We start from the raw sequence: 143,305 nt of genomic DNA, 5'->3' as shown, positions 1-143,305 counted from the left end.
GTCAACGCTTCCGTTGCGATCTACAAGGGTACGTAGATCATACTCTCCCCTCTTGTTGCTATGCATCACCATGATCTTGCGTGTGCGTAGGAATTTTTTTGAAATTACTGCGTTCCCCAACAGCAACTTCTTTCTCTGTTTCAGTAGCTCTTACATCAAACTGTCGCACTATTTCAGATGTAGTTGCAACAGATTGTGCTACTGTTTTAGTTCCATTTGCAGCAACCTCCCTTCTTCTTACTTCCATCTTAGGAGGTACGACAACTTCAGTTGCACCAAAGTGTGCCTCCAACTCAGTTGGACCTGCCGCAACTTCTCTCTCTGTTTCATGAGCAGATGATGCACTAACTTGAGCTTTTTCAGCAGCACTTACCATCTCATCAACCATTTTTGTGTCAACAACTTTCACACTAATAAGTGGTAATTTTGTCCCTTTGTGCCTAGAGTAAGTTTCTCTTACATTTACTGACAACAAACCTGCATATATGTCAAATTGCTCATCACCTACACATATGTCAAACTGCTCATCACTACCAGATAGCATGGTTTGGTCTTGGTGCATTTCTTTATCACGGAGAAAGTGCTCCTGCTGAATTGGCATGTTCATTTCTTCAACAAAAACATCAGCATAACCATCATCTTTTATTCCAATGTCCATCCTCTTCACCGAATCATCATCCGACATGAACATAAGACCATCACTGACTTTTTTTCCTGGAAGTAACCAATGTAATTTGTAGTTGTAAGTACCTCTGTAGTGACCTCTTTCCACTTGATGAATATCTTCTGCATAGTTACATAATTCTTTATAGGACAAATTATCCCTTGGAATGAACATCTCTGCCACCAATTCCCCAATGTAATCCAACTTTCCATCCACTTGCTGAAATGATCCATAGTAATGAAACCTGACAAAGAAGTTGTCCAATGGATCGGGACCAGGAGAACCTACAAATTCAGACAGGAAGAATTGAGATTCAGAAAACAAATAAAGTTGAATCTTTAGCTCTGACCATACAAAATTCAGGAAAGAATGTATAGGAAAAAGTAACATTCAGTCAAGCATGCCAGATCATTTACTCTGCATTGAAAGTATGTACCGTGCAACTTCAGTTCATTCAGGCAAAATATGTCCACTTTTGTCCTAAACCAAACAGGAAAATCATCTACAATAAATTCAGAAAAATATGTGCACTGAAAGTTCATTCAGCCTCATTTACTCTGTAGGAGAAAGTGCCAGTTTTCCTACACCAAATTATCTTGAAAGGTCGCTCCTTTTCCTACCAATTCTCCTTGCATTCAAAGTTCAGTCAGCCCCACTTTTTTCTGAACTACCATAGGAACAGGGCTACCACCCACAACAAATTCTCCCATTTACTCTGTAGGAGAAACAGGGCATAAGATAGAGAGAGAGAGAGAGATATGGCCATCGGTTCACAGAGATATGGCCACTTTTTTCTGAACTAACAGGGCATAAGATAGGAGGAACACAGTTGACAAAACAGGGCATCATCCAAAAAGCCACATCTACCCCTAAAATCGTAGCACTAAAGCGCTTAATTCCTGTCATATGAACCCATGCCTCTACAGCACACGTGATTCCGCCCGCGTTCACGATTCCGTCGGCGAACGACACCTGAACCCAAACAGAGGAGCGACCGAGATGGAGGGAGACGCACCTGGACACATGGCTTGGTTCCGCCCGCTACGGATGAGCGACAGATGAGGGAGGTGACGGCGGACGGCGCATGCGATTGCCAAGCCCTAGCGATTGAAAGAGGGGAGGCGATTCTTCTAGAGGTGGAGCGCTCTGACGAAGAAAAAAGGAAGGAGACGATAGAAAAAGGAAGAAACGAGACAACCATCTGACTAATGGGACCCACACTGGCCTACTCAGCGTTCTTTGCCCAGTCAGCGCCTAATCAGAATCATGGGGGGACAAAAACCGTTCCAAATTACATATAAACTGCTCAAGGGGGTTATTAACCCGGTTTGAGTAATTTCAGGGTGTTATTTGTCCCGGTTTTGAGTTCAGGGGGGTATGTATCCCAAAGAGTGGATTTGAGGGTGATTTGTATACTTCTTTCAAAATAATAATTTATGCAGACGATTCCGATCCATCCTATGCACAGGAAAAGAGATCCCTAGCCAAGTACTACCTTCATCCCGGTTTATTAGTCCCCTTGTAATCCTCAAAATAAAAATAAAAAATTAGCCCCCTTTTTTTTAGTGTCATATTTTGACCATGATTTTTACTAATAAATATAAGTTATATATAGTAAAAATAATATTATCGAAATATGTTTAAATACAAATTGAACGATATTTTTTTTGACATGTATTAACATTTTATTAGTAAATCTATGGTCATAGTTTGACATAAAATACGAAGGGGACCAATAAATCAGGACGGAAGTACTACTACATGAAGGCAAAGAGGAAGTAACAGGTAGACATGAAGTTCCTCACAAGGCTGCAAAGGCAGCAGCATAACAGAGCGGGGATCAATTAGCTTAATCAACATACATCAGATGGAGATACTTTTTTTTTTATGAAAATGCTCCAACCTACTCCCTCCGTTCGGAATTACTTGTCGAAGAAATGGATGTATCTAGATGTATTTTAGTTCTAGATACATCTATTTCCGAGATAAGTAATTCCGAACGGAGGGAGTATGTACTACTCTCTCCGTCTCAAAAAAAGTGTCTCAAATTTAGTATACAACTTTATACTAAAATTAGTATAAAGTTGAGACATTTATTTTGGGACGGAGGGAGTATGTACTCAACGTAAAATAGGTTTAACATTTCTCGTATACATTAGTAATATATTTATACACAGTTAACATGCACATTGTACATTTTTAGTATGCATAATTTTCTCAAAGGCATTTTTCATTGATGAGTTCATTTTAGTGCTGTGTGATCTCGAGTTGTTGACTACAATTAGCTAGCTAGCAGTCCTAGCACCAAGAATTGCATAGGAATTAGTGTTGTCATAGCGGACAAACAAGTAGGAGCACATACATGATAGAAACGTAGAAACGTACTACCGATGACGATTTGGAGAAACAAGTAATCAGCAGAAACATCATATCATATCATACACAACCAGCACACGCAGTCGGAACAAACTAAACAGGCACACAACACGAGATCGATATACTTGCATTGTAGTAGGAAGCAGCTAATAAGGTGGGTTCCGTGATGAAGAGGCCACGGCCCATCACGCGTGCTTGCACTTGAGGTTCTTCATGCAGGGGAGGTTCATCTCGGCGATCTTGACCTTCTTGTCGGCGCGACTGCAGTGGTGGCCAGGCGCGCACTCGATCAGCGCCTCCCGCTCCACCTCGCAGTAGCACGCCGGGTTGGCCACCACCCCGAAGCAGCACTTCTCGCAGTGGCCGAGGCGGAGGCAGTTCTTGAAGTACATGGCCTGCGTCTTGCAGGGCTCGGGCTCCGGCCGGTACTCCGCATACGTCGCCGCCGGCGTCGCGGCGAGCGCAGCACACGCGAGCACGACGGCCAGCGCGGCGGCGGCGAGCTTCACGGACGCCATGGGAGGATGGATGGATGGATGCAGATGGAGCTTAGCTAGTGGTGGAAGTTGAGTACACCCGACAGGGGTCAGCGCGGATCGATGGATGGGCTCAGCACACGGCGTCTTGGCGAATTTTATAGGCGATCGATGGCACCTAGCACTAGCAGCGGCGGGGTAACGTGCAGCGGAAATGCGGAAACCGCGATCGAGATACTAGCGCGCGTGGTACAGCGGACCATGTTACGACCTCTGTCCTCCTCTCCCATCTCTTGTTTTCTGCTTAATTAGTGGGGTTGTCGGGTCGAATCAGGCTTATGCATGTGACGATCCACTGGCGCATGTGATTGGTGGGCGCATGCTGGTGATCATGCATATCCTTGCATGTGCTTGCTAGCTAAGCTCACGCGAATTAAGGGAATATAATCTTAGTTAACTGGGGGTTTGGTGAAGCTCTCTGATCAACGGATCCGAGAAGAACAGCTAGCGTAGGAGGGTAGATACGCTACGTCTCCTCGGGGTCTGCGGGTGTAGGTTTATCTTAGCCGGTGCAAGTTCTACCGGGCCAGGCTCAACCGTGCTTTTTACTAACATGGTACAGCTGACACTCATACATACGCACATATACGTTCGTCTCTATAAACACACGCGCGCGCGCGCACACACACATGCACACTCTACTCCTACGAACTCTTCGAGAAACTGAGCCATCACATCATTTTGAAATTAACGAAGTTGCTACAGACGTCTTCGTGATCGACATGCATGTCTTCTCCTACTAAACGCACATCACCGATAAACCTGAAATTAATTCAAAAAAATATGAGCAGCAATCTCAAATGTAGGACTTGAACTCAGGTGGACTGAAGATACTACCATGCTCCTAACCATCTGATTATAGGTTGGTTCACCTCAATCATGTCTTCTATTAGGAGTACTACTATCAACCACCAATACTCTCTTCGCTACACCATCCAATGGTACAACTTTGCCTTGTGTTTAGCGACACCGCACGACACGCCCTCTTCATCTTCACACTCCGTTCCGCACCAATCGCGGGGATCAGGATTTGATCATTTGCTCCATTTCACCTTGTAGTTTGATCATTTGCTCTGGTTTATCTCAATGGAAGGTGGGCCCAGATCAAAGTGAGAAGCAAAACGGGGTAGGCGATTAAATCTTTCACCTAGTCGTGCCCGTCTCAGGAGACGCCTCACCGACTTCGCCTTTCGTGATGTCACACTTGCATCGCTCCAAGTGAGGCTTCCATTGCTACTACGTACCCCCGGTAGGGTTGCCCCTACTCGACATCCGCATCCCTAGGAAAATACATAGAAAAATGATGTCATTAATTTGCTCGAATCGAAACAACTGTTCGCCAAGGACTCTACATGGTCCAACGAGTGCGGTCATGCAACCTTGGTCAAGCTCGACTGAATGTTCTGCACAGTGGACTAGGAGGAGCGGCACTCAACTGCTCACTTCGATGTCTCTCCATCGTCATCTCCACCCATTTCGACATTCTCCTGGACTACACTTTGTGACCCACTTGTTGGCGGCGATTTTAGTTTGAGAGGTTTTGGATCAAGAGGGGGCGTTTCATGGAGCGGGTTGAGGAGGGTTGGGCGCTCGCTGGTGATGAGGCCGACCTGCTAGCTCGTCCTTCAGTTCAAGAACATGGCCCGTCAGGTGATGAGTGGGAGGGGTTTGTCTAGGTCTCAGTCGACTGAGACTTGGCGAAGTCTCAGTCGCTGACGTGTCATGCATGTGGCTGTGACGATGTTTGCCTCTGCTTTCGCTAGTTCACGACTTCTCCATGTTGGGCTGGATCGGTAGTTGCTTTTTCTTTCTTGCTGTAAGCCCTCGTCAAGTCCGTCGCTCATGGGCTAGTAAAATCAGCCCGTTTTTTCTTTCTTTATTTGTTTGGCAAGTCAATTTTACAACTTCTGGTTCATTTCCCTGCTTTCTTCATTTTTTGATATTATTTCTTCTTACATTTAAAAAAATATTTTGTATTGTTAATAAAATGAAAAATGACAAATAAAAATAAAAATCATACCCGCACCAGTTGCATTCATGTTGTACCACTTGTTGTTGATGGTAGGTTGTGACACCTGTAGTTGCAACTCTAGTGATGGACATGCAGCTGGCCCCCTCACCCTCCAGTTGCAGTCATGTTGTATCCCTTACCGTTGCAGGTGGGTTGCGATATGTGTTGGAAATATGCCCTAGAGGCAATAATAAAAGCATTATTATTACATTTCCTTGTTCATGATAATTGTCTTTATTCATGCTATAATTGTGTTATCCGGAAATCGTAATACATGTGTGAATAACAGACACCAACATGTCCCTAGTAAGCCTCTAGTTGACTAGCTCGTTGATCAACAGATAGTCATGGTTTCCTGACTATGGACATTGGATGTCATTGATAACGAGATCACATCATTAGGAGAATGATGTGATGGACAAGACCCAATCCTAAACATAGCACAAGATCGTATAGTTCGTTTGCTAGAGTTTTCCAATGTCAAGTATCCTTTCCTTAGACCATGAGATCATGTAACTCCCGGATACCGTAGGAGTGCTTTGGGTATACCAAACGTCATAACGTAACTGGGTGACTATAAAGGTATACTACGGGTATCTCCGAAAGTGTCTGTTGGGTTGACATGGATCAAGACTGGGATTTGTCACTCCGTATGACGGAGAGGTATCACTGGGCCCACTCGGTAATGCATCATCATAATGAGATCAAAGTGACCAAGTGTCTGGTCACGGGATCATGCATTATGGTACGAGTAAAGTGACTTGCCGGTAACGAGATTGAACGAGGTATTGGGATACCGACGATCGAATCTCGGGCAAGTAACATACCGATTGACGAAGGGAATTGTATACGGGGTTGCTTGAATCCTCGACATCGTGGTTCATCCGATGAGATCATCGAGGAACATGTGGGAGCCAACATGGGTATCCAGATCCCGCTGTTGGTTATTGACCGGAGATTCGTCTCGGTCATGTCTACATGTCTCCCGAACCCGTAGGGTCTACACACTTAAGGTTCGGTGACGCTAGGGTTGTAGGGATATGTATATGCAGTAACCCGAATGTTGTTCGGAGTCCCGGATGAGATCCCGGACGTCACGAGGAGTTCCGGAATGGTCCGGAGGTAAAGAATTATATATAGGAAGTGCTATTTCGGGCATCGGGACAAGTTTCCGGGTCACCGGTATTGTACCGGGACCACCGGAAGGGTCCCGGGGGTCCATCGGGTGGGGCCACCTGTCCCGGGGGGCCACATGGGCTGTAGGGGGTGCGCCTTGGCCTACATGGGCCAAGGGCACCAGCCCCAAGAGGCCCATGCGCCTAGGGTTTCAAGGGAGGAAGAGTCCTAGGAGGGGAAGGCACCTCCTAGGTGCCTTGGGGAGGAGGGATTCCTCCCCTTGGCCGCACCCCCCTAGGAGATTAGATCTCCTAGGGCCGGCGCCCCCCCCTTGGCCCTCCTATATATAGTGGGGAGATGGAGGACTTCTACCCCCCTGCCTTTGGTGCCTCCCTCTCCCTCTCCAACACCTCCTTCTCCTCCATAGCGCTTGGCGAAGCCCTGCCGGAGTACTGCAGCTCCATCACCACCACGCCGTCGTGCTGCTGCTGGAGCCATCTTCCTCAACCTCTCCTTCCCCCTTGCTGGATCAAGAAGAAGGAGACGTTACGCTGACCGTACGTGTGTTGAACGCGGAGGTGCCGTCCGTTCGGCGCTAGGTCTTCGGTGATTTGGATCACGTCGTGTACGACTTCCTCATCCCCGTTCTTTGAACGCTTCCGCGCGTGATCTACAAAGGTATGTAGATGCAATCCAATCACTCGTTGCTAGATGAACTCATAGATGGATCTTGGTGAAACCGTAGGAAATTTTTTGTTTTCTGCAACGTTCCCCAACAGTGGCATCATGAGCTAGGTCTATGCGTAGTTCTTCTTGCGCGAGTAGAACACAATTTGTTGTGGGCGTAGATGTTGTCAACTTTCTTGCCGCTACTAGTCTTATCTTGCTTCAACGGTATTGTGGGATGAAGCGGCCCGGACCAACCTTAAACGTACGCTTACGTGAGACCGGTTCCACCGACTAACATGCACAAGTTGCATAAAGGTGGCTGGCGGGTGTCTGTCTCTCCCACTTTAGTTGGAGCGGATTCGATGAAAAGGGTCCTTATGAAGGGTAAATAGAAGTTGACAAATCACGTTGTGGCTTTCACGTAGGTAAGAAAACGTTCTTGCTAGAACCCTTTTTCAGCCACGTAAAACTTGCAACAACAATTAGAGGACGTCTAACTTGTTTTTGCAGCAAGTGCTTTGTGATATGATATGGCCAAAGTTGTGATGATTGATGAATGATATATATGTGATGTATGAGATGTTCATGCTATTGTAATAGGAATCACGACTTGCATGTCGATGAGTATGACAACCGGCAGGAGCCATAGGAGTTGTCTTTATTTTTTGTATGACCTGCGTGTCATTGAGAAACGCCATGTAAATTACTTTACTTTATTGCTAAACGCGTTAGCCATAGTAGTAGAAGTAATAGTTGGCGAGCAACTTCATGGAGACACAATGATGGAGATCATGATGATGGAGATCATGGTGTCATGCCGGTGACAAGATGATCATGGAGCCCCAAGATGGAGATCAAAGGAGCTATGTGATATTGGCCATATCATGTCACTGTTATTATTTGATTGCATGTGATGTTTATCATGTTTTTCATCTTGTTTACTTAGAACGACGGTAGTAAATAAGATGATCCCTCATAATAATTTCAAGAAAGTGTTTCCCTAACTTTGCACCGTTGCGACAGTTCGTTGTTTCAAAGCACCACGTGATGATTGGGTGTTTGATTCAGACGTTCACATACAACGGGTGTAAGACAGATTTACACATGCAAACACTTAGGTTGACTTGACGAGCCTAGCATGTACAGACATGGCCTCGGAACACAGAAGACTGAAAGGTCGAGCATGAGTCGTATAGAAGATACGATCAACATGAAGATGTTCACCGATGTTAACTAGACCGTCTCACGTGATGATCGGACACGGCCTAGTCAACTCGGATCATGTTATACTTAGATGACTGGAGGGATGTCTATCTAAGTGGGAGTTCATTGAATAATTTGATTAGATGAACTTTATTATCATGAACTTAGTCTAAAATCTTTACAATATGTCTTGTAGATCAAATGGCCAACGTAGTCCTCAACTTCAACGCGTTCCTAGAGAAAACCAAGCTGAAAGACGATGGCAGCAACTATACGGACTGGGTCCGGAACCTGAGGATCATCCTCATAGCTGCCAAGAAAGAATATGTCCTACAAGCACCGCTAGGTGACCCACCCGTTCCACAGAACCAAGACGTTATGAACGCTTGGCAGACACGTGCTGATGACTACTCCCTCGTTCAGTGCGGCATGCTTTACAGCTTAGAGCCAGGACTCCAAAAGCGTTTTGAGAGACATGGAGCATATGAGATGTTCGAAGAGCTGAAAATGGTTTTTCAAGCTCATGCCCGGGTCGAGAGATATGAAGTCTCCGACAAATTCTTCAGCTGTAAGATGGAGGAAAATAGTTCTGTCAGTGAGCACATACTCACTATGTCTGGGTTACATAACCACTTGACTCACCTGGGAGTTAATCTCCCGGATGATGCGGTCATTGACAGAATCCTCCAGTCGCTTCCACCAAGCTACAAGAGCTTTGTGATGAACTTCAATATGCAGGGGATGGAAAAGACCATTCCTGAGTTATTTTCAATGCTGAAATCAGCAGAGGTAGAAGTCAAGAAGGAACATCAAGTGTTGATGGTGAATAAAACCGCCAAGTTCAAGAAGGGCAAGGGTAAAAAGAACTTCAAGAAGGATGGCAAGGTAGTTGCCACGCCCGGCAAGCAAGCTACCGGGAAGAAGCCAAAGAATGGACCCAAGCCTGAGACTGAGTGCTTTTATTACAAGGGAAGTGGTCACTTGAAGCGGAACTGCCCCAAATACTTAGCGGACAAGAAGGCCGGCAAAACAAAAGGTATATGTGATATACATGTGATTGATGTGTACCTTACCAGTATCCGTAGTAGCTCCTGGGTATTTGATACCGGTGCAGTTGCTCACATTTGTAACTCAAAGCAGGGGCTGCGGAATAAGCAGAGATTGGCAAAGGACGAGGTGACGTTGCGCGTCGGGAATGGTTCCAAGGTCAATGTGATCGCCGTCGGCACGCTACCTCTACATTTACCTTCGGGATTAGTATTAAACCTTAATAATTGTTATTTAGTGCCAGCTTTGAGCATGAACATTGTATCGGGATCTCGTTTAATTCGAGATGGCTACTCATTTAAATCTGAGAATAATGGTTGTTCTATTTATATGAGAGATATGTTTTATGGTCATGCTCCGATGGTGAATGGTTTATTCTTAATGAATCTCGAGCGTAATGCTACACATGTTCATAGTGTGAGTGCCAAAAGATGTAAGGTTGATAATGATAGTCCCACATACTTGTGGCACTGCCGCCTTGGTCACATAGGTGTCAAACGCATGAAGAAGCTCCATGCAGATGGACTTTTAGAGTCTCTTGATTATGAATCATTTGACACGTGCGAACCATGCCTCATGGGTAAAATGACCAAGACTCCGTTCTCAGGAACAATGGAGTGAGAAACCAACTTATTGGAAATCATACATACTGATGTGTGCGGTCCAATGAGTGTTGAGGCTCGCGGTGGCTATCGTTATGTTCTCACCCTCACTGATGATTTGAGTAGATATGGGTATGTCTACTTAATGAAACACAAGTCTGAAACCTTTGAAAAGTTTAAAGAATTTCAGAGTGAGGTTGAGAATCAACGTGACAGGAAAATCAAGTTCCTGCGATCAGATCGTGGAGGAGAATACTTGAGTCATGAGTTTGGCACACACTTAAGAAAATGTGGAATAGTTTCACAGCTCACGCCGCCTGGAACACCTCAGCGTAATGGTGTGTCCGAATATCGTAATCGCACTCTATTAGATATGGTGCGATCTATGATGTCTCTTGCCGATTTACCGCTATCTTTTTGGGGGTATGCTTTAGAGACTGCCGCATTCACTTTAAATAGGGCTCCGTCGAAATCCGTTGAGACGACACCGTATGAATTATGGTTTGGGAAGAAACCTAAGCTGTCATTTCTAAAAGTTTGGGGATGCGATGCTTATGTCAAGAAACTTCAACCTGAAAAGCTCGAACCCAAGTCGGAAAAATGCGTCTTCATAGGATACCCTAAAGAAACTATTGGGTATACCTTCTACCTCAGATCCGAAGGCAAGATCTTTGTTGCCAAGAATGGATCCTTTCTAGAGAAAGAGTTTCTCTCGAAAGAAGTAAGTGGGAGGAAAGTAGACCTTGATGAAGTATTACCTCTTGAACCGGAAATGGCGCAACTCAAGAAAATGTTCCTGAAGTGCCTGCACCGACTAGAGAGGAAGTTAATGATAATGATCAAGATACTTCTGATCAAGCTCCTACTGAAATTCGTAGGTCCACAAGGACACGTTCCGCACTAGAGTGGTACGGCAACCCTGTCTTGGAAATCATGTTGTTAGACAACGGTGAACCTTCGAACTATGAAGAAGCGATGACGGGCCCGGATTCCGACAAATGTCTAGAAGCCATGAAATCCGAGATAGGATCCATGTATGAAAACGAAGTGTGGACTTTGACTGACTTGCCCGTTGAGCGGCGAGCCATAGAAAATAAATGGATCTTTAAGAAGAAGACAGACGCGGATGGTAATGTGACCATCTATAAAGCTCGGCTTGTCGCTAAGGGTTATCGACAAGTTCAAGGGGTTGACTACGATGAGACTTTCTCACCGGTAGCAAAGCTAAAGTCCGTCCGAATCATGTTAGCAATTGCCGCATTCTACGATTACGAGATATGGCAAATGGACGTCAAAACGGCATTCCTTAATGGTTTCCTTAAGGAAGAATTGTATATGATGCAGCTAGAAGGTTTTGTCGATCCTAAGAATGTTAACAAGGTGTGCAAGCTCCAACGCTCGATTTATGGGTTGGTGCAAGCATCTCGGAGTTGGAACATTCGCTTTGATGAGATGATCAAAGCGTTTGGGTTTACGCAGACTTATGGAGAAGCCTGCGTTTACAAGAAAGTGAATGGGAGCTCTGTAGCATTTCTCATATTATATGTAGATGACATACTTTTGATGGGAAATGATATAGAACTCTTGGACAACATCAAGGCCTACTTGAATAAGAGTTTTTCAATGAAGGACCTTGGAGAAGCTGCATATATATTAGGCATCAAGATCTATAGAGATAGATCGAGACGCCTCATAGGTCTTTCACAAAACACATACCTTGATAAGATATTGAAGAAGTTCAATATGGATCAGTCTAAGAAGGGGTTCTTGCCTGTATTACAAGGTGTGAAATTGAGCTCAGCTCAATGTCCGACCACGGCAGAAGATATAGAAGAGACGAGTGTCATCCCCTATGCCTCGGCCATAGGGTCTATTATGTATGCCATGCTGTGTACCAGACCTGATGTAAACCTTGCCGTAAGTTTGGTAGGAAGGTACCAAAGTAATCCCGGCAAGCAACACTGGACAGCAGTCAAGAATATCCTGAAATACCTGAAAAGGACTAAGGAAACGTTTCTCGTTTATGGAGGTGACGAAGAGCTCGTCGTAAATGGTTACGTCGACGCTAGCTTCGACACAGATCTGGATGACTCTAAGTCACAAACCGGATACGTGTATATTTTGAATGGTGGGGCAGTAAGCTGGTGCAGTTGCAAGCAGAGCGTCGTGGCGGGATCTACATGTGAAGCGGAGTACATGGCAGCCTCGGAGGCAGCACATGAAGCAATTTGGGTGAAGGAGTTCATCACCGACCTAGGAGTCATACCCAATGCGTCGGGGCCGATCAAGCTCTTCTGTGACAACACTGGAGCCATTGTACTTGCCAAGGAGCCCAGGTTTCACAAGAAGACAAGGCACATCAAGCGTCGCTTCAACTCCATTCGTGAAAATGTTCAAGATGGAGACATAGAGATTTGTAAAGTACATACGGACCTGAATGTAGCAGATCCGTTGACTAAACCTCTCCCTAGAGCAAAACATGATCAACACCAGAATTCCATGGGTGTTCGATTCATCACAATGTAACTAGATTATTGACTCTAGTGCAAGTGGGAGACTGTTGGAAATATGCCCTAGAGGCAATAATAAAAGCATTATTATTACATTTCCTTGTTCATGATAATTGTCTTTATTCATGCTATAATTGTGTTATCCGGAAATCGTAATACATGTGTGAATAACAGACACCAACATGTCCCTAGTAAGCCTCTAGTTGACTAGCTCGTTGATCAACAGATAGTCATGGTTTCCTGACTATGGACATTGGATGTCATTGATAACGAGATCACATCATTAGGAGAATGATGTGATGGACAAGACCCAATCCTAAACATAGCACAAGATCGTATAGTTCGTTTGCTAGAGTTTTCCAATGTCAAATATCCTTTCCTTAGACCATGAGATCATGTAACTCCCGGATACCGTAGGAGTGCTTTGGGTATACCAAACGTCATAACGTAACTGGGTGACTATAAAGGTATACTACGGGTATCTCCGAAAGTGTCTGTTGGGTTGACATGGATCAAGACTGGGATTTGTCACTCCGTATGACGGAGAGGTATCACTGGGACCACTCGGTAATGCATCATCATAATGAGATCAAAGTGACCAAGTGTCTGGTCACGGGATCATGCATTATGGTACGAGTAAAGTGACTTGCCGGTAACGAGATTGAACGAGGTATTGGGATACCGACGATCGAATCTCGGGCAAGTAACATACCGATTGACGAAGGGAATTGTATACGGGGTTGCTTGAATCCTCGACATCGTGGTTCATCCGATGAGATCATCGAGGAACATGTGGGAGCCAACATGGGTATCTAGATCCCGCTGTTGGTTATTGACCGGAGATTCGTCTCGGTCATGTCTACATGTCTCCCGAACCCGTAGGGTCTACACACTTAAGGTTCGGTGACGCTAGGGTTGTAGGGATATGTATATGCAGTAACCCGAATGTTGTTCGGAGTCCCGGATGAGATCCCGGACGTCACGAGGAGTTCCGAAATGGTCCGGAGGTAAAGAATTATATATAGGAAGTGCTATTTCGGGCATCGGGACAAGTTTCGGGGTCACCGGTATTGTACCAGGACCACCGGAAGGGTCCCGGGGGTCCACCGGATGGGGCCACCTGTCCCGGGGGGCCACATGGGCTGTAGGGGGTGCGCCTTGGCCTACATGGGCCAAGGGCACCAGCCCCAAGAGGCCCATGCGCCTAGGGTTTCAAGGGAGGAAGAGTCCTAGGAGGGGAAGGCACCTCCTAGGTGCCTTGGGGAGGAGGGATTCCTCCCCTTGGCCGCACCCCCTAGGAGATTAGATCTCCTAGGGCCGGCGCCCCCCCTTGGCCCTCCTATATATAGTGGGGAGATGGAGGACTTCTACCCCCTGCCTTTGGTGCCTCCCTCTCCCTCTCCAACACCTCCTCCTCCTCCATAGCGCTTGGCAAAGCCCTGCCGGAGTACTGCAGCTCCATCACCACCACGCCGTCGTGCTGCTGCTGGAGCCATCTTCCTCAACCTCTCCTTCCCCCTTGCTGGATCAAGAAGAAGGAGACATTACGCTGACCGTACGTGTGTTGAACGCGGAGGTGCCGTCCGTTCGGCGCTAGGTCTTCGGTGATTTGGATCACGTCGTGTACGACTTCCTCATCCCCGTTCTTTGAACGCTTCCGCGCGTGATCTACAAAGGTATGTAGATGCAATCCAATCACTCGTTGCTAGATGAACTCATAGATGGATCTTGGTGAAACCGTAGGAAATTTTTTGTTTTCTGCAACGTTCCCCAACAATATGTGTAGTTACAACTCTAGTGGTGGACATGCAACTGGCGTCTCTCCCTCTAGTTGCAGTCGTGTTGTACCCATTGCAATTGCAAGTGGGTTGCGACATGTGCGTTGCAACTCTAGTGGCAGACATGCAATTGACCGACATCCTCCCCCTCTAGTTGCAGTCGCGTTTTACCCCTTGCAGTTGCAGGCTGGTTGTGATGCGTGCAGCTGCAATTCTAGTGGTGGACATGCAACTGGTCGACGTCTCCCCTCCAGTTGCAAGCGGGTTGCAACGCATGCAGTTGCAGCTCTTGTCGTGGACATGCACCTAGTCATCCACCAGCCCCTCCCCCTCCAGTTCCAAATCGTATTGTATCCCTTGCGGTTGCAGACGAGTTGCGACACGTGCAATTGCAACTCTAGTGATGCACATGCAACTGGTCAACATCCATCCCCTGCAGTTGCAGTCACGTTGTACCCCTTGCAGTTGCGTGCACGTTGCGACAAGTGCAATTGCAGCTCTAGTGATGGACATGCAACTAGACAAACGTCCCTCCCCCTCAAGTTACAATCGCATTGTACTCTTTGTAGTTACACACGGATTGTGACATGTGTAATTATAGGTTGCGTTATAATACCACCATATATGTATATATATAAAGAAAAACAAGAACATATTATCAAAAATGATAAAATAAAAATAAAAGAGGAAACAACATATAACTAAATAAATAAATGAGGAAAAGCATAAAATACATGAAGATGAGAAAAAATGGAAAATCAAACGTGTACAAACGAGTAAATGAAAAATGAAAAAACAACAGAAAAAATGGCAGACCAACAAACAAAAAAAAAGCGACCGACAATGAAAAAGGCTCCAGCCTGTAGCTAGGCAGCCCACCACGCGAGCAAGCCTCACCCCCGACAGATAAAACAAAGCCGAAAGAAAGCAGCCCAATACAAAACGTCAGACGTTGGTTTTTCACGAAACAGCATACATCGTAAACTAGCAAAAGAAAATCTAATGGCTAGGCCGGTCGACTGAGACTTCACTAAAACTCAGGCGACTGAGTTTTAGCGCTTCCCATAATATATTGTTGTACTTTGCACTTGTTTTAGGTGAAAGATGCATGCCCAGTAAATTGTCTTTGTGATGAGCCTAAGGACTGGAGAACACAAACTACCTCCTTGGCTGATCTTGAAAATGTGGAAATGCAGGGCATGAACGGGGAAGATCATGAGTTTGATTTCTTGAAAGTGATATTTACATGTGCTCTGGTGCTTAAAAGAGTGACTCTGAAAATGGTAGATGGTGTCACTCCATGTTCCGATTGGTGCTCAAAAGTAAAAAACATCTTCATGGAGCATCCTTTTGTCGAGTGCAACATTGAACTGGTAAGCAGGTCTAATGCATGGTTAGCATACTCATAGAGGTAGAAATTATTTGTTCTTCTACAGTTTTAGAAGTCTGAACTCATCCTTTAGCCTTCTGCCTGTATTTTAATCGTCTAATTGTTATCTCTGTAATTTTCATGGTTTACAAATTTCTAGGGCTGTTGGGATGTGTCAATGGCATGCTAATTATCTGTTTAATGCTGACTTAGTTTTAGCTTGGTTATATACCCTCTTTTTGTTTCCTAAGAACTTACACTGTGATGGTCCACATGCTACATCAATGTTCTTCTATATTCATGCTTGCCTTTTTTTAGGTTTAGTTTCCATTTAAGATTCTTTGATTGGCAGGATTGTAAAAATGTAGAAATATGAAAAACATATGATTTGAATGTCATGTCCATTCGAACCCTACGAGATTTAAGATCGTTTGATTGCATCATAGGAAAAACAAAGTATATTTTTTTTCAAGAGGTTAGAGTGGTTGTGAGATTTCCTATGGAATATAGTATAGATGATTCCATAGGAAAAATTCCTATAGGATTCAATTCTACGAATCTTACGGCCAGCGTAAGAAAAAATCATAAGGACCCTTATCCTCCAAAATACTATGAAAATCCTTTGAAACGAAGACCTAATGGTGGCCGAGAGGACTAAAAATTCTTTATTTTATATATAAGTCAGCCATGCCATGTACTTGGTTTCACATGGTATACATGTCAGATGCTATATTGTTTTTCATGCTATACTAGTTTTCTAGTCTACTGAAGTATGCTTGTGTATGCTCTCTAGTAATTGGCTGAATATGCTATATTTCTTTGTGCATACATCCTCAGATTTTATTTGTGAACTCTTTAGTCTATGCCAAGTTTCTTAGCTTAGTCACACCATGTTGCTCTACGCATTTTTCTCTGTTCTAACAAGGGCAGGCTTCATATTACCATATGACTAAAACTGTTTTTGTTTTACCTCCTCTGCATATGCAGGGTCTACATACGGGTACGGCAACCAAAGTTGTGGGTTGACATCATTCTCATGCTTATGTTTGCGGAGTCAGGATGCTCTAACAAGACAATCTCTCCCACCTGTTTCAGGATTTTGCTTCGTGGCTTCAGTCCATACTACGTTCTGTTATTTTTCGCCGTGGGCCTACAGGCTCGAAGTGGTGCACTCATACAATTCCTAGCATGGTTGCTCTGCTCTTTAAATATTGTATTACTCCTTTTGGTTGGCTGCCATGGAAATTGCCAAGATTAGTAACGTACTCAACCTATGCTGTATGCATGGTCGCGATTGTACGGACGTGTTTGGTTGCTCGCACTGTTTTTGGTCTTGATGATACGAGTTTCGGGTCATGTTCTGCAAGTTATTTGGTTGGCTAAATTGCCTCTTCTTGCATAAGAGCCAAAACACAAGCACATCCTTTGGTTGCATCTATGTGCTCCCCAAATGTAACGTTCGGGTGTTTGATTACGTGTGTGTTGATGGTTACTCTCATCTCTTGTTCTAGTGGTGAATTTACCTCATACCATCAAATTTGAAACAACTTCATCTACGAGCACTGAAATAAAAAAAGTTACAACTTGAGTTGAACGAGATGAAACTAGTGATCAAAGAAAATTTCAAACGATTGACCGTGTGCAACGAATTTGATGAAATTCATCTAAAATACGTCCAAGCTTGAACATGCAATTGAGTTATAGTTAACAAAATTGAATGTCTCCTGCTAGAGTAGCCGACACCCAGCTAGGTACCAAAAGCCCCAAACACACCCTCTGCTAATGAATAGTTGAATACAGATACATGATATATACTGCAGAGAGGACTCATGATGCCGTAGGGCAACAACATCGTGGACGCCGTGCCAATCAATGGAATTTGAAGAACGGGTTGCGAGCCTTGGATCGAGATGAATTTTCTTTTTTGGAAATGGAGGTATACCCCGGCCTCTGCATCGTAATGATGCATGCAACCATTTTATTAAAAGTTCACAAAGTAATATCAAGTCGTCAAAATATTACAGCTCGCAAGTGGAGCGAAAAAAGAACAGAAACAAAGTTCATGCCGACAAAACATAACCGGAATGGCAAAAAGAAGGATAAGCTCCCTAGACTCCTACCCTGTTATGCGACCGCCATCCGAACCGGTTGAATAAAGCCCGTGCTACCATCTCCCAGTGGTTGCACCCAGTAACCAACGGCTCCCTTGATTCCATAGGAGTGAGTAAAGACCACGAACGGATCCAAGCAGTAGATCTGAAGATGACCTGCAAGAAAGATAAATTGTTTTGTCTGTTAAATATCAAATCGTTCCTGCAATTCCATATAGCCCACAAAAGCGCACATATTCCGATCCGAATACGGGCCGCCGTAGTATATTCAACCCCAGTTAACCACGTTCCAAACAACGCTGTAATGTCAACTGGAGGAGTAATGTTAAATGCTATATGAATCGATCTCCACAATAATTTAGCGAGTGGGCATTCAAGAAATAAATGTTGTATTGTTTCATCATGATCACAAAAACAACATCGTGGACTACCTACCCATCTCCTCTTGATTAAGTTGTCCTTTGTAAGAATTACTTGTTTGTGGACAAACCACATAAAGATTTTAATTCGCAAAGGAACCTTAATCTTTCAAATATGCAACGATCTCGAGATTGGGCCAGAATTAACCACATCCATATAAAAAAATTATCATAAAAACTCCATTCCTAGCTAGTTTCCATTGCGTCGAATCTGGTTGGTTAGAGAGTTGAACATCTATCAATCTCCGAACCAAGTGCATCCATGCATTCCAACGCTCACCAACTAACGCTCGTCTGAACTGGATATTCAATGGACTCGTATGTAGAACGGTGCCTATGTAATCCTCCTTACGTTGCACTATGTTATACATGGTGGGATACTGGATGGCCAGGGGCGTCTCTCCTAACCATGTATCCTCCCAAAACCTTGTTGACATCCCATTGCCAACTAGGAATTTGACCCTTCGAAAGAACAAGTCCTTCACTCCCATGAGCCTTTTCCAAAATGGCGAGTCGGTTGGTCTCATGGTAACCTGAGCTAGTGTTTTCGACTGTAGGTACTTATTACGCAAAATCTGTGCCCACATGCCCTCCGGCTCAGTCTCTAACCGGTATAGCCATTTGCTCATAAGGCATTTGTTCTTGATTTCTAAGTTCTCAATACCGAGCCCCCCTGGTCTTTTGGTCGACAAAAAATGTCCCATCGCGCGAGACGGTATTTCCTCTTGGCCTCATATGACTGCCAGAAGAATTGAGATCTGAAGAAATCAAGTCGTTTCCGTACCCCTTTTGGAATTTCGAAGAACGATAGTAGGAACATCGGCATACTGGTCAGTACTGAGTTAATCAGCACTAGCCGACCTCCATAAGACATGAGCTTACCCTTCCAGCAGCTCAGCTTTTTCTCTATTCGATATTCGATACATTTCTATTGTGATGGATTGGTATGCCCAAATAACTAAAAGGTAAAGAACCCAATTCACATCCAAACAATTGTTTATATGTATCTTGTTCGTCTTTGGCCTTCCCAAAGCAGAACAGTTCACTTTTGTGGAAGTTCATCCATGGCCGCCCTCTATTGGCTTAAGATTGTCTTTGTGAGTTTCACCAACTGTGTTGCTCCTTGTTTCATGTCCTTCTGCATTACAGACATTAAAGTTAGATGGGCGACCGCGAAGGCGATCGCGGCGGCGGACGCGGGGAAGATCGCGGGGGCCCGGCCACGGAGGCGACACGGCCGACCTCGTCTCAGGGCCATGGCAGTCGGTTCTGGGCCCTCGCCGGCGAGGAGTCTGAGGACTCCGACGAGGAAGAGATTGTTGGGGAACGTAGTAATTTCAAAAAAATTCCTACGCACACGCAAGATCATGGTGATGCATAGTAACGAGAGGGGAGAATGTGATCTACGTACCCTTGTAGACCGACAACGGAAGCGTTATGACAACGCGGTTGATGTAGTCGTACGTCTTCACGGCCCGACCGATCAAGCACCGAAACTATGGCACCTCCAAGTTTTAGCACACATTCAGCTCGATGACGATCCCCGGACTCCGATCCAGCAAAGTGTTGGGGAAGAGTTCCGTCACCATGACGGCGTGGTGACGATCTTGATATTCTACCATCGTAGGGCTTCGCCTAAGAACCACTAGAATATTATCGAGGATTATGGTGGAAGGGGGCACCGCACACGGCTAAGAAAACGATCACGTGGATCAACTTGTGTGTCTAGGGGTGCCCCCTGCCCCCGTATATAGAGGAGCAAGGGGAGGAGGCCGGCCGGCCCTATGGCGCGCCAAGGAGGAGTCCTCCTCCTAGTAGGAGTAGGACTCCCCTCTTTCCTACTCCTACTAGGAGGGGGAAAGGAAGGGGGAGGGAGAAGGAAAGGGGGGCGCCGCCCCCCCTCTCCTAGTCCAATTCGGACTAGGGGGGAGGAGGCACGCGGCCCACCCTGGCTGCTCCTCTCTCTCTCTCTCCACTAAGGCCCATACGGCCCATTACTTCTCCCGGGGGGGTTCCGGTAACCCTCCGGCACTCCGGTTTTCTCCGAAATCACCCGGAACACTTCCGGTGTCCGAATATAGCCGTCCAATATATCAATCTTTATGTCTCGACCATTTCGAGACTCCTCGTCATGTCCTTGATCACATACGGGACTCCGAACTAACTTCGGTACATCAAAACTCATAAACTCATAATATAACTGTCATTAAAACCTTAAGCGTGCGGACCCTATGGGTTTGAGAACAATGTAGACATGACCGAGACATGTCTCCAGTCAATAACCAATAGCGGAACCTGGATGCTCATATTGTCTCCCACATATTCTACGAAGATCTTTATCGGTCAGACCGCATAACAACATACGTTGTTCCCTTTGTCATCAGTATGTTACTTGCCCGAGATTCGATCGTTGGTATCTCAATACCTAGTTCAATCTCGTTACCGGCAAGTCTCTTTACTTGTTTCGTAATACATCATCTCGCAACTAACTCATTAGTTGCAATGCTTGCAAGGCTTATGTGATGTGCATTACCGAGAGGGCCCAGAGATACCTCTCCGACAATCGGAGTGACAAATCCTAATCTTGAAATACGCCAACCCAACATTTACCTTTGGAGACACCTGTAGAGCTCCTTTATAATCACCCAGTTACGTTGTGACATTTGGTAGCACACAAAGTGTTCCTCTGGCAAACGGGAGTTGCATAATCTCATAGTCATAGGAACATGTATAAGCCATGAACAAAGCAATAGCAACATACTAAACGATCGGGTGCTAAGCTAATGGAATGGGTCATCTCAATCACATCATTCTCCTAATAATGTGATCCCATTAATCAAATGACAACACATGTCTATGGTTAGGAAACATAACCATCTTTGATTAACAAGCTAGTCAAGTAGAGGCATACTAGTGACGTTTTAGTTTGTCTATGTATTCACACAAGTATTATGTTTCCGGATAATACAATTCTAGCATGAATAATAAACATTTATCATGATATAAGGAAATAAAATAATAACATTATTATTGCCTCTAGGGCATATTTCCTTCAGTCTCCCACTTGCACTAGAGTCAATAATCTAGATTACACAGTAATGATTCTAACACCCATGGAGCTTTGGTGCTGATCATGTTTTGCTCGTGGAAGAGGCTTAGTCAACGGGTCTGCAACATTCAGATCCGTATGTATCTTGCAAATCTCTATGTCTCCCACCTGGACTAGATCCCGGATGGAATTGAAGCGTCTCTTGATGTGCTTGGTTCTCTCGTGAAATCTGGATTCCTTTGCCAAGACAATTGCACCAGTATTGTCACAAAAGATTTTCATTGGACCCGATGCACTAGGTATGACACCTAGATCGGATATGAACTCCTTCATCCAGACTCCTTCGTTTGCTGCTTCCGAAGCAGCTATGTACTCCACTTCACATGTAGATCCCACCACAATGCTTTGTTTGGAACTGCACCAACTGACAGCTCCACCGTTTAATGTAAACACGTATCCGGTTTGCGATTTAGAATCGTCCGGATCAGTGTGAAAGCTTGCATCGACGTAACCATTTACGATGAGCTCTTTGTCACCTCCATATATGAGAAACATATCCTTAGTCCTTTTCAGGTATTTTAGGATGTTCTTGACCGCTGTCCAGTGATCCACTCCTGGATTACTTTGGTACCTCCCTGCTAGACTTATAGCAAGACACACATCAGGTCCGGTACACAGCATTGCATACATGATAGATCCTATGGCTGAAGCATAGGGAACATCTTTCATTTTCTCTCTATCTTCTGCATTGGTCGGGCATTGAGTCTTACTCAATTTCACACCTTGTAACACAGGCAAGAATCCTTTCTTTGCTTGATTCATTTTGAACTTCTTCAAAATATTGTCAAGGTATGTGCTTTGTGAAAGTCCAATTAAGCGTCTTGATCTATCTCTATAGATCTTAATGCCCAATATATAAGCAGCTTCACCGAGGTCTTTCATTGAAAAACTCTTATTCAAGTATCTCTTTATGCTATCTAGAAATTCTATATCATTTCCGATTAGTAATATGTCATCTACATATAATATCAGAAATGCTACAGAGCTCCGACTCACTTTCTTGTAAATACATGCTTCTCCAAAAGTTTGTACAAAACCAAATGCTTTGATCACACTATCAAAGCGTTTATTCCAACTCCGAGAAGTTTGCACCAGTCCATAAATGGATCGCTGGAGCTTGCACACTTTGTTAGCTCCCTTTGGATCGACAAAACCTTCCGGTTGCATCATATACAACTCTTCTTCCAGAAATCCATTCAGGAATGCAGTTTTGACATCCATCTGCCAAATTTCATAATTATAAAATGTGGCAATTGCTAACATGATTCGCACAGACTTAAGCATCGCTACGGGTGAGAAGGTCTCATCGTAGTCAATCCCTTGAATTTGTCGAAAACCTTTTGCGACAAGTTGAGCTTTGTGGACAGTAACATTACCGTCAACGTCAGTCTTCTTCTTGAAGATCCATTTATTCTCAATTGCTTGCCGATCTTTGGGCAAGTCAACCAAAGTCCATACTTTGTTCTCATACATGGATCCCATCTCAGATTTCATGGCTTCAAGCCATTTTGCGGAATCTGGGCTCACCATCGCTTCTCCATAGTTCATAGGTTCATCATGATCTAGTAGCATGATTTCCAGAACAGGATTACCGTACCACTCTGGTGCGGATCTTACTCTGGTTGATCTACGAGGTTCAGTAGTATCTTGTTCTGAAGTTTCATGATCATCATCATTAGCTTCCTCACTAATTGGTGTAGGTGTCACAGAAACTGGTTTCTGTGATGTGCTACTTTCCAATAAGGGAGCAGGTACAGTTACCTCGTCAAGTTCTACTTTCCTCCCACTCACTTCTTTCGAGAGAAACTCCTTCTCTAGAAAATTTCCGAATTTAGCAACAAAAGTCTTGCCTTCGGATCTGTGATAGAAGGTGTATCCAATAGTTTCCTTTGGATATCCTATGAAGACACATTTCTCTGATTTGGGTTCGAGCTTACCAGGTTGAAGCTTTTTCACATAAGCATCGCAGCCCCAAACTTTCAGAAACGGCAACTTTGGTTTCTTGCCAAACCACAGTTCATAAGGCGTCGTCTCAACGGATTTTGATGGTGCCCTATTTAACGTGAATGCGGCCGTCTCTAGAGCATAACCCCAAAACGATAGCGGTAAATCTGTAAGAGACATCATAGATCGCACCATATCAAGTAAAGTACGATTACGACGTTCGGACACACCATTACGCTGTGGTGTTCCGGGTGTCGTGAGTTGCGAAACTATTCCGCATTGTTTCAAATGTACACCGAACTCGTAACTCAAATATTCTCCTCCACGACCAGATCGTAGGAATTTTATTTTCTTGTTACGATGATTTTTAACTTCACTCTGAAATTCTTTGAACTTTTCAAATGTTTCAGACTTATGTTTCATTAAGTAGATATACCCATATCTGCTTAAGTCATCTGTGAAGGTGAGAAAATAACGATATCCGCCACGAGCCTCAACATTCATCGGACCACATACATCTGTATGTATGATTTCCAACAAATCTGTTGCTCTCTCCATAGTACCGGAGAACGGTGTTTTTTTCATCTTACCCATAAGGCATGGTTCGCAAGTACCAAGCGATTCATAATCAAGTGATTCCAAAAGTCCATCAGTATGGAGTTTCTTCATGCGCTTTACACCGATATGACCCAAACGGTAGTGCCACAAATAAGTTTCACTGTCATTATCAACTCTGCATCTTTTGGCTTCAACATTATGAATATGTGTGTCACTACTATCAAGATTTAATAAGAATAGACCACTCTTTAAGGGTGCATGACCATAAAAGATATTACTCATATAAATAGAACAACCATTATTCTATGATTTAAATGAATAACCGTCTCACATCAAACAAGATCCAGATATAATGTTCATGCTCAACGCTGGCACCAAATAACAATTATTTAGGTCTAATACTAATCCCGAAGGTAGATGTAGAGGTAGCGTGCCGACCGCGATCACATCGACTTTGGAACCATTTCCCACGCGCATCGTCACCTCGTCCTTAGCCAATCTTCACTTAATCCGTAGTCCCTGTTTCGAGTTGCAAATGTTAGCAACAGAACCAGTATCAAATACCCAGGTGCTACTGCGAGCATTAGTATGGTACACATCAATAACATGTATATCACATATACCTTTGTTCACCTTGCCATCCTTCTTATCCGCCAAATACTTGGGGCAGTTCCGCTTCCAGTGACCAATCTGCTTGCAGTAGAAGCACTCAGTTTCAGGCTTAGGTCCAGGTTTGGGTTTCTTCTCTTGAGCAGCAACTTGCTTGCTGTTCTTTTTGAAGTTCCCCTTCTTCTTCCCTTTGCCCTTTTTCTTGAAACTAGTGGTCTTGTTGACCATCAACACTTGATGCACCTTCTTGATTTCTACCTCCGCAGCTTTCAGCATTGCGAAGAGCTCGGGAATAGTCTTATTCATCCCTTGCATATTATAGTTTATCACGAAGCTCTTGTAGCTAGGTGGCAGTGATTGGAGAATTCTTTCAATGACGCAATCATCTGGAAGATTAACTCCCAATTGAATCAAGTGATTATTATACCCAGACATTTTGAGTATATGCTCACTGACAGAACTGTTCTCCTCCATCTTGCAGCTATAGAACTTATTGGAGACTTATTATCTCTCAATCCGGGCATTTGCTTGAAATATTAACTTCAACTCCTGGAACATCTCATATGCTCCATGACGTTCATGTTGGGGATCGTAGCAGAAAACAAAAAAAATTCCTACGTTTCACCAAGATCAATCTATGGAGTCAACTAGCAATGAGAGGAGAGTGCATCTACATACCCTTGTAGATCGCGAGCGGAAGCGTTCAAGAGAACGGGGATGATGGAGTCGTACTCGCCGTGATCCAAATCACCGATGACCAAGTGCCGAACGGACGGCACCTCCGCGTTCAACACACGTACGGAGCGGATGACGTCTCCTCCTTCTTGATCCAGCAAGGGGGAAGGAGAGGTTGATGAAGATCCAGCAGCACCACGGCGTGGTGGTGGATGCAGCAGTGATCGCAGCAGGGCTTCGCCGAGCTTCTGCGAGAGGGAGAGGTGTCGCAGGGGAGAGGGAGGCGCCAAGGCTTGAGGTGCGGATGCCCTCCCTCCCCCCTTTATATAGGCCCCTAGGGGGGTGCGCTGGCCCTAGGAGATGGGATCTCCTAGGGGGGCGGCGGCCAAGGGGTGGAGTACCCCCCAAGGCAAGTGGAGGCGCCCCCTTCCCTAGGGTTCCCAACCCTAGGCGCATGGGGGGCCCAAGGGGGCGGCGCACCAGCCCACTATGGGCTGGCTCCCCTCCCCACTTCAGCCCATGGGGCCCTCCGGGATGGGTGGCCCCACCCGGTGGACCCCGGGACCCATCCGGTGGTCCCGGTACAATACCGGTGACCCTGAAACTTTCCCGATGGCCGAAACTACACTTCCTATATATAATTCTTCACCTCCGGACAATTCCGGAACTCCTCGTGACGTCCAGGATCTCATCCAGGACTTCGAACAACTTTCGGATTACTGCATACTCATATCTATACAACCCTAGCGTCACCGAACCTTAAGTGTGTAGACCCTACGGGTTCGGGAGACAAGCAGACATGACCGAGACGACTCTCTGGTCAATAACCAACAGCGGGATCTGGATACCCATGTTGGCTCCCACATGCTCCTCGATGATCTCATCGGATGAACCACGATGTCGAGGACCTAATCAATCCCGTACTCAATTCCGTTTGTCAATCGGTATGTTACTTGCCCGAGACTCGATCGTCGGTATCCCAATACCTTGTTCAGTCTCGTTACCGGCAAGTCACTTTACTCGTACCGTAATGCATGATCCCGTGATCAACCACTTGATCACATTGAGCTCATTATGATGATGCATTACCGAGTGGGCCCAGAGATACCTCTCTGTCATACGGAGTGACAAATCCCAGTCTCGATTCGTGCCAACCCAACAGACACTTTCGGAGATACCTGTAATGTACTTTATAGTCACCAGTTACGTTGTGACGTTTGGCACACCCAAGGCACTCCTACGGTATTCGAGAGTTGCACAATCTCATGGTCGAAGGAAATGATACTTGACATCCAGAAAAGCTACAGCAAACGAACTACACGATCTTTGTGCTATGCTTAGGTTTTGGTCTTGTCCATCACATCATTCTCCTAATGATGTGATCCTGTTATCAATGACATCCCCATGTCCATAGCCAGGAAACCATGACTATCTGTTGATCAACGAGCTAGTCAACTAGAGGCTCACTAGGGACACATTGTGGTCTATGTATTCACACATGTATTACGATTTCTGGATAATACAATTATAGCATGAATAATAGACAATTATCATGAACAAGGAAATATAATAATCATTTTATTATTGCCTCTAGGGCATATTTCCAACAGTCTCCCACTTGCACTAGAGTCAATTATCTAGTTACATTGTGATGAATCGAACACCCATGGAATTCTGGTGTTGATCATGTTTTGCTCTAGGGAGAGGTTTAGTCAACGGATCTGCTACATTCAGGTCCGTATGTACTTTACAAATCTCTATGTCTCCATTTTCAACACTTTCATGAATGGAGTTGAAGTGACGCTTGATATGCCTGGTCTTCCTATGAAACCTGGGCTCCTTGGCAAGGGCAATAGCTCCAGTGTTGTCACAGAAGAGAGTCATTGGCCCCGACGCATTGGGTATGACTCCTAGGTCGGTAATGAACTCCTTCACCCAGACTGCTTCGTGTGCTGCCTCCGAGGCTGCCATGTACTCCGCTTCACATGTAGATCCCGCCACAACGCTTTGCTTGCAACTGCACCAGCTTACTGCCCCACCATTCAAAATATACACGTATCCGGTTTGTGACTTAGAGTCATCCAGATCTGTGTCGAAGCTAGCATCGACGTAACCATTTACGACGAGCTCTTCGTCACCTCCATAAACGATAAACATTTCCATAGTCCTTTTTAGGTACTTCAGGATATTTTTGACCGCTGTCCAGTGTTCCATGCCGGGATTACTTTGGTACCTTCCTACCAAACTCACGGCAAGGTTTACATCAGGTCTGGTACACAGCATAGCATACATGATAGACCCTATGGTCGAGGCATAGGGGACGACACTCATCTTTTCTCTATCTTCTGCCGTGGTCGGGCATTGAGCCAAGCTCAATCTCGTACCTTGCAATACAGGCAAGAACCCCTTCTTTGACTGATCCATTTTGAACTTCTTCAATATCTTGTCAAGGTACGTACTCTGTGAAAGACCAATGAGGCGTCTCGATCTATCTCTATAGATCTTAATGCCTAATATATAAGCAGCTTCTCCAAGGTCCTTAATTGAAAAACACTTGTTCAAATAGGCCTTTATGCTTTCCAAGAATTCTATATCATTTCCCATCAACAGTATGTCATCCACATACAATATGAGAAATGCTACAGAGCTCCCACTCACTTTCTTGTAAATGCAGGCTTCTCCATAAGTCTGCATAAACCCAAACGCTTTGATCATCTCATCAAAGCGAATGTTCCAACTCCGAGATGCTTGCACCAGCCCATAAATCGAGCGTTGGAGCTTGCACACCTTGTCAGCATTCTTAGGATCGACAAAACCTTCCAGCTGCATCATATACAATTCTTCCTTAAGGAAACCATTAAGGAATGCCGTTTTGACGTCCATTTGCCATATCTCATAATCATAGAATGCGACAATTGCTAACATGATTCGGACGGACTTCAGCTTCGCTACGGGTGAGAAAGTCTCATCGTAGTCAACCCCTTGAACTTGTCGATAATCCTTAGCGACAAGCCGAGCTTTATAGATGGTCACATTACCATTCGCGTCTGTCTTCTTCTTAAAGATCCATTTATTTTCTATGGCTCGGCGATCAACGGGCAAGTCAGTCAAAGTCCATACTTCGTTTTCATACATGGATCCTATCTCGGATTTCATGGCTTCCAGCCATTTGTCGGAATCCGGGCCCGCCATCGCTTCTTCATAGTTCGAATGTTCACCGTTGTCTAACAACATGATTTCCAAGACAGGGTGCCGTACCAATCTGGTGCGGAACGTGTCCTTGTGGACCTACGAAGTTCAGTAGCAACTTGATCTGAAGTTTCATGATCATCATCAACAACTTCCTCTCCTAGTTGGTGCAGGCACCTCAGGAACATTTTCTTGAGCTGCGCCACTTACCGGTTCAAGAGGTAATACTTCATCAAGTCTTACCTTCCTCCCACTTATTACTTTCGAGAGAAACTCTTTCCCTAGAAAGGACCCATTCTTGGCAACAAAGATCTTGCCTTCGGATCTGAGGTAGAAGGTATACCCAACAGTTTCTTTAGGGTATCCTATGAAGACGCATTTTTCCGACTTGGGTTCGAGCTTTTCAGGTTGAAGTTTCTTGACATAAGCATCGCATCCCCAAACTTTTAGAAACGACAGCTTAGGTTTCTTCCCAAACCATAATTCATACGGTGTCGTCTCAACGGATTTCGACGGAGCCCTATTTAAAGTGAATGCGGCAGTCTCTAAAGCATAGCCCCAAAATGATAGCGGTAAATCGGTAAGAGACATCATAGATCGCACCATATCTAATAGAGTGCGATTACGACGTTCGGACACACCATTATGCTGAGGTGTTCCAGATGGCGTGAGTTGTCAAACTATTCCACATTTTTTAAGTGTGTTCCAAATTCGTGACTCAAGTATTCTCCCCCACGATCTGATCGCAAGAACTTGATTTTCCTGTCACGTTGATTCTCAACCTCACTATCATTATCAACCTTACATCTTTTGGTATTCACACTATGAATATGTTTAGCATTACGCTCGAGATTCATTAAGAATAAACCATTCACCATCGGAGCATGACCATAAAACATATCTCTCATATAAATAGAACAACCATTATTCTCGGATTTAAATGAGTAGCCATCTCATATTAAACGAGATCCTGATACAATGTTCATGCTCAAAGCTGGCACTAAATAACAATTATCGAGGTTTAAAACTAATCCCGTAGGTAAATGTAGAGGTAGCGTGCCGATGGCGATCACATCGACCTTGGAACCATTCCCGACGCGCATCGTCACCTCGTCCTTCGCCAGTCTCCGCTTATTCCGCAACTCCTGCTTTGAGTTACAAATGTGAGCAACCGCACCGGTATCAAATACCCAGGAGCTACTACGAGTACTGGTAAGGTACACATCAATTACATGTATATCACATATACCTTTTGTGATGCCGGCCTTCTTGTCCACTAAGTATTTGGGGCAGTTCCGCTTCTAGTGACCACTTCCCTTGCAATAAAAGCACTCAGTCTCGGGCTTGGGTCCATTCTTTGGCTTCTTCCCGGCAGCTTGCTTACCGGGCGCGGCAACTCCCTTGCCGTCCTTCTTGAAGTTCTTCTTACCCTTGCCTTTCTTAAACTTAGTGGTTTTATTCACCATCAACACTTGATGTTCCTTTTTGACTTCTACCTCTGCTGATTTCAGCATTGCAAATACTTCAGGAATGGTCTTTTCCATCCCCTGCATATTGAAGTTCATCACAAAGCTCTTGTAGCTTGGTGGAAGCGACTGAAGGATTCTGTCAATGACCGCGTCATCCGGGAGATTAACTCCTAGCTGAGTCAAGCGGTTATGCAACCCAGACATTTTGAGTATGTGCTCACTGACAGAACTATTTTCCTCCATCTTACAGCTGAAGAACTTGTCGGAGACTTCATATCTCTCGACCCGGGCATGAGCTTGGAAAACCATTTTCAGCTCTTCGAACATCTCATATGCTCCGTGTCGCTCAAAACGCTTTTGGAGCCCCGGTTCTAAGCTGTAAAGCATGCCACACTGAACGAGGGAGTAATCATCAGCACGTGTCTGCCAAGCGTTCATTGTCGTGGTTCTAAGTCTGACAGTAATGTAGGAGGGTAAGTATGGAGAGGCGAGATCTTAGCTATGGAGAATTTGTAAGGACGCAGGGTTTACGAGTTCAGGCCCTTCTCGGAAGAAGTAAAAACCCTATGTCTCGGAGCCCGGAGGCGGTCGACTGGATTATGTGAGTATGAGTTACAGAGGTGCGAACCCTTGTCTCGGAGGAGGGGGGTGGCTTATATAGAGTGCGCCAGGACCCCGGCCATCCCACGTTACGAAGGGTTCAATGTACATTAAGGCAGGGCGTTACTGGTAACGCCAGTAATAAAGTGCTATGATGATCATAAAAGCTATTTAATGACCGACCGTTAGCGTGCGGGGTGGCTTTAGGTCTCCTGGTCGTCGAGTGGTTGGATCTTGGTCGAGTGATCGCTTCTTGGTCGAGTGACTTCGAGTCTGTCAAGTGGAACACCTTCAAGTCGATTGAAAGGTGATTTCTTCTAGAGATGTCCTTGGGTAGGGCAGTTAGGACAGGTCCATGACCCTACCCTAGGTACATAGCTTCATCATTAGCCCCCGAATGGATCGAGGTTTGAGTGGGGAAGGAGTTGAGGACCTCTCCGACTCGTTTTCCATGCCGTGAGCATATCTTGCTCTAGATCAATGGACCCGAGTGATGGCAGCAACTTCCTTTTCAGTCGCCTTGATCCATTCTTAATTCTTCGTCGAGTGAGTTTCTTTACTTGTAAGGCTCCGAGTGACGGTGCGGAGGAGATATTTGGTCTGACAAGTTATTTGCTGCCGCGGATTTAGTGGGATCCGAATTTCGGGAAGCGCGCGGGACGGGAGAGGCCGCAGTAATTGGACGAGATAGAGCGGAGCCGCCTTGATCCCCGCGCCACCTTTTTCGCCATGTATCGCTCGTGCGGTCGTTACGGGATTTGACAGAGCCATCTGGGCCTACCTGTCAGCCACTCGGAAGCGGCCTCATATATATAAGGCGTTGGACCGGATTCTCCCGAACAGTGCGCCGCATTATCTCTTCTCCTCCTCACGCCTCTCCTCTGCGCTCGCTCTCGCTCCAGCGCCACCACACCACACGCGTCTCGTCGGCAACAATGGTGAAGGAGAAGACAGCGGCCCTGGAGCGGGCAAAGAAGGCGACGGCGAGGTCAAAGGGGAAGGCGATGAGCCAGGGCGGATCTTCCTCGCGGACTGGCCTGCCGAGGGGTTGGATCCAGGGCGACTGGATCCACTCGAGGATCTCCCAAGAGGACCTCGACGACCTGGCCGAGGGAGGGCTGATCCCCTATGACTCGGCGCGGCTTCCGGGGAAGGAATCCGAGCCGCAACCCCGGGAGGGCGAGCGCGTTCTTCTTGCCACCCACGTCGACCGTGGGTTTTCCTTGCCTCCTCATCCTTTCTTCCGAGGGTTTCTGAACTTCTTCGGGCCTCAACTCCACCATTTTAACCCCAACTCAATCGTTTATCTTGCCGCGTTCATTTCCTTGTGTGAGAACTTCTTGGGTTGTCGACCTCACTGGGGTCTTTTCAAGCATATTTTCACTTGTCGCTCCTAGACAGTGAAAAAGGCTAACCCGGGTGACGAGAGGACCCAAGTGATCCAGATGTGTGGGGGTCTTGGCATCCAGACGAGGGGAAAAAGCTCCTTTCCGGCCATGATTCTTCCCGATTCAGTTCGCGGATGGCAGTCGACCTGGTTCTACTGCAAAGACCAGTCGACGTCAGGGCAATCGACTGGCCTCCCTCCCTTCACCATGGACCGAGTGGAAAAACCCTCCCCTTTGAAGGTGCTCTCGGAGGAGAAGGCGCACGTGAAGGTGTTGGTCAACCGAGTGGTCTAGCTCATTCGTGACGGGGTCACTGGTATGGATTTCTTGGAGGTCTTCGTTCGGCGGCGCATCTAGCCTCTCCAAGCCCGAGACCACCCGATGTGGGTGTATTCAGGTCTAGAAGACTCCACTCGGATCCACCCGGAGGAGGTCGATGACGACACGCTGGAGAAGTGGCTGTCGAGCATTACCGGGAACAAGCACAACCCCAGAGGAGCCAGGAGAGTTCCCCCATTCGACCAGTCGTGTGCACCAGAGCAGGTCTGATTCTGAGTTTTTGCTTGTAATCTGAATTCACTCGCGTAGCTGTCTGTATTGCGTCGACTAACTTTGTTCTCCCTGCTTTCTTTCAGGCCATTATTGAAATGTATTCGATGCCCAACGGGGAGCAAGAGCAAGCTCTGGAAGGCGAGGCGAGTTGTGGCGAAAGTGGCGAGTGGACTTCTGATGGTGAAGGGGATGGAGGAAGCGACGACTCGAGTGATGAGGAAGAAGTCGAGCCGCCTCCTCGCATAGAGAGACGATCCAAGCTTGACCAGGATCGGCCGAGTGCCCGTGACAAGGCGACTGCTCAGGCTGGTCAGTCTTCGAAGCGTCCTCGGATCTCTTCACCAACCACGAATGAGAAGGCGCCAAAGCATCCCAAAGTTGCAGAACCGAAGACTCGGAAGGTGCTGCCGAAGATCAAGATCGATATCCCTGTCGCCTCCGCGTGAGTGCCTCTCCTTGTATTCACTCGACGCTCCGCGCTGTTTGTTTTTCTTGTTTTAACTGGACGAACTTTGGAATTGTTAGCGCTGCCACTTCCGGGACCTCAGCTTATAGGGATGATGATGAGGTGATGGAGGATGCGGTCACTTCTAATCCGGGTATGATTTCTGCCATACTATCTTTCTTTGGTCGATTCGACTGCATCGTGCATCACTGGGCTGCATCGTGCATCACTGGGTGACGTGATTTTGGCAATTTGAACTTTGTACAGCTCCCAACATTATTGACCTCCCTGATGATGATGAAGAGCCCGAGAGGTCTTTGACGAGGAAGAGTAGGCGAGCTCCTGTAAGTGAGGCGCTACAGTCGACACCGAGGGCGGAACTAGTCATTCAGGACACTGGTGACGTCAATCGGGGTTCTGTTACCTTCGCGGAGCCCCTGTCGAGTGCCTTGCCTTCTTCTTCGACCGCTCAGGCCCCTGTCGACCCGCCTTCACTTTTTGCAACCCATCATGTCCCGAAGGACGAGGTGAATGCTACTAGGGAAGCCATACGCCAGGCGGGCATTATGATGGAGAAGATGAAGATGGTGCGGGACGCCAGCCAAGCCGCCTATGATGCCAGCTCGACTCTCCAGAGCAATGTTCAGGTTAGTTGGTCGTCGCTTGTTCTGTTAGGATATGCTATCTGAAGATTCTTTCCAAAAATCTTTTCATCTGTACACCCACTGGGTGTGTCGATTGAATTTTTTGGACTAGTGGGGGCACGCTGAGTGCACCCACTGGGTGTAGTCCCCGAGGCTACGGCGGACTGCTGGTAGTCGACCGTAGTCTTTGTATTTTGTCGAGTAAAACCGAACTGGTAGTTTGTTTCTTCCGCTCGATCCGGTCGAGTGGAATCAGAACCGGTGGGGGCACGCAAAGTGCACCCACTGGGTGTAGTCCCCGAGACTATGGTGGACTGCGGGCAGTCGACTATAGTCTTAGTATTTGTCGTTTTTTGCTGTGGAATAATTTCTCCCCTTTGATTTCAGAAATCTTGTGATCTTGGAGCTCGCTTCGCTGATTTGGAAAGTCAGCAGATTCAACTGAAACTTGACTTGGAGCTGGCCAGGACAGAACTACAGACGGTCAGAGACGGCGCCGCCGGTAAGACAAGTTTGTCGACTGGTCATTTTTAGGCTCGAGCACCCTTCTGCTATTTCTGAATCAATCATCATTTCTTTGTAGAAAAACTGAGAGAGGCTTTGGCGAAAAGGATAAGGATTTGTCTGCTGCCCAGAAGGAGGCTGACGACAGGACCGCTCTGGCCGAACAGAAGCTGGCTTCAGTCGGCCAGTTGGAAGAAGAGAATACCAGGCTGAAGACTGCTCTGAATGAAGCCATCAGGGAGTGCACACGTTGGAAGAAGGAGAACCTCAACCTGACCGAAAAGATGGAAGGCGTCGCTCGTAGGAGGGACGATCTGGAGAGCTACCTGAGGAGCCTTGCCAAGAAGTTGTATATCAAGCTTGAAGGTGCACATTTAGTTCCGACTGATTTTTTTTGTGTCGACTCAGTGTATCAAAATTGACTTATCCTTGGATCGTGAATGCAGAGTTTTGCTAGAACTTTGAAGAGGAGACCGGGCGGATCGAACCAGGTCTGGATCCAATCAACTCTCCCGTGAAAGTTGAAACTGCCATGAATCTGCTCCGACTGGAATCTTGCATCGACGGTGCCGTGGACTACTTGGCTCGACTGAAGGTCGCCATGTCACGGATCGACCCGGCACTCTGGCCAGAGGCTACGCTCCAAAACGATCTTGAGTCTCTGATGGCTCGACTTAACGGAATCCCTGACCGAGTGCAGGAGTGGAAGAAGTCTTCTGCTCGTTGTGGCGCTGATGTGGCTCTGTCCTTGGTTCGTGTCCACTGCAAGGAGGTGCGACAAGACAAGCTGGCCGCAATCAAGGTCGCAAACACCCAGAAGCACGACTTCCAAACTTTTATGGAGACCTTCATAGCTGCCGCCACTCAGATTGCCGATGGCGTCGACCTGGACGAGTTCGTTGAGCCTGCCAGCCCTCCTCCCGCGGAGTGAAGAAACTCTTGTGTCCTACCTTAAATTTGCCTCAGAATGTCGAGTGGTTTTTGTAACCATTAAACTTTTTCGGGCCGCATGCCCGAGTACCTCGATCCGTGATCCAAAACCTTTAGGATTTTATCTGAACTTGGTTTACCGTTGAATATCTTTATGAATCTCCTGCTGAGTGAACCCAATCTTTATTCGAGACAACTTTCTGTATTCGCAGCACAGCTCCGAAGGAGGGGGAAGTAGTCGACCCATGCCTTGTATTTGTGGCAAAGCACCCCAGGGGCGGGCGGCGGTCGACCCACACCCTGTTACTGCAGAGTGGGATGGAGCGCACATTGTATTTGTGGCGAAGCTCTCCAGGAGAAGGTGGCAGTCGACTCGTACTTCGTTACTGTAGAGCAGGATGAATCGTGCATTGTATTTGTGGCGAAGCTCTCCAGGAGAAGGTGGCAGTCGACCTGCCCCTCGTCGTCCTTGAGGATTGAGATGTGTTTGGGAGAACTTAGGCGAGTACTGGACTGCAGCTAGGCCCCCGAGTGGGAGGATTGCTCTCCACTCGGTAGGATTTTTTCAAACTTAGGCGAGTGCCTGACTGCAGCTAAGTCTCTAGGTGGGAGAACTTAGGCGAGTACTGGACTGCAGCTAAGCCCCCGAGTGGGAGGGTTGCTCTCCACTCGGTAGGATTTTTCAAACTTAGGCGAGTGCCTGACTGCAGCTAAGTCTCTGAGTGGGAGAACTTAGGCGAGTACTGGACTGCAGCTAAGCCCCCGAGTGGGAGGGTTGCTCTCCACTCGGTAGGATTTTTCAAACTTAGGCGAAGCAGATTCGCAGCTAAGCCACCCGCTGGGGGATTTCTTACGCAAACAAAAACAATAATAATCACTGGGAAAATTATAACGCTCTTGTCTTTGATAAATAAACTACATGAGTTTTTCTTATTACATCTCGTCCGAGTGAGAATTCAAGTATAAAAGGGGCGGAGTAGCTCCGCATTCCAGGCTCGTGGCTCATCAATCTGGCGATCGACATTGTAGAGGTGGTATGCTCCATTGTGGAGGACTCTGGTGACTATGAAGGGGCCTTCCCAAGTAGGAGCAAGCTTGTGTGGTTTCTGCTGATCCACTCGAAGGACTAAGTCTCCTTCTTGGAAGGCTCGGCTCTTCACGTTTCTGGCATGGAATCGACGCAAGTCTTGCTGATAGATGGTCGATCGGATCAGGGCCATTTCTCTTTCTTCTTCTAGGAGGTCGACTGCGTCCTGCCGGGCTTGTTCTTCTTCATCTTCTGAGTAGAGCTCGACTCTGGGAGCGTTGTGAAGCAGGTCGCTCGGTAAGACTGACTCGGCTCCGTAGACCAGAAAGAATGGGGTTCTTCCGGTCGATCGATTCGGGGTTGTCCTCAATCCCCAAAGGACTGATGGGAGCTCGTCGACCCATGCACCTGTTGCGTGCTTGAGATCGCCCATCAATCAGGGTTTCAGTCCATTGAGAATTAGGCCATTTGCCCTTTCTGCTTGTCCATTCGACTGGGGGTGAGCGACCGAAGCATAGTCGACCCGAGTGCCCTGAGAGGCGCAAAAGGCCCTGAACTTGTCTGAATCGAAGTTTGACCCATTGTCCGTGATGATACTGTGCGGAACTCCATATCTGAATATCAACTCTCTAATGAAACTGATAGCGGTGCAAGCATCGAGATTCTTGATAGGCTTGGCTTCAATCCATTTGGTGAACTTGTCGACTGCTACCAGCACATGAGTGAAGCCGCTCCTGCCTGTTCTCAGTGGCCCAACCATCTCCAGCCCCCAAACAGCGAAGGGCCAGACGAGTGGAATGGTTTTCAGAGCTGACACGGGCTTGTGCGGCATATTGGAGTAATACTGACACCCTTCACATTTGTCGACTATCTCTTTAGCCATCTCATTGGCCCTTGGCCAGTAGAACCCCGCTCGGTATGCTTTAGCCACAATGGTCCGAGAGGACGCATGATGACCACAGGTCCCCGAGTGGATATCGTTAAGGATCATCTGACCTTCTTCTGGTGTGATACACTTCTGGCCGACCCCAGTCGCGCTTTTCCTATATAACTGTCCCTTTATGACTGTGAAGGCCTTGGATTGACAGACGATCTGTCGAGCCTCTTCCTCGTCTTCTGGGAGTTCTTTCCTTAGGATGTACGCGATGTACGGTTCTGTCCAGACGGGAGTGATAACCAGCACTTCCATTATCAGATCGACCATAGCTGGAACTTCAACTTTAGTCGGATCCGTGGCGCTTTTTGGCTGTGGGGCCTCTTCCGTGAAGGGATCCTCCTGGACTGATGGTGTGTGGATGTGTTCCAAAAACACATTGCTAGGAATGACTTCTCTTTTGGAACCTATTTTGGCCAAATCATCAGCTGCTTGATTTTTCAGTCGGGGTATGTGATGAAGCTCTAACCCCTCGAATTTCTTCTCCAGCTTTCTCACTGCATTGCAATAACCAGTCATGGCTGGACTTCTGACATCTCACTCCTTCATCACCTGATTAACCACCAAATCTGAGTCGCCATAGACCATGAGGCGACGGACGCCGAGTGAGATGGCCATGCGCAACCCATATAAAAGTGCTTCATATTCTGCCTCGTTATTGGAGGAGTCAAAATGGATTTGAAGAACATATCTGAGTTTATCTCCTCTGGGGGAGACCAACACCACTCCGGCACCGGAACCACTCAGCATCTTGGAGCCGTCGAAAAACATAGTCCAATGCTCCGAGTGAATCTGAGTTAGCAGCTGCTGTTCAATCCACTCGGCGACGAAATCTGCGATTGCTTGGGACTTGATAGCTTTCCTTGCCTCAAACTTGATATCAAGGGGAAGGAGTTCAATCGCCCATTTTGCCACTCGACCAGTTGCATCCCTGTTATGCAGGATCTCTGATAATGGAGCGTCGCTGACGACTGTAATGGAATGATCAGAGAAGTAGTGAGCAACTTTCTTGGTGGTCATATAAATCCCATATACAAGCTTCTGATAGTGAGGATATCTTTGCTTTGATGGGGTCAAGACTTCAGAAATATAATATACTGGGCGCTGAACTTTGAAGGTTTTCCCTTCTTCTTCCCGCTCGACCGTAAGTACCGTACTGACGACTTGTCCTGTGGCTGCAATGTAAAGTAGCAAAGGCTCTTTGCTGATTGGGGCAGCAAGCACCGGCTGGGTGGAGAGCAGAGCTTTGAGCTCTGCAAACGCTGCATCAGCTTCGGGAGTCCACTCGAACTTGTCGGACTTCTTCATCAATCGGTAAAGAGGTAATGCCTTTTCACCGAGACGAGATATGAATCAACTTAGGGCGGCCAAACAACCAGTAAGCTTCTGGACGTCGTGTACTCGCACAGGGCTTTTCATTCGGAGTATAGTGCCAACTTTTTCTGGATTGGCGTCGATTCCCCATTCGAAAACGAGAAAACCGAGTAACTTTCCGCCAAGGACTCCGAATGTACATTTTGATGGATTAAGCTTGATATCATACCTCCTGAGGTTGGCAAAGGTTTCAGCAAGGTCAGTCAGCAGGTCGGAACCCTTCCGTGACTTGACCACAATATCATCCATGTATGCTTCCACGTTCCGACTGATTTGAGTGAGTAAACACTTCTGAATCATCCTCATGAATGTGGCTCCGGCATTCTTGAGGCCGAACGGCATGGTAACATAACAGAAGCACCCGAATGGAGTGATGAAAGCTGTCTTGATCTCGTCAGGTCCATACAGACGGATCTGATGGTACCCGGAATAGGCGTCTAAGAAAGACAGTTGCTCACATCCCGTAGTCGAGTCGACTATCTGGTCGATGCGGGGGAGAGGAAAATGATCTTTCGGGCAGGCCTGATTGATATGTTTAAAGTCAATGCACATGCGAAGTGACTTGTCCTTCTTGGGGACCATGACAACGTTGGCGAGCCACTCGGAGTGATAGATTTCTCGGATGAACTCCGCTGCTAAGAGCCGAGCCACCTCTTCGCCAATAGCTTCTATCTTTTGGACGGCGGACCGTCGAAGATGTTCCTTGACAGGTTTTACTTTTGAGTCGACTCTCAGGCGATGCTCAGCCAGCTCCCTGGGAACACCTGGCATGTCAGAAGGCTTCCATGCGAAGATGTCCCAGTTCTCACGGAGGAACTGGATGAGCGCTTCTTCCTATTTGGAGTCGAGTGTTGTCGAGATATGAGTTGGGGCGGCGCTGGGGTCGGTCGGGTGGATGTGAGTTGTCTTCGTGTCGCCAGTCGACTGGAAAGCTGACTCTGTAGCAGGCTTCTTAGCTCGCAACAGATCACTCGGGTCTGCAGTCTTCTGGTATTCCTGCAACTCCACCACTGCCATCTGTGCGTCGGCGATCTTCAAACCCTTCTGAAAACATTCTTCCGCTTTCTTCCGATTGCCTGTAATGGTGATCACACCTTTGGGGCCAGGCATCTTCAATTTGAGATACACGTAACATGGTCGGGCCATGAAGCGTGCATAAGCCGGCCTGCCCAAAATAGCGTGATAGGCACTCTGGAAGTCTACAACTTCAAATGTCAATTTTTCTTTGCGGTAATTCTTGGAATCACCGAAAACCACATCAAGAGCAATCTGGCCGAGTGATTCAGCCTTCTTCCCAGGAATGACTCCATGGAAATTCATGTTGCTGGCACTGAGTCTAGACATCGGAATGCCCATCCCCTTCAACGTCTCAGCGTATAATATGTTCAAACCACTGCCACCATCCATCAGGACTTTGGTCAGTCGAGTGCCTTCAACGACTGGGTCGACCACCAAAGCTTGCCTCCCAGGGGTGGCGATGTGCGTTGGGTGGTCGGACTGGTCAAATGTTATGGCAGTCTGAGACCATTTCAGGTAACTAGGTGTCGCCAGAGTGACCATATTCACCTCTCGGTTAATAACTTTCAGTCGACTTTTGCTCTCAACATCAGCAAAAATCATCAGGGTGGAATTGACTTGAGGGTATCCGTCATCACTGTCCTCTTTGTCTTCGACCTTGTCTGACTCCTTTTCCTTACCCTTGGGCTGCTTGCCCTGGAACTGCTGGATCAAGAGTCGACATTGCCGAGTGGTATGTTTCGGGTAAATTACCCTCTTCATCTTTCTTCGTGTGGACGAGACACGGTAAGTCCAACACATCATTTCCCTCCTGGTCTTTAATCTTTTTGGGGTTCCAAGGCCCTTTAGGTTTCCCTTTAGACTTTCCTTGGGCCAAAGCTAAGGCTTCCCCGGGAGCCGCTGGCTCGGCTTTCCGCTTCTGTTTCCGACTGGAATTGCCTCCGATTTCTTGGGCGACTGACTTGAGCTTGCCACTCCTGAGTCGATCCTCATCTTCGCCATTAGCGTACTTGGTGGCAATCTCCATCATCCGGTTCAGGGACATATCCCCGGTTCGACCGAATTTCAAATTCAGTTCTCTGTACTTGACGCCTTCCTTGAAGACACAAACTGCTTGGTGGTCGGGCACATTCTCCACCGAGTGATGTAACGTGATCCACCTCTGGATGTAATCCCTCAAAGTTTCATTCGGCTTCTATACACAAGACCGCAGTTCCGTCAGCCCTGCCGGTCGCTTGCACGTACCTTCAAATGTGGCGACGAACACTCGGGAGAGATCCTCCCAAGTGTAGATGCTGCTAGGCGCTAACTGGTTCAGCCACGCTCTAGCCGAGCCCTCCAACATGAGAGGCAGGTGCTTCATGGCCACTTCATCATTGCCGCCGCCAATCTAGACGGCCACTCGGTAATCTTCAAGCCAAGTATCGGGCTTGGACTCGCCAGTGAACTTACTGACTCCAGTCGCCAACCTGAAGTTGGGAGGAATCACAGTTGCCCTGATGACTCTACTAAAGCATTCTGGCCCCGAAACATGTACTCTACTGCTGGCTGGCGCATCTCTGTCATGGCCTTCTCGGTGAGCCCTGTTCCTGTCGACCAGACCTTAGACGAGGATGGATCTCGCGTCAAAGCCTGGCCCTCTAGGGTTGACTAGAATCCTTCGCCCACCACTATGAGGGCGCCTGTCATCCTGCTGGCGAGGCACATATGACCCGCTCCTCGAGGGAGGCGTGGGCACTCGACGTCGACCGTCACGATCGACTCGGTGATCATACTACTCATGGTTCCCATACTGGTCACGCCGGTCTCCACGTCCCTCACGCCTCGGGGGCGATCTCAGGCTGTGAGCCGACTGGACTGTGTCCGCAACAACGGATCTGCTGTGAATTCTGTTCCGCGACTGAGAAACAGCGAAATTCTGATCTCCTGCTGCCCAGAGTAACGCTCTGATCTGCAGCAAGCCTCTGCCAGCCTTCGACTGGGAAGGCTGAATTGACTCCGCTATACGGGCCGCAGCTGCTAAATTCTGAATCGGAGTTCGATATACCTGCGGGGGCGGGAAGAGCTGACGTCGACTAGATTCGGGAACCCGTTGTCACGCCCGCTCATTGAGTGCTCGCTGGAGGTTCTCCAGTCGAGTGCGCTCGGCCAAGTTTGCCAGGAGCGCGTCCTCCAAGGCGCGAGCCTTGAGGGTTTCTCCGACGATAGGAGTGTGCAGCGCATCCACATTCCGGCGGCGAAGTTCTTCTCTCTGCAGCGACGTGAGAGGCTCGGGAAGATACTCCTCATGGGGACGCGACGGGTCGCCTCCTCCCGCGCCTCCGTCGGTGCGGGTAAAACCGGGAGGATTGGGCGGTCCGTCGACCATCAGAACCTCTGCCGCTGGATCGCTGCTATCGCACTCGGATGCAGTCTCTTCGGAGCCAGTCAATAGGTCGAACATGCCGTAGAGGGATTCGTCGGGCTCGATCGCCGCGACTTGAGGGATGGCCGACTGACGGGCCACCGCGTGTCTCACCCACCGCTGAAGTCTCGACCGACCGGAGCGCTTGCGCCGGCGGGAAACGGGGAGGAAGGACAATGCAGGGGTCGACGGTTGCCGCAGGAGAACGCCGCGGACGCACGCGCTAAAGTGCGTTGCCCCGCGGACAGGGAGTGCGTCCACGTCGAGCGGAGCCTCCTGAAGCTAGGCGGAGTCGTCGGCGATGAATGTGAGCGCGCCGAGACGGATCTCGCGGCCCTCCACCAAAACTCCATCGAAAACCATGATGATTCGGGTCGGAAAAGATCGCAACTCCTCCAACAAACACTAAAACACTTGCCCCATGGTGGGCGCCAACTGTCGTGGTTCTAAGTCTGACAGTAATGTAGGGGGTAAGTATGGAGAGGCGAGATCTTAGCTATGGAGAAGTTGTAAGGACGCAGGGTTTACGAGTTCAGGCCCTTCTCGGAAGAAGTAAAAACCCTACGTCTCGGAGCCCGGAGGCGGTCGACTGGATTATGTGAGTATGAGTTACAGAGGTGCAAACCCTTGTCTCGGAGGAGGGGGGTGGCTTATATAGAGTGCGCCAGGACCCCGGCCAGCCCACGTTACGAAGGGTTCAATGTACATTAAGGCAGGGCGTTACTGGTAACGCCAGTAATAAAGTGCTATGATGATCATAAAAGCTATTTAATGACCGACCGTTAGCGTGCGGGGTGGCTTTAGGTCTCCTGGTCGTCGAGTGGTTGAATCTTGGTCGAGTGACTTCGAGTCTGTCGAGTGGAACACCTTCAAGTCGATTGAAAGGTGATTTCTTCTAGAGATATCCTTGGGTAGGGCAGTTAGGACAGGTCCATGACCCTACCCTAGGTACATAGCTTCATCATTCATAACGTCTTGGTTCTGTGGGACGGGTGCGTCACCTAGCGGTGCTTCTAGGACATAATCTTTCTTGGCAGCTATGAGGATGATCCTCAGGTTCCGGACCCAGTCCGTATAGTTGCTGCCATCGTCTTTCAGCTTGGTTTTCTCTAGGAACGCGTTGAAGTTGAGGACAACGTTGGCCATTTGATCTAATAGACATATTGTAAAGATTTTAGACCAAGTTCATGATAATTAAGTTCATCTATCAAATTATTCAATGAACTCCCACTTAGATAGACATCCCTCCAGTCATCTAAGTATAACATGATCCGAGTTGACTAGGCCGTGTCCGATCATCACGTGAGACGGACTAGTCAACATCGGTGAACATCTTCATGTTGATCGTATCTTCTATACGACTCATGCTCGACCTTTCGGTCTTCTGTGTTCCGAGGCCATGTCTGTACATGCTAGGCTCGTCAAGTCAACCTAAGTGTATTGTGTGTGTAAATCTGGCTTACACCCGTTGTATGTGAACGTTGGAATCTATCACACCCGATCATCACGTGGTGCTTCGAAACAACGAACTGTCGCAACGGCGCACAGTTAGGGGGAACACTTTCTTGAAATTATTATGAGGGATCATCTTATTTACTACTGTCGTTCTAAGTAAACAAGATGCAAAAACATGATAAACATCACATGCAATCAAATAATAGTGACATGATATGGCTAATATCATATAGCTCATTTGATCTCCATCTTGGGGCTCTATGATCATCTTGTCACCGGCATGACACCATGATCTCCATCATCATGATCTCCATCATCGTGTCTCCATGAAGTTGCTCGCCAACTATTACTTCTACTACTATGGCTAACGCTTTAGCAATAGAGTAAAGTAATTACATGACGTTTATGTTGACACGCAGGTCATAAATAAATAAAGACAACTCCTATGGCTCCTGCCGGTTGTCATACTCATCGACATGCAAGTCGTGATCCCTATTACAAGAACATGATCAATCTCATACATCACATATATCATTCATCATTCATCACAACTTTTGGCCATATCACATCACAAAACACTTGCTGCAAAAACAAGTTAGACGTCCTCTAATTTTTGTTGCAAGTTTTTACGTGGCTGCTATAGGTTTCTAGCAAGGACGTTTCTTACCTACGCCAAAACCACAACGTGAATTGCCAATTTCTATTTACCCTTCATAAGGACCCTGTTCATCGAATCCGATCCGACTAAAGTGGGAGAGACAGACACCCGCCAGCCACCTTATGCAACTAGTGCATGTCAATCGGTGGAACCGGTCTCACGTAAGCGTACGTGTAAGGTTGGTCCGGGCCGCTTCATCCCACGATGCCCCCGAATCAAGATAAGACTAGTAACGGCAAGCAAATTGACAATATCGACGCCCACAACTACTTTGTGTTCTACTCGTGCATAGTAACTACGCATAGACCTAGCTCATGATGCCACTGTTGGGGATCGTAGCAGAAAACAAAAAAAATTCCTACGTTTCACCAAGATCAATCTATGGAGTCAACTTGCAACGAGAGGAGAGTGCATCTACATACCCTTGTAGATCGCGAGCGGAAGCGTTCAAGAGAACGGGGATGATGGAGTCATACTCGCCGTGATCCAAATCACCGATGACCAAGTGCCGAACGGACGGCACCTCCGCGTTCAACACACGTACGGAGTGGATGACGTCTCCTCCTTCTTGATCCAGCAAGGGGGAAGGAGAGGTTGATGAAGATCCAGTAGCACGACGGCGTGGTGGTGGATGCAGCAGTGATCGCACACTAGTGCAGAACCAGGCAATAGCACCGGTTCGTAAGGCCCTTTAGTGCTGGTTCCATAACCGGCACTAAAGTGTGGGCACTAAAGCCCCCCCCCCTTTAGTACCGGTTCAGCATGAACCGGTGCTAAAGGGAAACCACATGGAACGAGCCAGCTCCGGGGGCCGGGAGCCCTTTAATACCGGTTGGTAACACTAACCGGTACTAAATGTTTGTGGGTTTTTGTTTTATTTTGTATTTTTCAATTAAATTTGTGTTATCAATTTAATTTAGGATTGTTTTACGTTATAATGAGTTGTAGTCATCATCATCATCATCATCATCATCGCATATTAATAAATAAATAAACTCTAGCTAGCTAAAAATCATCGTAGTCATCTAATTACCACTATTTAATCATCATAGTCATTACGGCTAGCTATCTAATCATCACCAACACTGGCTAGCTTAAAGAGGAAACATTCACTTTGTAACAGAAGCAAAGATATCATCGAGTTCAACATAATCATCACCAACATCGAAGTTCAGGACACGGACATGAGACACTAATTAAGAGCATGAACTAGTGCTGCTCCCTCTCTGGTAGAATAGCATAGAACATGTATAGCTCTCCTGATTCATCATACTGGAGCATGCAGATGAATCTGTCTCCTAATCTTGGGTTGCGCTTCTCCTTGCTGCCCCCTAGTACTTCTCTGTGATCGTTAACAATTTTGCTCCAATCTTTCACTATTAAGCATTCTTCGCTTTCAGAAATCCTGAATGCACTCATGTGCAATGTAGGATATCTTGGCCGTAAGCTAACCATTGACATGTCACCTTTAGTCTCGATCCACTGAGGCACAACTGTCATCGGAAGTCTCTGTTGAAGAACATCGTATAGTAATTAATATACTAAGCAATGAAAGTTTAGCTTCAAAAATAATGTATGCAAAAGATGCACTAATTAAGGACAAATAGTTAAAATCTTACCATCTTTCGATTATAGATGTGACCATAGTTCAATACGATCACCATTGGTCGCACGTTTTGAGTACTAACATTTCTAAGTTCAGGAAAAAAATTGTCTTGACAGTATTAAGATCCTCAAGCCATGAAACATAATGACTTATCTCCTCGCGGTTTAGTTGAGCCCCGGGGCAGTAGTAGGTCATGTCTACCAAGCGCCGGACATGTTTGCTTGAACCGAAATAAGCTGACAATACAAATTAGTTGTCAACTATTTTTGAATAAACTGTATCAAAGACATAAGCATATGCATCCATTGGTTGAGAAAAACTCACATAATGGTAGAACTGGAGGCGTTTGCACATCGACCCAGATGTCTATTTTTACCTTCAATATCATCTTCCGGACGAATATCAAAGGTGACAACCATACCAGGCTCAAATGCATAAGCCTTGCATAGTGCTTGCCAAGTTTTGCATTCAAAATGGTGTATGTGTCTCCATTATATAATTTGACGTTGAAAGTATACCCATGCTTCGTCTTCAAGTAAACTCTCTTTACCTCCATATCATCTATAGCACTAAAACCTATCTTATCCAAGACAAACATTCTTGCATGGCAGGGGATGCGCTAGTAGAATAGTGAAAATTTAAAATTATAAGTTGAAGCATATGAAGCATAAGTTTTGCATTCAAATAATAATTGACAAAGTGACTTACTGTATCAACTTCGAATGTCTCATCCAGCTTGATGCTGAAGCACCTACCATCAACAAGGAAATTTCTGTCACACAGGCCGCGCTGGTCTTCACAGTGTTCGCACATAATGAAATCTTTTTCGTCGTCAGATGACATTTCCTATGTTCATATAGGTGAAACATTAAACACCTATTACTATCTAACATTAATTAATATCTAGCCAAATATATATTCATCTAACATTTGACATTAATATATCTAACTATAATCGACAATTTTCTTACTAAAAATAAACTAGTTATATTAATTATTGAACTAGTTCAAATCTCATATACCTAAATAAACTAGTTCGATAATTTTCTTACTAAAAATAAACTAGTTATATTAATTATTCAACTAGTTCAAATCTCTAGTTCGACAATTTTCTATCTAGCTAATTCATCTAACATTCGACATTAATCAAACATTCGATCATCTAATTAACTTTTCTAAAAAACAGAAAATAAGTAAAAAAATGTGTGTGTGTGTGTATGTGTGTGTGTGCGTATGTGTGTGTGTGTAGTGTGTACGTATATATGTGTGTGTATGTGTGTATGTGTGCGGCCCCGTACGCCGCCGCTCCGTATGTACGAGCGGGGGCGCCGGCGTACGGGGCGGGGGCGACGGCGTACGTACGGGCGGGGGCGCCGCCGTACGGGCCGGGTGCGACAACGACGGACGGCGGCGCGGCGGGTATACGCGAGAGCGAGAGACGTACGGGACCGCGGCGGGACGACGACGGACGGCGGCGCGCGGTGTTCGGGGCGGCGGCGTGAGACGGCGACGACGACGGGCAGCGGCGGAGACAACGACGACGACGACGGACGACGGGCGACGGGCGGCGAGGACGGGTTCGAGCAGCGCGCGAGAGGTTGGAGACGAAAGAAGTGGGGAGATCTAACTGAATTTTCGTAAGTGTTGTATATATAGGAGAGGCCTTTAGTACCGGCTGGAGCCACCAACCAGTACTAAAGGCCAACTTTGGCCAGGCCAAGAGGCGGGAAGAGCAGGTCTTTAGTACCGGTTGGAGCCACCAACCGGTACTAAAGGCCTCGCGCTGCCACCCCAAAGTTTAGTCCCACCTCGCCGGGCGAAGGGCAGCCGCACTGGTTTATAAACCCAGCCGCGGCTACCTCTTCTAACTCCTCTATATAGCAGGCTTGTGGGCCTAAACTCTGCGCGCTGCCCTGTGAGTCTGCTGGGCCTTTAAGGCCTGTAATTGCACGACTGTGGCCTAGCAGGCCCACAGGGCAGCGCCCCAATTTTTTTATAGTTTTTTTCTTTTCTGCTTTATTTTCTTCTATTTATTTCTGCGTAGTTTTTTCTTTTCTGTTATATTTATTTTCTTCTATTTATTTGTGAGTAGTTTTATTCATCTAGTTTGCCAAAATTCAACATTTTCAGAGTTCATTTTGTAGTGATTTTCAATTTCATGGTCATTTTGTGAACGATTGAAAAATAGCAAATATAATTTTTTTTCTTTTCTGCTTTATTTTTTCTTCTATTTATTTTTGAGTAGTTTTTTCTTTTCTGCTATATTTATTTTCTTCTATTTATTTCTGAGTAGTTTTTTATATAGTTTTTTTCTTTTCAGCTATAGTTTTTTTTCTTTTCTGCTATTTTTTCTTTTCTGCAAAACTTGATGGTCAAAGTCTGGAGTTATAACCAAAGTTTAAAAAAAAAGAAATGCCGACGTGCAATTAGTTTTTGCCATAACAGAAGAAGTCCGGAGTTGTAATAAGTTATTAAAAATAAAAAAGAGGTGCAATGCTCGTTAATTTGCTTCAAGCCTTTTGGAATAGTGTAAACTGCACTGTGCGTAGCTCCGTGCAATCTACCATATTCCTGAAGGCTTGAAGCTAAGCAACGTGAGCATTGAGCCTCTTCTTCATCGTCTCTGCACTCAGGGCTTATAAACCGCTCCTAGTCCCTCTCTCTTGGCGAGGTGGGACTAAAAACAGCTTGCCATAACCTCATTAGTACCGGTTCATGGTACGAACCGGCACTAAATGGTGATGGCGGGGCCATAGCCTGACCGCAGGCTGACACAGCCTCTTTAGTACCGGTTCGTGGCATGAACCGGTACTAAAGGTTCACCACGAACCGGTGCTATTGATCGCCGCCACGAACCGGTGCTATTGTACACATTAGTGCTGGCTGAAATTCAAACCGGCACTATTGTGCTTCACGTTTGACCCTTTTTCTACTAGTGGCAGCAGGGCTTCGCTGAGCTTCTGCGAGAGGGAGAGGTGTAGTAGGGGAGAGGGAGGTGCCAAGGCTTGAGGTGCGGCTGCCCTCCCTCCCCCCCTTTATATAGGCCCCCTAGGGGGGTGCGTCGGCCCTAGGAGATGGGATCTCCTAGGGGGGGCGGCGGCCAAGGGGTGGAGTACCCCCCAAGGCAAGTGGAGGTGCCCCCTCCCCTAGGGTTCCCAACCCTAGGCGCATGGCGGGCCCAAGGGGGGGCGCACCAGCCCACTATGGGCTGGTTCCCCTCCCCACTTCAGCCCATGGGGCCCTCCGGGATGGGTGGCCCCACCCGGTGCACCCCCGGGACCCATCCGGTGGTCCCGGTACAATACCGGTGACCCCGAAACTTTCCCGATGGCCAAAACTACACTTCCTATATATAATTCTTCACCTCCGGACAATTCCGGAACTCCTCGTGACGTCCAGGATCTCATCCGGGACTCCGAACAACTTTCGGATTACTGCATACTCATATCTATACAACCCTAGCGTCACCGAACCTTAAGTGTGTAGACCCTACGGGTTCGGGAGACAAGCAGACATGACCGAGACGACTCTCTGGTCAATAACCAACAGCGGAATCTGGATACCCATGTTGGCTCCCACATGCTCCTCGATGATCTCATCGGATGAACCATGATGTCGAGGACCTAATCAATCCCGTACTCAATTCCCTTTGTCAATCGGTACGTTACTTGCCCGAGACTCGATCGTCGGTATCCCAATACCTTGTTCAGTCTCGTTACCGGCAAGTCACTTTACTCGTACTGTAATGCATGATCCCGTGATCAACCACTTGATCACATTGATCTCATTATGATGATGCATTACCGAGTGGGCCCAGAGATACCTCTCCGTCATACGGAGTGACAAATCCCAGTCTCGATTCGTGCCAACCCAACAGACACTTTCGGAGATACCTATAATGTACCTTTATAGTCACCCAGTTACGTTGTGACGTTTGGCACACCCAAGGCACTCCTACGGTATCCGGGAGTTGCACAATCTCATGGTCTAAGGAAATGATACTTGACATCCAGAAAATCTACAGCAAACAAACTACACGATCTTTGTGCTATGCTTAGGTTTGGGTCTTGTCCATCACATCATTCTCCTAATGATGTGATCCCGTTATCAATGACATCCCCATGTCCATAGCCAGGAAACCATGACTATCTTTTGATCAACGAGCTAGTCAACTAGAGGCTCACTAGGGACACATTGTGGTCTATGTATTCACACATGTATTACGATTTCTGGATAATACAATTATAGCATGAATAATAGACAATTATCATGAACAAGGAAATATAATAATCATTTTATTATTGCCTCTAGGGCATATTTCCAACAGTTCAAAACGTCGTTGAAGTCCCGATTCTAAGCCGTAAAGCATGGCACACTGAACTATCGAGTAGTCATCAGCTTTGCTCTGCCAGACGTTCATAACATCTGGTGTTGCTCCAGCAGCAGGCCTGGCACCCAGCGGTGCTTCCAGGACGTAATTCTTCTGTGCAGCAATGAGGATAATCCTCAAGTTACGGACCCAGTCCGTGTAATTGCTACCATCATCTTTCAACTTTGCTTTCTCAAGGAACGCATTAAAATTCAACGGAACAACAACACGGGCCATCTATCTACAACCAAACATAAACAAGCAAGATACTATCAGGTACTAAGTTCATGATAAATTTAGGTTCAATTAATCATATTACTAAAGAACTCCCACTTAGATAGACATCCCTCTAATCCTCTAAGTGATTACGTGATCCAAATCAACTAAACCATGTCCGATCATCACGTGAGATGGAGTAGTTTCATTGGTGAACATCACTATGTTGATCATATCTACTATATGATTCACGCTCGACCTTTCGGTCTCCGTGTTCCGAGGCCATATTTGTATATGCTTGGCTCGTCAAGTATAACGTGAGTATTCCGCGTGTGCAACTGTTTTGCACCCGTTGTATTTGAACGTAGAGCCTATCACACCCGATCATCACGTGGTGTCTCAGCACGAAGAACTTTCACAACGGTGCATACTCAGGGAGAACACTTCTTGATAATTAGTGAGAGATCATCTTAAAATGCTAATGTCAATCAAAGCAAGATAAGATGCATAAAAGATAAACATCACATGCAATCAATATAAGTGATATGATATGGCCATCATCATCTTGTGCTTGTGATCTCCATCTTTGAAGCACCGTCATGATCACCATCGTCACCGGCGCGACACCTTGATCATCATCGTAGCATCGTTGTTGTCTCGCCAATCTTATGCTTCCACGACTATCGCTACCGCTTAGTGATAAAGTAAAGCATTACAACGCAGTTGCATTGCATACAATAAAGCGACAACCATATGGCTCCTGCCAGTTGCCGATAACTCGGTTACAAAACATGATCATCTCATACAATAAAATTTAGCATCATGTCTTGACCATATCACATCACAACATGCCCTGCAAAAACAAGTTAGACGTTCTCTACTTTGTTGTTGCAAGTTTTACGTGGCTGCTACGGGCTTAAGTAAGAACCAATCTTACCTACGCATCAAAACCACAACGATAGTTTTTCAAGTTGGTGCTGTTTTAACCTTCGCAAGGACCGGGCGTAGCCACACTCGGTTCAACTAAAGTTGGAGAAACTGACACCCGCTAGCCACCTTTGTGCAAAGCACGTCGAGAGAACCGGTCTCGCGTAAGCGTACGCGTAATGTCGGTCCGGGCCGCTTCGTCCAACAATACCGCCGAACCAAAGTATGACATGCTGGTAAGCAGTATGACTTATATCGCCCACAACTCACTTGTGTTCTACTCGTGCATATAACATCAACACATAAAACCTAGGCTCGGATGCCACTGTTGGGGAACGTAGTAATTTCAAAAAAATTCCTACGCACACGCAAGATCATGGTGATGAATAGCAACGAGAGGGGAGAGTGTGATCTACGTACCCTTGTAGACCAACATCGGAAGCGTTATGACAACGCAGTTGATGTAGTCGTACGTCTTCACGGCCCGACCGATCAAGCACCGAAACTACGGCACCTCCGAGTTTTAGCACACATTCAGCTCGATGACGATCCTCGGACTCCGATCCAGCAAAGTGCCGGGGAAGAGTTCTGTCAGCACGACGGCGTGGTGACGATCTTGATGTTCTACCGTCGTAGGGCTTCGCCTAAGCACCACTACAATATTATCGAGGATTATGGTGGAAGGGGGCACCGCACACGGCTAAGAAAACTATCACGTGGATCAACTTGTGTGTCTAGGGGTGCCCCCTGCCCCCGTATATAAAGGAGCAAGGGGAGGAGGACGGCCGGCCCTATGGCGCGCCAAGGAGGAGGAGTCCTCCTCCTAGTAGGAGTAGGACTCCCCTCTTTCCTACTCCTACTAGGAGGGGGAAAGGAAGGGGGAGGGAGAAGGAAAGGGGGGCGCCGCCCCCCCTCTCCTAGTCCAACTCGGACCAGGGGGGAGGAGGCATGCGGCCCACCCTGGCTGCTCCTCTCTCTCTCCACTAAGGCCCATACGGCCCATTACTTCTCCCGGGGGGGTTCCGGTAACCCTCCGGCACTCCGGTTTTCTCCGAAATCACCCGGAACACTTCCGGTGTCCGAATATAGCCGTCCAATATATCAATCTTTATGTCTCGACCATTTCGAGACTCCTCGTCATGTCCTTTATCACATCCGGGACTCCGAACTAACTTAGGTACATCAAAACTCATAAACTCATAATATAACTGTCATTGAAACCTTAAGCGTGCGGACCCTACGGGTTCGAGAATAATATAGACATGACCGAGACATGTCTCCGGTCAATAACCAATAGCGGAACCTGGATGCTCATATTGGCTCCCACATATTCTACGAAGATCTTTATCGGTCAGACCGCATAACAACATACGTTGTTCCCTTTGTCATCAGTATGTTACTTGCCCGAGATTCGATCGTCGGTATCTCAATACCTATTTCAATATCGTTACCGGCAAGTCTCTTTACTCGTTTCGTAATACATCATCTCGCAACTAACTCATTAGTTGCAATGCTTGCAAGGCTTATGTGATGTGCATTACCGAGAGGGCCCAGAGATACCTCTCCGACAATCGGAGTGACAAATCCTAATCTCGAAATACGTGAACCCAACATTTACCTTTGGAGACACCTGTAGAGCTCCTTTATAATCACCCAGTTACGTTGTGACATTTGGTAGCACACAAAGTGTTCCTCTGGCAAACGGGAGTTGCATAATCTCATAGTCATAGGAACATGTATAAGTCATGAACAAAGCAATAGCAACATACTAAACGATCGGGTGCTAAGATAATGGAATGGGTCATGTCAATCACATCATTCTCCTAATAATGTGATCCCGTTAATCAAAGGACAACACATGTCTATGGTTAGGAAACATAACCATCTTTGATTAACAAGCTAGTCAAGTAGAGGCATACTAGTGACGTTTTAGTTTGTCTATGTATTCACACAAGTATTATGTTTCCGGATAATACAATTCTAGCATGAATAATAAACATTTATCATGATATAAGGAAATAAAATCATAACACTATTATTGCCTCTAGGCCATATTTCCTTCAGAGATCCGGGATGGAGACGGCTTCGGGGCGGGGGAGTACTCCCCAACGCTCAGTGATCACATCTGCGAGGCATTACGAATTGGATACTCCGAGGAGGAGTCGGCCGGACTAGTTGAGGAGATCGTTCTGGTGTCTGATCAAGCTTGGGATGGACTGTGCAAGGCGGACGCGGTCGAGGTACTCCGGCGAGTTGTGCATCGACGGACGGCACTGTCGGCGATTCGTCCTTGGAGAGGACCTGTACCTAAGGTACGTCTCCCATCTCTTACCCTTGGCGATTTTTTAGGCTCGTGGAAGGTAGTCAAAGCTCGCCGGAAGAAGAACCGGCCAGTGGCGGCGCCGGCGTCGGTCTTGGATCTCGGTGAGATCCGGGCGGCCAGGAACGCTCGTTTGAAATTGTTGCTGGGCCAAGATGGGCCGATTTTGGAGGAGGTGGGCTTGGGCGCAAGAGAGCCTGGGCAAGTGGCCCAGGAAGCGCACCAAGTTACCACCGAGACGGGCCAACCGGGGCTCGTGGTGTGGGACTCGGGAACACGAGCGGTTTTTGATCACGCACGAGGCTATCCCAGGATCGCTAAGCCTGGCTTCCCTAAGCTAGGTATTGGTCGAGCGACTCGCGTGACGACGCCAGCAGCGATCTCCGTCGTGCTTCCATCGTCCGGCGCGGACGGCATGGCTGGTCGGGGAGGCGGACCACCACCAAAAACTGATCCCCCGCTGCTGCAAAGTGCTCCTCCGCCCAGGCCGCCGGTCCGAGATGCGAGGGGCGTGGCGAACCCTAATGGCTCGGGACGGGGGCGCTACGCGGGTGCGGGACATGATGACCGTGCCCAGTCTCGTTGGCAGTGGGGTGATGACGGCTATAACGCCTATGGGGATGGACAGCATCGGGGTTCTTCTTCAACGGGCCGGAGGAGGCCGTGGCTATGCATGGCAGAACGACGACGGTGGCGGCCATGATTTCTATGGACCTACGGGAGGTTTCGTGGAGGGGCCAGCTGGTCCTACTTACCGTCCACGCGACAATTATCGATATAACCGGGAAGGGAGGGGAGGTGGTAGACGACCGCCCCTGCCTAGACCTCCACCACCTCCGGCCCAGACGACAGAGGTGCAGAAGGCATCGACGACGGTGCCTGGGGAAGCGGTGACTAAGCCAGCGCTACCGGCGGCTGCCATGGAGGTGGTTATGACGTTAGCGACGGTACAGGTGCCCATGGCTAAGCAGACGGCAACTAAGCAGCGGGATTTGGTTTCTGATAAGAGTTCTGACAAGGCCGCCGATGAACGTAAGTAAGGGTGCGGACAAACGCGACGGGAAAAAATTATCCAAGTGGACACTTAAGAAGAAAAAATTACCGTGTTACAGATGCGGTGAACCAGGACATTTTGTGGCAGAGTGCACTACTGAGCTGTGTGACTATTGTAATAGATCGCAGCATGCGTCTGCTGACTGCCCACTTCTTTCTGACCCCAAACCGGTAGGCAACATTTATGGGGTCTGTTGTCAAGAATTAACGTTTTTTTAGTCACCGGAAGTGGCACCTATGGCGCACGTGATGGAGAGTTGCTTTCTCGCAGTCGTCAAGGTCACTAATGGGGTTTTGACAGAGACTCAGATTGTAAGACAGTTGCAGGACTTGGTGCCAGGTGATCATCAGTGGGATCTTGTTAAGTTGGAGGACCAGACTTATAAAGTTGATTTCCCCACTAAGAAGGATCAAGATGATAACACAGACCAATGATGGGAGGAGAAACGTGGCCCTGCTCGCACATTATTAAAGTTAGACCTTTTTAATTTCTACTGGTTGAATGTATGTGTGTTGCTGCAGAGATACAAATATCTATATGTAAAACCAAGAATATCAAGCCAATATTAAATCATCGCTTAGTTTTGAATACCGTACACCGTGTCATGCAACATATTTCAACTCCACTCAATTGATCACCCATAAAAACCAGCCGTACATATGTAAGCCATACTGGATCAGACGGTGCCGAGCATATAGGTGCATATATACAAGCTCAACTACAACTTTCCTGTGGTTCACACCACGATAGAAAATCTGCACGAACCATGACGCTCAACCGGACGACCAAGATTTGAGTGAAAGCCAACTGCATTTCATTCAGGTGAAGAAATACTAACGCTGGCAGTTTTGCAACTCGCCTACACGTGTGTATCACTGTCCAGTCGAGTTTGCACCAATCTTGACACATTGAGGCGGATTTTAAGTGCCACGTAGGACGGGGCTGGTGTGTGGGCGTTGAAGAGTTCGTCCACACGCCCCGCGGCACGCGGTTTGCCAGCTGCATTGTGTGGGCGAACTAGTTTCTGCCCCCACAGCCATCACCTAATCCACGCGTGTATGGACGAACTGCTTTTCGTCCACATGACACTCGTACGTTGTTGGATGGCAATTGTAATTGCACGTATGTGGCAACTAGGTAAACACACATGGCAACTGTGATTCGTTGCTAGACGGCAACTGCAGTTGCGCGTACGTGGCAACCAGGGTAAACACACATGGCAATTGTGATTAACCATACATGGCAACTATGGTTGTATCACACGTGACAACTAGGTAAACACACATGCCAACTACTGTTTGACCCTATGTGGCAAGTAGTTAGTCACACACAATAACTATGGTTTGATTACACGCGGCAACTACCATAAATTAGACATGGCAGCTATAGTTAACCAAAACAGATAGAGTTGTCATACTTTTACAACTATGTTTGCCATCCCGGATAACTACATCTGCCATCCAGGATGACAACTAAACCGTCATCCCGCGAGGTACCTAACGTAGTTGCGGCAGGACGTGTGGACATATTTGCTTCGTACCACACACGCGGGGTGGAGATGATACTATTTATTGAGCGTGTGGCACGAAATAGCTGCGTCCACACGTGTGGGCAATTCTAATATTCGTTCACACACAGCCGTGTGGGCTGTCACCTGTTCACACCACACACGGTGTATAGGCGAATGCGTAGTATGCCACACGTGTGGGCATTATCAGCGTCCATAAAATAGCATAACCCTTTATTTTTCTGGACACGTGTGGGTATTATCAGCGTCCATAAAATAGAAGAAGCCGGCCAGCTGGATCGGTACCCTGCAGGATCGGTGCCGAGCATATAGGTGCATATATACAACTTTCCCGTGGTTCACACCGTGACAGAAAATCTGGAGTGAAGTTTAAAATAAATTCTGAGGTTGTAGAGGCCCACGTAAAATCTTGTTTGGTGTAATAGAAAAGACCCGATCCCATCTGGGATTGATTTCTACTGTCGCTTACTATGATGGCCCACCAGTCATATGCATCTCCTTCCCTAGTCTCTTCCTCACAAGTTCTCACTTCCTAACCGAGCTGTTGATCCTCCGTTGCATCAGCCCCGCAGGTAGCCTAGCGCGTGCCCCGGCGGCTGACACTGACCCGCGTGGTCTCTGAATCTACGGAGTTGCTCACTGTCGAGACCTCTGTCACATTCACCTCCCACATCGTCGACCCGTAAAACCGAGGCGAGCTCGGGAGGCTGCACAGCAGGCTGTCCGCAAGGCTACCGTGCCTGCCTCAACCATGGCAGCGGCTAGCTCGGGCATGGGTGCAAGGAGGGTTGCCAGACGCGCGAGCGCTGCGTGGAAGGGAGCGGCGACATTGGAGCTGGTGGTGGTTGCGGTGGGCGAGCACGGCGCGCGCACAATAGAACGCCGACGGGGACAGAGTTGACAGGGAGAGGAGGTGGACCACGAGGCAGGAGAGGAGGCGGCGGCAGTTGACGCGAGCCAGAACTGGCTGCATGCTGTTGACGTCGTAGAACCAGAACGAGGCGAGGCGCCGGCTGTTGCCAGAAATTGGCGTGGGGGCGAGCTCTGGGGAGGGTGGGCGCGGAGGTGACGAGGTCGTTGTTCTTGGCGCCGGGCAGCTCCAGTGTGCACGGCCTGTTGACATTGATGATGCCGGTCAGCTCCACTATGCACGGCCTATTGACATTGATGGTGTCGGGCAGCTCCACTCTCTCCTCCATCTCTTGGTGAATCGTTTAGCATCTAGCCTATTGACATTGACAGATCTGAGAGGAAAGGGACCAGGAGGAGAGAGATAGTAAGAGGAAGAAGATGGCTATGATGCGTTGACTCACGCAACAGTGTAGCGAGTTCCCCATGAGGATTGTGCTTTTCCGGGTGTGCCAAACATATCTAGGGTTTGGATAGACCGGGATTAAAGATGTTAGGATACCAACTTCAAGGATTTAGAGATGAAGGTTCATTTACGTCGGTCTCTATAACTTTAAGGTTTATTTCAGACTTCACTCCTTATGCTAAGTAACTCACATCGTGTTGAAGAATTTTGATGCCACAATTAGACAAAATACGTGTCCAGAAAAATAGATGGTGTTGCTTCTTCTTTTTTCATCCGAATGAAATGCAAATCGCTTTCACTCAAATCTTGGATTTGAGTCCGATTGAGCGTCATGATTCGTGCAGATGAGGCCGGCTCGATGGGTACCCTGAGGTTCGGTGTTTGCTTTCGTCTCGTCCCCAGCAATCTCTCGTGCACCGCACGTATGCAATCGTATTAGGGTTTCCCATGGACGAGACTGTTGGATTTATTTGTTATCAAGAGTTCATGTAATCTCAACCTCTTCCTGTACTTCTGTTTAAGCTCCTCTTTCTCTTGTAAACGATCAGATCAGGAGATCGATCGTTCCTTGCTTGTACGCCACGACGAGGGCATCTTCTCGTCCCCAATATATACATACCACGCGGCTCCCTCAAGGAGTAGGAACGCTTCCAACTTAATATGGTATATAGAGCCATCCTCTTCCCAATCTATCTACAGAAATAATCCAGCTACAAAAAAAACTCCATCGCCATGTCTTCCACCTCAACTACAGTCGTCCTCAACCTTGGTCCTCCACCGGCCAAGAAGTTGACAAAGGGGAATTATCTCCTGTGGAAAGCTCAAGTGATGCCCGGCCTGCGAGGAGCGCAGGCGGGGCTTCTAGATGGAACCGACGCAGCGCCCCCAGCCATGGTGGAGCAGCAGCAGTCGGACAAGACCATGACCAGGGTGCCAAACCCACTGTATGCGCCATGGCTGTCAAAGGATCGACAAGTCTTGAGTTATCTGCTGAATTCTCTCTCGAAAGATATTCTTGCGCAGGTGATTAGTAAGGAAAATACTTATGATTTATGGACTGCAATCACCACAACCTTTGCATCGCAGTCACAGTCCCGCATCACAAATCTGCGGATCGCCATCACGAAGAAGGGCACCATGTCCAGCAGCTCCTACATCGCGAAGATGAAAAATCTTGGGGATGAACTTGCAGCAGCAGGTCGTCCAATCTCTGACCCCGAGATGGTGGATTATGTACTCGCGGGTCTCGACCGCGACTATGATCCAGTGGTGGCTGCCATCGGCGCTGTCAAGAGATCTATAACTGTGGATGAACTCTTTGCCCAAATTTTCGCCTTCGATCAAAGGGTGGAGATGTTGGGCGATGGAGGAGATGGCACTGGCTTCAACTCTTCAGCCAACATGGTGTAAAGAGGAAGGGGGCGCAACAACAGAAGCCGCGGGCACGGCAACAGAGGACGTGGCCGAGGAAGGCGTCCTCCCACTCCTTCCGGCGCCAATGGTGGCAGAGGCTACCGAGGTCGTCCGCAGCAGCAGCAGCAGCAGCAACGTCAACAACCAAATCGGGATTACCCCGAGTGCCAGATCTGTTACAAGTTTCATGCAGGAGGTGCCCGTGCATGTTGGGATCGCTATGAGGAAGATGACTATGAGGAAAAGGAGGCAAATGTTGTCACCACTGGTGGCTATGGCATCGACACCAACTGGTACGCGGACACTGGAGCCACAAAACACATCACGGGTGAGCTGGACAAGCTAACAATCAGAGACAAGTATCATGGACCGGATCAAATTCACACCGCAAGCGGTTCTGGTATGAAAATTACTCATGTTGGTAGTTCAATTGTAAAAACCCCCATGAAAAACTTGCATCTAAACAGAATTCTATATGTTCCTGAAACTTCAAAAGATCTTGTCTCTGTTCATAGGTTTACTCTTGATAATCATGTTCTCATTGAATTTTATCCTTATTTCTTTTTGGTTAAGGACTTGGACACGAGGAGAGTACTTCTTAGGGGCAAGTGCGTGGGAGGCCTTTACCCACTCATATCTTCATCATCACTATCGTCAAATAAGCAAGCTTTTGTCGCCAACAAGTCGTCTTCTGCAAAGTGGCATAGTAGATTAGGTCATCCTTCAGCAGTTATTGTCAAACTTATTCTTAGTCAAAATAAGCTCCCTCATTCTCATGAGGCTAGCATTGAGTCAGTTTGTGATCCATGTCAGCAAGCTAAAAGTCATCAGCTACCATATCCTGTCTCTACCAGCATCTCTACTGCACCCTTACAACTTATATTCTCAGATGTTTGGGGGTCAGCTCCTACTTCAGTTGGTAGACATTCATATTATGTAAGCTTTATTGATGTTTATAGTAAGTTTACTTGGATATATCTTCTTAAGAAACGATCTGAAGTGTTTCAAGTTTTTAAGAATTTCCAGAATCTTGTTGAAAGAAAATTGAACACTAAGATCATTGCCATGCAAACTGACTGGGGAGGTGAATACCAGAAGCTAAATTCCTTCTTTCAGCAACTTGGTGTCTCCCATCATGTCGCATGTCCTCACGCTCATCAAAAGAATGGTTCTGCCGAACGAAAACATCGCCATGTTGTTGAGGTAGGACTAGCTCTTTTAGAAAATTCATCTATGCCACTAAAATTTTGGGATGAAGCATTCTTGACAGCCACTTATCTCATCAACTTGCTCCCTAGCAAAGTCATCAAATTTGAGACTCCTATCACATTCCTTTTTGGCATTACTCCTAATTACAATTCACTTCGTGTATTTGGTTGTGCATGCTGGCCCAACCTTAGACCATATAATACACGCAAGCTTGCTTTTCGTTCCAAAAAGTGTGTCTTCTTGGGCTACAGTCCAATCCACAAAGGAGTCAAATGTCTAGATGTATCTACAGGAAGGGTTTATATATCTCGTGATGTTGTTTTTGACGAGTCCGTTTTCCCTTTTGAATCCCTTCACCCGAATGCCGGAGCTCTCCTAAAAAAGGAAATTCTTCTTCTTCCACCAAATCTTCGAGCATTTGATCATAGGGGCGACAATTGTACTAATCCAACTGATGATTTTTCTAGTCCAAGTATTGTGTCTACACCTGTGCAGGTTACTAGAGAAAACGGTGCAGAGAACGGTGTAGAAAATGATCAAAATCTCGCTGAAAACGAAGGCATATTTCATGTGCTAGAGGAAGAAGAAGGCGCGGGACACGAGGTGGATTTGGAGCCGCCTGGAACTCCTGTGCGTCAGGCTTCAGATCCTGTGCGTGAGGAATCCCCCTCCTTGGATCTGGCGCGCAGCAGAGGCAACTCAGGCCAACTGCATGGCGGCGCATCAGCGCACCGGGCGCGCCCCACGCGCGAGCCCGTGATAACGACCGACGCAACAGCGACCGGATCGGTATCCGTGTCGGGGCCAACGCGTCGCAGGGGGCAGCTGGGCCAACCGCAGGGTGAGATTCCACACCCTATGCGCGGCCCCGTGATGGTGACAGGCTCGGGATCTTCACAACCCACGCGCGCGCAGGAGGCAGCGCTTGGGTCAGGATCTTCTGCGGCCCAAAACTCAAGAGAGAGCAACTCTTTGGCCACACAGCAAACTACAGCTTCAAACTCAGGATCTTCTATGCAAAGCGGATCAGATTCTTCTCCAGGATCATCTGCGGTTTCATCTTCTGCAGCATCTCCTGTGCAACAACCATCACAGTCTACTAGGCTGCAATCAGCTATAACTTCGCGTGTCACAACCCGATTGCAGAAAGGTATAAGAAATCCAAAAATTTGAACTGATGGCACTATACCGTATGGCTTGTTGTGTGTTATAGGAGAACCAACAAAGCTGGAAGATGCACTTGGAGATACTAGATGGAAAAAGGCAATGGATGAAGAATATTGTGCACTTATGAGAAACAAAACATGGCATCTTGTACCAAATCAAAGAGGTAAAAATGTCATTGACTGTAAGTGGGTCTATAGAATCAAAAAAAGGCAGATGGTTCAATTGACAGGTACAAAGCACGTCTAGTTGCAAAGGGTTTTAAACAGTGTTATGGTTTAGATTATGAGGATACTTTCGGTCCCGTTGTTAAGGCTACAACTATTAGACTTGTGCTTTCTATTGTTGTATCCAGAGGATGGAGCTTGAGACAGCTGGATGTTCAGAACACGTTTTTGCATGGTGTTCTGGAAGAGGAGGTTTACATGAAACAACCGCCTGGGTATGAGAATAAAAAAACACCTCACTATGTTTGCAAACTTGATAAGGCTCTTTATGGTTTGAAACAAGCACCGAGAGCATGGTACTCAAGGTTGAGCTCTCGGTTAAGGCATCTTGGTTTTGTTGCATTAAAAGCTGACACGTCACTTTTCATTTATAACAAGGCAAACACATTTATATTTGTCTTAATATATGTTGATGATATTATAGTTGCAAGTTCTTCACAAAGTGCCACTAATGCTCTTCTCCATGATCTAAGTTCAGAATTTGCTCTCAAGGATCTTGGTTATCTACATTTCTTCCTAGGCATTGAAATTAAGAAAGTTCAAGATGGCATATTGTTGACTCAAGAAAAATATGCTACTGAACTTCTAACTCGTATGGGGATGAAGGACTGCAAGCCTTCACCCACACCATTGTCCTCTTCAGAAAAACTTTCAGCATTTGAAGGAGAGCCACTTAAAGAGGAAGAAAGCACTAGATACAGAAGCACTGTGGGAGCTCTACAGTACTTAACATTGACACGGCCAGACATATCTTTTGCTGTCAACAAGGTTTGTCAGTATTTGCATGCACCTACTACTGTACACTGGACAGCAGTTAAAAGAATTGTAAGATACATAAAACATACTGCAAGTTTGGGTCTTCAGTTCAAACACTCTAATTCTAATCTTGTTAGTGCCTTTTCTGATGCTGACTAGGCAGGATGCAGTGATGATAGAAAATCAACTGGAGGTTTTGCAGTATTTTTTGGTTCTAATCTTATTTCCTGGAGTGTCAGGAAACATGCTACAGTATCAAGATCAAGTACAGAAGCAGAGTACAAATCTCTAGCAAATGCTACAGCTGAAATTATTTGGCTAGAATCATTACTTCATGAGTTGGGAATCAAGCGACATCGCACTTCATGTCTATGGTGTGACAATTTGGGAGCAACTTATCTTTCTGCAAATCCAGTGTTTCATGGTAGAACCAAGCATATTGAAATTGATTTTCATTTTGTGCGAGAAAGAGTTGCAGAGAAAAAGTTGGACATTCGGTTCATTCCTTCCAAAGATTAAGTGGCAGACGGTTTTACTAAAGCTTTGCCAGTCAAGTTATTTGAAGAATTCAAGAGGAATCTAAATATAGGATAGTTGATATTAAGGGAGGGTGTTGAATTTATTAGTTACTAGTAAGCATGCACGTGCAACGCACGTCTCGAACGTAAAACGGGTGAATTCACATAATATAAAAAAATAAACGTTTTTAAAAATACAAATCAAATGGATACACAATGTTTGATGTCGCTCAAATTGTATTTTCAAAAGCGAGACACGATAGTGGTTATGTTGCTGCATATAGTAATAGCAGGAAAATATTCTCATTTAAATAAAATCAGCAATTATTTATTAATCAGCAATTGTTTTTAAAAATATAGTCTTCTCTTCGAGTGTAGCCAGGAAAAAAAAGTATAAACTGCCTTACGGTGCAATTATATTGTTCAAGATGCTTAATTCTCGAATCTTATTTTATTCTACTAATCTGCATAGCAAAATATATATTTGTACTAATTTGGATCAAATTATATATATTTTTTGGTTGTGTGGACTGCCAAAATTATATAGCTAGCTACCTACTATGGATAATAGGAAATAGAAGATGATATGTGACTACAACGACTTCTATATGAAATAAAGATGATTTACAAGAATTAATTGAAATGTAAAAGGGCTAAAACAAATCCAATAATTATCATGATAGAAAATATTTATCCGGTTTTGTATGTGTTTATGTGTTGGCAACCATACTAACTTATAATGATGTAAGACGCTTTATACGCATAGAAACTGAAATGAGTTATGAAGAAAAATAAAGATGGAAGGAAAAGTATTCTAGAGTATTTGTCAAGCTTAACCTTATCAAGCTTTCAGGTCAGCTTCTAAATTACAAAAAAATGATGAATCCTCAAATAAGAAAGAGCCAACAATTTGTAACATGCTACAAAACTGGTGAAGATAGAAAGCATTCATCCTCTTTTTCCTTGTCGTAAGGAGTAGCTTCAGCATACTTTTGTAACAGTGTAATACCTGATCCGGAAAACGTTGTTCATTATTATTATTGGAGGAAAGAGGCGCGCAGACAAAGAAAGAGAGGCGGTGCAAATAAGGCCTTAAACAGCATGTCTTCAAGTTTGATGACTGCAGATATGTTGGATCATTCGAAACTGCACAAGTATATAAGAACAAATATATGTGCCAAAATAGCGAAAGGTATTTGGTTTCTCTGCCATGAAACAAAATAAATCCGACTGAGTACAGTTTATATGATTTCTCTGTACCAATATACGGCAGCTGTATTAGGACAAATCCTTTGAAGGATATATTTATTGGAACTCAGCCGGATTAGTTTCTTCATTGGATCCTTCTGTATGGTAAAATTCTCTTTATTGGAACACAGTAGAGATTGCATACCTTTACAGAACAGCGAGAGATATTCTCTAACAACAGTTACGGAGTCATGTGACCCGTTTTAGATGTATAGAATCATGTAACTGAAATAGTAGTACATCTTCAATATCTTGCCTCCTACTGAATCTTACATAATTTACTGGATTGCTATGCAATTATGATAAAGTTTAATGCATATGGTGGTACGAAGTAAAGCCCAAGGAAGCCTACATGAATATGAGAAGTAATCATGGGAAATAGACTCTGCATCTTGACTTCTTCAGTACCCCTCTTGATCCTACTTTGTAAGACAAGATTGTTGCATTCTTATGTACGTGCCATATATAATTACACATTTTCAGTACAGCAATCGGCAACCTAAGATAATTCTAAATCTATAATTCTAGATTGCTTGAAGCCCCACGATTCTTATTTAATATTTAATGCACGTGCACCCACTGAACAGACACTTTGTCGGTGTGGGTGCTGCGAACGGAGTTGAAGTCAACACGGATGCCGATGGTTGCCGGAGAGCATGCCCTGGACGTGGATGGAGTCGTCGCAGTAGCGGCAGAATAGCGTCTGGCCTCCAGGCAGAAGACGATGGCGGCGATGGCACGTGTGTTCCCGAAGGAAGACGAAGCTCCTCGCGCTTCCCCATCGTGGCTAGCGTGTATGATGGCGGCAGGCGGCTCGCGATTAGCTTTCTAATAGAATGGATACGTCCGAGATAAGTTTTTTAATAGGATGGATTTGTCTGAGATTAGTTTCCTAATAGGATGGATGCACTCTGATTTAGTTTCCTAGAATAGGATGCACCCGTGATTATTAGTTTCCTAATTGCTCAGGCGTGGAGTTTCATATTTTCCTTCACGGTGGAGTACGGTCAGTCAATGTAAATTGCTAAGTGCACACAGAAAATAATTTAGGTTAAGGCTAACCGTTAGATTGATTTTAGTGGGCCTAATCGTGCGGTGGTATTGGATCTGTATACGCTTTATGGGGTGTGCTTAAAAAAGTTCTTGTTTGATTGTTTAATAGTAGTATAGATCAAGAGTCCATATAATCTCAACCTCTTCCTGTACTTCTGTTTAAACTCCTTTTTCTCTTGTAAACGATCAGATCAGAAGATCGATCGTTCCTTGCTTGCACGCTACGACGAGGGCATCTTCTCGTCCCCAATATATACATACCATGTGGCTCTTTCGAGGAGTAGGAACGCTTCCAACCTAATAAAGACCAGAGCGGCGACCGCATCAGCTCTCTCCCGAACGGTCTGCTCCACCAGGTCCTTCTCCGGCTCCGCTGCGCCCACACCGCCGCGTGCACCAGCGTCCTCTCCCGCCGGTGGCGCCTTGTCTGCTCCGGCCTCCCCGTGGTCGACGTCACCCTCAACGACGTCCCGCTCGGCTCCCTTGAGGCCGCTCTCCGCCACGCAGCCGGGCCCCGGGTGCGCCTCCTCGACATCCGTGTCCCGGAAGAGGGCAGCAGGCTGCCCGCCAACAGCGTCTCCACGGTTCTCCGTGCCGCCGCGGCGCTCGCGCCGGCGGAGCTCCGCTTCACCCTCACGCGGTACGTGGACTGGACGCGCCCCATACAGCTGCCTTGCCTTCACCGCGCCACCTCGATCGAGCTGCGCGGGGTGTCGCCGCACGTGTTGTCGTTGCGCGCTCATTCAGGGTTCCCGGCGCTCGAGAGGCTGACCCTCTCCGCGTGCTACCTCGACCTGGGCTTCGAGTCGCCGCGCGAGAGACACGGAGACGGAGTGCTCCGTCGGGTCGACGTCTTGACCCTGCACATGTGTGCCAAAGTATGTCTCCCGTCCTGCCTGCCCTATTTATATATGGACTACCGGCTAAATTAAACTTATTCATGATCATGTCTTGCTTAATTGATTTTGCAGGGTTCATATTGTCTTCACCCAGTGGAAGAGTACCACCTTGCCACAGAGATACGTAGAAATATGGGCACCCACTTATCTGGTTATTTGAACCTACATCTCACAACAAGAGGGCACATGCTTGGACCATTTGTGTTGCGTCTCTTTCGCATAAATTATCGGTCTTTGTCTTACCGATATAGTAACCCTTAAGATCGTGCTGTCGAGATCAGAGGTAACTTATCACCGTGCTTATATATTTGAAACGTACGCGTTCAGTACTAATTATCATTTCTCAGTGAACATCTAAGGGGTCGGAGCATCTATATAAATAATGCATTGAGATGTGATTCACATTTATCTTAAATATATAGGTGAAAAAAGCGTGCCCACTTAATTGCCCTTGTCATCGCCCAAAGGGTTGGAGAATCCAAATTGTCTCCTAGAATAATCTTCAAAAGGTGGAAATTGACGGATTGGACGGGGAGGATCATGAGCTTGATTTATTAAGAGTGCTATTTAGATGTGCGCCCATGCTCAAAAGTGTGACGGCGAGGCTGCTAGATCAGGACGTGCCCAGTGATGATTGGTGCACACAAATAAACAACATCTTCCGGGAGTATCCATATGTGGAAAGCAGCATTGGTTTTTTTTTCTGGTTAGCACTTTTACATGATTACCATATTCCTAGAAGCAACATTTACTTTTATCTTATCCATGATTAGCATATTTCCTAGATCTACGTGATAGTTACTTTTATCTTTTGTACACTCTAAACTCATGCTTTCCTACAAAAAAGAAAATAAACTGATTCCTCTAAATTTGATCAAAGGTCTGAAAGTCTAAGGTTGACCAAATTTGTAGAAAATAAATAATGAACTACAAGAATAACAAGATATACTTTCAAACTCTGGAGTGTTGATTTTGGAAACAAAGCAAGGTAGTATAAGAGCATACTATTGCCCCATGAGTTATATCACTCTCTAAAATAATTTATTTGTAGGTGGGTTTTCTATGGAGGAGTCGGAGTCGCACGATGGATCGCGCCATGGCTCCCATGGTTCAACAGACCTCATCAGCACCCTCTCAGATGATCTGCTCCTCCAGGTGCTCAAGCTCCTCGGTTGCGCCCGTGCTGCAGTGCGTACATGCATCCCCTCCCACCGGTGGCACAGCTTCTGGACCCGCCTCCCGAAGGTCACCATCACCCTCCATGATGTCCTGTTCGGCTCGCTCGAGACCGCTCTCCACCATGCCACTTGTCCCAGGGTGTTTCATCGACTCCTCCTCGACATCAGCATCCCCTTGCAAGATGACATGCTCCCCTCCAGTGTCTCCTCTCTACTACGTGTCGCCGCAAGGCTCACACCTTCCGAACTGCGCTTCACCCTCCCGCGGAATCTACAAGTCCACTGTTCGGGCGTGGACCTGCCCTGCTTGGACTACGCCACCTCCATTGCCCTGCATGTTGGATACCTCCTCTTGGCCCCACTACGGGCATGTGCCGGGTTCCCCTCACTGAAGAGACTCTCCCTCTCAGGCTGCCACGTCGACCTTGCTGCATTGATCCGTTGCTGCTCGTGCCTGCGCTTGCTCACGGTGTACAACACCGGTTTGGTAAGCATGGACAAACTCACAATGCACTCACAGTCGTTGCAAGAAATTGTTGTAGAGAGCAGGAACATGTGGACAACCCGTATTGACGTCAAGGCCGCCATGCTTAAGCAATTGACAGTGCACTTCCATGCCCGCGGCGACCTCGGGGTCTCCGTCTTAGCATCAATGGTGGAGAAGGTCTCGTGGCGGTGCTCGTATGCCAGGGTGTTATACAGGTTTGATCTCTGGGGCCTCTTGGAGGTGGGCTTAACCACGACAGAGAGGAACGGGCAGGCGGACCTAGGAAAAAACACATCTTTGCGGTGCCCCATCGTCCATGTCCTGTCCCTGCACATGTGTGCCCAAGTACGTTTCATTTAATCCTTCGCTCAATGTACGGGCTAAATCGATTTGTTCATGACATGTTGCGAAATTGATTTTGTAGGATTCACTTAATTCTCGAAATGCAGAGCTCCGCTTTGAGTCCGAGATACATAAACATATGGTCACCAACTTCTCTGGTTTGGACCTGTATCTCAAAACGAAGGGGCATGGGTTTTGTAACGTCCTCGATGCGGCTATATCTTCTGCGTGTCGAAGCACGACTCAGAGGCATAACCGCATTGAAAGCAATGTCGCAAGTGAGGTAATCTTCACAACAACCCATGTAAATAAATAAAGGAGAAAAGTACATAGTTGGCTTACACTCGCCACGTCACACAACTACATAAATAAGTCATTACATTCATCCAATACACTCATGGTCCGACTACGACACCAAAATAAAGATCAACCCCCAAATGCGACAAAGTCCCTAATCGCCCAACTGGGCACCACTACTGATCATCTGGGAAAGACACGTAGTAACGGTGAGAGTCTTCATCGAACTCCCACTTGAGCTCGGTCATATCATCTGGAACGGTATCATCGGTCCCTGCATCTGGTTTGGAAGTAATCTGTGAGTCACGGGGACTCAGCAATCTCGCACCCTCGCGATCAAGACTATTTAAGCTTATAGGTAAGGTAAAGGTATGATGTGGAGCTGCAGCAAGCGACTAGCATATATGGAGGCTAACCTCTCGCAAAAGAGAGCGAGAAGAGAAGGCAAAAGCACGATCGAACAACTATGATCAAGAAGTGATCCTAGAACAACCTACGTCAAGCATTACTCCAACACCGTGTTCACTTCCCGGACTCTGCCGAGAAGAGACCATCACGGTTACACACGCGGTTGGTGCATTTTAATTAAGTTAAGTTTCAGGTTATCTACAACCGAACATTAATAAATTCCCATCTGCCCATAACCGCGGGCATGGCTTTCAAAAGTTCAAAACCCTGCAGGGGAGTCCCAACTTAGGCCATCACAAGCTCTCACAGTCAACGAAGGATATTCCTTCTCCCAAGACAATCCGATCAGACTCGGCATCCCGGTTACAAGACATCCTCGACAATGGTAAAACAAGTCCAGCAATACCGCCCGAATGTGCCGACAAATCTCGATAGGAGCTGCACATATCTCGTTCTCAGGGCACACTTAGATGAGCGCTCCATACAACTAAAACCAAACCTCGAGTTTCCTCGAGGGGGCGCTGCACAGGGCTCTAGTTTGGACCAACACTCAGAGGTGCACTGGCTCGGGGGGGGGGGGGGGGGTTTAAATAAAGATGACCCTTGGGCTCCGGAAACCCAAGGGAAAAAGAGGCTAGGTGGCAAATGGTAAAACCAAGGTTGGGCACTGCTGGAGGAGTTTTATTCAAGGCGGACTGTCAAGGGGTTCCCATTATAACCCAAGCGTGTAAGGAACGCAAAATCCGAGAACATAACACCGATATGACGGAAACTATGGCGGCAAGAGTGGAACAAAACACCAGGCATAAGGCCGAGCCTTCCACCCTTTATCAAGTATATAGGTGCATTAATATAAACAAGATAATATTGTGATATCCCAACAATAAACATGTTCCAACAAGGAACAATCTTCAATCTTCACCTGCAACTAGCAACGCTATAAGAGGGGCTGAGCAAAGCGGTAACATAGCCAAACAACGGTTTGCTAGGACATGGTGGGTTAGAGGTTTGACATGGCAATTGGGAGGCATGATAAGCAAGTGGTAGGTATCGTAGCATAGGCATAGCAAAAGAGCGAGCATCTAGCAAGCAAAGATAGAAGTGATTTCGAGGGTATGGTCATCTTGCCTGCAAAGTACTCAGAGTTGCCTTGATCCTCGTAAGCGAACTCAACGGGCTCCTCTTTCATGAACTCGTCTCCCGGCTCTACCCAAACAAGAACAACAAGCAAAAGGAGCATAATCAACCACGTGCAAAGCTCAAGCAACATGATGCAAACATGGTATGCTATGCGGGATGCGATATGTGATGCATAGGCATGATTTGCAAATAAATGATTGAACTTGGCCTCAACTTGGAAATCCAAGAGTGCCACTGGAAAGGTGAGATGATTTCGGTTGAAACCGATATAAAGATCACCGGAATCGGATGCACGGTTTGGAAATGGCAAGCAAAACAAATATGGCACCGGTCTGCGATAATCAGCAAGTGGCCATCTAAATGCATCAAGATAAATATGCTACAGCACTCAAACATAACAACAAAATACATGGTAGGGATCCACTCATGATTCTTGACAAACATGAACACTGAGCTACGGCTAATTCATCCATTAACAGGTTCAAACAAGCATGGCAAAAGTGCAAATGATGACAGGTTTCAGACTTGGTGAAATTAACACAAGTCTGGAATCTATCATCAGGAAGCAATCTTTAGAGCATGAAAACTACATGCTATAGGAACATATCATGGCAAAGCAAGGCATGACATGAAGCTACTATAAGCATATAACAAAAGTCCCTTGGTGACTTTGAGCCAAAAGGGATCAGAAAATACAATTGCAAGCATGTGAACATAGTAAAAACACAAACAAATTTAGACTTAGTGAAAAACTGGAGCATGCAAAACAGTTAACGAGTAGACATGTTTACGAGCCCGATGCACTCACTACAGAGCATGGCATGACAAACTAAGAATACACCCATCAAGAAGACATGGCAAGAACAACAACATAGCATGCACGGATCAATAGCAACATCCTCGGCAAAATCGCTAAACATGTCAACAATATGCCAGGAACATTTTATAGCAAAAGTAGAACTCGATTGATTCAAGCTAGGGTGCTCCATAAATGCAAACAAAGACATGGATGGATAGAGCACCACAATGTTAACAAAACATCCTTACTGATCATCCTCAAAAGAGGCACGGATCACTAGGAAACAACATGAACATATGGCATAAAAACAAAAACAGGACAAGGACTTGGTGAAATTCTAAGTCCCTGAAATCAGCATCAACGAGTAGGCTACTTTGCATGCTTGTGCTAGTCACCACAAATATCACAAAAATACATGGAATACACCCCTGTAAAGATGGCATGGCATTTAACAAAACACATGTAGAGCTCAGGATCATAGCATGCACACATTAAACATGGAAAAATGACAAAAAGCCATTTGCTGAAAGAGATCTGACATATTCCTCACATAGCCCTCTTCCAACAGCATTTCGGGCATCAAGATGAGCTCAAATGAAAATGATGCAATGAGACGAAATGATGTACTCGTCCGACCGAACATTTTGATATGCTACACGCATGAATCGGAGCTACGGATGCAGAGTTATGGCATGCAGAAAAATGCTAAAAAGTTAGGGTTTCGGGATGAAAAAGTCAACCCGAGATTTCCAGATCCGGCCGGAGTTACTGTAGCAGGGCGCGATTTTTGAAGATGGCCGGCCGGAGACGACGAAGAAGACGGCGGTGGAGGCGGCCGGACGGAGGAGAGGTCGCCGGGGAGGAGGCGCGGCGGAGGGCGGCGGCCTCGGGCGGCGCTTACGCGGCGGGGGGCGGCGGCCGGAGCTGCAGCAGCGGTCGCCGGTGACGAGGAAGTGTGGTGGCCGGCGAGGGGAAGTGCGGCAGCGCGAGGAGGCGCGGCAGGCCGGCGGCGAGGCGCGAGGAGGCGGGGAGGCGGCGTGGCGTGGTAGGTGGCGGCGGTGGGCGCGCGGGCCTCGGGGGCCGGCGATGGGCTTGCCCGGGTCGGCGGCGCGGGGGGCGGTGAAGCGCCACGTGGCGCTACGCCACTGGTGCGGGGCGGCGGCGCGATTTCGTCTGCCCGGGACGGACGTGTCCGGCAGCGGCGCGACGAGATTTTTAGGGTTAGGGGTTGGAGAGACCCGAAATTTCGGAGGAGGGACTAGTTTTATAGATAGAGGGAGCTAGGAAGCTCCAAATGGAGTGCGGTTTTCGACCACGCGATCGTGATCGAACGCTCTAGACGATGGAGGGGTTTTTGGTGGGTTTTGGACCAAATTGGAAGGGTGTTGGGCTGCAACACACACGAGGCCTTTTCGGTCCCTCGGTTAACCGTTGTTGTATCAAACGAAGTCCAAGTGGCACGAAACTTGACAGGCGGTCTACCGATAGTAAACCAAGGCCGCATGACAAGTCTCGGTCCAATCCGGAAATGTTTAACCCCCACACACGAAAAGAGGTAGAAATGACCACCGGAGGACATAGGAGCGCCGGAATGCGGCGGCCCTGGTGGTGGTGTCGCGGTGCTTCTGGGCAAAGCCCGTGACTTGGTGCTGCCTGGTGGCCATGGCCGTGTGGGCGGTGTGGTAGCCAGGGTGCGGCGTTCGGTGGCAGTGAATATTGGTCGGGGTGAAAACCTGTTCTATCTTCGGACTGACCGGCGACGGCGAAGCTCGTTCCCTTCTTGAAGGCGTCGCCGCGACTCTCGCTGCCCGGCGTGTTGCTCTGGGGGAAACCCTGATCCTTGGGTCGGGCGGTGGCGGCGCTTCTGTGTCGTAACCTTCCTGTTGGCACCGCCTTGGAGCACACGGAGCGTCGTATGTAGCTTCTCCTCTTCGCGGTGGCGTGTTCACGGTTGAGGCCCCGGTGGCTCTTGTAATGCTAGGGGTGGTGTTGCTGCGCTCAGCGTCTATGTATCCTGCCTTGGGTGTGTGCGTATGTGTTGATGGCGTGTGTTGTACTGAGTTGTTGGTGATCTGTGCATTATATATAAAACGGGATGAAAGCCTTTTTCAGCATAAACATACTTTTCCCTTTAATTTACAAAATCCATACCGGCGATCAGTGCCAGATAATGATATATGAACCCATCCTACTGGCTTTGAAAGGTCCACCGGTTCAATTTCCTGGAAGCATGGTATGAACAAGTCTATTTGAATCTGCTGGTCGAAGAGGGGCAGCCCATGTACATGAGGTTCTTAACATCAGAGCGTTATTTTCGGATCCTAACTAACTAATGATGTGGTTCCCTTTTTTTGAAGATATGAACAAGTCTAGGTTGAATCTCCTACTAAACTAAAGGGGAGCCACTAAATGTCAGGTGACTGAATCTAAAATTTGGGTCAGTCACTTTCTTCTTCTTTAACAACTAGCTAACCGCAGACGGGAGCTACTCGAGGAAAAAGGCAGCCGTGGTGCCCAGCCCATGTCCGAAAAATTATACTGTCAATATGTGCAGTCCGACACTGCATGGGTACGTACAACGTTGGCTCGCTTCGCCAATACTGAATATCCTTGGCTCGCACCAATGATCTATCAAGTCGGTACTTTTTTTTTTTGAAACGGAAAGTCGGCTACTATTAGCTAGCTAGCTCGAACCAGCTGATCAGTCCGATATGCAACTGCAAGACTGTATTATCAGCTAAACTACACTAGCAAGCAACACTCCACAGGCACAGGCAAGACTATTTTTTCTCTGTGTTCTCCTCTAGGGCTGGCCCACCTAGTTTTTATTTTCCATTCTCCGCCACTGCGGCCAACTACTTTACACAAAAATGAATAAGTGATCAAAGAAATGAATAAAGCAGAACCTACTATATAGATACACCCATGTGCTAAAAATCATATCTAAATTGTATAATCTCTCAACTTTTTGGCACATCCTGCAATCGAATGCAATAGAGCACAAAAATAACCATAGTCCAACAAAAGAAAAGAAGTTTTCCAAGAAAGAATGAGCTAGTGGCATTGGTATTACCCTTCAAAAAAGGAAATAAAAAATAAAATAAGATAAATACAAAAATTGCACACAATTTACATAGAAATTGCGCTTATTCATAATATGCAAGAATAAGCATATAGTAATGAAAGTTTCACAAAAAGTTTTCCAAGAAGGAATAAATTTGTGGCATGCTGTTACCATTCAAAAGAAAGAAGTGTCAAACAAAGAATAAGAAAATTTGCACACAATGTAAAAAAAATTGTGGCTTTTAAATATACGCAAGAATAAGCACATAATAGTGGATTCTTTCTTAGAAAATAGCACTTTTTTAATATATGCAAGAATAAGCACATAATAGTGGATTTTTTTGCAAAAAACAATATTCATAAGAAGAATTGATTAGAGGCATTGGTATTACTCTTAAAGAAGAAACAATATGAAACAAAAGCTAAAAAATCAAAATAATGAAGTGTTCTAAGAAAGAATGAAATAGTGGCTTTCGTATTACCCTTTAAGAAGAAAGAAAATGAAATAAAAACTAAAACAAAGAAATACAATCTAAAACAAAGAATAGCAAAATTTGCACCCGATACACACGAAAATTGCGCTTTTAAAAAATATGCAAGAATAGGCATATAATAGTGGAATTTTTATTAAAAAAAAGGAAGAACAAATTTGTGACATTGGTATTACCCTCTTAAAAGAAAGAAAATCAAATAAAAATTAAAACCTAACAAAAATAATGAAGTATTGTAATGATGAATAAACTAGTGGCATTGGTATTTACCCTTTAAGTAGAAATAAAACTAAAATAATGAAAAATCTGCACAAAATATACACTAAAATTGTGCATATTAAAAATATGCAAGAATAAGCATACAATAGTGCAATTATGGCAAAAAATTCTAAGAAGCAATGAATTAGTGGCATTGGTGTTACCCTTATAGAAGAATGAAAATAAATAAAATCAAAAATAAAATCAAAGCAATAATGTTTTAAAAGAAGAATTAATTAGTGAATTCGTATTACCCTTTGAAAATAAAAAAATTAAGAAAAACACAGACACAACTTTGCACTAAAATTGCATTTTGTATAATATGCAAAGAATAATTATATAATAGGGCACTTTTGCATGTATTATATCGTATTTATGTACATACATTTACACCCACCAAACATCCTAAAAATAGCGACAAAATAAAATTCTAAAAACGTCTAATAAATACAAAGAAAAAACAAACAAAAATAGAAAAATAAGATAGACAAAAACAAAAGAAGATAGAGGAAGGTTGGGTCGTCAGACGGGCTGATGGGCTTCAGCCTGCTAAGGTTTAACTCGCCCAAAACACTGGTCAGTTGAATTCCCAGCCCAAATCAGAAACAACACACAACAGAAAAAGAAAGGAAGCACGAATCTTGAAGCAGCAATCAACGTCAGAAAAATCGACTGACCCTAATTCAATTTTCAGGCAACTTACATATTGCTAAAGTGAAACTAAAAATAGGAGGAGACTGTGCATGAATCTCCATGGTTTATTATATATCTTGACATGCCACTCGATTAAGGATGGTGCACAACGGTCTTAAACATGAGTGACTAATGATCAACGAGTAGCTAATGAATGGTACAAGCCTCGTCACCACTCGGACGGGGTGGGCTCGGTGTCGGCTTCACAGCTCTCTGGGTGGATGGTGATGGTGTTGGCCCTGAGGTCAAAAATGAATCGCGTATCCACCTGCTGCATGGCGCCGATGACCGTCGGGTGGCGCGAGGTCGTGGGGTACACACCAAAGCACAACACCTGCTCGTTTTCAACCTTCAAGAAGAGGTGCCGGGAGCCGATTTCCAGGTGCGCGCGCGTGGGCTCCCCGTGCCGAGTAGGCGGGCCCTCAAAGTCAAGCGTCAACCTCGGGATGCGCGACCAGATCCCGGGCTCCTCCCGGAAACACAGGTGGAAGTCGCGGTCACGCACACGCTTGTACCCCCACTGCTGCACCACATGGGCCACCGCCTCCTCCACGAGCGTGTACGCCGCCGGCACCAGATGGGTGATCTCTGTGCCGGCATCCACGAAGCACCCGCCTGACCCGTCGTGCCGCCGCTCGAACATAGTTTGGTGGATACCCTGGATCGGGGACCCGTTGAGGCTCACACCCAGAAGCTTCACGTAGTAGGCCGAGTCGGCGGCACCGTGCGGGTGGTGTGGCGGCGTGGGAAGGATCTTGATGCGATGGTGGACTAGAGGCGAGGGCTCCGGGATGTCGGCGCCGAAGCGGATGAAGCCATGTCGGTCCTGGCTGTGACCTGGGCCGATCAAACAGTAGGAGAAGCGCCAGGCGACACGGTCCTTGATCTGCATGATAAGGGAGGAAGGCAGCCTGCCCATGCCCAGTGTGCCTGCGAACGTGCCTTTGGTGTCGAACCCCTCGGTGGCCTGCGCGCACCCGAAGGCGATGCCATGGATAGGCAAAGTCGGATCACCCAGAACGATGGTGTCGACGCCGACGAAGCCGTGTGCCTCCTCTGGGAGGTGGAAGGAGCACTTGTCGCCGGCGGGGTGGATGGGGTTGGGCGTCCGGCACAGGGGGTTCGCCGGATGGAGAGGGCGGTAGCTGCTCGAGTGGCTAGGGTCGAACACCGGGCTACGTTGCCGTTGCACCGGCAAGCAGTGCACGCACCGCATCCACGGCAGGCTGCTGGCCGTGTCTAGCACGAGGAAATGGGTACCCTTGCCGCGGCCCGTGCCAATGGTCACGGCCACGCCATACGTGTACCTCGGGGGGGCCGTCAGGGAGGGACGGTGGTGGAAGCTCGTGGTGTTCACGACCATGAAGCCATCGGCGTCCACACGGTGCGTGCCCCCGCCGTGGTTGGCGACCAGCGGGAGGCTGAAGCCACGGACCGCCGTGCACATCGTAGGCAGGACATGGACTGGCACACCGGCAACAAGCAGCAGCACGGTGGAGACGGTGATCTCCATGTTATGTATCTGGTTGCCGTGGCTGCCGATTGCAACACCATTATATATTGACGTACGGATATCGTTTGGGCGGCGGATTAATGTTGCAGGGGATACATTGCAATCATGCAACAAACTCCGATCATCACAAATTAATTACTATATAGCCAGGCCGAAAGATTTGCATATCACTACACCACAACACTAATGCAATGGCATATAATCTGCCGGGAGAAAGCCACTAAGAGGGCAGACAAACTGCCAGGAGAGCCGTTCTCCCGGCAGATAGAACTGCCACAAGAACGGCTGCCGGGGATAACTTCTCCCGGCAGATAAATTTTTCCCGGCAGTATCTCTGCCACGACCAATGTATTTCCCGGCAGTTTGTTTTCTCCCGGCAGACTGGTTTTAGCATAGGAACTACAGTTACCGGCAGCTAAACTGCCGGCACAAATATGGTCACCCGGCAGTTTATATGCCATAACGTTATGTTTCACTAGCAAACGTTCTGAGCAACATATACATAATTTAGTATTACCACTGCGTGATTAAGCAATCAAGATAGATCATACAACTTATAGATAAACTTCAATCAACATTACATATAGGCCTCATCCAAAATCTTAAACTTCATTCGATAAACATAATAGACAAAATATGTATTTTCCTTTGATACATTCATGAGACAACAATATACAAGGACGTGCAACAAAAAGGAAAAGAACATATGTTTCTGGATGTGCAACACAATCAAAATGAGAGTAAAACTTGTGACTTATGTGCCAAAACAAAAAACAAAATGAGCGTAAAACGTGCCAATATCTCCAGGTTCAACAAACAAGGCTTATTACAATTTCACTCCACCAACTTAGTCGTAGGTCTCCCAAATCTTCAGGGCAGCCTGTAGATCAACTTGTGTATCTTTGAGGCACCTGCAACAGATCAAAAATTCAAAATGGAGCTCTTATTTCAGATTTTAAATCTGACACATTAACAATTTGGACATGTTGGATTTTAAATAAAACTTCCATATGTGCAGCACTTCATCATCACAGCAAGCAAGAGGCAATATTACATAATTTGATCAAACAAGAATTATTTGCACTGCGCATACAAAAATCTTCCATGGGCAAATATGACAAAACAGGAACATGTACAATTCACTGTCCCTTACTAGAACTATGTACTTGTAATAGTCAGTGGCTTCTCAGCTAGGCAGTTGGCATATCTATCCAAAGACAAGCACAAAATGTTGAACGTGTGGCGTGTTGTGCAAAAGCAACAAATCCCACTACTAACATGAATCACATAACGCAGCAAAAAAGGACATATTTTGGGTTCTATTAATGGGGAGTAACTGTTCAGTTCCTGGTTCCATGCTTTTGTTAAGGAGCTAGCAGAACAAAGTAAAAGAGAACAGGACATAAAGTATAAGATGAAGCATCATAAAGAGAGGAGCAAGGAAAAGAGAACAGAATAGAAGAAGAAAGATGGCGGCATCTTCAAGAAGAAAGGGATTTATTTTTTTGGTTTTTGTATGATGACTTGGTTTCTATAATCAAAATATATGTAAATCAACATTGCGCAAGCAAACACACTCGCCATCCGAACGACCATTCTGTTTGCATAAGCAGGAGAGGAGAGGAGATGTTAATGAAGCACACTGTATTTACTAAATATTTGGGCTGCTAACAAAACAGAAATGCCTTGGCAAACTGAAGGCTGCGAGCATTTGTGCCCTTTCATCTGTACCATTGTACTATGTAGCTAGTGGTTTGTAACATGATTTCTGTAATGACTCAAATCAGTAATTATTTACTGGCCGGTGTTCAATGAGATACTGAGATGACGTATACTGTTTGGCAATTAAAGAATTATATAGTACTTCCGAAAGAAATATATATATTATTTTTTATTTGTAACATAAGTATATAGTGTTGCATTTAGAAAGTGTCATCAATGTAAGTATTATGCACATATTTTGGTACAGTAGCCATGAAAGAAGTATCCGGCAGAAATAGGGTGCAAAATCTTAAAAATTAAAATGCATCTTATAAGCAGTTGATATACTGATAACTGATACTACACTAGTATACACCAGAAATTAATCTGAACAGAAATGGATCAATTAGTTCCTTCCAAAGTCAAACAACAAAGAAATAGTATCACGTAGCAATAGCCAAGAGAAACATATATATTACCTCCTCAGCTTGCTTGTGGTTGCATTGCTGCTTTTGCAAATGGACCAGTCCCCAGCTTGCCTTCTATTAAAGAAAAAAATAATAACAAAATGCATACCAGTCGTATCTGCTACAAGCAACAAGAAATACAATACCGACAAGGAATGCAATCTAGCACAGCAGAATAGTGAACTGAAAGGTGTCGTTTCAGGAAATGGAAAACTAATAGTAGAATATCATTTATCTATATTGTAGGAATAGCAAAGAAATGTCACCATCAGTTAAGAAGTAGAGGATGCTGTAGATCTGCTCGGGCAACGAATCAGAGGACGTAAATGGCCCTATCAGCATTTAAAGCATCATAATTCTTATACCATATTGGCACCATTGTCATTTCACTATGAGAACAGAAAGGCACATGATACAAACTCTTAGCAAAAAATAAATAAATCAGCATCCATGCCCTACTATAATCACCAATCATCAATTAGCAGGCGATAAAAGGAGACAAACCTCGTGTAGCATCAAGAATATAATTACCTATATCAATTAGTGCAGTACATATCCAAACACAAAGTTTGCCCAACTTGTATGACAGAGATGGAAGTGCATGTATGGCCTAGCTAGCTTACAAAATTCACATTCCTGTTATTAAAGGTATTACCGTACTAGCCATTTCTAATTTATTGACTATGCAAAATGAAATTTAGGGGCAAAACATGACACTTTGGCTTTCTTGTTCTAGCCTGAACTGAAAAGGTTGTGAGTAACAATAACGAGTTGGTCATAAAAGTATAGAGTAATCTGTATTCCACATAAATCCTCAGCTGCAGGTAACATATTGGATTATGAAAAGCCTACACGTATGGTTATGGTCTACTTTCAGAACACGACCATATCAGCTGGTACTGTTGCTCCAATGAGTATTTTCTACCTAATCATTCAATTAAACCATCACTTCATTTGGAGTCTAATGTCTGAATCTCATTTCTTTAAACTCTATTTTGGAGTAGTTTCTATCTAACAAAGTAACAATTCAAGAAATTTTCAAAACTATAGCAGTTGTTCTGTGCACAAACCAAACCTCACAAATCACAGAGATGAGACTAATCAAACTCACAAGACACGGAGAAATCTCATTGGTTGGGCTGCGGAGGTAGCCGAGACCTACTCAGGGGAAAGAACGCAGGACAGGCATCTGCTTGGGGGAGAGGACGATGAGGTAGCGCTGAGGCTCCTAGAGAAGGAGGCGCTGCTTGGGTAAGGAGCTTCTGGAACATCAACGTTGGTCGGGCAGGGGCTCCTGGAAGCGGCGGCGCTGCTCGAGGGAGGAGCTTCTGGAAGCGGCAGAGCTGGTGGGGGTGATTCCAGGGGAGAACGCATGGAGGAGGCTTGGCTGCTTGGGGTTGCTGGTGTGTGGCGAATCGTGGTCAGGGCAGCGGAGGGTGCTCGGCGTCGTGGTCGGTGAGGGAGTTGGCGCTGGGGTGTGGTGGACGGTGGTCGGCGGCATGGTCTGGGATGGATCTGGCACAGGGATGTGGTGGAGGGCGCTCGGCAGCCGCGAAGGGTGGGCGGCGGTGGTGGCGGCGGCGGAGGAGGGTGGTCGAGGAGGCGGCTAGGTCTTGGAGGAGGTGGACGGGCCGGTCGATTTCGATCTAAGATGGAGTTTGGGGATTTTATCCTTTTGGACCGAAAATTTTGCTTCTCGCGCGCTCTTACGTGCCATCACTCGTATGGGCCAATATTCGTTCGGTCCGGCCCATGATAATCCCCGGCAGATACAGTGCCCTGTTTCATTTGTAACGGCACATAATCTATCCTAAGAAGTGAAGCATTGTTCCCGGCAGTGTAAGTGCCCTAGTTGTTGGACATCTGCCGGCCGTTTGTCTGCCATTAAGTACTTTTACCGGCAGTAGAACAATTCCCGGCAGATGATTTGCCTTTGTTATAATATTTCTGCCGGCAGTTAATTGCCCCCAATCAAGGGTTGTGGTGTAGTGTATCTCGATCATTTATCACCCACGGTATCCAATGCAAGAGACCGAGATGTGCATTAGTGCTAGATTAAGTGACATTTTAGATTTTTGCATATCTCCATCATTTAACACCCATGGTATCCAATGCAAGAGACGAAGATGTGTATTAGTGCTAGATTCGATGGCATTTTAGATACTATTAGTTGAGTGCCCGTGCGTTGCCACGGACTAATGATGAGATATACATATAAATTATTTACCGTGAACATACGATGTAGAACACAATGTCAATACAGTTTATCACCATGTCACAAACCCTTGCATGTTTTTTTTCATTTTTTATACACATTTAATATTTTTGAAATACATGATTAACATTTTCTCAAATATATATTTTGATGTCAACTTTTTTTCTCATACAAGGACATCGGGAACATTTTGTTATAGATGTTTAACATTTTTGAAACACAAGATTAACATTTTTTTTCAAATATATGCTCGAATGCCTAGTTTTTCTCATACATGACGGGAGCAGGCCCACTTTTCAAATATATGTTGGGATGCCTACATTTTTTTTCAAATACATGTCTGCGGCGGGAGCTACAACCGGAGACGACAGGTGTTGCGATTGGCAGTGGCTGGATGGGCGGGCAGCAACCCTCCTGAACGAGCAACAACACCTCTGGGCGAGTGGCGATGCGGGGTCGTGGGGTTCCTAGACGAGCAGCGGAGTCACTGCCCTCCTGGACGAGTGGCGGCGGTGGCGACACTCTTCGACGGCTAGACGAACGGCGGCAACTGGGAAGGGGTTTGGTTCGTCAGCAGGCTTCTCTCGAGTCAGTTTAGTTCGTGGGCTGCCTGTCTTGGCCCAGCACGGAGCAAGCTAGTGGGCTGTGACCCAGGCCTAATGTTATACCCTCAAAGATAGTAAAAAACTTCTTCTCTCCTGATGGAATGGGATACAAGATCGGGAGCTCCTATCCAGCACTGCAGGCGCCCGTTAACGATCCGGCGCCTGCAGCGCTGCTACATGGGCCGGCCCACTAGCGTGCTGCCATAGTTTTATTTTTTGATTTTCTATGTTACGAAAATAAAAATATGAAATCAAAAAAGGTTTAAAGAAAAAAGGTTCATCCATTTTAAAAACAAGGTTCATATTTTTAAAAAAGGTTCATAAATTTTGAAAAAAGTTCATCAATTTAAAAAAATTCATTCAAATTTAAAAAGTTCATCCAATTTAAAAAAAGTTCATTATTTTTTTAAAAAAAAGTTCATGAAATTTGAAAAAAGTTCATAGAAATTTGAAAAAGGTTCATTTATTTTTAGAGAAAGTTTATTGAACTGAAAAAAAAGTTCATAAATCTAAAAAAAGTTCAGCCATTTTCAAAAAGATGTTCATCAAATTTAAAAACGTTCATCAGTCTGAAAAAGGTGTTGAAATTTAAAAAGATTCATCGATATTTAAAAAAGTTCATAGAATTTTCAAAAAAAGAAATCGTCAACTGGCGCCTAGATGGGCCGGACCATTTACGGATGCCACAGGCGCCAGTTAACAAAAATGCACGTTAACTGGCGCCTGTGGCACCAAATAGGAAATGCCTACAAGATCAGCTACATGGTAGATGTTCAGAGAGAGAGACACCCTGATGATGCTTCAGCGGCAACTCGATCCACAATAACATAGGCTGAATACTTCATCAGCTACTTAGTCCATGTCAGCGTACTTACAGAAGCGCGCAGGCCACAATCAAGGTCTGCACCTTGACAGAGGATGATCCCTCCCACACGAGGCGGCGAGGGTTCAGGGAATCTCATTCTCACCTGACGGTGGAATACATTATGCATTCCCTGGATATGAAGTGAAAAGGCTGGTGGGGCACAGGGTTCCTGAAACACAAGATAACAAGACCTGTCTAAGTAAAAAACACGAGACTTAAGTATTTATTTAAATCAGGATCATTACTCATTAGTGTGTACAAACTGTCTGTTATTCGCACGTAAAATCAACATCTAAGTACTATTTTTACATCTAAACTGGCGGTGCTTGGATTTAACCTTTCTCATCAAGGAAAAGGTAGAAATTATTGACCATGTATTCTTGTGTTACGGAATGCAAATAGATGGTAGGTTGGCTGCTTGTAAAGTATTCAACTTACGGTTGTGGCCCGTATATCTTGATATGTCGGACATGAGTGTCCCTCCCGTTCAGGTGATTGGCCAACACTGCGATTTGGAGCATAAATGTATGAATGAATGTTTCTCTGCACAAACACGCCAAGAAAGAGAATTATAAAGTATGCAACTGCCTACAAAGGCCATACGCTTAAGGGTATGCAATTCAAGGGTGGCAAGGTCTAGTAATAGACTGTTGGGTGCATGGTGCAAGCCATACATTGGTGTTACGGATGCTCTTATCGCCGAGGCAATGGCGTTGCGTGATGGTGTGCTTTTTGCCAAACTTCGAGGTTACACGCATGCGATAATGAAGGTGAACTGCCTGGAGATGGTTTATCTCTAGAACACTCGTCACAGTTCTCATTCTATTGTGGCCCCTATCTTAGTTGAAATTGGAGAGCTTATTAGTGATTTTTCTCTTTTTGTAATTCAACATATAATCCGGCCAGCAAACGTTCCAGCGCATCTATGTGCCAACCGTGCTTGCACATTGAATGTGATTGATAGCTGGCTCGAGGACAGTACTCCCGGCTTCCTCTTGACCAGCCTATTGGCTGACCGTCAGGAGAACGCCTTCGTTTGAATAAAGCTCTCTCTATCTCGCAAAAAAAAAGCTCTCTCTATCTTGCAAAAAAAGCTCTCTATATTGCCCGCAGTTCAATACCCATTACTTTTACCAAAAAACTAGGTATACTAGATGATATCCCGCGCGTTGCTGCGGGAATCGCTAAAAAAACTGATGTTTAAAAACAGAAGAGTTTTTATGAAAACGTAGTATAAGTTGATGACAAAGAATTTTGTTTGGAAGAAATTTTCTTTGGAGTAAGCATCTAGAGAAAACATGATGAAAGACCAAGAATATGTGTATATAATTTTTTTTATATTAATATCTTTCCTGGACTAAATATCATCGAGGTGATGAGACAAAAACTCTGTTAAATAGAGACATCTCAATGCTTGGCTAAACATAAAACAACGATAACACAGCTATAGTTGTGCATTTATGGAAAACATAGCTTCCAAAGAAAAAATAAAACATAAATTCTCTCAAAGTCTGATTTTTTTAGAAAAAGAAGATCGTTTATAAATCATGAAGCTCACTATTGATTAAATCATGCTTCTCGCCCGATCAACCCTGTGCAGCGTACTGATGCCATTCACAACAGTATGCCCATGTAGATCTGATTCTTTTTGGTTGTCTTATATGATGCAGCACCATGCATGATTTGCAATAGATGAACCTGAGTTCCATCCTAGGAAAGCCTGATTAGCGCTGGATTTGTAAAAGAAGAAACCAAAAAACTGATGAGCTACTTTTGTGTTTGCAATGGAATCAACTTATGATTAAAAGATCACCACGGAACACTGAACATGCTTGAGGAGATAAATGCATCTAGCGCAATCCAGGTCCACGTCGAGATTGATCATTGTGATGGCAGCCCACGGCTCCACTTTGATGGTCGTCGTCTCGGTATGGCGTTCCTCTTTGATTGATCTGGTGCCTCTTGATCTGCTTGTTCAACCTTGTAGTAGCATCTAGAGACGGGTAAAAAGAACCAACCAAAAATTTAATTGTTCACAAATCGTTCAAGAAATCAAAATTACGCCTCATCGTCTCTATGGTCCGATCATAAATTCATTCATCAGATCACCAAACCAACCAGACTACAATTAATCTAAATAATGATTTCTTGACTTGGATTGTAAGAAAAATAGGCAATGAACTTGATTGATTTTCTTGGCATACCTTCGCTGGTCTAGTCGGACAGTTCAGTCTACAATCGATGTTGCCGGCGCCGCCGCCGCTGCTTCTTTTCACGCCAGCAAGAGCATGCCCGGTAATTAGTAGGTAGAAGATTCGATCGTGGTATGGAGATGAGAGCAGGGGGCATGAGGAAGCCGAGCTGAGCTTTAATTCAGTAGATGGGCATATGAACAATGAATGACGTGATAATGGATGGAATATGGAGGGGCCTCATTTTGTCTCCCCGTACGGTGGGTGGCTGCCACATTTAGCTTGATATAAAGTGGATGGAATATGAAGAGGTTTGCATGCACACAGCCCGATTTGGTAGAATATAAAAAGAGACTAGACCATGAAGGCGTGCATTGCTGCGCCCGTCCATATTTGATGTAATAAAAGAGATTGTTCTGAAAAGATATGTTGGTTTTGAAAAAAATCCATGGTATGTTATAAAAATGATAAGTGTGATGGTAGTTGATTTTAGTTCGTATACCATGGTTTTTAATGGTGTCAAAATTCCCTTCAATTTGGTTCCTAAATAGCCTTTTTCTGAAATATTTGTGTCTGCGAATAAATATTTTGGTAAATTTGTTTTTTTTTGTACACGGGTGAGTATTATTTGTAGATTGAAAGAACCGATAGATATATTTTATGGGCTTTGATAATGGACCTTAATTGTGTAAAAAAGTCATTTGGATGGGTTTACAACGAATGATGATGCTTTATACTATAAATAAGTGCCAACTCGGTGGTTGGTGTGATTTGTCAGTCTTTAGTACTCCCTCCGTTCCGAATTACTTGTCTTGGATTTGTCTAGATACGGATGTATCTAGACTCATTTTAGGACTGATACCTCCGTATCTAGACAAATCTAAGACAAGTAATTCGGGACGGAGGGAGTACATAGATATAAAATCCTATTATGTATTTTTATTAAAGATGAATGCAAAAGGTTGTCCTAACCGTAACTAATAATTTTGGATGAAATTCTTAAGAAGATTGATGGAAGAAGAGCAGAGTATAGTTGCCGGTTGCATGAAGGTCATTATCAGTGCATCGTACATACTGTTATTAGCACAAAAGAAGAAAACATGTCTGGTAGACTTGTGCAGGCCGTTGGGCAGATGGCAAACACTAAAGTGGATGCTAAGGAAGACAACCACAGGTTTTCTTATTCAGGCAAACATTAATCTTTTGATCCGCGAAGGCACGAAGATGCTTGTTCTCTTCCTTTTTTTTAATCTTATGTCTTCAAATGGCATTCTGTTCCGGGGCACCCATGTTCAGTTTTTTCTGGGTAGCAGACTTCTTCCCATCTGTTGATGTCCTGCAGTTGGCACGTGAAGTGTGAGTTCAAGTCATTCTGCAGATATTACAGCAATCAGTAATGTGATGAATTGGCAGCTGGGGAACAAACCTCTTGGTAGAATTTCTCTTTCCCTTGGTTCCACTATCTTTAGTAGTTTCTGGGGATTGTCTAATCAGGGGCATTTGTGCCTCAGGAGTCTAACAGTTAAGAGGAGAATATTGTAAGGTACAACATGGAAAGCCGAGGACGATACTATATAGGATAAAATTTAGATACCATGGTTAGAGGTGGAGATATGTCTGTTGTGGCAGCTCGGGAGTGGACTGAGATTTCATCAGTTTGAATGGGGTTGGAGTTTTCACCAGTTTCCGATTTATTCTATTTTGCATGTAGACATATGAGGCAAATACCAATGGTAAGATAACAGTGTGAGAAGAAAACTGAAGGAATACTGACCAGCTTGTTGTTAATTAGATCAAGAAATTATGATAGTGAATGACATGTATGATAATCTAAATAGTTGCAGTATAAAGGAATATTTACCTTGAGGGTTTGTACCGATGATTGGCTATATGCTTTTGTTTGAACCAGAAGACAGTTGGTTGAACTCAAAAGACATTTGTTTTTTGGTGGACTGCTGTCACGCTGTTGGCCTGGAAGGGTAGCTCCCCATAATGAAGGCTTTTCTCATTAACGCGAAACCTATGCTGGATATCATCAGTCATGTAAGAGTAGCATTGCAATGCAAAATGATTGTAATGAAAAGATACCTAAGCTGATGCCTAATCAAATGCAGTGTACCATTCTGTATCATCACCTAATAACCCCCGAGCTGCAAGCTTCTTTAGATGTACTGTATGTGATATTATTGAAGGTAAGCAAATCCGCAAAGCTACATGACAATCAAAAGCATCCTAAGATAGTAACGCTCACCAGCAGATGGATGGACATAATATACACGGCCTATTTTTTCACCAGTTTTGCACCTTTTTTCCAGAATTTGTCAGTCCGTTCCAATACCCATTCACTTGGGAAATTGCCATATGTCAATTGTCGAGCTTCTGGAAACTTTTGGTTTGCAATAAACCATTCACTAAGCATAGTTTTCTTAAACTTTTCAGCATTAGATACAATAGTTTCAAGATTTTCTTTTGATTTGTAAGTAATAGAAATCATGTCAAGTAAATGGATGTCTCATCTTTCAACTGTTGGCGTTTTACAGTGTAGGGGAAATTCATACAAGCGCCACAAGGAATCATGAGGGACCAAATGCCTGCAGTCTAAATATTCTTGTATGGCAGTATAGAAGATGATTATCAAGGTAAGGAAAATGCCGTAAAGCAGCACACGTGGAGGTAAATTAACATACTCTTTTTGGCCGTCCAATTGAATTGTGCATATTAAGTGGTTCGTTAATCCTTTCCCGCTTACATTGGGGAAGGACTCTACTTGATCCGCTAGCGCAATGTGGCTGGCGCACATCGCTTCCATGGTCTTGTAATCGAGAACGTTTCGGCATTTTTATTCTACTTAGGTTCAGCACGTGTCACAAAAAGATTATACAAAATCTGAAACCAAGAGAAGGAAAGTAAAGAGAGAAAATGGATGTGGCTGGTTGGAATGAAAATCAAACAAGTCGCATAGAATTAACAACTAACAAAGAAAAACGTAGTAGATGATGATAAGGCAACCGTATGTAAGAACAGAGTCAGCTTTGGAACCTGTCCAGAAGCCATACTTGCAATTGGGTGTAACCAACACAGCCACGAGCAATTCCAACACGGAAATCCCAATGAATGAGCACTGCGAACCTGCAAAGAAGGAGGGAAGTTCCAAATGAGAACCCGCAAAAAAATGTAGGAGAATTAGAAGGAGTAAGATGAATAGACAGCAAGAACAGACCTAGGCAACAGGCATGGTGAAGAGACGACACAGATGGCAGAAAAGAAGGGATCCTGCAAGGCATAATATAGAAGGAAGAACGGGAGATTGGGGTAACGCACGAACACCAAATTAATCACCATCATCACCCCTGAGGTTAACTACCATCATCACCATTATGTCAGGAGGCGGACAGTGGACCTTTAAGGCAGCAGTTCCAGCTTCAGTTACGGAAGGGTAAGGGGCGTGAGGTAGAGCTGCAAGGCATGGAGGACGATGTAGTACGAGGATAGCCGGCAGTGGAAGCCGATGGGGCGGGCGGATGCCGCAGCCGCCATAGACGGACGCTGCAAGACAGGAAGTTTAAAAATAGCAAGAGAGGGGCTAAGGAAGAAGTTTAGGACGGGTGGACCATACCGTCGGGGGGGCGGTCACGCACGCCCACGGGGGATCACCGGCGCATCGAGGAGTGAGGAACACCACCGCATCGAGAGGAGGAAGGAAGGGCAGCAGGGAGGAACAGAGGAGCTGTCGTTCCGGGTGGGATACAACTGAAACCTGGGCTACTTGGGCTGTTACCGTACGAGAGGGAATAACTGGGCCTTCAGGGCCCAATTACTGACAGCAACAGGAGGTCGCTCCGCGGAGCAGCGGCCCGCGAGACGGTACGCGACGCGCGCGGGCGACCAGGAACGCCCGACTTCGATCTGTATCGCACGTTTAGGGATCCGACGGCTGCGACGGTCAAATCGCCGTGGAGACTCGTAGCTAGCTGTGTTATATTGTTTTTTAATGACATGGCTTAAGGCGAACGAACATTATCTTTCTGATGTGTCGGTTTTGCTGAGGTGTGGATGGCTACATGTTAGCTGCTGATGTGGATACCTTGCATGTTGAGACAAATCAAATAGTGGGGGTGAACTTCTTAAGTATATAGGATATGGAAAAACGAAACTGTACACTAGGTCAAAGTATTTTAGCGCAAAACAGAGGCTTTCCCTCCACTCCACGAGTTGGCCCATTGGCCCAAATGGCTGTAGCGCACGCAGATGACACCATGATCAGTCCATCATCGCCCCCAAAAAAGTATCCATCTATCAGATCCAGGAGACGAACCGCCCCCCAGCACCTCCCTGCCCCTGTCCTGTTCCCACGCGAGAGGTGAGCCGTCAGGCGGCCACGGCCAGGGCTGTTGCCATCCCCTGCTCCACGATCCGATGTGTGCACGGCGGCGCAGACCGCCGCCGACGGGACTAATCCATCCCCGCTCACTTTGGTTCTGATCCCTGCAGTCGGCAGCGGGCAGCACACATTGATTCAGTTTGAAACCAACAACCCACAGATTCAGGTATAATATATATGCAAATTAGATGTATTAATCCATCACTTCTGAAACTGGGGCCTCTCCACTCATGACAGTTCTTATTTCTTAGTCGAACTGAATTCATCGATAGGGGCACGGTTTTCTTCTTGTACTGCTAAACACTTGTCTGTCTATTTAATTATAATGGCGAAATTAGAACATGTAGTCTTTTTTAATTATAATGGTGAAATTAGTTTGAACACATGTCTGTCTATTCACATGTGTACAAAACTAAGTTAGCTTCAACACTTGTCTGTCTATTTATTTATAGTGAAATTAGAACTCGTTTGTAGTCGGCTATGAATTATTTAGACATGAGAATTTGCAATTTTCCATCTAAATTTGCAATGTAAGAATGTTAATAAATTTTGAATTTGTTACAGTGAGCATTATTATCTATATATAAAGAATAGTACTCCACAATTTTTACGCCTATATGTTGAAAAATACCAAGTGATGATCAATTTTTATGAATATAACATATTATGCGATATCTTTCATACAGTTTAGAACTAGTATAATATGCTGCTATAATTGGTTATACCTGCCAAAAGGAAGGCTAGGCTTCCAATAAAAAGAATTCTAATTTTGAATACACTGTGTTCAATTCCTGGGACGAGCTGCTGCGGACCAGGGGATGTGGTGATACGTGATAATCTTGGTTTCTCTGCCTATTCCCCATCTGGTTGCTTCCTCTCACTGACGCTATGTACCTAATAGCTCGGCAGCCTTGGTGGAGGCGACATGGTCAGCACAAGGTCCATGAGTCTTCGTAACGAGGGAAACATGGAAAGGGCGCTGGCCAGTGGCAAGGACCGCATCAGCGCCCTCCCCGATGAGCTCCTCCAGCATGTGATGTCCTTCTTGCTCTCCCGCGACGCCGTGCGCACATGCTTGCTCGCTAGGCGCTGGAGCACGCTCTGGAAGTCCGTGCCTGCCCTACGCATCGAGGATGACCTTGCGACTGACTCCTACAAGTTCGTGGATGAGCTGCTGCGCCTCCGTAACCCGGCGCCATTGAACGTATGTGACATCTGTGATGCGTACGAGGATTCAGATACAGAGGATCCGTTAGCTTTTTGCGAGGAGGCATGTGATCGCATTGCGCCGTGGCTCCGGTATGCTTTGTTGCATCAAGTTCGGGTGCTACGAGTCACTGCTCCTGTCTTCCCAACCGACCTGGTTCTCGTCTCTTCACACCTGAAGAGGATAGAGCTTTGTCACATGCAGTTTGAAGAGACTCTGGATCTTTCGAGTTGCCAGGTGTTAGACGTGTTAGAGATGACAGATTGTAACATCTATGCGAGTATCTTTTGCCAGTCATTACGACACCTTAACATGAAAGGTGGATGTTTTGACAATGAAATCCGCCTTCATATTTCTGCCCCAAATCTCGTTAGCTTGAAACTAGCTCCAGAGTCAGGCTTGACTCCATTGCTTGATAGCATGCCATCACTGGTAACAGCATCTGTCGAATCTTCCGAAGAGGAGTTTCATCACTGTTTTACTCTACCATCATGTGATGAAGGATGCACTAGGGAAGAAACATTTTCTGTGGTTTTGGAAGGCTTGTCTGCTGCTACAAACTTAGAGTTAACAAGTGATGATATGGTATGCTCCCACTTCTGCTGATTCCTATTGTTGCTTGTCATCTGCTAGATCTCGTTTTATGTTTTGTATCCAGTTATCTGTCAGTACAGGCATATTGAACAAACACTATAGGAAAAAAATTATAAGCCGAGTGCCCAAAACACTAGGCTTATGCCGGTTTGCACTCAGTTTATATATAAGCCGAGTGTTTTTCCTGGCTTACAGGACACGGCTTACTAAGGACCGGCTTATCAAGGGTAAGCCGAGAGCCACGAGGAAAACACTTGGTTTAAACTCATTGTGTGCATTGCATGCATGTTTGAATCTTGATGTTTTTATGTATTTGTCTGGAATTATGCATACTTCTACTTGATACTTTAGTCATGTATTACAATTCAAACATGTAGGATTGAGATTAATCTATGAGCCATACTTTAGTCAAGTACAGGAAGGGGAGCCTTGGCGCAGTGGTAAAGCTGCTGCCTTGTGACCATGAGGTCACGGGTTCAAGTCCTGAAAACAGCCTCTTACAGAAATGTAGGGAAAGGCTGCGTACAATAGACCCAAAGTGGTCGGACCCTTCCCCAGACCCTGCGCAAGCGGGAGCTACATGCACTGGGGCTGCCCTTACTTTAGTCAAGTACAGCTTGGGATATATATAAATATCGGTATCTGGTTAACACTAGAAAGTTTTCAAAGCATGTACATTTGTATCTCAAAAAGCATCATGTACTTATGAAGGTAGTTCTTGAATTGTTTCTTGTTTAACCCTCTTCGTTTTGTCCAGTTATCTGTTTTCAGAATGGATTTGAAGTGGTCCCCCATGTTTAGCAAACTAAAAACGTTGTTGCTGAATAAATGGTGTGTGGCTGGTGATTTCACTGGATTGGTTTACTTTCTCCAGCACTCACCAATTCTAGAGACACTCACGCTACAACTTAATATTCCAACTCATAAGGTATATATCCTCAAAGTATTATAGGTGTTTCCTTTTATAAGTTGCCATGTACCTTCTGCCGACTTCATCAGTAAAATACTTTATTTGCTACAGAAACAACGTGTGAATGAAGCAGATGAAAGATATGCCCCAAAGAAGCAATCATTACTACCGAAGCATCTCAAAATAGTCAAAATCATATGTGGCATGATGAAGGACGATGCTAGAGTTTACCGTGTTTTGAAGTTGCTTTGTGCTCATGGAGTGCCTTCTGAGAAAATTGACATCCAATAGAACCCTCTTCTGCTATTCGACTGTAAGTAACCAGACAACTCTTCACGATTATATCTTCAATAGTTGGCATTGTACACATTGTACTCCATCAAAACCTACAACCTGTATCGAAGCAGCATTCCATACTAAACCTTCTTGCGCTGTTTCTACACCCTTTGGCCCACCATGACACCATGCATTTTAATCCCTGGCACCACGTACAAGTATGAAGTAGGAATCAAATGCTTGATTAGTCAGAGCAGGAGATGTGCTAAGTGCAGACAGCGCCGAAGGTAGGAAGACTTGTGTAGGGGTCCGTCGATTTCATCATTGTAATGTGATTGGGGCAGTTTAAGTGAGTTGCTATTTTGTTGTCGGAAGAGCGAGTAAATGGTCAAAGACGCCATCTGTCAATTAACAAGTTAAACCTTGTGTTGAGTTTCATGTCAAAAAAGTACTTCCAACATTCTAATAACTACTTAGATCAAGTTGCATTTTTTTTGCGATGAAAGTAGCATGCTGGTCCAACACCATCCAAAGTGAATCTCCTCCTGCAGTATCCCCTGCATTTCTTTCATGTTCTCAGCGTGTCTTGTATTTCTTATGCTGTTATGCAGGCTTCTATATCGAGCTGCGGGTGGGGACTTACAGCTGTGCTGGTCTGCTTCATCCTCCATTACCTACGCCCCCGAACCACATCATGAAGTTGCTGTGTTTTGTCTACCGGACCAGGATCTCGCCCTTGGTGCTCATGCCCGTGTCCCATATTCATATGAACTCGTACGTAAACTGCTGTATGTCCTGATTTGATGCAGCTGGAGCATGTCGTTGCAGTGTCATCGTAATTCTGCAAGTTCAGTTTTGCTCGTTTCCTGAAGTTTCCCCTCGCAAGGCCTGTATTTTGCCAAGATGCTTCATCTAGCTTTGTTCCAGATCACGCTAGGTTCTTTACAGATGTGTTATACTGTAACCCGTCTCGTGTTAACGGAAAATCGTTTTCCAGATGTATATGTCTGGCATATGTTGCACCTTTCAGCAACAGGTCTCACTCGATCTGTTACTACGCTGATTTTTTTTAAAAAGTTTGGCTGTTGTTATTATATTGACCTCTAAGTAAGCGACCCTTATCTCTAATAACCCTAAGACTAACGGGCTATACTGTCAGCCTAGGCCCATTACGTACTATAACACTACGCCCCACCTGGACATGCAGCTTGTTCTCGAGCTGCAGCCTAACCAACATATAACCATGACTCGACGCAACACAAACCTAACACCTAAAAACAAGCCTTTTACATCTCGGCTTGTTTTATTCCTCTCAACCTGAAATGGACTGGAACGCTTTATTTTGGACCCTTTAACAACAAGTGGACACCATCCGCAAGTCGGATGTGCACATGTACAGCCACCAGGATCCTATGGACACCACCTGGACAAAAGGAGCGCATGTGTATGGCCACCTGAAAGTGGTCGCAAGAGCGACCAGCAGAGGCGCCCTCGCGGCGGCCGGTGGTGGAATGCAGTGGTGCTACGCGGTGTGCTCCTGTGACACCCTGCCTTCTCCCTGCCGGACGGCTGTTGGTCTGCACCACACAGGGAAGAGTGAAGGGCTTGCGATGGAGAATGATGAGGAGGGGTGCGCCCCCCCCCCTCCCCAACCGCCGATGTCGCAGACTTTGAGGTCGGTGCCCGCGGGAAAAACAGTATGCTCGCCGCCCGTGGGGGAAACCGCATGCCCAAGATCCCCGACGTGGCGGACAAGATCGAGGTCCTTTGCGCAGCGAAGGGCAATTTGGAGGAGCGGCAGCTGCAGACCACACATCTCCCGCACATGCCGATGCGCTAGGAGGCCACGCGCAGCAGCCTGCAGCCTCACCGCCGACACGTGACGGCTAGTGATCCAAGGCGGAAGCGGTGACGGCGACGGTGGGAACTTGATCTGCTGGATGGGGATGCCCTGGGGAAGCGGTGATGGCGATGGCGGGAACTTGATCTGGTGGATCGGAACTCTTGCCACCGCGGTCGATGCGGGGCTGGAGCTGACCAGCAGTGGCTGCTACAGCGGAGCGCCGAGCGTGGCGGAGGCCGCCAGGAGCGGCGGCTGCCACTGCAGCCAGGGTGGGGCGGTGGTGGCGGTGGATGGTAGCTGCAGCGGCCCGGTGAGCGCGGCGAAGGCCGCCTAGTGCGGCGGCTGCCACGGCAGCCATGGCGGCGCAGCCGGGTGTGGCCCGCAGGACCCGGCCAAGAACAAGCGGATCTCCTGGACCGCCTGGGTTAGGTCCCGCAGCGCCCCGGACACCTCCTTCGGGGTAAGGACGACAGGGGCGGGCATGACGGAGGATCCCGGCGCGGGCAGGAGCGGGGCAACGGTGGTGGTGGTCGCCGGAGGTGACGAGGTGACCGGCAACGGAAGAGACAGGTTGGGCAGCTGTGAAGACATGATCGAAGCGAAGCTAACAGATACCAAATTGTTATGGCGCTGCTAGAAGGAGGGCGCGAGAGGGCCGGTCGGGGGCCTTTTGCCCATGGCCGGGCAAGATGGAAGTGATTTCCTTCTTAATTCTTGCTTGATTAGATTGATACATCTCCTCTCTTTATATAGAGAGGTTTACTTAACTCCCAAGTAAGACTTACTTGATCCCTAAGCAAGCGACTCTTATCTCTAGTTAACCCTAAAACTAACGGGCTATACTGCCAGCCCATTAAACCCATTACGTACTCTAACAGAATCAAATGCTTGATCAGCCAAAGTCGGAGACGCGTGCTAAATGTAGGGGGTAACCAAGGTAGGAAGACTTCTGTGAGGGTCCGCCCATTTCATCATCGTAATTTGATTGGGCAGTTTCAGTGAGTTGCTATTTTGTTGTCTGAATCTCGAGTAAATGGTCCAAAGACGCCACCTGTCAATTAACAAGTTAAACCTTTTGTTCAGTTTCATGTAAAAAAAAGTACTTCCAACATTCTAATAACTAGATCAAGTGGCATTTTTATTTTGCGATGAAAGTAGCATGCTAACCCAGCACCATCCAAGTGAATCTCCTCCTATTGTATCCCCTGCATTTCTTCCATGTTCTCACCGTGTCCCGTGTTGCTTGTGCAGGCTTCTATATCGACTGGTCTACCTCATCATTCGTTATCCGCTCTCTATGTCCCCGGATCGCACCAGGAAGTTGCTGTGTTTTGTATACCAGACCAGGATCTCGCCCTTCGTGCTCATGCCCATGTCCCATGTTCATATGAACTCGTCTGTAAACTGCCGTGTGTCCTGCTTGGTTTTGCAGCTGGAGCATGTTGTTGTTGCAATGTCACCCTAGTCCTGCTCGTAGTGCGCTTTCGCTCATTTTCTGAGCTCGGTAGGTGCCGGGCCTGAACTCTGGTTCCCCCTCTCCAGGCCTGTCTGTATCTTGCTAAGATGCTTCAGGATTGCTATAAGTCCAGGTGTATCTGTTACACAAATTGACGCCGTCTTGTGCCATGGATTGGTTTCCAGAAGTACTCCCTCCATTCGGAATTACTTGTCTCGGAAATGAATGTATCTAGAATGTAGATACATCCATTTCCGTGATAAATAATTCCGAACGGAAGGAGTATATGTGTGTGGCGGCTTTCTTTGCATGTTTTTGTTTTTTCTGTAGAAGAAAAGAAAGACACCCTTATGGATTTTTTTTCCGAAGGATGAAAATCGTTTCACTCTGTGGTGCTGCTGCTGAGATTTGCGCTTTATATTCTGCTGGGTGGGATTTTTGTGAAAATAAAATAAACATAAATCAGACAGGGGTTCATGTAAAATAAAAAATTAAAAAAATAGTTTTTTATATGGTGGAAGATGCTTGAATGTGTGCCAAATTGGAGCGCATTTGAACATCTGAGTAGCTTTTAACAAAAAAGACAAATTTGGGGTCTGTGAATTTTGTGCACTGTTCGGACATTTTTTTTTCCTCAGAGCTACTTAGATGCCCGAATGCGTTGAAATTGGCACGAATTTCACGCACTTAAATAAACACCTTCAATGCAAAAAAGGTTTAGATTAAATTTTTACACTGTAGTATTTTTTATGAATTTACTGTTTACTGGATGCCTGGACTTAGAATTGGATATTCGATGTAAAATAGGGCTACATCAGCGGGTGTTTAATCTAGTTTCCGAAAGCTACCCGTCTCCACAAACAAATCGGCGCTACATCAGCGGGGGGTGGAGCCGGTGAAGGCCAGCGAGATCCGATCCTTCTCCAACTCGATTAGGAACCCTCGCGATTAGGGACAGCGGTTAATAAAATAAAATAACACCGGCTAGCTACCTAGCTAATCACCCTACGGTCCCGTCCACACCACCACCACCGGCCCTTCTCCAATCGCCACCGATTCCTCTGGCCGGACGGAGATCGATCCCTCCCCGGCCGCCCCCGACCCCGCCGCAGCCTCCTCGTCGAGCGGCGGCCGCCGTCTCCGCCGCACGCGCCTCGCGCTAGGTACGCACCCGTCGATCCCCTCCGCCTTCTGTCCGCCTCTGTCGAATCGGTGCGGCCGAGAGTAACTCGAGAGGGATGAAGTACTCTGGTCGTGTCTCCCCGATCTGAATCGCCTCTGGGTTTGATCGGGTTAGCCGGGGAGAGGGGATTGATTGATTGCTTTGGGCGGCGCACGAATTACGATCGAATTGGCGGATATGTTCTAAGGTGTTAGGTGTCCGGGTATCAGAATTGGGGAGAAATAATTCGGGCTGCGCGTGAATTATGATTCGAGTCTCTTTCTTTCGCAAGCGATTCTGCCACTCAAGTGGATGCTGATGCCATCTGGATGGTTTCCTGTTGCTGCACACGGCTATTATTTTCTTCAGTAGACAGCAATCAGGTGTTAATCTGAAAACATTGGTGGGACTGTGCGGCTGTGTGTTTAGGCTGGTTGAGAGCATCCTATTCCTTATCCTTAGTCAAAGATAGGTTGGTTTGGTCATATGATTATGATTGTGATTCGGTCATATGGACCTTTCGACCATTAGTTAGTGCTCATAGTGTTATTTTCTTTTCTATTTTGCATATAGGATGTCCGTAATGTGTTTGACTGTCTTCCTTTTCACAATTCCAGAAACTTGCATAACTGAAGAGCCTCAAAGGGAACGATGGCGCTATCACGCAGTATGAGAACATGCTTGCATAGCGGAAGACTTGCCGCCCTGGCAATACTTGTCTCTGGTGGGATCGTATTGCAGATTTTGGTAAGCATCAGCACCTAACATCACAGCATCAGCTTTTTTATCCTTTTTTCCACGTTGCCTAAATCTCCTTAACTCCGTCTTCTTCAGGCATGTGCTCTTTATAACAACTGGTGGCCCATGTTGACAGGTTAGAGACTTTTGTTCGCATTACCAAACCTTTATCTGGTAATTGCTTTCAGGAGTTTGTAAGTAATCCATGGCATTTTGTGCAGTTCTGATGTACCTCATACTACCCATGCCGCTCATATTTTTCCTGGGCTCCGATTCTCCATCGATCATGTCAAATGAGAATGATGGGTAAGCGATTATCTAGTACTACCTGGTAGCCAGTACTGGTTCTGCGTTATGAATCACGTTTGTCAAATCTGATGATTGAGAACAGTTTTTACTTCAAAAGATATGCCTTACCTTAGTGGCACAGATGGTACTCATAACCTTTTCTGACAGTGGTTCTTACACCATATCTAGATTTCAAACGATGGCAACTCTATTGTGGGACATCTGTGATGGACAAACATTCATACCTTATTGCTTCCCTTGAAATCTTTTCTTATATATACATGGTTAAAGATAGTTATTGTAGCTTTTTTTTCTTACGCAATTTCACCACTGCATGCAGGTGGGTGAACTTCACCAAGTTCCTGACGGGCGCGTCCATCGTGGGCAGCATCGCCATCCCGTCGATCCTGAAGCACGCCGGCGTCATCGGGTGGGGCGCGCTGACAATGGAGCTGTCCTCCTTCGCCGTCTTCGGGCTGGCCATCGTGTGGTTCCTCCAGATGAACTCCGAGGACGAGTACAGCGCCTTCTGATCTCCAGCGCTTCATCCTCTCCCGCGCCTTCTGATCTCCAGCGCTTCATCCAGTCCCGAACCTGTGGTCTGTGTGTTTCTAGTGGTGCCTCGCTAGAAATAGGGATCATCAACTTGTGAATATCTACAGTACGATTTGGAGCATTGGTGTGCTTGACCTTGTTTATATCAGTGAAGTGAGCCTGTTCAGTTGCATGTACAGTTATCCTCTGCCTGCTAGCACATGATTTTTTGTTGGTAGGAACTTGAACTTAAATCAGTCAGCTGTTTGCCAAGGCATCACTGCATACTCTGTCTAGCTTCTGTCGCTTTCCGTCAGTATGATATCTGAACAAAATGCATCTTGCTTTTTACTGACATCTGAACAAAATGCATCTTGCTTTGTCTGACTGATCAATTCTGTTGATGCATAGTTTCTGTTCAGTTCTATTTTTTTCCCTATCTCAAAAAGAGAAACTAAATACTCCGCCCGTTTCATAATGCAGCGCATATAGATTTTTTGAAAAGTCAAACTTTACAAACTTTGACAAGTTTATAGATAAAACTTTTTATATCTATAATACCAAATATATAAAATATGGAACTACGTCTTATGATGAATCTGATGATATATGTTATGCATTCTAGATGTAAATATTTTCCTCCACAAACTTGGTCAAAGTTTGTGAGGTTTGACTTTTCTAAAAATCTATATGCACTACATTATGAAACAGAGGGAGTATCTTGTTAAATAATGTCTGTTTTTTCTCATGTCTCAAAAGAGAGAGAAAAGTTGCTCTGTTGATACCTTTTTTTCACAATGTTCATCTCTCTTCTCCTGTTTCAAACATTGTTACCATGTTCCCAGAATTTAATTTCCCTGGACAATAATACTTCACGGCTGCACAGCACAAGCAACCGTCCTGACCACAAATAGCCGGGGAAAAATACTTCCCCTGCTATTACTCATCTCAACTATACACCAGGTTCCTACTAACTCGTAAAAAATTCGCAACGGCGAAACAAAAAGAAAAACCACCACAAGCATCTCTACATCATGCCGGTCCCGGTGTAGGCGTTGCCGGTGTGGAGCTGCATCGCCGGAGCATAAGGGTAACCACCACCGGGGGCGGCTGCCGGCACATATGATCTGTCGAACGGGTTGGAGGATCCCTGACGATGGAAGGACGGGTTGGAGGACGCCTGGCGATGGAGCGACGGGTTGGAGGACGCCTGGCGATGGAGCGATGGGTTGGAGGACGCCTGGCGATGGAGCGACGGGTTGGAGGACGCCTGGCGATGGAGCGACGGCGCGCCCATCATCATCATCTGCTGGTACTGGTGCTGCTGCTGGAGCACGAAGGCCTGCTGCTGCTGGAGCATGAACGCCTGCTGCTGCTGCGCCGAGGCGTACAACGGGTTGTGCATCGGCTGCTGCTGATACTGCTGCTGCATCATCGGAGCCGAAGCCGGGGCCGGCTGCTCCCAGGGATTGTAGCTCACATTCTGCTGGGCATGCTGGTGTGCGTCGTCGTAGAGGCTGTCGAGGGTGAGCAGATCCATTCCACCGGCCTGTAGGGCAACAAAATGTCAGTTTGATTTCAGAGACATGATCAGGTAAAGAAACCGTAGCCAAGTGTTTCAGGTATTCACCAAATTTCTTGAAGTAGCAACATTTTCACTTGCACTGGGTTCTGTGATGAGTGCTAGCTCCCAGCTGGTGGCGACATTTTCGGAACCAGCAGCAGCTTTACGCGCATTATCTGCAGCAAAAGGCGAGAATCGGCACACATACTTTAGTGCCTGATTTTCTTCTTGTTTCTAACATTTCACGCGGTTAATAAGTTACGATGGTTCATCTGGAAGATATGTATGTACCTGGTTCAACAATTGCTAAGGCCAAAGCATTCTTTTGATCTAGCTCAGACGTGTCAGGGATCGGCTCATCCATCCCCTGTAAAGCAGAGATGAATTTGTTAGGCTGATTCAGTTATAAATAAGATAATATGTGGTTGCTCTAGTGACATGGAAAATTACCAGCAAATCTATTTGCTCGACTCTAGGCATGACTTTTGTAACCGGCTCTGGTTCTGGTTCTTTCTCTGAAGTTGATACTTGAGGAGGAGGAGGTGGTGGAGTTGATGCTTCTTCCTCTTCTGGTTTTCTGTTGTACTCTATTGCCAGTACAGCCTGCAAACAAATAAAGATGTCGAATGAACAATCAAAAGCTTCGTTTTGCGATTTAACTGTTTCGTATGTGGTGTTTTAGTTGCTATTTTTACAATAATGATACTAACTGAACTGTGAGAAGCACCGTCCATTATTGGCTTGTAGAAATTCAAACCTGATTTTTTGAAGCAAGGGGAGCATCTCTCACATAATCTTCCATGGCTTGCAAGAATGACGCGGGAGGCTGCATGTGTTATCGATAGGCAATCAGCAAGTTTACAAACATAAGAACAACAATGGAAATATACAAATAATCCTGAGGATTGGAACCAAACCTGTTCGATTGTTAACAGCTTCTCATCCCGCCCAATATGTATGGTTTTACACGTCTCGTAAAATCCAGAAAGTTGCCCTGCCTGCACAACCCAAAAACGACGATAAGTACAGAGAAACACGGACATCATTTCAGATGTTGTGCAAAACCAGTTCAAACAAAGAAAGTAATTAGTTGACCAACAATAGGAGATAAACAACTGACCTGCTTAAGTGCTTTTTTGTATATGTCCAGGGCCCTAATAGCGTCGTCCCTATGCATATCAAAAAACTGCATTGTGCAGAAGATGTCAATGGTGTAAGAGAAACAAATAAACATACAAGATAATCTTTAAAAAATAAGCTAGTGGCCGGTACCTTGTCAACTAGATTGAGTATGCCATCATTGATGGCTGTCTGGATCCTAACACTCTCCGTAGCAACCTTCCATTTACAAGTAAAACAAAGTTAAGGACTGATGAAATCACTATTAGATAGCTCACTGTTCATAAATGTTCTGAATCCTCACCATTGAAAGAGCATGCTGGATTATGGTGTTATAAGATGATGACCCATGCGGCTGAAAATATGAATCAACGGTAAGCAATGCAGATTTAGATACCATAACACCTCAAAATATTGGATCCGATTCACTTTGCGCAGAATAACAAAGCAATGAATCACCTGACAACTGATTAGCCGAAAAAGAAGTTGCGACAATGCCGGCAGTTGTGCAAGCAAACCAGTCGTATCAACATCTCGTGTTCCCTGCAGATAATAGTTATCACAAATAAGATGCTAAAGTGATCCATTGACACACTATGGACCAAATTTTTTTTGTTTCCATAATAAATAAATAAACTTGCATTAGATTACGTACCAATGGATCCAGTTCGACGTCATAATTCAGCACACGGAAAGATTCGAGCCTCTCTTCCAAAAACAAAGCGTAATTGCGTATCCAAGCAGAGTGATCCCAAGCTGCAAATACAACATGTCAGGAGAAAGTTCTTCTTATTTTTGGCGAAACAGAAAGTCCTAATCCAAGACCAGGGTGAAGTTAGCAGCAATTAGTACCATCAGGGCTAGAGTCATCTTTGAAATAGGACATGTGTAGCATCTGGCCGCTAGATCTTCCATAACTGATGAGCTCATCACGGAAAGAAGGGTCGACCTCGCGAAGGGCACGGTGTATGACAATCAATGTCTTGAGTGCAACCTGATGAATGAATACATAAATAAAAAGTTCATCAATCATAAGCAGCATTCCACCTTAGTTACTGAACACCACCCAGATAGCAGCAAGTACAGCAGACATCATTTGCTTGGATGATGAATATCAGGAGAATTTATTATGGTGGACATACCGCCCAGTTGCGCGTCTTGGAGAGGCGTCTGGCGAGGGCGCGGATGCAGTAGGCCACGTCGGCCCGAGCCCGCCCGGAATTAAGATGCATGAAGATGTCTGGAGACAGGAAGCACATGATCAGAACGGTGGTGGAAATCAAAGCTGTTGTCCTTCAGTAAAAACATGTAGAACACTTGTTGAGAGAAACATGAGTTTGTTAGTACCTCTGATGTACTTCTCCTTTGCAGGGCGCTCCACATGGTTGGTGGCCTTGACGATCGCGATGTCCAGTTGCTGTTGCAAAGAGCGATTACAATACAGTTAAAACAAAAATCTCTAGAAGCAAATTTTGAGATGAATGTTACAGGGCGATTCCTTGTAGTAGTAGTAGTACCTTGTAGTCGCTGTTGACTTTGGCGATGCTGACGGTGGTGGAGTCCTTGAGGGCGCCCACATACTTCCTGATGCTGGTGCCGCCGCCGGCCATCGATCCTCGGCCTGGCAGACCCGGGGGCGCAGGGCAGGGCAGGGGATCCTCCTAGCTCACCTTACTGATCTGCAACAAAGCGGAGCAGAGCCAACGGACGGATGCAGAGTTTAGTAAATGGGTAAAACTGCCAAGCTGCATCGCTGTCCCATGCATGAAGTACGAAAGAGATAGATGTGAGAGGCGAGACATCCAATCTCTCATCTATCAAACATCAGAGCGCGAACTAACAGATCGGCGGTGGGAGAAAGCAAAATAACCGGCTCGGGGTGGGAGAACGCAAGCAGCTGTACCAAATACCAAATTAAACGAGAGCCGATGCTGGATTTTGCTTTTTCCCCCTTGCAAGAACTGAAGCTTTTTTTCCCCTTGCGGCCTTGTTCGGTTAGGCATGGATTGGAGGGGTTTGAAAGGGATTAAATCCCTTGCAAGTCAAAATCTCCCTCAAACCTCCCCAATCCCCTTCAATCCCTGTGGTGAGGGGATTAAACGAACATGGCCTGCAAGAACTGAAGCAGGGGAGCGCGCAAGCCGTGATGCGACGTACTGTATAAATTACTTACCGAGGATGGATAGAAATGGTCTCGACTGTCGACTCGCCGGCCGGGGCCTCGCCTGCGTTGCGTTGCGCGGAGGAGCTGGCGGCGGGCGAGACAGAGGGAGAGCTGGGTTCCTCTTGCTTGCTCGCTCGCTCGGGAGGGAAGAAGGCAAGGTGTGTGAGGTGTGAAGGGAGAGGGGAGGAGCCTATGGATGCAACTGGGACGAAGTATTCTCTTCTCTTGTGCCGCGTGGGCGTGGGGTGTGACATTGGCACACGTGTTCCGCGGCTTCCTCCGCTCCCTCTCCTCCATCTCGCTGACCACACCAACTAATCCCGCCGCCGCTGGCCCGGTTTAATTACTGCTCCCGCGTGGGCCTTTGACCTCCGCTTTGGTTTCTCGGTCCTTCCTTCCTTCCTCCCGTCGCGTTGCGTTGTTTATCTTTTCTGTCCCTTTCTACCGTGGCTGGCTGGCTGGCTGCTTCCTCTCGCTTTCTGTCTCACTCCTTTTCTTTTCTTTTTTCTTTTTGCGGATGCTTTCTGTCTTACTCTCCCTCTGGTCTCGTCCCTGTCAACGGTAAAAGCGCTTCTGTTCCCCTCCCATGCCATGGGTTTTGGCAGAAATCACATATTTGACCTGAGGTCCAAATCAAATCACAAACTGACCTCGTTCCGAAAAAATTTCACTCTGCTGACCCTTTTGTGTGGCGCCCGACAGCTGGGCGCCACAAACTACTATGCAGCGCCTCTCTCTTGGGCGTCGCACCTCGTGCCAGCGTGGCAGCCCTGATCCAGTTGCGGCCCCACAGACAGCACTGCAGCGCCTCAGACTTAGGCGCCATACTTGTAATGTGCAGCGCCTAGCTCTTGGGCGCTGCACAGTGAGTTAAAGCGCATCGGCCCAGCCCGGCCAGGCAGTTCTTCCCCCTCTCCACTCTCTGGACAGAGAGCAGCGGCGGCGCCCCCATCGAATCCCCCCCACATCCCTCTCAGATCTGAAGATTTGATCCGTGGATTCGATCTCCAATCCATCCTACTAGGTAAACTCCTCCGTTCCCTTTCTTTTCCTCCGTAAATTTGTTGCCATTTTAGAGATTTGTCCAAGATTTGATGGAACCCTTGATTTGCTTGATTTAGGATGTGTAGTCATAGTGGTAGTACCGTAGTGTTGTTGCTTAGTTCACAATATATATATATATATATATATGAGATGCCTATTTATATAGATAACAATGAGATGTTGAGTTTTGTAGAGATATATGATATGTTTTTTAGATATATATTAGATGTTGATTTTATTTGAAATATTAGATGTTGAGTTTATTTGAACACATATGACATATTCATTGTGTGAGAAGGAGATGTTGAGCTTCTTGTAATTGAACACATATTAGATGTTTAGTGTATACCGATATTTGAGATGAAGATTGAACTCATATATGTTTATTGTTTGAACTTTGTAAGGATGGTTTGGCTTCTCGACGATGTCTACGACACAAAACACCGGGCCTACATGATGCGCGAGAAGGAGATGGTAATAACGAGTAATCTAAATATTTTGCCTTAAGTTGAAATTTACATGCCCTAAGATTTGTCATTACTTGTTTTTTGCAGAAGCTTGAACCTTTGAAGATTCGGTATCACGGAGTCTCTGGTCCTGCCATGCCTTACGATGAGCGGTACACACCATACATCAAGCAGGCAGGACTACTCCCGTGGATTCAGTTGGTCAGCCGGTCCACGCCGAATCTGAACGCTCCACTGGTGTCCGCTCTTGCTGATTGGTGGAGGCCGGAGACGCATAGTTTCCATCTTCGGACTGGGGAGATGACCGTGACGCTCGAGGATGTCTCGTTGATCACCGGTCTTGCTATCAACGGGATGCCTCTCTGTATGAGCACCGATTCTGATGGGTGGCGCGAGCAGATGATTGCTCTTATCGGTATGGCTCCTACCGAGGCTGAGGCTGATGTAGAGGAGGGAGAAGAGAAGAAGAAGAAGGAAAGGAAAGCATCCGGAGCTGCTTTCACGTGGATTCAAACTCACTTTGCGACGCGCCCTCCGGATGCCACTGATGACGTGATCCAGACACATGCTCGTGTCTACATGTGGTATGTTGTGTCGAGGACTTTGTTTCCTGACTCCACTGGCAAGAACGCTCCATGGATGTGGCTGAAGGCGTTGACCGTCTTCGATAGCAAATGGAGCTGGGGTTCAGCGACTCTTGCCTACTTGTACCGACAAGTAGTTGGTCTGTTTTGTGATCAACTCATTTCTTCATTAGCAATGCAAGCTTGCTGTCAAGTTAACATTGTTTTTCTTTCATATGCAGCTGGACAATGCGTGTTGCAGGATCACAGATAGTGCAGGCATTGGTGGTAATATGCTTCTACTTTCTGTATGAAGCTGGGAGCGTCTGCCTGTTGGACGCCCGAAGAGCGTCAGGTTTAATCCTTGGTATGAAGATGAAGATGACGAATTACGGCGCCCCACTTGGGCTTACAAGTGGGATGTGGTTTCCGAGATGACGAACGATGTCAATCTCATGTACCAGAAGTACGTTGTCGAGTTGGACACGATTACACCTGAGCAGGTAACGAGGTCATTACTTCAGTCATTTCTCATGTTTGCCTGAAAAAAATTCACCAATTTTGCATTATTGCCCTATTTCATAGGTGGAATGGCAGCCATATGGCGCCGATGACAGACTTGGGTACACCCCGGAGTTTACCATCAACCCGATGTGCTTGCGGGATAGGGATCTCTGGCGTATGCGGTGCCCACTGATATGCAACTGGGCTGTTGAGTTTCATTTGCCACATCGCGTGTCTCGTCAGTTTGGTCTGTTTCAGCCTCACCCGCCGGAATGGGTGGATACGGACAAAGCACTTCATAGGTAAGACAGCATGAACCGTATTGACTAAGCATCGTCACTCCTTGATTTTGCTAATGTTTGGTTTTGTACCATGCAGGTTGGACAGGAGAAGGCAGCGGAAGATAAAGGACTGGGACAAGCATCATGCTTCGTATGTTACCCGCTTCCAGCTTTGTGTGGAGGAAGCTCGTAGTGCACGCGCCAAGCTTCGTGAGCATAGTCCACTTGCTTTTGATAACTACATACGATGGCTTCTTGAAAATACTCGAGTTGAGATATTCCCGTCGGCATATAATGAGGATATTCTTGAAGAACCCGTAAACTTTGAGGATCTATCAAAGGGGAAGTACAACAGAGATGTCAGGGTAGGGCACGGAGTCCCTGCTGTTCCGGTGATTAACTATGTGGTAAAGTGTTTCTTCTTTACTTTCCCGTTGGCCGTATTACACATGTTTGAATGGCTAACGTGTTCATTCTTTCTCATCCGCAGCGCACCGAGATCAAGAAAGCAGCTGATGAGAGCCAGTCTATTCTGGAGGAAACACCAGTTGGAAAAGGCAATGATGATGGTCCACTACGAGCATTCCTCAAGGTACAAATCGCATTCACTATGAGAGGTAGTCTATGCTGTGGAGTTTCATATCTTCCACACTTGTTCATGTTACAGCGTCAGGCCAGGAAGTTAAGGTGGTTATCGAATCTTCTCGGTTGCCGTGATCCCGAAATTGATGAACCATCTGCCTCTAGGTCTGGTACACCATCAGACCCCTCATCTCACCATCAGAGGGACGATGTGAGTTCCTCATATGCTTATCAGGATGATGAGGGTGCGGTCATCCAAGAGGTATGACTAATCCTTTAGATGTGATTCTCACTTGATTACGACGTCGGTCTTCACCATATTGTTTGATTGTGTGATAGGGTGATGAGCTTGATGATGACATGACTTTGGCGGACGCTCAACTTCGGTCCCCATATGTGTTCAAGCCTAGGCAGCCCAGACGCCGGTACACGCCCAACGACTTTGACAACAGAGGCAACCCAAAGGTGGTCGTAGGGACCTCACGGATGGCTAGCTTGGATCATGAGGCGGAGGCGGAGGCAGAGGAGGAAGTGCAGGAAGAGGAGGCTCGTCCATCCAGGAAGAAGAAGATTGCCTGCAGGCGTGGCACCAGGAACACGCGCGGAAGGCATTAGTGTTTGTTACTATGGAAGTGCTCTCTTGTAGCCGTTTCGTTAGGTTGATGAACTTGTTGGGTTATGTTATATGTTGGTGAACTCTTACTATTGTGGTATTTGTGTTGTCCTAAAAGATGTGATGTTCAAATTATTAGTTATCTTTGTTCAGTATTTGTCCTAAATGATGTTGTCTTTGTTCAGTTGAATTGTTCAGTATTTGTATTTTCCAAAATGGAATCTGTTTCTGCAGTTTGGCAGTTAACAGCACTGCAGCGCCTGACAGTCAGGCGCTGCACTGTACTATGCAGCGCCCAAAGCCTAGGCGCTGCACCTCACAGTGCAGCGCCCGTCCCATAGGCGCTGCTTAACTGGCCATGGCTGCCCATAGGGCCACAGAAGGCTTTGAGCACTGACGATCCACGAAAATTACCAAGTTATAGTGCAGCGCCTTTGTTCTGGGCGTTGCACGGTTGTTTACTGCAAAAACAGAGTTGACAACACATTCATTTCACCGGAACATCATAATACTTACAATGACTGCATCATCACAACAATTTGAACAAACAAAAATTTTATGCCGACGAGTTCATAACTTAAGACAATTCGAACTACGACATGGTTCACGACACATTCATTACAAATGACAAATGGCAGCTTGCCCTAGAAAATAGTTCACCAACATCTTACATGCCCTCACAAGTTCACGACGAGTGCACCGAACCGAAGTCCCTACTGAGTAGAGTGAGGCCATTTCCCCTTCTTGTCACGGGCCGAGTCCTCCTCTTGCGCCTCGCGAGCCTTTGCAAGATTTCTTGCCCTCTCCTCCTCACGAGCAAGTTTCGCTTGGCGTGCCCTCTCCTCGTCTCGTTTCTTCCGCTCCATCCTCTCCTTCTGACGACGCTCTTCCTCCAAGCCTCTTCGAAACGATTCTTCGAACCACCGTTGCCGCCTAAGACAATCTTGGTATTGGTCATTTTTGACATCTTCTAGCACTTCAAGATCTATCCACGTGAAGTACTTGCATAGAGGAGGCGGTGACTGCATACAAAATTTTTGTTAGTGTTGACACACATTTGATAGTAACATTTTACTTCTTGAGCTTACCGGTGGTTGGTCATAGGCGTTAGTTGGAAGTGCATGATCATAAGCATAGTTCGGGCATACAAAATATCACCGCCCTTCCGTCCATGATTTATTTCGGTCGGTGGATACCTTCACCTTGCAAACATCTCCACACCAACATGGCGGGATGTTGGCATCTTTCTCCTTCACCTTGTCCAAAGATGCGTCCTCCCACTTGTTCGGCATGTCTTCTTGGTTAGCACACGGTGGCCTCGTCATGGAACCGGATGAAGCCATGCCTACAAAACCGATAATTCTTGGTTAACCCTAACCCCCACTTAACAATAACACAATCCTAACCATAGCATAACCCTAACACCAACATCAAACACACATACCCCTAACCCTAGCATACCATGAAAGCCTAACCAACCCAAATTAGCAAAGAAACTTAACATCATTCAACAAATATTTGCAAATCCAAGCCAAAACTAGGGTTTACCCAAAGTAGCAAGATTTGAGCAAATGTGACAATTCCTATGGATGAAAATGAGGGGAACGGAGGAGATTACCTTAAGGGAGGGTTTGGCTTCGAAATCCACGATCAAATACTCCGGATCTGAGGAGGATTTGAGAAAGGGAGAGAGGAGGGCAGAGGGGAGGCACTGAGCTTCGGGTTTGTGTGGGGGTGGGGGTGTGTGGGGTGGGGATGGGTGGGAGGGGGGTGAGTGTAGCAAATAGATGTCCAGCCGTGCAGCGCCTAAGGGAGAGGCGCCACACACCATAGTGCAGTGCCTACTCTTTAGGCGCTGCACTTCTGGACATCCCAGTCCAGAGAGCAACATAAGCTTCCAGTATGTTTTCTGCCCAAAAAAATGCTAAGTGAGTGTGCAACGCCCAAGGGATAGGCGCTGCTCTGTACTGTGCAGCGCCCAGGCGTGAGGCGCTGCACATTACAGTGCAGGGCCCCTCCCTTAGGCGCTGCAGACTGACTTAGCAAATTTTCGGGTGCAAAAGCTCCTGGAATGCTTCTGTTGCTCTCTGGATTGGGATGTCCAGCCGTGCAGCGCCTAAGGGAGAGGTGCTACAGAAGCGTTCCAGGAGCTTTTGCACCCGAAAATTTGCTAAGTCAGTCTGCAACGCCTAAGGGAGGGGCGCTGCACTGTAATGTGCAGCGCCTCGTCCTTAGGCGCTGCACTATCTGCTGTTTTCATATACAAAGTGATTTTTATGTTTTGTGATTCACATAGATGGCACATAATCATATCCAAATCACATGTAGTAGTCAAAATCACATACTCATACACACATAGCAATAGAGTTGTCCAATCACATAGTCATGCACAAACATTTAGCCAAAAAGACATAGTCATTTACGTCTCATATCACATAGTAGCACACATTTTGGTTCATAGAAAAGGTCATGGTCCTTGTCCCTTCTTCTTCTTCTTCTTCTTCTTCTTCTTCTTCTTCTTCTCCCTCCTCCGACCACCAAGGGAGCTCACCTTTCGCCTCCGTGTCCTCCACCCCCTTCATTGTTTCCATACCTATGAAAATGTCAATATAATAGTTAGTCACACAATGCAAAATGACAACACAAGCATTGAGCCAAAAGAACAAGATCATAGTAAGTCACATACAGCAATGGTCCATTGAGCCAAGTGAACATTCCTCCACCACGGCCGCCGCCAAGGCCAAGATCACCACCACTGCCTCTACCACCACCACGGCCTAGACCACCACCACGGCCTCTACTGCCACCATGGCCTCTACCGCCACCACGGCCTAGACCACCACCACGGCCTCTGCCACCACCACGGCCAAGACCATCACCACGACCTAGGCCTTCACCACGGCCAAGACCATCACCACGGCCTAGGCCTTCACCACGGCCTCTACCACCACCACCACGGCCTAGACCATCCCCACGGCCTAGGCCTTCACCACGGCCAAGACCATCCCCACGGCCTAGGCCATCACCACGGCCTCTACCACCACCACGGCCTCTACCACCACCACGACCTCTTTGTTGCCTAGTGCCTCGTTGGCTTGTTTGACTTGGTTGGCTACTCCTTGGTTGACTTGGTTGGCTATCATTTGCTTGGCTTGTGCTTGCATCATTTTTCTTTGATCTTTTTCTTGATTTGGGACAAGTTCTTGTGTTGTGTCCCCCATGACTGCAGTCCCCACAACGGGATTGCTCACGAGGCTCTTGGAATTGGCCGGTGCCGTATTCTCCACCGCCACCACGGCCCCATCCGTCCATGTCACCTCTAAGACGCTTTGTCTTACGTCTTCCCCGTCTAACGACCTTCAATTCCGGGTCCGGCCATAGTTGAACTCCATGATACTACGGCCATTGTGATTGGTCCAAGTATGGCTGAAACCGGGGAGCCCATGTATTCTTTACCATCATGATTGAGAACTCGGACTCCCTCACGGTAAGAGGGTGATTGACGTCCACATTCCTAACACGGGCTGCATTTAACAAGTGCGAGCATGGGAGATGAAGCAACGATGGCCTCATGCAGCTGCAATCACACCGTGTTAGGGAGACCTTGAAAGCGCGGCCTCCGTGTTGATGGCCATCATTTGTGGTTCCTCCAGGCTCTTTCACCTCATACTTCCACTCGTTGTCGTCATATAGTACAACTTCTTGGGAGTCTGCCTTTCGTGATTGAAAGTCCAACCATTCTTCAACCTTTGGTGGGAAATAGTACTTGTGCTTATCCTTGTTCTCACCAGCAATCTGCTTATCCGTCTCCATTGAATACTTCAAAAAGTATCCATTCATCTTGTCAAATGTGTATTGAACTATTGCCATCACGGGTAATGCACGTACACCCTTGAGCACCTTATTGAAGCATTCTGCCATATTGCTTGTCATTTGACCGTACCTCCGGCCATCTTCATCGAAAGCACGTGCCCACATATTCCTTTCGACAATGTTCTTACTGAGAAATTCATGACCACCGGGGTCAAGTTTCTTGTGTCTGAGCAATGCATTGAACAATGTGGCAAACCGCTTGTTGGTGAAAGCGAGACAACAATCTTGAAGATCATTAGCCAACTCCTTGATACCACATGCCCTATAGAAGTTTGCACAAAAGTGCCTCATGCACCATCGATGGTGCAACTCTTTCTAGACGCTGCACATTACAAGTGTGGCGCCTAAGTCTGAGGCGCTGCAGTGCTGTCTGTGGGGTCGCAACTGGATCAGGGCTGCCACGCTGGCACGAGGTGCGACGCCCAAGAGAGAGGCGCTGCATAGTAGTTTGTGGCGCCCAGCTGTCGGGCGCCACACAAAAGGGTCAGCAGAGTGTAATTTTTTCGGAACGAGGTCAGTTTGTGATTTGATTTGGACCTCAGGTCAAATATGTGATTTCTGCCATGGGTTTTACCCGCTCCCGGAAAAGCTCCGGTGCCGCAATCCATTCCCTCTCCTTTTTTTACATGTGTTTCGTTCCAATGCCTATGTGGTAGTATATAACGGATCCGGCTTGCCCGCTCCCTTCCCATACTCCCACCTCATCCTACGGCTGTCTTTTTTATTTTTCCTTTCTAATCTAATCATCTTCCCCCTATTTTTAAGGGGGTGGGGCCGGGCTTTATTTTGTTTCAATCAAATTAAGCCACGTAGACGGGAGCAGGCAAGTCTCGTCCGTATATAACAATAAGTCAAAAGTGAATTCCGATTTCCGCCAGGCGCCGGATGAGGATTGTGTTCCGGTGACATCTTTTCAACACATTTTCAGATTGACGCGCACTACGCGTTGGGCTGGCTGATCGTGCTGATCGGATCGAATCGAGCGTCCCCGTATCCGCTTGCTTGATCCCATGCGTGACAGCCATCTGATCTGGTCGCGTCAACTGTTCACCCCGCCCCGCCTGTTTTGCAACACATGAGCCATGTTGTGCTCGCCGGCTGCAATATGACTCATGCTGCGTTTGGAGAAACACTCGTGACCGTGAACATGTCATCTGCACCCATTTTGCAGCATGAGCCATGTTGGGTCTGTTTGGTTTGCGGCCTCGCTTACATGCCTGGAGAAATACCTTGCCTGGTTTCAGCTTGGTCTTTTAAACTTTTCTGCCTGGTCAGGCTGGCCTGCACAGAAGTTGTTTCGTTTTTGGGCCTGGCCTGGAGAGTGATTAGACTTATAAAAAAAAATCAATTCATCAGCCTTTCTACCGTGAGCAACTTCGTACATGCAGTACCAGGCAGCCATTATGGCTTGCCAGGCCTTGGAATTTTGAAGCCTGGGCCAGGCTAACCCCTTGCCTGGCTCCTCTATCGACATCCCATCCAGGCTAATCACGTGTGTGGTGTTCTAGTCCAGGCAAGTACAGGCTTTTTCAGGGTAGCAACCAAACAATACCCAGGCAACATACAGGCACGCTCCAGGCCAGGCGAGATGCCACGAGGACACAAACCAAACTAGCTCGTTGTGCTCACCTATTGCGACATTACCCCATGTTGAGCTCGGAAAAAAGGACCGTCCATCACCGTGTTATCCAACTCTGGTTTAAAACATGAGCCATGTTGCGCGTGTCGGTTGCAACATGATCTATGTCGTGCTAAAGGAATGGTCGTCCACCACCCTCTTATCCGACTCCAGTTTCAAACGCGAGCCATGTTGCGCTCGCCGGTTGCAACATAATCCATGCACACTCGGGATAACATTCACATGTTGCGTCCGGGAGGGAGTTACGCCGAGGGACATCAAATAAAACTTAGATTCGATGGCTGCGGAGGCGGCCGACGCGCGCCGAGTTGTTAGCATGCTATTTTCAAGCGTTTCCCTTTTGAATTCACGTCACGTTCGTTCAAGAAAACTCAATTTTTCGGTCTACCACGTCGAATAAGGGCTACAGTTATTTTTTAGATTTTACTGTTCATGGTGGTATGATAAGAGCTAAAACTCGAATGACCACTTACCAACACTTTTGTCATGAATACAAGTGACATTGACATATAGGTGATGTTTTTCGGAACATTTTGGCATCTTATTTGTATTTTTATAATTTAGTATGAATTAGTTATGAAGTTTTCAAAGTGACGGTCAAACAGTCAAAGGGCAAAAGCACAAGACGACAAAGTGGGTTGGGCAAGACCACATGTTTTCGAAAACTAGGGGCAATTCAGTTGAGGGGGACACAACTAAGGGTATGAATACAATTATCCCTAGATTTTTTGTTGAAAATTTGAGATCGTGTTTTATGAATGATGAAATGGATGTGATTGAACAACCCCATATTTATATATTCTTTTCTATTTTTAAGGTTGTCTTTAGCTGGAAATGCATAATTTCTGGAAGAGAAACCTGTTCTTTTGAAACCTCCCACTCCTAAAAGTGAAGCCTTACATATTTAACCCTATAATTTGTGAAAGTAAAATATCTAGTTTCTGACAAGAAAAATGTCATTTTCAAATTTATGCAAGATGGGAATAGGCATGCTACCCCTTGGATAAAAATCAAGAAAGATTACCTTGTCACAGAGTAACCATGGTAAACGCCAGCGTTGTCCTAACTCTTCTTTCACCCCCCCCGTTAAATATGAAAGGGTCATCCTAATTTATGAGCCATTGGGCCTGGTCAGATTGGATGGTTGAAATTGTTTGGATTTCCCCATTTGTACATTTTTATATTAAAGTAAAGATGAAAGAATCACGAAATAAGCAATTTTAGATTTTCAAGGACAAACCATATCTATACACATCAAATAAAATAAACAATCATATACTCTAGAAACCTCCATCAATCCATTTTTTGGACACATTCCCCTAAATAGTATCCGGTGGATTTGTAAACCATAGATCTATACATATATTTAACATGCCTACTTCGGTATGCACATTTACAAATACAACAATATACATCTAAAAATAATACATAAGATTGATCCAGCTAAACATCGACAACTTCTCTTATATTTTCTTGGATCTAAGGCTATCGATGATCAATTGATCCAATGGGTTCCTAAGCGAGGAAATTTCTCAAACTAAAATTCAGTAAACTATTATAAAATTCATTGAAAAAATTAAATTGTATGTTGCACACTCATATATTTCCATGTTGGAGATGTGAAGAAAGAAAAAATGTGTCTTCTTATTTAGTAAGCCAATTTTGTGCTAATTATCAAACATATAATATAAAATATATGATTTTGTGGAAGATATTAAGCTAAAAAAAGATATACATAAGTATGAAAATTTAATATAAATAAACAAGATGAGTATTGATGTCTACTACACAACCTTCTTTTTGTAGACGTTGTTGGGCCTCCAAGTGCAGAGGTTTGTAGGACAGTAACAAATTTCTCTCAAGTGGATGACCTAAGGTTTGTCAACCCGTAGGAGGCGTACGATGAAGATGGTCTCTCTCAAGCAACCCTGCAACCAAATAACAAAGAGTCTCACCCAATACAATGGTAAATTATATAGGTGCACTAGTTCGGCGAAGAGATGGTGATACAAGTGGTATATGGATAGTAGATATGAGTATTTATAATCTGAAAATATAAAAACAGCAATGTAATTAATGATAAAAGTGAGCGTAAACGATATTGCAATGCGTTGAAACAAGGCCTTGGGTTCATACTTTCGCTAGTGCAAGTTCCCTCAACAATACTAACATAATTGGATCACATAACCATCCCTCAACATGCAACAAAGAGTCACTCCAAAGTCACTAATAGCGGAGAACAAACGAACAGATTATGGTAGGGTACGAAACCACCTCAAAGTTATTCTTTCCAATCAATCCGTTGGGCTATTCCTATAGGTGTCACAAACAGCCCTAGAGTTCGTACTAGAATAACACCTTAAGACACAAATCAACCAAAACCCTAATGTCAGCTAAATACTCCAATGTCACCTCAAGTATCCGTGGGTATGATTATACGATATGCATCACACAATCTCAGATTCATCTATTCAACCAACACATAGAACCTCAAAGAGTGCCCCAAAGTTTTACCGGAGAACCATGACGAAAACGTGTGCCAACCCCTATGCATAGGTTCATGGGCGGAACCCGCAAGTTGATCACCAAAACATACATCAAGTGAACCACGTGGTATCCCATTATCACCACAGATACGCACGGCAAGACATACATCAAGTGTTCTCAAATCTTTAAAGACTCAGTCCGATAAGATTACTTCAAAGGGGAAACTCAATTCATTACAAGAGAGTAGGGGGGGGGGGAGAAAACATCATAGGATCCAACTATAATAGCAAAGCTCGCGATACATCAAGATTGTATCACCTCAAGAACACGAAAGAGAGAGATCAAAGACATAGCTACTGGTACATACACTCAGCCCCGAGGGAGAACTACTCCCTCCTCGTCATGGAGAGCACCGAGATGATGAAGATGGCCACCGGAGAGGGATTCCCCCTCCGGCAGGGTGCCGGAACGGGTCTAGATTGGCTTTCGGTGGCTACAGAGGCTTCTGGCGACGGAACTCCCGATCTATTGTGCTCTCGGATGTTTTTAGGGTATATGGAGATATATATGCGGAAGAAGTACGTCAGGGGGGCCACGAGGGGCCCATGAGGGTGGAGGGCGCGCCCAGGGGGGTGGGTGGGCGCGCCCCCTACCTCGTGGCCTCCTCGAAGCTTCCCTTGCATGCACTTCAAGTCTTCTAGGCTTCTTTCCTTCCAAAAATGAGTTCCATGAAGTTACAGGTCAATTGGACTCCGTTTGATTTTCCTTTTCTTCGAAACCCTAAAACAAGGTAAAAACAGAAACTGGCACTGGGCTCTGTGTTAATAGGTTAGTCCCAAAAAATGATATAAAAGTGTATAATAAAGCCCATAAACATCCAAAACAGTAGATAATATAGCATGGAGCAATCAAACATTATAGATACGTTGGAGACGTATCAGCATCCCCAAGCTTAATTCCTGCTCGTCCTCGAGTAGGTAAATGATAAAAACAGAATTTTTGATGCAGAGTGCTACTTGACATAATTTCAATGTAATTCTTCTTAATTGTGGCATGAATATTCAGATCCGAAAGATTCAAGATAAAAGTTCATATTGACATAGAAATAATAATACTTCAAGCATACTAACTAAGCAATTATGTCTCTTCAAAATAACATGGCCAAAGAAAGTTATCCCTACAAAATCATATAGTCTGGCTATGCTCCATCTTCACCACACAACATATTTAAATCATGCACAACCCCGATGACAAGCCAAGAAATTGTTTCATACTTTTGATGTTCTCAAACTTTTTCAATCTTCACGCAATACATGAGCGTGAGCCATGGACATAGCACTATAGGTGGAATAGAATGGTGGTTGTGGAGAAGACAAAAAGGAGAAGATAGTCTCACATCAACTAGGCGTATCAACGGGCTATGGAGATGCCCATCAATAGATATCCATGTGAGTGAGTAGGGATTGCCATGCAACGGATGCACTAGAGCTATAAGTTTATGAAAGCTCAAAAGAAACTAAGTGGGTGTGCATCCAACTTGCTTGCTCACGAAGACCTAGGACATTTTGAGGAAGCCCATCATTGGAATATACAAGCCAAGTTCTATAATGAAAGATTCCCACTAGTATATGAAAGTGACAACATAGGAGACTCTCTACTATGAAGATCATGGTGCTACTTTGAAGCACAAGTGTGGTAAAAGGATAGTAACATTGTCCCTTCTCTCTTTTTCTCTCATTTTTTTATTTTTTATTTGGGCCTTCTCTTTTTTTATGGCCTCTTTTTTCTATTTTTTTATTTGGGCTTCTTTGGCCTCTTTTATTTATTTATTTATTTTACGTCCGAAGTCTCATCCCGACTTGTGGGGGAATCATAGTCTCCATCATCCTTTCCTCACTGGGACAATGCTCTAATAATGATGATCATCACACTTTTATTTTTCTTACAACTCAACAATTACAACTCGATACTTAGAACAAGATATGACTCTATATGAATGCCTCAGGCGGTGTACCGGGATGTGCAATGACTCATGAGTGACATGTATGAAAGAATTATGAACGGTGGCCTTGCCACAAATACGATGTCAACTACATGATCATGCAAAGCAATATGACAATGATGGAGCGTGTCATAATAGACGGAACGGTGGAAAGTTTCATGGCAATATATCTCGGAATGGCTATGGAAATGTCATAATAGGTAGGTATGGTGGCTGTTTTGAGGAAGGTATATGGTGGGTTTATGGTACCGGCAAAAGTTGTGCGATACTAGAGAGGCTAGCAATGGTGGAAGGGTGAGAGTGCGTATAATCCATGGACTCAACATTAGTCATAAAGAACTCACATACTTATTGCAAAAATCTATTAGTTATCGAAACAAAGTACTATGCGCATGCTCCTAGGGGGATATATTAGTAGGAAAAGACCATCGCTCGTCCCCGACCGCCACTCATAAGGAAGGCAATCAATAAATAAATCGTGCTCCGACTTCATCACATAACGGTTCACCATACGTGCATGCTATGGGAATCACAAACTTTAACACGAGTATTTCTCAAATTCACAACTACTCAACTAGCATGACTCTGATACGTCAATTTTGCATCATGCTTTTATATCAATATTTATTGCATTATGGGCTGTTATTTCACATTATGTCACAATACTTATGTCTATTCTCTCCTATTTTACAAGGTTTACATAAGGGGGGAGAATGCCGGCAGCTGGAATTCTGGGCTGGAAAAGGAGCAAATATTAGAGACCTATTCTGCACAACTCCAAAAGTCCTAAAACTCCACGGAACACCTTATAATAAATAATGAAAAACCCTCGCCAAAGATGAAGACCAGGGGGCCCACACCCTGCTCACGAGGGTGGGGGGCGCCCCCCCCTAGGGCACGCCCCCCTACCTCATGGGCCCCCTGGTGGCTCTCCGATGACCATCTTCTCCTATATGAAGTCTTTCGTCGAGAAAAAAATAGGAAGCAACCTTTCGGGACGAAACTCCGCCGCCACGAGGCGGAACCTTGGCGGATCCAATCTAGAGCTCCGGCAGAGCTGTTCTGCCGGGGAAACTTCCCTCCTGGAGGGGGAAATCATCGCCATCGTCATCACCAATGCTCCTCTCATCGGGAGAGGGCAATCTCCATCAACATCTTCATCAGCACCATCTCATCTCAAAACCCTAGTTCATCTCTTGTATCCGATTCTTGTCTTCAAGTCCGTGATTGGTGCTAGTAGGTTGCTAATAGTGTTAATTACTGCTTGTAGTTGATGCTAGTTGGTTTAATTGGTGGAAGATCATATGTTCAGATCCTTTATGCATATTAATACCCCTCTGATTATGAACATGTTTATGCTTTGTGAGTAGTTACGCTTGTTCCTGAGGACAAGAGAGAAGTATTGCTATTAGTAGTCATGTGAATTTGGTATTCGTTCGATATTTTGATGAGGTGCATGTTGTCTAGCCTCTAGTTGTGTTATGTGAACGTCGACTACATAACACTTCACCATTATTTGGGCCTAGAGGAAGGCATCTCTACTATTAAAGGAGTATCTCGAGTCGTTGTGATGGTTCGACCTCCTTGTCTCCAACCGCCTCGATAACACGCTAAAAAAAATCTCTCGATCATGCACGCACGAGAAACCCGAGAAACCAGCCCACGCTCCCACCATCGTCGTCGCTCAAGAAAAAAAAGAGCCTCCCCAACCCAATCGTGTTGCGCCTGAAAAATCGGACCTCCTCCACCCCCTTCCCGTTCCCGCACGAAAGAAAAAAACGAAAGGAAAATAAAACAACCCACGTACGTGCGTACGCACGTCCAATGTCCCATGTCCCACTCCCATTCCCCAAATCCCTAGCTCTCTATCCCTTGTCTCTCCCATGAATCACCGTCGCCGACCTCCTCACGCCCACGAGCGGCAACAAACTGCAACCATCCTAGAGTGTTGTGGTGGATCTGTTGGGGATCGTAGCAGAAATTTAAAATTTTCTACGCATCATTAAGATCAATCTATGGAGTAATCTAGCAACGAGGGGAAGGAGAGTGCATCTACATACCCTTGTAGATCGCTAAGCAGAAGCGTTCAAGTGAACGGGGTTGATGGAGTCGTACTCGTCGTGATCCAAATCACCGATGATCCTAGTGCCGAACGGACGGCACCTCCGCGCTCAACACACGTACAGCCCGGGGACGTCTCCTCCTTCTTGATCCAGCAAGGGGAGAGGAGAAGTTGAGGGAAAACTCCGACAACACGACGGCATGGTGGTGATGGAGCTTGTGGTTCTCCGGCAGGGCTTCGCCAAGCACTACGGAGGAGGACGAGGTGTTGGAGGAGGGAGAGGGCTGCGCCAGGGGAAGGGTGCGGCTGCCCTCTCTCTCCCTCACTATATATAGGGGGAAGAGAGGAGGGGGAGGCGCCCTAGGGTTCCCTAGGGGAGGGGCGGCGGCCACAGGGGAAACCCTAGATGGGTTTGGGCGCCCCCACCCCCTAGAAAACTTGCCCCCCAAGCCGGGAGGGGCGGCTGCCCTAGGGGTGGCGCCCCTACCTCTCCTGGTTACGTGAGATGGGGTGGGAGGGGCGCTCAGCCCCTTAGTGGGATGATGTGCCCTCTCCCCTTGGCCCATAAGGCCCCCCAACGCTTGCCGGGGCCTCCGAAACCCCTTTCGGACACGCTGGTCATCACCTGGTACCCCCGAAACAATTCTGGACTCCAATACCCTTCGTCCAATATACCGATCTTCACCTCCGGACCATTCCGGAGCTCCTCGTCATGTCCGGGATCTCATCCGGGACTCCGAACAACCTTTGGTAACCACATACTATTTCCCATAACAACTCTAGTGTCACCGAACCTTAAGTGTGCAGACCCTACGGGTTCGGGAACCATGCAGACATGACCGAGACAACTCTCCGGCCAATAACCAACAGCGGGATCTGGATACCCATGTTGGCTCCCACATGTTCCACGATGATCTCATCGGATGAACCACGATGTCGAGGATTCAATCAATCCCGTATACAATTCCCTTTGTCCAGCGGTATTGTACTTGCCCGAGATTCGATCGTCGCTATCCGATACCTTGTTCAATCTCGTTACCGACAAGTCTCTTTACTCGTTCCGTAACACATCATCCCGTGATCAACTCCTTGGTCACATTGTGCACATTATGATGATGTCCTACCGAGTGGGCCCAGAGATACCTCTCCGTTTACACGGAGTGACAAATCCCAGTCTCGATTTGTGCCAACCCAACAAACACTTTCGGAGATACCTGTAGTGTACCTTTATAGCCACCCAGTTACGTTGTGACGTTTGGTACACCCAAAGCATTCCTATGGTATCCGGGAGTTGCACAATCTCATGGTCTAAGGAAATGATACTTGACATTAGAAAAGCTTTAGCATACGAACTACACGATCTTTGTGCTAGGCTTAGGATTGGGTCTTGTCCATCACATCATTCTCCTAATGATGTGATCCCATTATCAACGACATCCAATGTCCATGGTCAGGAAACCGTAACCATCTATTGATCAACGAGCTAGTCAACTAGAGGCTTACTAGGGACATGGTGTTGTCTATGTATCCACACATGTATCTGAGTTTCCTATCAATACAATTCTAGCATGGATAATAAAATATTATCATGAACAATGAAATATAATAATAACTAATTTATTATTGCCTCTAGGGCATATTTCCAACAGTCTCCCACTTGCACTAGAGTCAATAATCTAGTTCACATCGCCATGTGATTAACACTCACAGGTCACATCGCCATGTGACCTACATCCAAAGAGTTTACTAGACTCAATAATCTACTTCACATCACTATGTGATTAACACTCAATGAGTTCTGGGTTTGATCATGTTATGCTTGTGAGAGAGGTTGTAGTCAACGAGTCTTTCCATATTCAGATCCCTATGTATTTCGCAAAACTTTATGTCATATTGTAGATGCTGCTACCACGTTCCACTTGGAGCTATTCCAAATTGTTGCTCCATTATACGTATCCGGTATCTCTACTCAGAGCTATCCGGATAGGTGTTAAGCTTGCATCGACGTAACTCTTTACGTCAAACTCTTTATCATCTCCATAACCGAGAAACACTTCCTTATTCCTCTAGGGATAATTTCGACCGCTATCTGGTGATCCACTCCTAGATCACCTTTGTACCCTCTTTCCAGACATGTGGCAAGGCACACATTAGGTGTAGTACTTCAGCTTGGCATACCGTATAGAGCCTATGACAAGAGCATAGGGGACGACCTTCGTCCTTCTTCTTTCTTCTGCCGTGGTCAAGCTTTGAGTCTTACTCAACTTCACACCTTACAACTCAGGTAAGAACCCCTTCTTTGACTGATCTATTTTGAACTCCTTCAAAAACATGTCAAGGTGTGTGTTCTTTGAAAGCACCATCAGGCGTCTTGATCTATCTCTATAGATCTTGATGCCCAATATGTAAGCAGCTTTATCCAGGTCTTCCTTTGAAAAACACTCTTCAAACAACCGTTTATGCTTTCCAGAAATTCTACATTATTTCGGATCAACAATATGTCATCCACATATACTTATCAGAAATGTTGTAGTGCTCCCACTCACTTTCTTGTAAATACAAGTTTCTAACAAACATTGTATAAACCTAAAAGCTTTGATCACTCCATCAAAACATATATTCCGATTCCGAGATGCTTGCTCTAGTCCATAGAAGGATTGTTGGAGCCAGCATACCTTTTAGCATCCTTAGGATCGAAAAAACCTTTTATTGTATCACATACAACTTTTCTTACGAAAACTGGTAAGAAAACTTGTTTTGACATCCATCTGTAAGATTTCATAATCGAAAAATACAGCTAATGCTAACATGATTCCGACGGACTTAAGCATCGCTACGGGTGAGAAATTCTCATCGTAGTCAACTCCTTGAACTTGTGAAAAGACTCTTTCCCACAAGTCGAGCTTCGTAGACGGTAACATTACCGCCCACGTCCGTCTTCTTCTTAAAGATCCATTTATCTCAATGGCTTGCCGATCAATGGGCAAGTCCACCAAAGTCCATACTTTATTCTGATATATGGATCCTATCTCGGATTTCATGGCTTCTAACCATTTGTTGGAATACAGGCCCACCATCGCTTCTCCATAGCTCGTAGGTTCATTGTTGTCTAACAACATGATATCTAAGACAGGATTACCGTACCACTTAGGAGTAGTACATATCCTTGTCGACCTACGAGGTTCGATAGCAACTTGATCCGAAGCTTCATGATCACTTTCATTAACTTCCTATTCAACAGACGTAGGTGCCACAGAAAACATCTTTCTGTGTTGCATCACTCTCTGGTTGAAGTAAAGGTTCGACAACCTCATCAAGTTCTATCTTCCTCCCACTCAATTCTTTCGAGAGAAACTCTTTCTCGAGAAAGGACCCGTTCTTAGCGACAAACAATTTGCCCTCGGATCTGAGATAGAAGGTATACCCAACTGTCACCTTTGGGTATCCTATAAAGATGTGTTTGTCCGCTTTGGTTTCGAGCTTCTCCAGATGAAGCCCCAAGCATCGCATCCCCAAACGTTAAGAAACGACAACTTTGGTTTCTTGCCAAACCAATGTTCTTATGACATCGTCTCAACGGACTTAGATGGTGTCCTATCTAAAGTGAATGCAGCTGTCTCTACGCATAACCTCAAAATGAAAACGGTACATTGGTAAGAGACATCATAGATCGCACCATATCTCATAAGGTTTGATTACGACGTCCGGACACACCATAACCCAGTGGTGTTCTAGGTGGCTTCAACTGTGAAACAATTCCACAATGTCTTAAGTGTTTGCCAAACTCATAACTCAGATATTCTCATTGATCAGATCATAGGAATTTGATCTTCTTGTTATGATGATTCTTAACTTCACTCTGAAATCGCTTGAACTTTTGAAACGTTTCAGACTTGTGCTTCATTAAGTAGATATACCTATATCTACCCAAATCGTCAGTGAAGATGAGAAAATAGCGATATCCACCGCACACTTCAATTCTCATTGGATCACACGCATCAACATGCATGATTTCCAACAAGTCACTTGCCCGTTTCATTGTACCTGAAAACGGGGTCTTAGTCATCCTGCCCATGAGGCATGGCTCGCATGTGTCAAGTGATTCAAAATCAAGTGACTCCAAACATCCATCGACATGGAGTTTCTTCATGCATCTTACGCCAATATGACCTAAGCGGCAGTGCCACGAGAAAGTGGTACTATCATTATTAACTCTACATCTTTTGGCGTGAACATGTGTATTACCACGACCGAGATTCAATGAACCATTCACATAGGGTGCATGACCATGAAAGGTATCATTCATGTAAACATAATAACCATTATTCTCTAATTTAAATGAATAACCGTATTTCAATGAACATGATCTAATCATATTCATGCTCAACGTAGACACCTGATAACATTTATCTAGGTTCAATACTAATCCCGAAGGCAGATGGAGCGTGCGATGGTGATCTCATCAACTTTGGAAACACTTCCAACACACATCGTCACCTCGCCCTTAGCCAGTCTCCGTTTAGTCCGTAGCTTTTGCTTCAAGTCACCAATAATAGCAACTGAACCGGTATCCAATACCCAGGTGCTACCAGGAGTACTAGTGAGGTACACATTAATAACACGTATAAACTTTGTTGAAGTTGCCAGCCTTCTTATCTACCATGCATTTGGGGTAATTCCGCTACCAGTGACCGTCCCCCTTACAATAGAAGCACTCAGTCTCGGGTTTGGGTTCAACCTTGGGTTCCTTCACTGGAGAGGCAACTGGTTTGCCATCCATGAAGTTTCCCTTCTAGCCCTTGCCCTTCTTGAAACCAGTGGTCTTGTTAAACCATCAACACTTGACGCTCCTTCTTGATTTCTACCTTTTGCGGTCTTAAGCACCGCGAACAGCTCCGGGATGAACTCCATCCCTTGCATGTCATAGTTCATCACAAAGATCTAGTAGCTTAGTGATAGTGGCTAGAGAACTCTATCAATCACTATCTTATCTGGAAGTTTAACTCCCACTTGATTTAAGTGATTGTAGCACCCAGACATTCTAAGCACATGCTCACTAGTTGAGCTATTCTCCTCCATCTTGTTGGCTAAAGAACTTGTCAGAGGTCTCACACCTCTCAACACGGGCATGAGCCTGAAATCCCAATTTCAGCTCTTGGAACATCTCATATGTTCTATGGCGTTTAAAACGTCATTGGAATCCCGATTCTAAGCCGTAAAGTATGGTGCACTAAACTATCAAGTAGTCATCAGGACGTGTCTGTCAGGTGTTCACAACATCCACAGACGACGTTGTAGGGGTTTGCACATTGAGCGGTGCATCAAAGACGTAAGCCTTCTGTGTAGCAGTGAGGACACTCCTCGGACTACGGACCTAGTCCGCATCATTGCTTACAATATCTTTCAACTTAATCTTTCTCTAGGAATGTATTGAAACAAGGAGCTACAACGTGAGCTATTTATCTACAACATATTTGCAAAGACAATTTAGACTATGTTCATGATAATTGAGTTCATCTAATCAAATTATTTAATGAACTCCCACTCAGATAGACATCCCTCTAGTCATCTAAGTGAAACATGATCCGAATCGACTAGGCCGTGTCCGATCATAACGTGAGACGGACTAGTCATCAACGGTGAACATCTCATGTTGATCGTATCTTCTATACGACTCATGTTCGACCTTTCGGTCTTCCGTGTTCCGAGGCCATGTCTGTACATGCTAGGCTCGTCAAGTCAACCTAAGTGTATTGCGTGTGTAAATCTGGCTTATACCCGTTGTATTCGAACGTTAGAATCTATCACACCCGATCATCACGTGGTGCTTCGAAACGACGAACCTTCACAACGCTGCACAGTTAGGGGGAACACTTTTCTTGAAATTTTAGTGAGGGATCATCTTATTTAAGCTACCGTCGTTCTAAGCAAATAAGATGTAAAACATGATAAACATCACATCCAATCAAATAGTGACATGATATGGCCAATATCATTTTGCTCCTTTTGATCTCCATCTTCGGGGCTCCATGATCATCGTTGTCACCGGCATGACACCATGATCTCCATCATCATGATCTCCATCATCGTGTCTTCTTGAAGTTGTCTCGTCATCTATTACTTCTACTACTATGGCTAACGCTTTAGCAATAAAGTAAAGTAATTACATGACGTTTAAGTTGACACGCATGTCATAAATAAATTAAGACAACTCCTATGGCTCCTGCCGGTTGTCATACTCATCGACATGCAAGTCGTGATTCCTATTACAAGAACATGATCAATCTCATACATCACATATATCATTCATCACATCCTTTTGGCCATATCACATCATAAGGCATATGCTGCAAAAACAAGTTAGACGTCCTCTAATTGTTGTTGCATGTTTTTACGTGGCTGCTATAGGTTTCTAGCAAGAACGTTTCTTACCTACGCGAAAACCATAACGTGATATGCCAATTTCTATTTACCCTTCATAAGGACCCTTTTCATCGAATCCGATCTGACTAAAGTGGGAGGGACAAACACTCGCTAGCCACCTTATGCAACTAGTGCATGTCAGTCGGTGGAACCAGTCTCACGTAAGAGTACGTGTAAGGTCGGTCCGGGCCGCTTCATCCCACGATGCCGTCGAATCAAGATAAGACTAGTAATGGCAAGTAAATTGACAAAATCGACGCCCACAACTGCTTTGTGTTCTACTCGTGCATAGAAACTATGCATAGACCTAGCTCATGATGCCACTGTTGGGGATCGTAGCAAAAATTTAAAATTTTCTACGCATCACCAAGATCAATCTATGGAGTAATCTAGCAAGGAGGGGAAGGAGAGTGCATCTACATACCCTTGTAGATCGCTAAGCGGAAGCGTTCAAGTGAACGGGGTTGATGGAGTCGTACTCGTCGTGATCCAAATCACCGATGATCCTAGTGCCGAACGGACGACACCTCCGCGTTCAACACACATACAGCCCGGGGACGTCTCCTCCTTCTTGATCCAGCAAGGGGAGAGGAGAAGTTGAGGGAAAACTCCGACAGCACGACGGCATGGTGGTGATGGAGCTTGTGGTTCTCCGGCAGGGCTTCGCCAAGCACTACGGAGGAGGACGAGGTGTTGGAGGAGGGAGAGGGCTGCGCCAGGGGAAGGGTGCGGCTTCCCTCTCTCTCCCTCACTATATATAGGGGGAAGGGAGGAGGGGGAGGTGCCCTAGGGTTCCCTAGGGGAGGGGCGGCGGCCACAGGGGAAACCCTAGATGGGTTTGGGCGCCCCCACCCCCTAGGAAACTTGCCCCCATGCCGGGAGGGGCGGCTGCCCTAGGGGTGGCGCCCCCACCTCTCCTGGTTACGTGAGATGGGGTGGGAGGGGCGCTCAGCCCCTTAGTGGGATGATGTGCCCTCTCCCCTTGGCCCATAAGGCCCCCCAACGCTTGTCGGGGCCTCCGAAACCCCTTTCGGACACGCTGGTCATCACCTGGTACCCCCGGAACAATTCCGGACTCCAATACCCTTCGTCCAATATACCGATCTTCACCTCCGGACCATTCCGGAGCTCCTCGTCATGTCCGGAATCTCATCTGGGACTCCAAAAAACCTTCGGTAACCACATACCATTTCCCATAACAACGCTAGCGTCACCGAACCTTAAGTGTGTAGACCCTACGGGTTCGGGAACCATGCAGACATGACCGAGACAACTCTCCGGCCAATAACCAACAGCGGGATCTGGATACCCATGTTGGCTCCCACATGTTCCACGATGATCTCATCGGATGAACCACGATGTCGAGGATTCAATCAATCCCGTATACAATTCCCTTTGTCCAGTGGTATTGTACTTGCCCGAGATTCGATCGTCGGTATCCGATACCTTGTTCAATCTGTTACCGGCAAGTCTCTTTACTCGTTCTGTAACACATCATCCCATGATCAACTCCTTGGTCACATTGTGCACATTATGATGATGTCCTACCGAGTGGGCCTAGAGACACCTCTCCATTTACACGGAGTGACAAATCCCAGTCTCGATTTGTGCCAACCCAACAGACACTTTCGGAGATACCTGTAGTGTACCTTTATAGCCACCCAGTTACGTTGTGACGTTTGGTACACCCAAAGCACTCCTACGGTATCCGGGAGTTGCACAATCTCATGGTCTAAGGAAATGATACTTGACATTAGAAAAGCTTTAGCATACGAACTACACGATCTTTGTGCTAGGATTAGGATTGGGTCTTGTCCATCACATCATTCTCCTAATGATGTGATCCCGTTATCAACGACATCCAATGTCCATGGTCAGGAAACCGTAACCATCTATTGATCAACGAGCTAGTCAACTAGAGGCTTACTAGGGACATGGTGTTGTCTATGTATCCACACATGTATCTGAGTTTCCTATCAATACAATTCTAGCATGGATAATAAACGATTATCATGAACAATGAAATATAATAATAACTAATTTATTATTGCCTCTAGGGCATATTTCCAACAGGATCCGCTGGTTGGCATCTCCTCTCTTCTTCATCGAGTTCAGGAGGAGCTCCACGCAGGGAGGGAGACGAACAGGAGCGGTCGATTGTAGGGGCGAACGACGCCATACCGGAGCCCTCTCCATCCGCGCCTCCGGCAGCCCACGGCTTCGCCTTCGGCATCCTGCCTCCATGACTCCGTCGGGCACAGTACTGTCTCCACCGCAACAGTCCGCCTTCCGTCCGCACCTCCAGTTCGTTCGGCTCACCCCTCGCGGCCTCGCCGGAAGCCGGCTAGGCGCTAGAAGCCATCCATCCAGGCATCTACAAGAGTCAGGAGACCAAGCTACCTACCACCAAGGTAATTTCCCTTTCTGATATCTGAATCCTGTTCACCTCATATAGTCATATGATAGTTAGTACTGATGTTTTTTTTAGAAAAATTAACAGTATTGGTTTTCACTAACTAAAGAATCCTATTCCAAGGAATATGCATCTATTGGAAGAAAGTAATGGTGTTTATGCCAACGGGTATGAGCCTACATGAAACTGAGGGATATTTTTGTATGTGTTCATTTCTCTCTCTCTCTGTGTGTGTGTGTGTGTGCACGCAGGTTGCATAGAGGAGTACATGGCTTTCTTCATTGGGCCAGTCCACGTGCTCCGGAGCAAGATTCAGTCCTATGGAGCACATATCAGGGATGCGGTGGAGAGTATCTGGAGCAGAGAATGCATGGCCTGATGCTTGGACTATAGATTCAGTCCTATGGAGCACTATAGATCATGACTTTTGACAAGTATTTTATATATAGACTAACATGACATGCAACTACTGGGAACAACACATCCCTGAGCAAGGGTGATCATATACTCAATGAAAGGGAAGGAATACTTGTCAAAATTCATGATCTATAGTCTGCTTAACTCATGTTCAGATCGGCACGAGAAATAGATCTACAACTTGCTCAAGCCATGTTGGAATTTGCGGCAGAAGTAACAATTCATTTTTGTTTTGGATGTACCTGTTTATGAAATCAGCCTGGTAAGTAGGTTTACAGTTAGCAATCAATCTAGTGTGTAGTGTCATTGTTTGCTTCGATGTACATACATGGAACAGACTGTTCGCCTAATCACATAGTAGTCGACGAAGAGGAACTTTGGAGCTTGGTACGTTGCCTGTGCAGGTACTCCTTGACTTTTCCGGTGGCAACGAACATGTATTACGCTAATAGAACTAACAAGTTACTATTCTAAACTTGCTACTAAAGGTGGTATGTATGAAACATATCAAGTCATGTCAGCAATATTTTATTTTCCGCAATTATTTCTTTTGTTACTACTCTTAGTTTTTTTTTCATGTCATCATCTCTCATGTCATGCGAGGATCATTCCATAGATTTTCTAACAGTAATAAAAGGTTTGACGTGATGGTAAGGTCAGATGATAAACTTTTAAAGCAACGACAATGCTAAAATAAGGACGGATGGAAACAATGAAGGTAGAGGGGAAGGAGGGATAGGGAGATATATGTCTCTTTTGTAAGGGAAGGAGGAGAGATAATCGGCATTTGTCGCTGGTATATCAATGAAAACCACATTGTGTCATGCTTGACATGTAATTCTGAATTAGAACAATTGGGTCATGCATACATATGTTTTTGTTATTCCATTGCCAACACACTATAACAATTGTATGATCCATATGTTTTTGCTATTCCGTGGCAACGCACGGGCATAAAACTAGTTGGGAAGTAATAAGTAGATGATGGGTTGCTAGAGTGACAGAAGCTTAAACCCTAGTTTATGCGTTGCTTCGTAAGGGGCTGATTTGGATCCATATGTTTCATGCTATGGTTAGGTTTACCTTAATACTTTTGTTGTAGTTGAGGATGCTTGCAATAGAGGTTGGGATGCTTGTTCAAGTAAGAACAGCACCCAAGCACCGGTCCACCCACATGTCAAATTATCAAAGTACCGAACGCGAATCATATGAGCGTGATGAAAACTAGCTTGACGATATTCCCATGTGTCCTCGGGAGCGCTTTTCCTTATATAAGAGTTTATCCAGGCTTGTCCTTTGCTACAAAAAGGATTGGGCCACCTTGCTGCACTTTATTTACTTTTGTTACTTGTTGCCCGTTACCAATTATCTTATCACAAAACTATCTGTTACCACTTATTTCAGTGCTTGCAGAGAATACCTTTGTCGTGGTTTTGTCACGGCAGATGTCCTAGAGAAAGGACTTAGTCGTGGAGCCATCGCGACGGGTTAGCTTGAAGGGGTTAAAGCGGACACAGGGACGCAAGAGAGTTTATACTAGTTCGGCCCCTTCAATGAAGGTAAAAGCCTACGTCTAGTTGTGATGGAATTGATGGGGTTTCGATGACTAGGGAGCAAACAAGCTTCGCCTATGTCTCGAGTTGTTGTCTATTGTCCTTGAACCGCTGCCGGGTCGTCCCCTTATATACACGGGTGACACCCGTCGGTTCACAGAGTCCCAACACCGGTCGATATTCGTATCCGGGTTGGTCTCTCCTTATTCCTAACTTACAATACAGGTTTATATACAAATTCCGGTTTACAGCTACAAGTCTTGAACCGGCTACGGGCCTTAGGCCCTCATCTGCCTTCTTGGGCTTTATCACTTCTGGAACTACTGATGAAGTTGACCCGGCCCAGATAGGCCAGTTTACGCCCAGCAGTAACATCCCCAACATTAGGCCCCAGATTGATTTGAACGGGTTCATGTCAATCCTTTAACAAAAACTTCATCTTCAACGTCTTCTCATAAATTGGTAAACCGCCATGATGTCATCTTCTCTGATTACTGTAAACCGGAGTGACGTCACCTGTCATAACAAAGATATCCATTATGCTTCTTTATTTAATATATCTGCGGAAATCGAGGCGACAGCTCCATTTCGTGGCCCCTTGATTGTCGCGCCTGACACATGTCTTTTTGCCTTATAAATAGGACCGAAGGGTCATTTCCTTTCTCTTTCCCTTCTTCCCCTTCTGCTTCGTCTTCCTCGCATCGCCTGGCTTCAGAGCTCCGCCGCCACCGTCGACCTCTGCCTCAACCTTGGCCGCTGCATCAACCTGGGTGCACCAGAGCATCGCGGCAGCCTTCCGCGTCTTCCTCAGCTCCGGTAAACCTTCTATCCTTTCCCCTGCAGATCTGTTTTAGGGTTTCACAGTTCTTCAGTATTCATCGTCTGCATCTTGTTCATACGATAGATCTTTAGATGAATCCGCAAATCTTTACTCTGCGCAATGATAGTTGTTTGACCTTCGCCTTCACTTATGCATCTCAAAACCATAGATCTATATGAACGTTTTGCTCATTGGTTCGGTACTGCTCCTTTGAACCTCTTAAGTATTTATCTCTTTTCTGAACTTGCCTCAGATCCAATGCTATAAAGAAATCTTGTGAAACCTGTTTCTGTGTACTTGTCCATCCGCAATGCTTAGATCAGGTGGTTTAACCTTATAGAAAAAAATTTCCAAACCGGTATATGCCATTAGTCCCCTTATTGAACCTCCAGATGCTTGTTGCTTCATAAAACTCCGGTTCAGATAGTTCTGTCTCCGGTTTAACAATGCCCATACCAATATATCTTGATCAAATGCATTTTTGAACCAGGATCTTCTACCTTGTAGATTCCATCATGGCCAAGCAAGTGTATGAGTGCAATTGGGTTCCTTCTCGCGTCACAGAGGCCCAACTGGACGATTTAGTCCTGGTTGGCGCTTTAGGCAGCAAAGATACCATCCATTGGAGAGCTCCTGGCAAAGAATGCCCTCCCACACCTCGAGAAGGAGAGGTTGTTGTTTTCGTAGATCACTTAGCCCGGGGCTTTAAGCTGCCCGGTTCTAAATTTTACCGGGATGTTTTAGCCGATTTCCAGCTCCATCCACAAGATACTGGCCCCAACTCTGTTACAAATATGTGTCACTTCCAAGTGCTCTGTGAAGCGTTCTTTCAAGAGGATCCCACAGTGGAATTGTTCAGAGACCTTTTCCATCTAAACCGCCGTACTGAGTTTACTGACGGCTCCAATATGGAGTTGGGTGGCGTGGCGATTCAGAAAAGGAAAGAGGTCACATACCCTCATGCCAAACTGCATAGCCACCCCAAAGAATGGAATCAGACATGGTTCTACTGCAAAGACACCTCCCCTGCTGGTGAGAATCCCTTGCCTGGCTTTCGTCCGGAGCGGCTCAGCAATACACACCCTTTTCCACAAAGATTGACTGCACAGGAGAGAAGCAAATATGCTCCTCAACTGTCAAAGCTCAGAGCCTTTATGGCCAACAGTTTAACAGGGGTTGATCTCGCTCGCTGTTGGATATCATGGAGCATACTGCCCCTTAGTCAGCACTCCGGTTTGATGTGCGAGTATACCGGCAGTGTTGATGACCCACTGCGACATTCCAAAATCTAGCTCATCGATGAAGAAATCACAGAGGCTGTGAATAAGATGCTGAATGAACCGGAACACGTCTGTGCTAGAAACGACCTGCTTCCCTTCTGTGCCGCCAACAAACCGCCAGCTGTAAGACTTTGATTTTTATTTTTGCTGAATCTGTTAATGATATATCTGGTCTTTGTTTAATATCAGTGTCTGTGTAATCAGGGCAATGATTCGTTTTGGAGCAAGAAACTGCCGCAGGAGAAACCAGAAAAACCAGATAAACCGGAAAGAGCAACTCAGCAAAAGACTAAAGCTGTGAAGAAGACTGCCCACAGGAAAAGAACCACTGCATCTTCTAATCCGGCCCCTGATGATGATGTGGATAATCCGGACTTTGAGGTAGAGCTTGACTCACTTGGTTTATTTTTCATGCGTCTTATTGATGATGATATTTGTCAGGATGATGCCGAAGCCAGCCACACAGATGTTGCAGAGGTAATTATTCTCTCTTCCGATTCAGAAACTTTGCCTTCACAAAAAATCCGCCAGGCAAACCGGAAAGTTAAATTTTCTCATCCTCTTGCTTATTTGGATCCTAAATTTCTTATGAAGACCCAACAACACGAAGCTCGTCGCACAACCCGGCACAGCGGCCAGGTAGTTACCTCCGCCGGTTTACCGAACAGTCCGGTTCGGAAACGCCATTCAGAGGTCTCTAATTTGCTTGTCAGTGCTTGTCCTAAAGCGGGCTGCTTTCGTCAACTCTTAATCTATCTGACTCCGATTACCAGGTTACTTCCCACTCATCTTCTGGCGAGTCATCGGCTACTCAGCTCCCACCGCTCAAAACGGTGCTTGGGTAAGCTATACTTATTGTGATGTTTGTAGTACATCGCCTTAGAACATATGCTGTATTTGATTTTATTCTTCTCAGGACCAAACCTAGGCCAAGCAAGAAGGCCCGCCTGGACAAAGCGGCCGAAGAAGATGTCGTTCTTGAAGCAGGCAAGACACCCAATGTTGAAGCGGCTATTCCTGAGGATATTCCCAACGATCCACCGCAGCAAGATGATGATCTTATTGCTGAAGAGAGACCTACTGATGCCTCAGGTCCTGTCAATCAGCCCACAGGTTCCATCCGGATTGAAAGCTCCACCGGTCCAGCAAAACCTACTAACAAACCAACAGCCCCAGTGCAAACCGGCGGTACCCAGGATGATGAGGTTGTCATTACTGGCACTGGCCATACTGAGCCAAGCAATCCTGTCGCTTTATCCAAACATTCTGCCAAGGAAGAATTTGCTGCCTTTGGCAAAGGCAAGTGGAACGCTGATCTGATGACTTATGCTGCTCTGAACGCCCAAGATATCCATTCCGGCTATCTGAACCGGTTGTATACCAGTCGCGACTATGAAGCCGGTCTGGTTAATATGATGAAAGATAAATATGAGGTAACTTCCATATGCTCCTTCCTGCTTGTATGCTTCCATTCTTGCTGACTCTCCTAGCCCCCAAGGGCCAGTTTGTAATATTCTTTCAAACCGGGACTTACTAACATAAATCTTAATACTTTGAACTTTTGCCGATGTAGCCCCCAAGGGCCGGTTCAACTTAGCGTAGTTAAACCGGTACTTTGAGATCAGAATATATATACGAGCAAATAACCATTAGTCCCCAAGTGCCAAGTTGAATACTTGTATTGATCTAGGGACTTTGCAAGCAATTGAAAGATGAAGATCGAATATGCATTAGCCCCCAAGTGCTAAGTGCATAACTTGTTATGTGGTTGGTACTTGAATCCTTATACCGATTTGTTGAAGCATATATCTGTATGCATGCAGGCGGAGCTGAAGACGAAAGAAAACCAAGTCACCGATCTCCAAGAAAACCTGAAAACCCAACAGGCTGAAACCTCCAAAGCAAAAGAGGAATTGGCCAGCGCTCTAAGCGCCATGGAACAGCTTAAGGAGAGCTTTAAGAAGAAACGGGCGGATTGGGCCACTGAAAAGTCTGCTTTGATCAAATGAGCAGAGGATGCCGAGGCTGCACTAAAACCAGTGGCGGATGAACTGACCAGCATAAAGCGGCACGTGCATGCCATGACCACTACTATCTTTGGTAAGCCAGTTTGCCTTCCGAATTGGCTCTGCCTTCTTACAGATTCGCCGGTTTATTAACCCTTTATGGTATTTCAGGGACAGCATCGGTCACTTGGGGTCAGATGTGCGGAAGAAACTGAAAGCCGCCTATACATTGGTTGAACAATTGTATACTGGTGCCCAGCGGATCATCTGTACCGCATCTCATAATAAACCGGCGCCCACCACTAGTAGAAAAAGGGTCAAATGTGAAGCACATTAGTGCCGGTTTGAATTTGAGCCGGCACTAATGTGACCATTAGTGCTGGTTCCTACGGCTAGGCGGGCGGGCATCATTAGTACCGGTTCGTGGGTAACCTTTAGTACCGGTTCATGCCACGAACCGGTACTAATGAGGCTGTGTCAGGCTATGGTCAGTCTGGGGCCCCACGAAGACCTTTAGTACCGGTTCATGCCATGAACCGGTACTAGAGTTTCTTTGTAAGCTGATTTTTAGTCCCACCTCGCCAAGAGAGAGGCAGTATGAGCGGTTTATAAGCCGTGAGTGCAAAGACAATGACGAAGAGTTGCAATGCTCACCTACATGTTGATTAGCTTCAAGCCTTGCAGAATAGCATAGATTGCACTGAGCTATGTGCAGTGTAGTCTACACTATTCCGAATGGCTTGAAGCAAATTAACCAGCATTGCAACTCTTTTTTATTTTTAATAACTTATTTGAACTCCGGACTTCTTTTGTGTTCAGTATGCAGCATTCAAAGCGACGTCATCAATTTCCAACATGTTCTGACATCATTTTTTGTTTTTCGGTCATTTACCTAATTGGTTAGAGAGCTAAATGACCGTGAAATTGAAAATCACTACAAAGTGAATCCTGAAAATGTTGAAACTTGGCATGGTATCATCATATCACCCGCATAGCATGCGCGAAAGAGTAGAGAGGGTCACGACAAAAACTAGACACACTTCGTGTACAAACTGGACAAACTCTTTCAGAGTATCAGGGTTTCGGACGAGAACTCATCTGTTACATGTCCACTTCAATGTTTTTTGAACTTATTTGAACTCCGGACTTCTTTTGTGTTTAGTATGCAACATTCAAAGCGACGTCATCAATTTCCAACATGTTCTGACATCATTTGTTGTTTTTCGGTCATTTACCTAATTGTTTAGAGAGCTAAATGACCGTGAAATTGAAAATCACTACAAAATGAATCCTGAAAATGTTGAAACTTGGCATGGTATCATCATATCACCCGCATAGCATGCGCGAAAGAGTAGAGAGGGTCACGGCAAAAACTGGACGCACTTCGTGTACAAACTGGACAAACTCTTTCAGAGTATCAGGGTTTCGGATGAGAACTCATCTGTTACATGGCCACTTCAATGTTTTTTAAACTTATTTGAACTCCGTACTTCTTTTGTGTTTAGTATGCAGCATTCAAAGCGACGTCATCAATTTCCAACATGTTCTGACATCATTTGTTGTTTTTCGGTCATTTACCTAATTGTTTAGAGAGCTAAATGACCGTGAAATTGAAAATCACTACAAAATGAATCCTGAAAATGTTGAAACTTGGCATGGTATCATCATATCACCCGCATAGCATGCGCGAAAGAGTAGAGAGGGTCACGGCAAAAACTGGACGCACTTCGTGTACAAACTGGACAAACTCTTTCAGAGTATCAGGGTTTCGGACGAGAACTCATCTGTTACATGGCCACTTTAATGTTTTTTAAACTTATTTGAACTCCGGACTTCTTTTGTGTTTAGTATGCAGCATTCAAAGCGACGTCATCAATTTCCAACATGTTCTGACATCATTTGTTGTTTTTCGGTCATTTACCTAATTGTTTAGAGAGCTAAATGACCATGAAATTGAAAATCACTACAAAATGAATCCTGAAAATGTTGAAACTTGGCATGGTATCATCATATCACCCGCATAGCATGCGCGAAAGAGTAGAGAGGGTCACGGCAAAAACTGGATGCACTTCGTGTACAAACTGGACATACTCTTTCGGAGTATCAAGGTTTCGGACGAGAACTCATCTGTTACACGGCCACTTCAATGTTTTTTAAACTTATTTGAACTCCGGACTTCTTTTGTGTTCAGTATGCAGCATTCAAAGTGACGTCATCAATTTCCAACATGTGCTGACATCATTTGTTGTTTTTCGGTCATTTACCTAATTGTTCAGTATGCAACATTCAATTTCCAGAAGAAAATAAATAGAAGAAAAGAAATAATGCAGAAAATAAAAAAACTATACAAAAAATTACTCAAAAATAAATAGAAGAAAATAAATAATGCAGAAAAGAAAAAACTATATGAAAAAGTACTCACAAATAAATAGAAGAAAATAAATAATGCAGAAAAGAAAAAAAACTATATAAAAAATTTGTTGGCGCGCTGCCCAGTGGGCCTGCCAGACCTAGGGTGTGCAAATGCAGGCCCAGAAGGGCCAGCAGGCTCACAGGGCAGCGCGCCCTAATTAATTAGGCCCAGAAGCCTGCTATATAGAGGAGTTCAAAGAGGTAGCCGCGGCTGGGTTTATAAACCAGTGCGGCCGCCCTTCGCCCGGCGAGGTGGGACTAAACTTTGGGGTGGCAGCGCGAGGCCTTTAGTACCAGTTGGTGGCTCCAACCGGTACTAAAGACCACCCTTTAGTACCGGTTGGAACCACCAACCGGTACTAAAGGCCTGCTCTTCCCGCCTCTTGGCCTGGCCAAAGTTGGCCTTTAGTACCGGTTGGTGGCTCCAACCGGTACTAAAGGCCTCTCCTATATATACAACACTTACGAAAATTCAGTTAGATCTCCCACTTCTTTCGTCTCCAACCTCTCGCGCGCCGCTCGAACCCGTCCTCGCCGCCTGTCGCCCGTCGTCCGTCATCGTCGTCGCTGTCCCCGCCACCGCCCGTCGTCGTCGCCATCTCGCGCCGCCGCCCCGAACGCCGCGCGCCGCCGTCCGTCGTCGTCCCGCCGCGGTCCCGTACGTCTCTCGCTCTCGCGCGCGTATACCCGCCGCGCCGCCGTCCGTCGTCGTCGCACCCGGCCCATATGGCGGCGCCCCCACCCGTACGTACGCCGCCGCCCCCGCCCCGTACGCCGCCGCCCCCGCTCGTACGTACGGGGTGGCGGCGTACGGGGCCGTACACATACACACATACACACACATGCATATATACATACACACTACACATACACACACACATACACACACACATTTTTTTTACTTATTTTCTGTTTTTTAGAAAAGTTAATTAGATGATCGAATGTTTGATTAATGTCGAATGTTAGATGAATTAGCTAGATAGAAAATTGTCGAACTAGAGATTTGAACTAGTTGAATAATTAATATAACTAGTTTATTTTTAGTAAGAAAATTATCGAACTAGTTTATTTAGGTATATGAGATTTGAACTAGTTCAATGATTAATATAACTAGTTTATTTTTACTAAGAAAATTGTCGAACTAGTTTATTTAGGTATATGAGATTTGAACTAATTCAATAATTAATATAACTAGTTTATTTAGGTATATGAGATTTGAACTATAGTTCAATAATTAATATAACTAGTTTATTTTTAGTAAGAAAATTTAGGTATCTGAGATTTGATGATCTAATTAAAATATTATTTGTTAATGAGTTTTTCTGTTTATTTATTTTTTTATATATTTTGAGTTTATATAAATGTTAGATTAATGTCGAATGTTAGATGAATTAGATAGAAAAGTTAAATATATAGTAATGTCAATTGTTAGAGATGAATATAGTTAGATATATTAATGTCAAATGTTAGATGAATATATATTTGGCTAGATATTAATTAATGTTAGATAGTAATAGGTGTTTAATGTTTCACCTATATGAACATAGGAAATGTCATCTGACAACGAAAAAGATTTCATTATGTGCGAACACTGTGAAGACCAGCGCGGCCTGTGCGACAGAAATTTCCTTGTTGATGGTAGGCGCTTCAGCATCAAGCTGGATGAGACATTCGAAGTTGATACAGTAAGTCACTTTGTCAATTATTATTTGAATGCAAAACTTATGCTTCATTTGCTTCAACTTATAATTTTAAATTTTCACTATTCTACTAGCGCATCCCCTGCCATGCAAGAATTTTTGTCTTGGATAAGATAGGCTTTAGTGCTATAGATGATATGGAGGTAAAGAGAGTTTACTTGAAGACGGAGCATGGGTATACTTTCAACGTCAAATTATATAATGGAGACACATACACCCATTTTGAATGCAAAACTTGGCAAGCACTATGCAAGGCTTATGCATTTGAGCCTGGTATGGTTGTCACCTTTGATATTCGTCCGGAAGATGATATTGAAGATAATATAGACATCTGGGTCGATGTGCAAACGCCTCCAGTTCTACCATTATGTGAGTTTTTCTCAACCATGCATGCATATGTTTATGTCTTTGGTACAGTTTATTCAAAAATAGTTGACAACTAATTTGTATTGTCAGCTTATTTCGGTTCAATCAAACATGTCCGGCGCTTGGTAGACAGGACCTACTACTGCCCCGGGGCTCAACTAAACTGCGAGGAGATAAGTCATTATGTTTCATGGCTTGAGGATCTTAATACTGTCAAGACAATTTTTTTCCTGAACTTAGAAATGTTAGTACTCAAAACGTGCGACCAATGGTGATCGTATTGAACTACGGTCACATCTATAATCGAAAGATGGTAAGATTTTAACTATTTGTCCTTAATTAGTGCATCTTTTGCATACATTATTTTTGAAGCTAAACTTTCATTGCTTAGTATATTAATTACTATACGATGTTCTTCAACAGGGACTTCCGATGACAGTTGTGCCTCAGTGGATCGAGACTAAAGGTGACATGTCAATGGTTAGCTTACGGCCAAGATATCCTACATTGCACATGAGTGCATTCAGGATTTCTGAAAGCGAAGAATGCTTAATAGTGAAAGATTGGAGCAAAATTGTTAACGATCGCAGAGAAGTACTAGGGGGCAGCAAGGAGAAGCGCAACCCAAGATTAGGAGACAGATTCATCTACATGCTCCAGTATGATGAATCAGGAGAGCTATACATGTTCTATGCTATTCTACCTAAGAGGGAGCAGCACTAGTTCATGCTCTTAATTAGTGTCTCATGTCCGTGTCCTGAACTTCGATGTTGGTGATGATTATGTTGAACTCGATGATATCTTTGCTTCTGTTACAAAGTGAATGTTTCCTCTTTAAGCTAGCTAGTGTTGGTGATGATTAGATAGCTAGCTAGCGGTAATGACTATGATGATTAAATAGTGGTAATTAGACGACTATACGATGATTTTTAGCTAGCTAGAGTTTATTTATTTATTAATATGCGATGATGATGATGACGACTACAACTCATTATAACGTAAAACAAGCCTAAATTAAATTGATAACACAAATTTAATTGAAAAATACAAAATAAAACAAAAACCCACAAACATTTAGTACCGGTTGGTGTTACCAACCGGTACTAAAGGGCTCCCGGCCCCCGGAGCTGGCTCGTGCCACGTGGTTTCCCTTTAGCACCGGTTCATGCTGAACCGGTACTAAAGGGGGGGCCTTTAGTGACCACACTTTAGTGCCGGTTATGGAACCGGCACTAAAGGGCCTTATGAACCGGTGCTATTGCCCGGTTCTGCACTAGTGCACTTTGATTCAAGATACTCTGATGAAACTGTCGGTGCTTCCTGCCCGGGTTGAAGAGCTGAAGAAATCTGTTGCTCGAACCGGTGCAATCGATGCCTTAATCCGGGCAAAAGCCTGGGTGCCGGATTTTGATCCTATTGAAGCTGCTCAGGGCTATCCCAGCTTGAAGGAAGACGGGTCAGAATTTGGTGAAGCGGATCTGCGAGCAATAAACCGGGAGGTACGTCCGCTAGCTTGTCAATTAGCTGAAGAAGCGGACTTGTCTCATTATCAAGCCCAATATGACAGTCAGAACAAGCGAATAGCTGCACCAATCCATGAATCGGAAAATCTGATCCTTCCAATCCGTAAGCATACTTACGCTCCTGATATTGACCCGTCATTGCTGATCCATGATGAAGCTGTTTTTCAAGCATTAATGGGAATCGACTGGACAACTGTGGATTTCCAGCCACTTGGTAGAGAAACGGAGGCTGAAGCGGCGCATGATGACCCACAACCATCAGGCCAGGCTGGTGACCAAGCTTGAACCGGAAGCCGGTTTTAAAACTGCCTCTCCTTTGCGAAAAACAATTATATTATTATGGGCACCATGTTGCCTTGTAATAGGCTAGCTGATACTTTTGATGTTGATATGCCTTCTGTTGGGTTTCGTAGTAATTTCAAAAAATTTCCTACGCACACGCAAGATCATGGTGATACATAGCAATGAGAGGGAAGAGTGCTGTCTACGTACCCACGCAGACCGACTGCGGAAGCGTTGACACAACGTAGAGGAAGTAGTCGTACGTCTTCATGATCCAACCGATCAAGCACCGAAACTACGGCACCTCTGAGTTCGAGCACACGTTCAGCTCGATGACGATCCCCGAACTCCGATCAAGCAAAGTGTCGGGGAAGAGTTCCGTCAGCACGACGGTGTGGTGACGATCTTGATGTACTACAGCAGCAGGGCTTCGCCTAAACTCCGCTACAATATTATCGAGGAATATGGTGGCTGGGGGCACCGCACACGGCTAAGGAATAGATCACGTGGATCAACTTGTTTGTTCTAGGGTGCCTCTGCCTCAGTATATAAAGGACTAGAGGGGGGGAGGCTGGCCGGCCAAGGTGTGGCGCGCCAGGAGAGTCCTACTCCCTCTGGGAGTAGGATTCTCCCCCCCCAATCCTAGTTGGAATAGGATTCGCGGAGGGGGAAAAGAGAGAGAGGGGGCCGGCCACCTCTCCTAGTCCTAATAGGACTAGGGGAAGGGGGAGGCGCGCAGCCCATGTAGGGCTGCCTCTTCTCTTTTCCACTAAGGCCCATCATGGCCCATTTAGCTCCCGGGGGGTTCCGGTAACCTTCCCGGTACTCCGGTAAAATCCTGATTTCACCCGGAACACTTCCGATATCCAAACATAGGCTTCCAATATATCAATCTTTACGTCTCGACCATTTCGAGACTCCTCGTCATGTCTGTGATCACATCCGGGACTCCGAACAACCTTCGGTACATCAAAATGCATAAACTCATAATATAACTGCCATCGTAACCTTAAGCGTGCGGACCCTACGGGTTCGAGAACAATGTAGACATGACCGAGACACGTCTCCGGTCAATAACCAATAGCGGGACCTGGATGCCCATATTGGCTCCTACATATTCTACGAAGATCTTTATCGGTCAGACCGCATAACAACATACGTTGTTCCCTTTGTCATCGGTATGTTACTTGCCCGAGATTCGATCGTCGGTATCCAATACCTAGTTCAATCTCATTATCGGCAAGTCTCTTTACTCGTTCTGTAATACATCATCTCGCAACTAACTCATTAGTTGCAATGCTTGCAAGGCTTATGTGATGTGCATTACCGAGAGGGCCCAGAGATACCTCTCCGACAATCGGAGTGACAAAACCTAATATAGAAATACGCCAACCCAACATGTACCTTTGGAGACACCTGTAGTACTCCTTTATAATCACCCAGTTACGTTGTGACGTTTGGTAGTACCCAAAGTGTTCCTTCGGTAAACAGGAGTTGCATAATCTCATAGTTATAGGAACATGTATAAGTCATGAAGAAAGCAATAGCAACATACTAAACGATCGGGTGCTAAGCTAATGGAATGGGTCATGTCAATCAGATCATTCTCTTAATGATGTGATCCCGTTAATCAAATAACAACTCATTGTTCATGGTTAGGAAACATAACCATCTTTGATTAACGAGCTAGTCAAGTAGAGGCATACTAGTAACACTTTGTTTGTCTATGTATTCACACATGTATTATGTTTCCGGTTAATACAATTCTAGCATGAATAATAAACATTTATCATGATTATAAGGAAATAAATAATAACTTTATTATTGCCTCTAGGGCATATTTCCTTCAGTCTCCCACTTGCACTAGAGTCAATAATCTAGATTACACCGTAATGATTCTAACACCCATGGAGCCTTGGTGCTGATCATGTTTTGCTCGTGGAAGAGGCTTAGTCAACGGGTCTGCAACATTCAGATCCGTATGTATCTTGCAAATCTCTATGTCTCCCACCTAGACTAGATCCCGGATGGAATTGAAGCGTCCCTTGATGTGCTTGGTTCTCTTGTGAAATCTGGATTCCTTTGCCAAGGCAATTGCACCAGTATTGTCACAAAAGATTTTCATTGGACCCGATGCACTAGGTATGACACCTAGATCGGATATGAACTCCTTCATCCAGACTCCTTCGTTCGCTGCTTCCGAAGCAGCTATGTACTCCGCTTCACATGTAGATCCTGCTACGACGCTTTGTTTAGAACTGCACCAACTGACAGCTCCACCGTTTAATGTAAACACGTATCCGGTTTGCGATTTAGAATCGTCCGGATCAGTGTCAAAGCTTGCATCAACGTAACCTTTTACGATGAGCTCTTTGTCACCTCCATATACGAGAAACATATCCTTAGTCCTTTTCAGGTATTTCAGGATGTTCTTGACCGCTGTCCAGTGATCCACTCCTGGATTACTTTGGTACCTCCCTGCTAGACTTATAGCAAGGCACACATCGGGTTTGGTACATAGCATTGCATACATGATAGATCCTATGGCTGATGCATAGGGAACATCTTTCATATTCTCTCTATCTTCTGAAGTGGTCGGGCATTGAGTCTTACTCAACTTCACACCTTGTAACACAGGCAAGAATCCTTTCTTTGCTTGATCCATTTTGAACTTCTTCAAAATCTTGTCAAGGTATGTGCTTTGTGAAAGTCCAATTAAGCGTCTTGATCTATCTCTATAGATCTTTATGCCTAATATGTAAGCAGCTTCACCGAGGTCTTTCATTGAAAAACTCTTATTCAAGTATCCCTTTATGCTATCCAGAAATTCTATATCATTTCCAATTAGTAATATGTCATCCACATATAATATCAGAAATGCTACAGAGCTCCCACTCACTTTCTTGTAAATACAGGCTTCTCCGAAAGTCTGTATAAAACCAAATGCTTTGATCACACTATCAAAGCGTTTATTCTAACTCCGAGAGGCTTGCACCAGTCCATAAATGGATCGCTGGAGCTTGCACACTTTGTTAGCTCCTTTTGGATCGACAAAACCTTCTGGTTGCATCATATACAACTCTTCTTCCAGAAATCCATTCAGGAATGCAGTTTTGACATCCATTTGCCAAATTTCATAATCATAAAATGCGGCAATTGCTAACATGATTCGGACGGACTTAAGCATCGCTACGGGTGAGAAGGTCTCATCGTAGTCAATCCCTTGAACTTGCCGAAAACCTTTCGCGACAAGTCGAGCTTTGTAGACAGTAACATTACCATCAGCGTCAGTCTTCTTCTTAAAGATCCATTTATTCTCAATTGC

At 45.8% G+C, this 143,305-nt stretch overlaps 9 protein-coding genes across 18 annotated transcripts; 5 read left to right on the top strand and 4 right to left on the bottom strand.

The window, feature by feature from the left end:
• Nucleotides 1-3,075: 3,075 nt before the first annotated feature.
• Nucleotides 3,076-3,665, bottom strand: LOC125512891 (uncharacterized). Its single transcript, XM_048677960.2, has one exon. It carries the CDS (start codon nucleotides 3,556-3,558, stop codon nucleotides 3,226-3,228), a length of 333 nt encoding a protein of 110 aa, XP_048533917.1. The 5' UTR covers nucleotides 3,559-3,665; the 3' UTR covers nucleotides 3,076-3,225.
• Nucleotides 3,666-58,729: 55,064 nt separating this feature from the next.
• Nucleotides 58,730-66,263, top strand: LOC147966508 (uncharacterized). Its single transcript, XM_087530852.1, has 7 exons — nucleotides 58,730-58,937; nucleotides 60,923-61,003; nucleotides 61,067-61,201; nucleotides 61,669-62,012; nucleotides 65,104-65,697; nucleotides 65,791-66,001; nucleotides 66,141-66,263. The coding sequence occupies exons 1-6, from the start codon at nucleotides 58,730-58,732 to the stop codon at nucleotides 65,977-65,979; spliced, it is 1,551 nt and encodes a 516-aa protein (XP_087386978.1). The 3' UTR covers nucleotides 65,980-66,001; nucleotides 66,141-66,263.
• Nucleotides 66,264-66,335: 72 nt separating this feature from the next.
• LOC147966507 (uncharacterized) lies at nucleotides 66,336-68,057 on the top strand. Its single transcript, XM_087527281.1, has 3 exons — nucleotides 66,336-66,424; nucleotides 66,770-67,728; nucleotides 67,808-68,057. The coding sequence occupies exons 1-3, from the start codon at nucleotides 66,394-66,396 to the stop codon at nucleotides 68,039-68,041; spliced, it is 1,224 nt and encodes a 407-aa protein (XP_087383407.1). The 5' UTR covers nucleotides 66,336-66,393; the 3' UTR covers nucleotides 68,042-68,057.
• A 6,862-nt stretch (nucleotides 68,058-74,919) lies between these two features.
• On the bottom strand, nucleotides 74,920-76,404 carry LOC125515776 (aspartic proteinase nepenthesin-2-like). The gene has a single exon (XM_048681278.2). The coding sequence runs from the start codon at nucleotides 76,385-76,387 to the stop codon at nucleotides 75,044-75,046; it is 1,344 nt and encodes a 447-aa protein (XP_048537235.1). The 5' UTR covers nucleotides 76,388-76,404; the 3' UTR covers nucleotides 74,920-75,043.
• A 580-nt stretch (nucleotides 76,405-76,984) lies between these two features.
• Nucleotides 76,985-80,210, bottom strand: LOC147966506 (uncharacterized). Of its 9 annotated transcripts, none has more exons than XR_015608956.1 (4): nucleotides 79,667-80,210; nucleotides 78,822-78,887; nucleotides 78,568-78,630; nucleotides 76,985-77,298 (listed from the first exon to the last, which is right to left on the bottom strand). XR_015608956.1 is itself a non-coding variant. In XM_087528923.1 (3 exons), exons 1-3 carry the CDS (start codon nucleotides 79,927-79,929, stop codon nucleotides 77,235-77,237), a joined length of 339 nt encoding a protein of 112 aa, XP_087385049.1. In that variant the 5' UTR covers nucleotides 79,930-80,208; the 3' UTR covers nucleotides 76,985-77,234. The 9 variants fall into 9 exon arrangements, 1 of the variants encoding a protein (XP_087385049.1); XR_015608958.1 differs by having other exon boundaries at nucleotides 79,714-79,878; XR_015608957.1 differs by having other exon boundaries at nucleotides 79,718-79,856.
• Nucleotides 80,211-89,574: 9,364 nt separating this feature from the next.
• LOC147966505 (F-box/FBD/LRR-repeat protein At5g22660-like) lies at nucleotides 89,575-94,428 on the top strand. The gene is made up of 4 exons (XM_087527280.1): nucleotides 89,575-90,605; nucleotides 91,372-91,542; nucleotides 91,636-91,837; nucleotides 92,412-94,428. The coding sequence occupies exons 1-3, from the start codon at nucleotides 89,739-89,741 to the stop codon at nucleotides 91,813-91,815; spliced, it is 1,218 nt and encodes a 405-aa protein (XP_087383406.1). The 5' UTR covers nucleotides 89,575-89,738; the 3' UTR covers nucleotides 91,816-91,837; nucleotides 92,412-94,428.
• Nucleotides 94,429-95,993: 1,565 nt separating this feature from the next.
• Nucleotides 95,994-98,172, top strand: LOC125512888 (Vacuolar protein sorting 55 (VPS55) family protein). Its single transcript, XM_048677957.2, has 5 exons — nucleotides 95,994-96,262; nucleotides 96,879-97,008; nucleotides 97,096-97,135; nucleotides 97,221-97,305; nucleotides 97,628-98,172. Exons 2-5 carry the CDS (start codon nucleotides 96,913-96,915, stop codon nucleotides 97,818-97,820), a joined length of 414 nt encoding a protein of 137 aa, XP_048533914.1. The 5' UTR covers nucleotides 95,994-96,262; nucleotides 96,879-96,912; the 3' UTR covers nucleotides 97,821-98,172.
• A 465-nt stretch (nucleotides 98,173-98,637) lies between these two features.
• LOC125515230 (putative clathrin assembly protein At5g35200) lies at nucleotides 98,638-102,944 on the bottom strand. 2 transcript variants are annotated; one of them, XM_048680670.2, is made up of 17 exons: nucleotides 102,678-102,944; nucleotides 102,408-102,585; nucleotides 102,022-102,183; nucleotides 101,852-101,921; nucleotides 101,647-101,744; nucleotides 101,357-101,498; nucleotides 101,160-101,260; nucleotides 100,964-101,047; nucleotides 100,809-100,859; nucleotides 100,658-100,723; nucleotides 100,506-100,571; nucleotides 100,303-100,383; nucleotides 100,143-100,211; nucleotides 99,836-99,988; nucleotides 99,677-99,752; nucleotides 99,452-99,561; nucleotides 98,638-99,370 (listed from the first exon to the last, which is right to left on the bottom strand). In XM_048680670.2, the coding sequence occupies exons 3-17, from the start codon at nucleotides 102,112-102,114 to the stop codon at nucleotides 98,849-98,851; spliced, it is 1,782 nt and encodes a 593-aa protein (XP_048536627.1). In that variant the 5' UTR covers nucleotides 102,115-102,183; nucleotides 102,408-102,585; nucleotides 102,678-102,944; the 3' UTR covers nucleotides 98,638-98,848. The 2 variants fall into 2 exon arrangements, with proteins under 2 accessions (XP_048536627.1, XP_048536626.1); XM_048680669.2 differs by lacking the exon at nucleotides 102,408-102,585 and having other exon boundaries at nucleotides 102,678-102,943.
• A 2,387-nt stretch (nucleotides 102,945-105,331) lies between these two features.
• LOC147966504 (uncharacterized) lies at nucleotides 105,332-106,794 on the top strand. The gene is made up of 5 exons (XM_087527279.1): nucleotides 105,332-105,548; nucleotides 105,625-105,934; nucleotides 106,018-106,119; nucleotides 106,195-106,371; nucleotides 106,449-106,794. Exons 1-5 carry the CDS (start codon nucleotides 105,394-105,396, stop codon nucleotides 106,722-106,724), a joined length of 1,020 nt encoding a protein of 339 aa, XP_087383405.1. The 5' UTR covers nucleotides 105,332-105,393; the 3' UTR covers nucleotides 106,725-106,794.
• The last annotated feature ends 36,511 nt before the right edge of the window (nucleotides 106,795-143,305 follow it).

Source organism: Triticum urartu, chromosome 6A, assembly GCF_056163025.1.
Source record: "Triticum urartu cultivar PI428250 chromosome 6A, HENAU_Tu73, whole genome shotgun sequence".
NCBI classification, from domain to species: domain Eukaryota; kingdom Viridiplantae; phylum Streptophyta; class Magnoliopsida; order Poales; family Poaceae; genus Triticum; species Triticum urartu.
The sequence above is the reverse complement of the archived record's forward strand: the minus strand, read 5'-3'. Positions and strand labels throughout refer to the sequence as shown.

Bases quoted from the DNA above. Each gene is read 5' to 3' on its own strand.
- LOC147966505 (XM_087527280.1), top strand. From the start codon at position 89,739: ATGGTCAGCACAAGGTCCATGAGTCTTCGTAACGAGGGAAACATGGAA. The intron at 90,606-91,371 runs GTATGCTCCCAC...CGTTTTGTCCAG, and splicing joins AGTTAACAAGTGATGATATG to TTATCTGTTTTCAGAATGGA. The intron at 91,543-91,635 runs GTATATATCCTC...TATTTGCTACAG, and splicing joins TTAATATTCCAACTCATAAG to AAACAACGTGTGAATGAAGC.
- LOC125512888 (XM_048677957.2), top strand. From the start codon at position 96,913: ATGGCGCTATCACGCAGTATGAGAACATGCTTGCATAGCGGAAGACTT. The intron at 97,009-97,095 runs GTAAGCATCAGC...CGTCTTCTTCAG, and splicing joins GGATCGTATTGCAGATTTTG to GCATGTGCTCTTTATAACAA. The intron at 97,306-97,627 runs GTAAGCGATTAT...CACTGCATGCAG, and splicing joins ATGTCAAATGAGAATGATGG to GTGGGTGAACTTCACCAAGT.
- LOC147966507 (XM_087527281.1), top strand. From the start codon at position 66,394: ATGTGGAAAGCAGCATTGGTTTTTTTTTCTG. The intron at 66,425-66,769 runs GTTAGCACTTTT...ATTTATTTGTAG, and splicing joins AGCATTGGTTTTTTTTTCTG to GTGGGTTTTCTATGGAGGAG. The intron at 67,729-67,807 runs GTACGTTTCATT...TTGATTTTGTAG, and splicing joins CCCTGCACATGTGTGCCCAA to GATTCACTTAATTCTCGAAA.
- LOC147966504 (XM_087527279.1), top strand. From the start codon at position 105,394: ATGTGCTTGCGGGATAGGGATCTCTGGCGTATGCGGTGCCCACTGATA. The intron at 105,935-106,017 runs GTAAAGTGTTTC...TCTCATCCGCAG, and splicing joins TTCCGGTGATTAACTATGTG to CGCACCGAGATCAAGAAAGC. The intron at 106,372-106,448 runs GTATGACTAATC...ATTGTGTGATAG, and splicing joins AGGGTGCGGTCATCCAAGAG to GGTGATGAGCTTGATGATGA.
- LOC125515230 (XM_048680670.2), bottom strand. From the start codon at position 102,114: ATGGCCGGCGGCGGCACCAGCATCAGGAAGTATGTGGGCGCCCTCAAG. The intron at 101,745-101,851 runs GTACTAACAAAC...TCCTGTCTCCAG, and splicing joins AAAGGAGAAGTACATCAGAG to ACATCTTCATGCATCTTAAT. The intron at 100,724-100,808 runs GTGAGGATTCAG...TGTAAATGGAAG, and splicing joins TCCAGCATGCTCTTTCAATG to GTTGCTACGGAGAGTGTTAG.
- LOC147966506 (XM_087528923.1), bottom strand. From the start codon at position 79,929: ATGCGTTCTCCCCTGGAATCACCCCCACCAGCTCTGCCGCTTCCAGAA. The intron at 78,631-79,717 runs GTAGGTCTCGGC...TTTCTTTAATAG, and splicing joins TCCTGCGTTCTTTCCCCTGA to AAGGCAAGCTGGGGACTGGT. The intron at 77,299-78,567 runs GTAATATATATG...GATCTGTTGCAG, and splicing joins ACCACAAGCAAGCTGAGGAG to GTGCCTCAAAGATACACAAG.
- LOC125515776 (XM_048681278.2), bottom strand. From the start codon at position 76,387: ATGGAGATCACCGTCTCCACCGTGCTGCTGCTTGTTGCCGGTGTGCCA.
- LOC125512891 (XM_048677960.2), bottom strand. From the start codon at position 3,558: ATGGCGTCCGTGAAGCTCGCCGCCGCCGCGCTGGCCGTCGTGCTCGCG.
- LOC147966508 (XM_087530852.1), top strand. From the start codon at position 58,730: ATGGTGGCAGAGGCTACCGAGGTCGTCCGCAGCAGCAGCAGCAGCAGC. The intron at 58,938-60,922 runs GTACGCGGACAC...CATCTTCTGCAG, and splicing joins TATGGCATCGACACCAACTG to CATCTCCTGTGCAACAACCA. The intron at 61,004-61,066 runs GTATAAGAAATC...TGTGTGTTATAG, and splicing joins CACAACCCGATTGCAGAAAG to GAGAACCAACAAAGCTGGAA.